Below are 139183 nucleotides of genomic sequence, written 5' to 3'. Positions count from 1 at the left end.
TTATCTCGTCTTAAGAATCTTAGTTGTCTCTTATCTTATTTTAAGAATCTTAAGCCTTTAGCCTTTTGCCTTTATTAAGTACCGAAGTGGTTTGCTATTCTACTTCTCTTATATCTTATAAAGCGATAGACATTGTATCTAGTGGGGTTTCAATCCCTACTAATGTTCCCTATTCTATAGTGGAATCATCCTCTACCTTTAGTATAATATTTCTAAGGTCTGCTCGCTCCTAGTAAGCGGCCCTTATTACCTTATCGTTACGGAATATTTTGCCTGGGTTAAATTTATTATCCTTAATATCCGATCTGCGAACTGGTTCGTTAGTTCCTCTATATCCTATAGGTGCTGGCTCTTATAGCCAATAGCTTGCGCCGTACTTAGCGTCCTTATAAATTTAGTATACGTTGTTGTAATAAAACGTAAAACTTTTAATTAAACATTTCTTTGTTCCTCGCAGCATATTATTGTCCTTTTGTACATATATATTGTCTGCTAGTCTTATGCCCTTTACCGCATAGTAACTCTACCCACTTTTATAGTCTTTAGCGTAATAACCCTATTTTTTGCAATTTATATAAGCTCCTTCTTTAAACTATTTCTCTTGTTGTGGAGTCCGCCTAAATATCTTCTGCTGTTAAGATCCCTAATTTAGCCTCTGCTCCTTAGACCTTTAATTACTTAATCTTTATTCTCTAGGTTTCTATAGTTTGCTCTATCTCTTATAGGCTTCTTTAGTACCACTTAGGTCTATTAGCTTTGCGCTATACCATATTTTCTAACTTAGCTTTTGTTATTGCGTATTCTGCGCCTTATATAACTATAGAACTCTATCCTAGCCTCTCTTAGCCTGTTCCCTTTAGTAGATCCAATTGTTAATTTTAATTGCCTAATCTATTAGTTCCTTTAGGGTATCCGCATCTTCTATTAGGATAATTACGTTCTAAACTTTAGCCTTAAGTCCCTGTTTATACTATGCTATAAGCGCCCTATTATTTTACTTTACTTATATTGCTAGTGTCTGGAACTATATTGTATACTTAATTACTAAAGTTCGTTGCACGAGGTTCTAAAGTTTTTTTTCCGCTATAGTGGTTTCTTCTGGGTCTCTAAATATCTGCGTAAGTTGTTCTATAAATCCTTTCTAACTTAAGAATATAAACCGCATGTCCTGGTTAGTAGTTATTATCCCATTTACCTATATCTCTATAAGGTAAGGTTTAAACTACTTAAGTGCTTTTCCTAATAAGAATAGTCCTGCGTAGGCTATCTGATCTATAGGTATAGGTAACTTTGCTCCCTCTTATAAGACCTTAAAGTGTATCTGTATAAGGAATCCTTTAAGCTTTAACCTTTCTCCTATAAATCTCTTAATTAATAGTAGCTTAATCTTTGCTGCCCCTATCCCGTTAAGTCTTTCTTCTAATACTATATTGTTAGCTATTAGCTAGTTAACTATTTCCTATAGCTGTCTAACCGTTATAGGTTGCTATAAGTTAGTATCTGCTATACTAGTGTCACCTCCTGTTCCTAAAGTAGTTGCTACCATTAATAGCATCGTGGTGGCTGCTTTTAGTGGCATGTTATTCAACTTCTTGTATTAATACTATAACTAGGTAGTAATTATATAATGGAACCTTGTAGCAGGAACTACGATGGGCTCGTTAATAGGCTAGGTATGTAGGAAATGCAAGTATAAAAGTTAATAACGTAATAATAACTAGTGGAGTAGTTGCCTAACAGATTAACTCTAATTGTATTCTGAGAATTACTATAAGGAAGGAACTATCTAGGTAGGGACTAAGGGTCCTTAAATACACAACCGTACTCCTATGAAATCCTTCTTGTACGTAATATACGTCTTATCTATATTAAACGTGACGTCCCTTATATTTAACGCAGCCAATACGTTTAACCATTATATAACTCGCTTACTATTCTTCATTATATAGTTCTACGGGTTTTATCCTGGTCCGTGCCTATATTAACTAACTAGCTTCTTCCAACTTCTCTCTAAGTAGTTGTAACATCGTACTTAAAGCGTCCGTAATAATCCGCCTAGCGTGCCTACCGGGCTATAAGGGCCTTAGTTGTTATAAAGTATTCTAGGGCCTTATAATTTAAAACTACCTTAATTGGCTTAGGGGTCCCCTCTAGCTGTGTACGCTAGTGCTAAAAGCTAGAGATAATAGCCAGCATTTCTTTATCATAGATATGGTAATTTAGCTCGGCATCTATTATAGTCTTTAAATAGTATATAATAGGGTGCCACTCTCCGTCCGGTTGCTTCTGGGAAAAAATACTAGCTATTACGCTATCTAAGGCATTAGTTTCTAGTATTAAGGGCCATTCCGGGTTAAAATAGGTAAGTAGGGGAGCTAATACCAGCCATTTCTTAAGCTTATTAAAGGCCTGCCTATATATGGCGTTAAAGTAAAAGGGCTGGTCTTTTCTAGTAAGACGGTTAAGAGGCCGGGTGATCCTGCTATAGTTCTTAATAAAGCGTCGGTAGAAGTTATAAAACCCTAAAAAGGATTATACCCCCTTTACGGTCCGTAGGGGTGCCCACTAGTTAATTACAGCCGTTTTCTCTGGGTCGGTTTTAATTCCGTTTATACTAATAATAAAACCTAAGTACTTTATACGCTTAATACTAAACTCTAACTTCTTAATATTAACCTAGAGGCCAGCCTCGCGGAGCTGTTGTAGGACTTTATAGACGTGCTTCTCATATTCTAGCTCGTTCTTAGAGTAGATTATAATATTATCTAAATAGGCCGTATAGAAATTGTTAAGGTAGTTAAAAAGTATATCGTTTATATACCGCTGGTACGTAGCTAGTCCGTTAGTTAGTTTAAAAGGGAGTACTTTATATTTATATGTTCCGTAACAGGTCTAAAATATAGTAAGATCTTTAGACCCGGGGTTTATCCTAATTTAGTAGAAGGCCTAGCGGATATTAAGCTTTATAAAGACCTTAGCTCTACTTATTTAGGCCAGAGTCTTATTAAGTAGGGGTAGCGGATAGCGATTCTTGCGGGTTATATTATTTAGCTTACGGTAGTTAATGCAGAAGCGGAGTCCTCTATTTAGCTTTTTAATAAAGAGAATAGGTAAGGTAAAAGGGGCTTAGCTAGGCTTAATAAAGCCCTTATTTAGGTTATTAATAAGATACTACTTTATAGCCTGCAATTTGGTAATAGACTGCTTATAGAGGGGGCTAAAGCTAAGGGTGTTTTCTTTGCCCTGCTCAATCTTAATCTTATGGTTATACGGTCGGTAAGGTAGAAGTATATTAGACGCTACTTTAGAGAATATGTTCTTAAATTTCTGGTATTAATAGGGCAGCTTTTGTTCTACTAGTTCCTTATCTATAAGCTTGCTTTCTTATCCGCTAAGCTTATTTCCCTTTTCCTTAATTATTTAATTAATTTTATATAAGCTCGTTATAAAGGTAACAGTATTAGGCTAAACTAAGTTCTAGTAGAATCCTATAGCACTAATACAGCAGACATTAACTGGTAGGAGGTCCGCTAGTTTCCTTACAGCCGTTTTCTAGACCATATTTTACGGTCTAGGGTTTATAATCTTTCTTAGCTCCTATTCTATCTTTCGCAGGTTATCCCTCTAATCTATTAGTTTAGTGTAACGTCTAATATCCCTTACTGTTCTTCGTGGCTGTATAGGGCCTAAGCTCTCTATAGGGGGCTTTTCTAGGTCACTACTAACTTCCTAGGTCTTTAATGCGGGTGGCGTAATATAGGTAGTCTAGGGGCGACGTAGTATACGGATCCGTTGCAAATTAAGCTGTATATCTTTCTTAAAGGCCTAGTCCCTACGTATAGCATTGGCCTAGTAAATAGTATTAATCTAGGGCCGTATAAGGTTTTCCATTATAATGCTAATTTCTTTTATAAAGGAAGGGGTCGGGGGTAGGGTTTTAGGCTAGGTAAGCCGTTTACTCCGTATATTAAGCTGTAAGCCTAAATAGGCTAGCTATTTTCGCCCTAAGATTATATTATAGCTACCTAGGTCCGTAATAAGGAAGGGGGCGTTATACTGCCTTCGTCCGTTAACACGGAGGTAAATCCGCAAGATAGTTATAATAGGTAGTCCTATCCGCCCATTATACCCACAGATAGGAATTGGTTTAGGCAGTTCTTTAATAGGTGCATTTAGAAAGTCAGCCAGCTTTACGGTATACTAGGTATCTATTAAGGCAAAGGCATTTACTCCAGAGTTAGCTAAAGCAAAGGTTAAAACTTGGTATTTATTGCGGAATAAAGTATAAGGGATAGTGCAGCTTCTTCTACTAACTAGCCAACCCAGATTAACATCTGATATATTAATCCCTTTTAACCCTAGAGAGGAGTCTTCCTTTAGGGTTCCTCTTTTTCCAACTCCGCGCTATCCTCCTAGATTAATAAAACCTTGTCCGCTTTCGCGTTTATCAGGCAATCCTTTGCATAGTAACCTTTCTATCCATAAGAGAAGCAAGCTCCTTAATTACTGAGGGCCTATATACGGGGGTTGCTATATATAGGCCGAGCATTCGCCGGACCTATAGCAGGGCTAGCCGCACGGCTAGCTGCTAAATTAGCGGTGGGCTATACGGGTGGTGCTACGGGGGTTGCCAATTGTGCTAGGGCATTGCGGGCCGTTCTTATATTACTTATAGTCTGATTTAAAGGGTTTCTAGCTTTATACCGTTCGGCACGTACCTTAATTCGGCGGAGGCCTTAGTTAATAGCTAAGCACTAGTCTATAAGTTCCTTTAGCGTCTATACAGTAGTAAAAACTAGCAGTATAGCTCGCTGCAGGTCTAGGGTAAGCTTATTAAATAGGTCTGGTATTAGATCTTTCTGGGGAATTTAAGCCTAGCCAGCTAGGTGCAGAAAGCGGGTCTAAAAGGCCGAGAAGGTCTCTATTGTTTTTATATTTAGGCTTTTATAATCAAGTCGGGCGTTCTGTACTTTAAAGGGGTCCTTATAAATAGAAGACAGGTAAACGATTATCTCTTCTTTAGAAAGGAAGGGCTTTACTAAATCCTATACGTACCGCGGACGTAGGTGCGTCTATACGTCCCCGCCGGTACGGCTAAAGACGTAGGCCATTTTAGCCTAAGTGGTAGGGAAGTGGTCCGCATTAACTTCGAGCTTATTTTATAATTAAAGCTTCCAATTATTAAATATAGAGTTAGTTCCGTCTGTAAACAATAGGGGGTCCGCGACCTTTACGGACCATAACAATGCTAATGCTATACGTTAGGCTAGAGCCTTAAGAACCGTAGTAAGTCTCTAGGTATCTAATAATTCCTTACTAGGTATAGGGGGTTCTCTGGCTTCAAGCAGCTCTCGAAGTCATTTAATTTCGGCATTAGCTGCTGTAAGCTCCATTTAGGAGTTTAAGTTAGTTACTGTTTCACCATCAGAGGTATTTGAGGGTCCTACGGCTGCTTTGCCGGCTACTATATTTCTTAGCATTATGGTACAGTTATTAGGGTAACCTTTAGTAGGATTCTGCAGGGGTTCTAGTCTGTGCATATTCTATAGGTCTTGTTATTCTTTTCTGTTCTTCTAGTTCTGGTAATATTCTTTAGGTCTAATTCTGTATTCTGTTCTGGTTCGTGGTCTGTAGATATATTTAAGTTCCTTCTTAGGAAGAAAGGGTAGTTAAGCTTTAGATAATATTAGCGAGTTAGTTAATTAAGGCATGAGCACGGTAAGAGGGACGCGCAAGCCTATATAATTGGTAGTCTATAAACGAAGATCTAAAGCTAGAGAAAGGAAAGGAGAAGAAGAGCAGCGCCGGTTGAAGTAGGGTTCTTTTATACAGTCCTCTAGTCACGTAACCGCGAAGTTCTGCCAAGTTCTGCCAGTGCCGTAACACAGTTAACATTTATACCCTTATAACTTCTTCCTCTTAGCGAGCTTAATTAACCTCCTCTATTAGAAGAGAAGAGTTATAACAGAACCTTATAGTAAGAACTACGATAGGCTCGTTAATGGGCTAGGTATATAGGTGATATAAATTAAAGTTAATAACGTAATAATAACTAGTAGAGTAGTTGCCTAATAAATTAACTCTAATTATATTCTAAGAATTACTATAAGGAAGGAACTATCTAGGTAGGGATTAAGGGTCCTTAAATATATAACCGTACTCCTATAAAATCCTTCTTATATATAATATACGTCTTATATATAAGGTATATAAGTTCCTCTTATTCCTCTTATTTAATACGTAGCATGTTATATAACCTTAGTTACTATTCCTCATTATATAGTTCTATCGGCTCTATTTTAGACCGTGCTTATATTAACTAACTAGCTTCTTCCGTCTCTTCTTTAAGTAGTTATAATATTATACTTAAAGCGTCCGTAACACTATCTCCTTCCTCTTTATCTTTATCCTTAAAGATTCCTAATATCTCTAAGTTATTTACTAGAGGTGTAATATCCGTCTAATTAATTTAGTTAATATTATTGCTTATTATGCCTAAAGTAATTTCTTCCTTATACGCCTAACGTCGTGCTCACACCGTGGCTGCAATATTGTCTTTTAGTAAGATTATACTATCTCCATATTCTTATTATTTAAAAAAGGGGTTAGTTTATATTATGTTGGCGAGTTTATCTTTACAACAACTATTTTCTTATTTAGAGTGCACTAAAGCAAATAATCATTCGTCCTGTAACGTTTACTCTACCTTTAATGCTAAATATACGTAACCTATTACTTTTAATAGTCGTCTAGTTCCCTAATTAATTTATCTTAGGGTCTTATATTTAATCTACTGCTGCGCGGCTAGATAGTAAACTGTCTTAAGCCCTTACTAAGTTAAAATGTTCTCGTGACGCGGAACAGAAAGCCCTAGACGCTTAGATTGCGGCGTCTACTCAGTTGCTCTGTCTTAAGAAGGTTCGTAAGAAGGTCCGTTTTAAAAAGTAGAAACTTATAAAATAAGGTCTATAAGAACTTAGCAATAAAAGAACGGATTCTTCTCTAATAGAGAAGGAAATAGATTTAAGTAGCTCGGCAACTGCTCTTCTTAGGTCCCCCTTAGGTGACTTATTCTTTAGCGATCTTTTTTTATTAATACTGCCTAACCTAATCTCTTCTAATACTCCTATACCTTTCCTATAGCGTTCTTTAGATTTTTTAGTAGTTCCTAGGTAGTCTTATTATAGCCTATCTACTTAACCTTATATTATATTTTATTGTTAATGTCCTTATAACTAATGATCTTTAAAACTTACTATTTGTCTTCCTCTTATCCTCTATATGTGTCTGCCTTATAGACTAGTAGCTTAATATTTCTGTATGCTGGCTTTAGCATTACGATATGCTGTATAGGGTAGATCTTTATTTTAGCTAGTAGGTTTAACTTAAATATAACCGGTGAAATTCTTTATGTAATTTTAAAAGGTCCTAGTCTAACATGGTCTAACTTTTTACTTAGTCGTTAACTCTTAAAATTTTTGTGTAGTAGCTATACTTTATCTCCCTCCTTAAGATCTGGTCCCTTAGATCTTTTAGCATTATAGTACTTTTTTATTCTTTTTTATACCTTCTTTACTAATTCCATAAGGTCTATATAAAGATTTATTAACGTCTTTATCCTTTCTTTGGCTATACTACTCGTCTTTTTCGCTTATTATAGTAATAATAATATTCTTAGCTTATATCCGTAATTTGCCTTAAATAGTAATATGCCTATCCCTTCTTAAGGTGTTACATTATATGTAAACTATATAACTAGTAATAGTAATACCTAATTATTCTATACGTAATTGATATAATGCCTTAGATACTACTCTAGTGTCTAATTTAATCTTTCTGTTTAACCGTCTGTTTGCGGATAATATGCAGTAGAAGTTGCTGCTTAAACTCCTTGCTCCGCTAAGAATACTTCCTAAAATGCTACTATAAATCTTAGATCCCTATCTAATATAATCTTACTTAGTACTCTATATCTTGCGAATACTTCTTTAATATAGATTCTAGTGACATCTTCCGCTAAGATTTCTTCTATATATGCTATAAAGTATCCCTACTTTATAAGCTTATCTACTATTACTAAGATTATATTATAATCTTATCCGGTAATAGGATCTCTTAACTTAGGTAACTTAATAATAAAGTCCTATAATATAACCTCCTATAGTTTCTCTAGTATTTTAATAGGTTGTAGCCCTCTATATAGCTTATGCCTTATTAGTTTATTTCTTTAGCAATCTAGATATTCCTTTATCACTTTTCTTATAATATTCTAGATTCTATTAATAATATACTCCTCCTAGAGTCTTAACACTAAGCCCGTAGCTCTATTATGTCCTTAAGTTAATTCCTTATAGAAGTCCTCTATAAACTACTCTGCTATACTTCTTAGGATATACTTCGCTTCTTAGTTTTTATATATATCTATCTATAGATCTTCTAGCTATACTTCTAGAATTCTTTATACCTAAAAGCTCTCTAGTATCTTGTAGATTTTTTCTAGTTTCTTATTTTCTTAAGTTACTGCGATCTTTAGATAATTGTACCTAATTAGTCCATTTATATCTTTTCGCAGTAAAGCCCCTAATAGCTTTTTGTTATTCTATAGTTTAGCTTTTTAACTTAGAGTATCCGCTTGCGTATTATCTATACCCTTAGTATACTAAATTTTAAAATAGTATTCTATAAGTATCTTTACCTATCTAACCTATCTCCGGTTAAGTTCCTTTATTATTAAAAATCCTATTAGGTTCTTATAATCCGTCTTAACTATAAATAGTTTCTTTATACCTTATAAGAATGCTCTTTATTTCTTTAGTGCTATAACTATACCTAATAACTCCTTATTATAGATGTTATAGTTTAACTCTAGTAGTATTATCTTTTAACTATAATATGCTACTAGGTGCCATCTATCCTAATATTTCTATATAAAGTATACTCCTAGTATATAGTCTAATACATCCGTTTCTATAACCGTTTCTAGTTTTAGTTAATAGATCTTAAGAACTAGCTCCTAGGTAAATAATTCTTTAACTTTCTTAAATAGTTCTTATTATTCCTTTCCCTATACCTATAGTTTTTCTTTCTTTATTAATTACGTAAATAGTTTAATATCCTTTAACTATTACGCTATAAACCTTCTGCAGTAATTGTAAAACCCTAAAAATAACCTTAACTGTGTTACATTCTCTAGTTCTTGCTAATTTACTATAGCCTCGATCTTCTTTAGATCTATACTAAGTTAGCCTAGTTTAATAATAAATTTAATAAAATCTGTCTTCCTTATAAAGAACTTGTATTTCTTAATTGCTACTAGCATCTATTCTTCTTATAGTCTTTATAAGACCTATTTAATGTGTTCTTTGTGCTCTTCCTTAGTTATAAAGTAGATAATAATATTATTAAGGTATACTATAACAAATTTATCTAAGTATTCTCTTAATATATTGTTAATACGCTTCTAGAACGTCGCTAGTACGTTTATAAGCCCGAATTATATAACTAATGGCTTATATAGTCCTTCCTTTGACCTAAAGACTGCCTTTTATTTGTTGCCTTTCTTAATTCTAATCTAATGGTACGCCTATCTCAGATTTATCTTTATAAAGATTTGCGCGTTACCTATCCTATCTTAAATTTCGCTAATTAAGGGTAAAGGATACCTATCCTTTCTAGTAATGCTGTTTAACTATCTGTAGTTAATATACAGCCTTAGTTTACCGTTCTTCTTTAGTATAAATAGTACTAGATAACCCGCTAATAACTACGATGGTCTAATATATCCCTTTTATAAGTTCTCCTAGATAAACTCTTTTAATGCTCTACCTTCTTCCTTAATAAGCTTATAGATTAAAAAAAACTTTAAACTTATTTCTGGTTTTAATTCTATCTTATAGTTTTATACTGCATATTTTAACAGCTTTTTACTTTTTAGTAATTATAGTTTCTTGCTATACTTATAGTATCTCTTTAGTATATAACTTAAGCCTTACTTAGTCTCTTTATATATCGCTCTAACTTAGTACTATACTATTTTAGCTTATTATTATATCTTACGGCGTTAAGTATCCCTAATATTGATCTAACCTGTAATTTAATCAATCCTTGGATTATATTCCTATAACTAAGGCATCCCTAATACTGCCTTATCTTGTCCTAACGGTAGGATATTAAAAGACATCTTAATTTGTCTTCCTTTAATAGTTATCTAAATAGGTCCTATTTTAAGGTTAATGATCCCTCCTCCGTAGGTTATTGGATCTCCTAAAATTGTAACTAATAGGTAAGATTGCTTCTTCTATTTGTAAGGTAGCCCCATTCTCTTAACTGCTATTAGTAAAATATAGTTTTGCGTTACTCTACTATCTATTAGCGCTTTAAACTGTTAATCTTGCTACTTAATATATAAATTTAGGTATTGTCCTTAAATTCCTTTAAGGGTCTAAGGCTCTACTACTAGCTCCCTTTAGTCCCGTAGGCCTTTACTTTTCCTAACTATTAGCTATTTAATCCTATTATACTTGGCTTACTCTTTAGCTAATGCCTAGTTCATTTTTTATCTTTAATATACTATAGATACGTGTTTTTTGGGCATTTCTACTACTGTCGTCTATCTAAGCATTCTTTTATAAGGAATCTTCCTGGCTAAAGTATTAAATCTCCTTCCTCTTAACCTTCTGCTGGATGCTATTTATGTATATATTTAGCATTCCTGTATTATTACTTGTCTATTATCTAGTATATCCTTATAGGGTATTTCTAATTCTTTTCTTTTAGATTCTTATATATCTCGTATATATTGTCCACATATACAATCCATAATAGCGTGTAATGTGCTAGGTGCTTTAGGTTAACTCTTAGCTTGTCTTTACTCTTAAGTTTAAACCTTTATTATGCTGATCTAAATATTACGACTTTATTTGTAGGTACTAAGATGCGTCTCTTGCTTCTTTAGTCCTCTAATTATTCCTCTAGATCCTTTAACGTTATAATTAAGGCTCCTTTAATATAATTTATAGCCTTCTCTATAATTGGGTAGTCTTAAATAACTTTTTTATCTAACTATATATAGAAATCTTCCTACTTATTATTGTGTCGCTGCCTATACCACTTTTAGTATAGCTGTTAGAGTATATACAGCTTATCTATAAGGAAGTATCTTTTTATTACTGCATTATAACAGCCCTTTATATGTCGTTCTTTAAACCTAGTAGGAATTTCTAAATCCTCTTCTTGTTCCAGTTCGGTAAGCCACTTAGCTCTTAGTGTGCCTATCCTAAGCCTATTAGTAATTCTTTATACTAGCGCTCTGTCCCTTATACGTCCTAATATACTAAATCTCTTATCTAGTTTCTGTTCTTGCCATATAATAATTCTTTACTTAAATTCTTTTATAGTTTCTTTTAGTTTGCGTCTTACTAATAAATCTTTAAAGTCTTCTTGCTTCTTAATCTTAGTATTAACTTTTTAATCTTTAGGCCGAATACTACGTTCTCCTAGTAGGTCCTCTAAGTCTATATACCTATCTCTTAATCTAACTGCTGTTTATATTACAGATTCTCTAATCTATAAAGAAGCCTCTTGCCTCTTATTTATGGGTGTCCTTATTTATACTCCAAATTCTTAACCCCTTAGATTCTTTAATCCTAAGCTTGCTTCTAACTTAAGTTTAGCTCCTACCTTAGTCTAACTAGGCATCCGTGGTATTCTTATCTCGTCTTAAGAGTCTTAAATCTCACTTATCTTGTTTTAAGAATCTTATACCTTTAGGAAACTTTATCCTAAGCTTATTTATATATTACTAAACTAAGCTATTACTCTGCTCTATTGGTTATCGTCCGTTATAGGTCCTTAAGCTTGCCTTATCTTGTCTTAAAAGTCTTAGTCGTCTTACATCTCGTCTTAAGAATCTTAAGCTTGTGGCCTTTTGCCTTTATTAAGTGCCGAAGTGGTTTGCTGTCCTATTTCTTTTACATCTTACAAAGCAATAGACATTGTGTCTAGTGGGTTTTTAATCCCTACTAATGTTTCCTATTTTATAGTAGAATTATTGTAACCGACTACCGGACCTTGCATATTACCCTGTTTTACCTGCGTCAGCACTACCCTCGTATGTCTTAGATACGTTTAATATGAGTCATGGGCTCCGGAGTTAGGGGTCTACTTTCATGTATTTATACCACTTGATTTCCATAGATTTACAATAAAGTTGTTTGTTTAATTCCCACACACTACAAAGCTTACAATTATCCTCTACCTTTAGTATAATATCTCTAATAGCTACGCGTTTCTAGTAAACCGCTTCTATTACCTTATCGTTACGGAATGTTTCGCCTACGTTAAATTTATTGTCCTTAATGTCCGATCTGTAAACTAGTTCATTAGTACCTCTATATTCTGTAGGTGCTAGCTCCTATAGCTAATAGCTTACGCCGTACTTAGCGTCCTTATGAATTTAGTATACGTTGTTATAATAAAATATAAAACTTCTAATTAAACACTCTTTTGTTCCTTGTAGTATATTATTATCCCTTTATACGTATATATTGTCTACTAGCCTCGTCCCTTTTACTATATAGTAACTCTACCTACTTCTATAGTCTCTAATATAATAACCCTATTTTCCGCAATTTATGTAAGCTCCTTCTGTAACGGAACCTTGTAGCAAGAACTATAATAGGTTTGTTAATGGGCTAGGTGTATAGGAAATGCAAGTACAAAAGTCGGTCAACGTAATAACAACTAGTGGAGTGGTTGCCTAATAGATTAACTCTAATTATATTCTAAGAATTACTACAAGGAAGGAACTATCTAGGTAGGGACTGAGGGTCCTTAAATACACAACCGTACTCCTAAGAAAGTTGTTACTCTGCCTACTCTGTCTACTCTATTCGCTCTATAACAGATCTTATAGATTATACAGATTATATAGATTATATCACGTGACTCTACTTACTATTCCTCGTCACATAGTTCCACGGGTTCTATCCTAGACCGTGCTTATATTAACTAACTAGCTTCTTCCAACTCTTCTCCAAGTAGTCGTAATATCGTACTTAAAGCGTCCGTAACACTATCTCCCTCCTCTCTATCTTCGTCCTTAAAGATTCCTAGTATCTCTAGGTCGTCTACTAGAGGTATAATGTCCGTCTAATCAATTTAGTTAATATCGTTACTTATAATACCTAAAGCACTTTCTTCTTCCTCTATAGCTTATCGGTCTTATACCGTTGCTATAATATTGTCTCTTAGTGAGATAATGCTATCTCCGTGTTCTCGTTGTGCGAAAGAGGGGCTAGTTTACGTTGCGTTAGCAAGTCCTTCATCTTAGTAACCTTCCTCTTATTCGGAGTGCACTAAAGCAAATATTCGGTTATCCTATAACGTTCGCTCTATCTTTAATATTAAATATACGCGACCTATTACTCTTAATAGTCGTCTAGTTCCCTAGTTAATTTATCTTAGGGTTTTATATTTAATTTAAGGCAGAAAAACTTAAGGGCGATCTTGCCGTAGCGCTAGCGGAAGCCCATTGTCGATCCGAAGAATCTGCTTGTGCCCTTAAGGCTTAATAGTCTGCCTTTGCGAAAGTTCAGCGTCTTTAACGCGTTTATAAGAAGGTTTATTCTAAGGAGTAAAAACTTATAAAATAAGGTCTTTAGGAACTAGGTAATAAAAGAACAGATTCTCCTCTAATAGAGAAGGAAATAGATTTAAGTAGTTCGGCAACTGTTCTTTTTAGGTCCCCCTTAGGTAACTTATTCTTTAGTAATCCTTCTTTATTAATACTACCTGACCTAATCTCTTCCAATACTTCCGTACCTTTCCTATAGCGTTCTTTAAATTCTCTAGTAGCTCCTAGGTAGTCTTAGTGTAGCCTATCTACTTAACTTCATACTATATTTTATTGTCGACGTTCTTATAACTAACAATCTTTAAAACTTACTATTTGTCTTCTTCTTATCCTTTATACGTGTCTACTTTATAAACCAGTGGCTTAACATTCCTATACGCTAGCTCTAGCATTACGATATACTATATAGGGTAGATCTTTATTTTGGCTAGTAGGTTTAACTTAAATGTGACTAGTGAAATTCTTTACGTAATTTTAAAAGGTCCTAGTCTAATATAGTCTAATTTCTTGCTTAGTCGTTAACTCTTAAAATTTTTATATAGTAGCTATACTTTATCTCCCTCCTTAAGATCTGGTCCCTTAGATCTCTTAGCATTATAGTACTTTTTTATTCTCTCTTATACTTTCTTTACTAATTTTATAAGGTCTGCATAAAGATTCATTAGTGTCTTTATTCTTTCTTTAGCTGTACTACTTATTTTCTTCGCTTATTATAGTAATAACGATATTCTCGGCTTATATCCATAATTTGCCTTAAATAGTAATGTGCCTATTCCTTCTTAAGGTGTTGCATTATATGTAAACTATATAACTAGTAATAGCGATACCCAATTATTTTATGTATAATTAACATAATGCCTTAGATACTATTCTAGCGTCTAATTTAATCTTTCTATTTAACCGTCTGTCTGTAGATAATATGCGGTAGAAGTTGCTACTTAAACTCCTTACTCTGCTAAGAATACTTCCTAGAATACTACTATAAATCTTAAATCTCTATCTAATATAATTTTGCTTAGTGCTCCATGTCTTATAAATACTTCTTTAACGTAGATTCTAGCGATATCTTCCGCTAAGATTTCTTCTGTGCATGCTATAAAGTATCCCCACTTTATAAGCTTGTCTACTATTACTAAGATCACGTTATAATCTTATCCGGTAATAGGATCTTTTAATTTTGGCAACTTAATAATAAAGTCCCATAATATAACCTCCTATAGTCTTTCTAGTGTTTTAATAGGTTATAGCCCTCTATATAGCTTATGCCTTATCAGTTTATTCCTTTAGCAATCTAGATATTCCTTTATAACCTTTCTAGCTATCCTCTAGATTCCGTTAATAATATACTCCTCCTAAAGTCTTAACACTAAGCCTATAGCTCTATTATGTCCCTAAGTTAGTCCCTTATAGAAGTCCTCTACAAACTGCTCTACTATACTTCTTAGGATATACCTTACTTCTCAATTTTCGTATATATCCGTCTATAGATCTTCTAGCTATACTTTTAGAATTCTTTACGCCTAAAAGCTTTCTAGTATCTTATAGACCTTCTCTGGTTTATTATCTTCTTAAGTTACTACAATTTTCGGATAATTATACCTAATTAATCCATCTATATCTTTTCGCAATAAAGCCCCTAATGGCTTTTCCTCATTTTGTAGTTTAGCTTTACGGCTTAGAGCATCTGCCCGTGTATTATCTGTACCTTTAGTATACTAAATCTCAAAATAGTATTCCGTAAGCATCTCTGCCCATCTAACCTATCTTCGGTTAAGTTCCTTTATTATTAAGAATCCTATTAGGTTCTTATAATCCGTTTTAACCATAAATAATTTCTCTATACCTTATAAGAATGCTCTCTATTCCTTTAATACTATAACTATACCTAACAACTCCTTATTATAGATATTATAGTTTAACTCTAGTGGTATCATCTTCTAACTATAGTATGCCACTAGGTACCATCTATCTTAATATCTTTATATAAAGCACGCCCCTAGTATATAGTCTAATATATCTATTTCTACAACCGTTTCTAGTCCTAGTTAATAGATCTTAAGAACTAGCTCTTAGGTAAACAACTCTTTAACTTTCTTAAAGAGTTCTTATTACTCTTCCCCCTATGCCTATAGTTCTTCTTTCTTTATTAATCGCGTAAATGGCTTAATATCCTTTAACTACTACGCTATAAACCTTCTGCAATAATTGTAAAATCCTAGAAACGATTTTAACTGTATAACGTTCTCTAGTTTCTACTAATTCACTATAGCCTTAATCTTTTTTAGATCTATACTAAGTTAGCCTAGTTTAATAATAAATCTAACAAAATCGGTCTTCCTTATAAAGAACTCGCATTTCTTAATTACTACTAGCATCTATTCCTCTTATAGTCTCTTTAAGACCCATTTAACATATTCCCCGTATTCTTCCTTAGTCATTAAGTAGATAATAATATCGTTAAGATATACCATAACAAATTCATCCAAGTATTCTCCTAATATATTATTAATACACTTCTAGAACGTTGCTGGCGCGTTTATAAGCCTAAATTGCATAACTAATAGTTTATATAGTCCTTCCTTTAACCTAAAGGCTGCCTTCTATTCGTCGCCTTCCTTAATCCTAATCTAATAGTACGCCTATCTTAGATCTATCTTTATAAAGATTTGCGCATTACCTATCCTATCTTAGATTTCGCTAATTAAGGGTAAAGGATACCTATCCTTCCTAGTAATGCTGTTTAACTGTCTATAGTTAATACACAGCCTTAGTTTACCATTTTTCTTTAGTATAAATAGTACTAGATAACCCGCTAATGACTGCGATAGTCTAATATATCCCTTTCATAGATTTTCCTAGACAAACTCTTTTAACGCTCTTCCTTTTTCTTCAGTAAGCTTATAGATTAGAAAGAACCTTAGACTTATTCCTGGTTCTAATTCTATTTTATAGTCCCATACTATATATTCTAACAGCTTTTTACTTTCTAATAACCATAGTTTTTTACCGTACTTATGGTATCTCTTCGGTATATAGCTTAGTCCTTTTTCTATTTCTTTATAGGTTGCTCCTACTTAGTACTATACCAACTTAGCTTATTATTGTATCTTACAGCGTTAAGTATCTCTAATATCAACCTAACCTGTAATCTAATCGATCCTTAGATTATATTCCTATAACTAAGGCATACTTAATATTGCCTCGTCCCGTCCTAATAGTAGGATATTAAAAGACATCTTAATTTGTCTTCCTTTAATAGTTATCTAAATAGGTCCTATTTTAAGATTAATAATCCCTCCTCTATAGGTTATTAGATCTCCTAAAATTATAACTAATAGGTAAGGTTACTCCTTTTACCTATAAGGTAGTCCCATTCTCTTAACTGCTACTAGTAAGATATAGTTTCGCGTTACTCTACTATCTATTAGCGCTTCGAACTACTAATCTTGCCAATTAATCTGTAAATTTAGGTGTTATCCTTAAATTCCTTTAAGGGTCTAAGGCTCTACCACTAGCTCCCTTTAGTCCTATAGGCCTCTACTTTTCCTAACTATTAGCTGCTTAATCCTAGTGCACTTGGCTCGCTTTTTAGCCAATGCCTTATTCGCTTTTTATCTTTAATATGCTATAAATACGTGTTTTCTAGGCATTCCTACCACTGTTGTCCGTCTAAGCATTCTTCCGTAAGAAATCTTCCTAGTTAAAGTACTAAACTTTCTTCCTCTTGGTCCTTTATTGGATGCCATCTATATATATATTTGGCATTCCTGTACTATTACTTGTCCGTCATCCAGTACATCCTTATAGGGTATTTCCGATTCTTTTCTTTTGGATTCTTATATATCTTATATATATCGTCTACGCATACAATCCATAATAATATATAGTATGCTAGGTGCTTTAGGTCAACTCTTGGCTTATCTTCATCCCTAAGTTTAAACCTTTATCATACTAATCTAAACGTTATAACTTTATTTACAGGTACTAAGATGCGTCTCTTACTTCTCCAGTCCTCTAAATATTCCTCTAGATCCTTTAATATTATAATTAAGGCTCCTTTAATATACGTTATAGCCTTTTTTATAATTAGGTGGTCCTAGATAACTTTTTTATCCAACCATATATAGAAATCTTCCCACTTATTATTGTGCCTTTACCTATACCACTTTTGGTATAGCTACTAGAGTATATACGGTCTATCCGTAAGGAAATATCTCTTTATTACTATATTATAACAGCCTTTAGTATATCATTCCTTAAACCTAGTAGGAATCCCTAGATCCTCTTCTTATTCCAGTTTAGTAAGCCACTTAGCCCTTAGTATACCTACTTTTAGCCTATTAGTAATTCTTTATACTAGTGCTCTATCCTTTATACATCCCAATATGCTAGATCTTCTATCTAGTTTCTATTCTTACTACGCGATAATTCTTTACCTAAATTCTTCCATGGTTTCTTTTAGTTTGCGCCTTACGCTCTAATCCTTAAAGTCGTCTTACTTCTTAATCCTAGTATTAATTTTTCGATCTTTAGTCTAAACGCTTCATTTAATTAGTAAATCCTCTAGGTCTATATATTCGTCTCCTAGTCTAATTACTATTTATACCGCAGATTCTCTAATCTATAAAGAAGCTCCTTACCTCTTACCTATAGGTGTCTTAATTCGTACTCCGAATCCTTAACCCTTTAGGTTCTTTAATCCCAAGCTTACTTCTAACTTAAGTTTAGCCCCTGCCTTAGTCCAATTAGGCTTAACTAGTATCCTTATCTCGTCTTAAGAGTTCTAGATCTCACTTATCTCGTCTTAAAAATCTTATGCCGTTAGGAATTCTTATCCCAAGCTTATTTATATATCTTTGAACTAAGCTACTGCTCTACTCCATCGGTTTCTATCCATTATAGGTCCTTAAGCTTGCCTCATCTTATCTTAAGAATCTTAGTCGTCTTTTATCTTATCTTAAGAATCTTAAGCCTTTAGCCTTTTGCCTTTATTAAGTGCCAAAGTAGTTCGCTATTCTACTCCTCTTACGTCTTATAAAGCGATAGACATCGTATCTAGTAGGGTTTCAATCCCTACTAATATTCCCTATTCTATAGTAGAATTATCCTCTACTTCTAGTATAACATCTTTAAGGTCTACTTACTCCTAGTAAGCGGCCCTTATTACCTCATTATCACGGAATATTTCGCCTAGGTCAAATTTATCGTCCTTAATATCCAATCTGCGAACTAGTTCGTTAGTTCCTTTATATCCTATAGGTGCTGGCTTCTGTAGCTAATAGCTTACGCTATACTTAGCGTCCTTATAAATTTAGCATGCGTTATTATAACAAAACGCAAAACTTTTAATTAAACATTCTTTTATTCCTTATAGTATATTATCGTCCCTCTATACGTATATATCGTCTACTAGTCTTATACCTTTTACTACGTAGTAACTCTACCTACTTTTACAGTCTCTAATATAATGACCCTGTTTTCCGCAATTTATACAAGCTCCCTCTTTAAACCATTTCTCTTATTATAGAGTCCGCCTAAATGTCTTCTACTATTAAGATCCCTGATTTGGCCTTTGCTCCTTAGACCTTTAATTACTTAATCCTTGTCCTCTAGGTTTCTATAGTTTGCTCCATCTCTTATAGGCTTCTTTAGTACTACTTAGGTCTATTAGCTTTGCGCTATACTATGGTTTCTAACTTAGCTTTTATCGTTGCGTACTCTACGCCTTATATAACTATAGAACTCTATCCTAGCCTTTCTTAGCCTATTCCCTTTAGTAGATCTAATTATTAATCTTAATCGCCTAATCTATTAGTTCCCTTAGGGTATCCGCGTCTTCTATTAGGATAATTACGTCCTAAACTTTAGCCTTAAGTCCCTATTTATACTATGCCATAAGCGCCCTATTATTCCACTCTACTTATATTGCTAGTGTCTGGAACTATATTATATACTTAATTGCTAAAGTTCGCTATACAAGGTTCTAGAGTCTTCTTTCCACTATAGTTGTTCCTTCTAGGTCTCTAAATATCTATATAAGTCGTTCTGCAAATCCTTCCCAGCTTAAGAATATAAATCGCATGTTTTAGTTAGTGGTCGTTATTCTATTTGCCTATATCTCTATAAGGTAGGGTTTAAACCACTTAAGTGCTTTTCCTAATAAGAATAGTCCTGTATAGGCTATCCGATCCACAGGTATAGGTAACTTTACTCCCTCTTATAAGACTTTAAAGTGCATCTGCGTAAGGAATCCTTTAAGCTTTAACCTCTCTCCTATAAATCTCTTAATTAATAGTAGCTTAATCTTTACTGCTCCTATCCCATTAAGTCTTTCTTCTAATACTATATTATTAGCTATTAACTAGTTAACTATTTCCTGTAGCTGTCTAACCGTTATAGGTTGCTATAAGTTAGTATCTACTATACTGGTGTTACCTCCTGTCCTTAAAGTAGTTACTACCGTCAATGGCGTCATAGTAGCTGCTTTTAGTGGCATGTTATTTAACTTCTTATATTAATACCGTAATTAGGTAGTAATTATATAACGGAACCTTATAGTAAGAACTATGATGGGTTTGTTAATGGGCTAGGTATATAGGAAATATAAGTATAAAAGTCGGTTAACGTAATAATAACTAGTGGAGTGGTTACCTAATAGATTAACTCTAATTATATTCTAAGAATTATTATAAGGAAGAAACTATCTAGGTAGGGACTAAGAGTCCTTAAATATACAACCATACTCCTAAGAAAGTTATTACTCTACCTACTCTATCTGCTTTATTCGCTCTGCGACAGATCTTATAGATTATACAGATTATACAGATCACATCACGTGACTTTGCTTACTATTCCTCGTCATATGGTTTTATGGGTTCCATCCTAGACCGTGCTTATATTAACCAACTAGCTTCTTCCGACTCTTCTCTAAGTAGTCGTAACATCGTACTTAAAGCGTCCGTAATACCTTCTTTAAACTATTTTTCTTATTATGGAGTTTACCTAAACGTCTTCTGCTACTAAGATCCCTAGTTTAGCCTTTGCTTCTTAAACCTTTAATTACTTAATCCTTATCCTCTAGGTTTCTATAATTATTTACTCTATCTCTTATAGGCTTCTTTAGTACTACTTAGGTCCATTAGCTCTGCGCCATACTATAGTTTCTAACTTAGCTTTAGTTATTACGTACTTTACGCCTTATACAACTATAGAACTCTATCTTAGCCTCTCTTAGCCTATTCCCTTTAGTAGATCTAATTATTAATCTTAATTGCTTAATCTATTAGTTCCCTTAGGGTATCCGCATCTTCTATTAGGATAATTACGTCCTAGACTTTAGCCTTAAGTCCTTACTTATACTGTGCCATAAGCGCCCTATTATTCCACTCTACTTACGTTACTAATATCTAAAACTATATTATATACTTAATTACTAAGGTTTATTGCGTAATATCTTAGAGTTTTCTTTTCGCCGTAGTTACTGCCTTTAGGTCTCTAAATATTTATATAAGTTACTCTATAAACCCTTTCTAGCTTAAAAATATAAATCGCACCTCCTAATTAATAGTCGTTATTTTATTTGCCTATATTTCTATAAGGTAAGGCTTAAACTACTTAAGTGCTCTTTCTAATAGGAATAGTCCTGCGTAGGCTATTCGATCTATAGGTATTGCTAGCTTTGCTCCCTCTTACGCAATCTTAAAGTGTATTTATATAAGGAATCCTTTAAGCTTTAATCTCTCTCCTAAGTATCTTTTAATCGATAGTAACTTAACCTTTGCTACGCCTATCCCATTAATCCTATTTTCCAACGTTACATTATTTTCTATTAATTGGTTAACTATCTCTTATAGTTGTCCGACCGTTATAGGTTGCTATAAGTTAGTGTCTGCTATACTAGTGTTGTTACCTAACCTTAAAGTAGTTGCCGCCGTCAATAGCGTTATAGTGGCTGCTTTTAGTGGTATATTATTTAACTTTCTATACTTAATACTATAACTAGGTAGTGATTATATAACGGAACCTTATAGTAAGAACTACGATAGGCTCGTTAATAGGCTAGGTGTATAGGTAATGTAAGTTAAAGTTAATAACGTAATAATAACTGGTGGAGTGGTTGCCTAATAGATTAACTCTAATTATATTCTAAGAATTACTATAAGGAAGGAACTATCTAAGTAGGAACTAAGGGTCCTTAAATACACAACCGTACTCCTATAAAATCCTTCTTATACGTAATATACGTCTTATATATAAGGTACGTAAGTTCCTCTTATTCCTCTTATTTAATACGTAGTACGTTATATAATCTTAGTTACTATTCCTCGTTATATAGTTCTATCGGCTCTATCCTAAACCGTGCTTGTATTAACCAACTAGCTTCTTTCGTCTCTTCTCCAAGTAGTCGTAATATTGTACTTAAAGCGTCCGTAACAAGAGTGGCAAATCTTAGGTAAATATATACGCTACAAATCCTCTAACTATTAGATTAACTACTATCCGCTAGCACCTATAAAGGATCATTTACTTTCCCCTAAGATCTATTAAAAGTTTACTCTATAGGAAGAGAGTAAGGTTATATTAGACGTGGAGTTAGAAGATAGCTTTAAAGACCGCTAGGAGAACAGGCCTCTCTCTCCTTAGTACAGCGCTATTAAGCAAAAGTAGTGCCTATAGCAATAACTATACCTAGGGATAACGCCTAAGGGCAGGCTTTTTTAAAGGGGGGGTAATATTACGGCGCTAATACGCATTACCTAGTTAGGGGTTCGCTTACGCCTTAGCGCGTATACATAGACGTATCCGTTCCACGACCTTCTTCTTTTCCTTAGTTTAATATTCTCGTATAGGACCAATACAATCATATAGGCCTACACGCCTTCGTTGCTGTTCAGTGCCTTAATGACTAAGTTCGTCACATTAAGCTATATAGACTTCCTAATTTAATAATATCTAACTATAGAAGCTAGTTTATTTTAGACTTCTAATAAGCCTTATATAAACGGCTAGATATATAAATATAACTTTTAACTACATTTTACCTAGAGATAAATAGCTAAACTAAAATCGCAAACGCGATTATAGAATAATACCTATAAATATACTGCTTTTACTATTACAGACGCTTTAAGTACGATGTTACAACTACTTAGAAAAGAGACGGAAGAAGCTAGTTAGTTAATATAAGTATAGTCTAGGATAGAGCCGATAGAACTATGTAATAAGGAATAGTAACTAAGGTTATATAACATGCTACGTATTAAATAAAAGAAATAAGAGGAACTTACGTACCTTATATATAAGACGTATATTATATATAAGAAGGATTTTATAGGAGTACGGTTATATATTTAAGGACCCTTAGTCCCTACCTAGATAGTTCCTTCTTTATAGTAATTCTTAGAATATAATTAGAGTTAATCTGTTAGGCAACTACTCCACCAGTTATTATTACGTTGTTAACTTTAACTTATATCACCTACATACCTAGCCCATTAACGAGCCTATTGTAGTTCTTGCTATAAGGTTTCGTTACATTTACCAATAAGATAACTAGAAAAAGTAGCTGCGTTTAGCTAAGTTTACTGCAAATAATTTAATTAATTAATAGGCGTAACGCCGTTTTACCCAACTTATAGATAAATCCCTTAACTTAGATTTAAATTATAAACTGAAATTAATATAACAGGACCTATAATTAAGCGGATTTAGTTAATTAACGTATATAACTTTATTATTAAATAAAGCAGTTAACGGAACTATTATAAAGCAAATTAATTTATGCTTAAATAGTATAGAAATGGTATATAAATAAAGTATAAGCTCCCGTATAGGACTTTAAGAAAGGGAATATAGTTTACTAATTAAGATAAAAATACACCTAGCGTTTTATATAAGCTTATTGCAATCCTTAAAAGATAAATATATAACTTTTAAAGTGCTGCCGCTACCTTCTATAATTGTTAATAATAGTAACAGTTCTTACTTTATTAACTTAATTAATAATATATAATAGAATATAAGATCTAAATAATTTAAACTTCTTATTAAATAGGAAGGATATATAATATAAATTTAGAAAATATATAAATAGATTAAGGCTAACGCGCCTTTACTAATAAAAGAATTCTAAAGGACTATCCTTTGCGGCCTACTCTAGCTAAATAGACGTAATATAAAGGCAAATAATTGCTACTTAATATTATTATTCATTGCTTAACGTCCGATTTAGATCCCTATTAGGCCCATATAGACTACTCCTTATATACATATAGGGAGAAAACTCTAATTGAGAAAACTATATAATCCATCTCCTCGCCTACTTAGCGCCTATAAGTTACCTATAGTGCTTTACTACCTTACTTTTTAACCTCCTTAGGAACTACTACTGCCGTAATAAGCCTATAGACGCGCTAGTATTATAAACTTTACTCTACTACTGTAGAGTTATTAGGGGGCGCCTATTACTCGCCCCTTTACCTTTTATTGCTATTTCCTTTATAACCCAAAACTGGTCTAGCATATTTTAGCTAATAAGCCATTAGGTAACCGCCTTAAACCCTTTTTATATTAAGAGCAGTGTGGTATAGTTCTCTATACTAGCTACTAAAAGCATTACTTCTTAGTTAGTACGTAAGGGGTATAGCAGTATTACGTGTTTTAGTGTCTACCTTAGCTAACTATATTCGCACCTTAGGCTACCTACTAGAATACCCACCTAGTAAAGCCAATCTTTTAGTCCTATTATTCCTGTCCTTAAAAGTATTACTATTATATTTTCTACCTTTATTAGGCCTTCTTAGAGCTCTTAAGTATTTACTCCCTATAGCGTTAACTATACTATAGCTTAGGTTCCTCTTACCTAAGTTAGCCTCTATTATGCCCCCTTCTAGCCCCTTCGGGACTAGACACCCCCACTAAGCTAAAGGTAGCTTATAAACGATTTACTAAACCCTCCTACTACCCCCTAAACCTTCTAAGATACCTTAGAAGTATAGTATAAAAGGTAAATATATTATAAAGGCAAATAGGCTAGGCGTAGGCGGAGCGCGTAAGACTAGCTAAAAGGACATATTTAGGTTTTTCCCTTTTAGGGATTTTTCCTATAAATAGAAGGTAGAAGCTTACATAGACCTAGTAAAGGGACTAAATCGGGCAATAAATAGAACAAATAATAATATAATAACGCCAGCTAAAGACAGCCGCTTAAGAAAGGGGGGGCAATTATTAGGCTATAGAGACATACTTGCCGTAACCGGCTTAGCGCAGGTAAGGCGCAGGCGAGGCGCCTATAAGACGTAGTCGCCCCGCACTAGAGAATAGCAGAATTTGGTTTTATAGTTCTACTTTATTAAGAACTAGATACTTATTACATTCCGCTACTATTATTACGTTGCTACAAACCCTAAGGACCTTAGCACCCTAATAGTATTAAAATAAATATATAGTTGTCCTATAATATTTAATTCTAAATATATATATCTTACTACTCTTTATAAACATTTAATACCTTATCTAATTTATTATAGAGTCTCGTATTTAGTCTAAAGCTAAGCGTCTTAAGGGTAAACTCGCCTTTACGCTAACTAAAGTATAGCGTCTTTATAATAAAGAAGCTCGTATACTTAATACTTAACTAGCCGCTTATACTTAGCTATACCGTCTTAAGTAGGTCTATAAGAAGGTCCGTTTTAAGGAGTAGAAACCAGTTAAATAGGGTTTATCTAAGCTTAAGGGTAAAGGTAGAACGGGTTCTACTAAAGTAGAGAAGGAAATAACTCTAAGTAGCTTAGTAGCTACTCCTCCTAAGTCCTCCCTCGGGCCCGGTCTATGAGATAATGTATAGTTGAGTTCTTCTATTGCTAAAAGATAACTTTCGTTCTATAAATTATGAAGCTTTAACTACTAGAACGATTAAGCATTTTAAATTGTGAGTTTCCTTGCTAAGCTTGCCTCTTGCTTGCTTTAAAACAAGAGAAATGAGTAATTAGTTAATTATTGTTGTCAGTTGTGCGTTTTCTTTCCCTTTTCCTTTTTTGGTTTTTTTGTATAATTGCTTCTCTGCTTCGCTCTATAAGAAATCAAGAAGTCCGACGTTAACTCAAATTTAAAATTAAAAAAACTGTGACACTGGCTCACCTGTCATGTAAAATGCAGATTTTCTAAAGCTTGCAGTAAACTCAAAGGGACAGGAATAAGCGGCGCATAATCTTTTGAAAACTCTCGGGTCTTCCAAGGTTACTTTAATTACCAGATATCTTTTCTAGAGCTTTATGTTCAATTTAAAGTTAATGATTAAGAGCTAGACAATTAACTCGCAAACGGAGACTGCGGAAAGGCAACCCCTTATCTTCAAATAAGTGATTCATAAGCCCTCGCCAGAACGTGCCTTATTACCCATTGTCAAAAGCTTTACGAGATAAGCTGCTGCCTATTTTGGCAGTCCGGTCATAGTAATATCCAGAACTACCGAACCGCTTTGCACGCCACGAAAAAATTTCGGTGGAATGTTCTTAGCGCTAGCGGCCTAATGTTACTAGGAATCGGCCTTGGCACTTGGTAACTGTGAAGTGATGCTTAGTAAGTCGCCAGCTTCGGCAATTGAAATGGAGGATGACTCCACTTCCAATTGGTAAGAATTCACTTTTAACTAGGTAGTGCTGCCCGTATAGACCGCCTCGACCTCAGATCATCAATAATTCCTATCAATCGGAACAGCCTCAGGCCGATGTTGCTGTCGGCACAATGTCAGAACAGTATTCTCTCATCCAAACCCCATCGTCGTTTCCTTGTTGGGTGACATAAGGCGACCCGGTTTTACTCTCGCTCCATCTTCCATACTACTGTTGCTTTGCTGTGAATATTTTTTCTGAATCTTCTATCGCTTAATCAAGTCTGTTACGCCGTGATTTCTTCAATCTTAGCTCGGGTTTTGCGGAAAAGAGAAATACCGTGGAAATGATGAGGTCAGCTATGTGATCCATTTGCACTTTGACCGAAAGATCCACCCTTTGAATTAAAATCGCCGCAGGGGCGAGAAGAGGAGATAGTGGAGGCCATACCTACTACAGAACATACCTACGTAGCCGTCTTACTACATCATGGCTAACACGTGGAACGAGGCAACGATCAAGTTTCCCCAAATGTTGTTAGCAAGCGATGGATCGAATATAAATATTACTGCATCCCTTCTTATGCTTTTATTCCGTAGCACACAACTTGGAAATATTCCTGCCAGCTTTAGTCTACCAAAGTCGGATGATGCGCACATTCAGCCTTTTTTCAAGCCTTTTGGCTATTTCTCAACTACTTCTTCTCCTTCCCTCTACTGCCCGTGGTTCGGACACTCTCTTCAGGGGAGGAACTGTCCTTTCATTTGACAATGCCACGGAAAGTGTGAAAGTTCTTTATAATACCTCCGTTCTAGTTTCCGGAAGCCAAATTGTTTCGATCTCTCCGCAATCGCAAAACGTCACTTTATCTCCGGGAACCGAGGTAATACCATCCGAAGGGAAAATAATATCTCCCGGATTTGTCGATACGCATCGCCACCTTTGGCAAAGTGCCTTCAGGACACTGGGATCGAACACAAGCTTAGCTGAATACTTCTTCCGTTATAGTGAATTTACACAAGCAGGGACTGTCTTCACGCCAGACGACGTTTACTACGGCCAAATCATTGGAATTTATGAGTCGCTAAACGCTGGAGTTACCTCAATACTTGACCATGCGCATCATACGTGGTCAAACGCGACAGCATTGGCTGGATTGAATGCGTCTATTGCTAGTGGTGCAAGGGTGTGGTGGTGCTATGCGTTCCATAACCTTACAAATGGCTATACCCGCGAGGATCAGCTGGCCGATTTCGAGTACCTCTCCCAGTATGGACCTTGGAGGAATAGTTCTACAACAACTTTGGGACTAGCCTACGACCCGATATCCCTTGATCCTCCTTCTCTCGTCCAGACGGTGGTGAATGTTGCCAAGTAAGTTCTCGGAAAAACCCTGAGATCTAGAAAGATTTCAAGCTAATGCATGTTCATGTAGACAACAAAACGTGTCAGTAATTACAGCACATTACCTTGGTGGCCCATGGGGATGTAAGTGTCATATTCTCCTTTCCCATGTTGCACATTGCCAGCAAGAAGATCAGTATACTTTGTCTCTGCGATTCTACCCCTAGCCTCAAGCACTCAAATTTTAGACGTCTATAGAATTAGATATAGCATCTGGACGTTGGTATCAGTACGGCCGGGAACCTAGGACTATTTACATCACTCTTGCTTTCCACGTACTCTGAATAACAATTGCTAATGTTAATTCAGTTGTAAATAGCCCTGTACTAGCCAATAGCTACGGTATCCTCAATACCTCCATTCCGGTTGTCTTCTCCCACGGCAGCTACCTCACAGTGCAGGATGCAGAACTCCTCCGCTCCACCAACCAATACCTCTCCATTACCCCGGAGTCGGAGATGCATTATGGCCACGGGGACGCCGACAGCCAGCTGATCCAAGATCAAGCCGCACTGGGCGTCGACACGCACTTTACGTACAGTACAGACATCGTCACGCAGGCCAGGATCTGGCTGCAGTCGGTCCGACTCCTCTTCTACAACCAGGTGCGCGCCAACTGGCAGATTCCACGCAACAACCCCATGTCGGCGAACCAGGCGTTCCTGCTCGCGACGCGCGCCGGCGGCCTCGCTCTGCGTCGGCCCGACGTCGGCGTGCTGGTCGAGGGCGCAAAAGCCGACATTGTCGTCTTCGACGGCACAGCGCCCAACATGCTCGGGTGGGTCGACCCTGTCGCCGCCGTCATGCTGCACTCGAACGTCGGGAACGTCCAGCACGTCATGGTTGATGGAGAGTTTAAGAAGCGCGACTTCAACCTCACCGTCGGTGACGATTATGCCGAAGTGCAGCAGCAATTCCTTAACTCGGCGCGCAGGATTCAAGCAATTTGGGAGGCTACGCCGCTGCCCGACCTGGAGGGTGATTATCCGTATAGCAGCGGGATTCTGTATGGGGAAGCTGTGACGGTGGATGTGGTCCGCGGTAATAGCACTGGATATTGATTCGTTCGTCTCATGTTTCCTTCGGGAGAGTCGTTTGGAGATGTAAAACATATTTATAATTCATTGTAAAACTCAGCAGGTTTTTCTTCAAACTTGATTCGAAGCTTGACCAAGAGGATCATTCCCAAACAAAGTTGATCGCTGGCAAAAATGAACAATTACATGTAACACGAATCATCACGCCGTAGAGGGCAATTTGATATCGGAAGCCGATAGTGTCAGTATCCGTAAGTACCATACTGAAAAAGCAAAACTAGGCAAACGGAACTAGAAGGCTGCATGAATCCTTATCGAATCCCAACAAGAAGCGTGCAGTATTCCTTGTTTCCATCATCCCACGCAAACTAGAGGTAAAACCCAAGATATCTCGCAATCCAGAGTACGTCCATCGCGACCCAAAGGTGGCTCTGCTCAACTTCGCATCTCATGACACACCAGCGATCAGCATGCAGAATCCCCCCACGCTCATGATCCCACCAAGTTCTAGCGAATCCTGGTTCATTTTACCAAATACTGCAGTATTGACACATGTAATGGCCATAGAGGCATTTAGTGTACACACTAATTATCATTGGTCCGTTGTTGCAGATATGGCACTGCTAGGAAGTCATGGTGGTTTAGAATTGGTGAAATTCCGGCCGTGAATATTTGATTTTAGTTTAAACTTCGAGTTTTGGTCAAACGATAATGATGTCTGGCAGCTGATCTGCGTGGGTATTTCGGAGGTGATGGGAGACATCCCGAAGGAGAGAAATCCGTGACATTTATATAGCGTTTGTTTTCTTGACATACGATACACGGAATTGTGTTTTGGAGTGCTACTATGAGTCAGGGGGTGCAGTTGGCCTTCGCTAACAGACATTACTTTTCTTTTTCGCTGGAGGCTTATCTAGTTACACTGACGTGGCGAGCGATATCAAAACATCTGGCCACGAAATCTGACGTTAAATTCCTCTTGCGCTGTATACGTCGTCTTCTGACTTACACCTTCGTCATCCCTGTTCTGTAAATACATGGCCTCTTGCGGGACGAAGAACTTTCCTTCTCTCTGTATCATATCCAATCCGTACGTATGCTCTACTCTCGCAAGCACATTGTCATCGTGAACCACATGATTCCGGTCTCGAGCGGAGCCCGCTCTACCAGCACAGCTGTCCAGAGAAGGCCCCGCAAACCAATTCTTCGCATGTGCTATACTGCCCCAATCCTCCGCACGACTCTAGCTATTTCCAAGGCACTTGCGTCAAAGGCCTCATAAATCCTTCTCTTATGCTTCCTCGCCATGCCTTAACTAGCTCCAAGTGCTCTTAGTGCAATCCGCAGCTCCTTAACCGCTGTATCCACGTCCTCAAAATTTAGCGCTGATACAGCCCACTTGGCGTGCTTCTGTGCTGCCAGCAGGGCTTCCTCATCAGCGCGGTAGTTCGTCGCGCCCATGCCGCCCATCTCATGGTCCGGCTGCTGTGCAGGCACTGGTTGCAGAGCGGGAGCTGATGGCTGAGGATGGTATATGCTTCGCAAGTGCATTTGCTGCTGCTGCTGCTGCTGCTGCGGCGGCGGCGGCGGCGGCTGTTGGTATTGACTTTGATACATGTTCTGCGGCGGCTGCGGTGGCTGCGGAGGGAGCTGTGGCTGAGGTGCTGGGAACACGAGTTTGTTCTGGTCAAGGTTCTGATCCTGACTTTGGTAGTAGTGTTGCGGATCTTGGATGGGAACCGTTGACTGGTATGGAGACGTCATGCTTTCGTCATCCAGGGGTGCTATGGGTAGGCCTGGTGCTGCGTTATCGGCTGTGAAAGTAGGGACATTGACACGTTGAAAGTAACCTCCGCCGGCAGAGGATACGGATCCTTGACGAGAAGTGGAGGGAGGAGAGATGGGAGACACGTCGCGGTGGGGAAGGAATCGCGGAGGCGATGTGGGACGATCTGAGTATCCTGTTGGTGCAGAGGGCAGGTTCGGTGGCGGTGGAGATATCCTCGCCGCTGATATCGCAGGGGAGGGCTGGGCGGAGAATGTGTCTTGAGCAGATTCAACGTACGATTGGTAGGGTGGTCCGTTTATGCGTTGGACCTCTAGGTCATTAGGATCCAGGGCGGAGGGAGAGGCAGCAGGAGGTGCTTCTTGCACAGGGTTGGAGAGGTTAGGATCTTCCCCGGCCTTGAGGGCTTTTGCGATGCGGAGGGCGTGGTATTTTGCGAATTTCGATTTCGCAGTAATTTCTTGTTCAAGAGCCCCCCAAATACTCAGCATGTCGAGGAACGTGGCAGCGGCACGAAATGTGTCTGCTGTTTGACTGTCGCAAGGATTAGGATCCAACATAGAAAGTTGCCATAAACGATGCTATCAATATATCATACGCTGAAGCCTTGTTTGCCCGAACAGCATTGTCCGCCTTCTGGAATATATCCAACGCAAACTGTTCGCAATACGCATGAGCGGCTACATCATCCAATATCGCATCCTCATTCGAATTTTCGGCCTTGATCTGCTCGAGTTTATCCATCAGGTTGGAAGTATACTCTTTGCACTCCTGGTCGGCGTTGTGTAGGCCCTTAGTCAAGACCTGTTGCACTATGAAGTATTCGCCTTTCGCCAATATTAGCTACGAACAATACAGCATTTGCAGGGGTTCTTACACCAATAGGCCATTACGGGCTTGACCTTCTCCAGCTGCGACGCCCGCAGAGCGAAGCGTGAGATATCCGCTGTTTTCAGCTTGGCTGGTATATTGGCCGCCATCTTAGAGGTTGAGAAAATTGGTCTGGAGAAAAGAGTGTAATGAGCGAAGCAGTTGCAGACTTCGTTGACAGCAGCTTAAATTGAAGGGTCGCGATGCAGCCTTGTGGTGTGGTGCCTTGGTAGAGGGTTCAGACTGCCGGCCTTCACCGCCTGCGAGGGCTTGGTCGGACTTAGCCCCGCGTTTGGGAAGCTCTCGCTCAAGCTTGAGGCCAGCTTTCATTTGCTCTCGAGAGCCGCATATAAACATCACCTCTCCTTCCGTGCCTCTTCTCCCACAACTCTCCCTAATCTCTCTCTACTTTCCTTTGTAACAATGATGCACACCGCAGCTCTGGTCGCTGCCGCGGCCTCATTGCTTCTCACTGCGCCCGTTAGTGCGGAGGGCATGTATTCAAAGAACTCCCCTGTCCTACAGATCAATGGGATGGAATATGACCGCCTGATTGCGAAGTCAAACTATACCTCTGTAAGTTCTATTCAATAATACAGAAAACCGACTGCTAAGACCGCATAACAGATTGTAGAGTAAGCTTTTCTTTCTTCCAACCGTAGTTACTAACAACGTTTGCTCCGAAAACAAAGCTTGAAGCTTCAATAAATCTGACGGCACTCCTTCCAGGTTCTACGCACCTTGGTGTGGCCACTGCAAAAACCTCAAACCCGCTTATGAATCTGCCGCCAAATCCTTGGCCGGCCTCGCTAAGGTCGCCGCTGTAAACTGTGATGAGGAGTTCAATAAGCCCTTTTGTGGAACTATGGGCGTCCAGGGCTTCCCAACACTCAAAATTGTACGGCCTGGCAAGAAGCCTGGCCGGCCGACAGTAGAAGACTATCAAGGCCAGCGAGTCGCAAAGGCTATCATTGACGCGGTGAAGGAGAAGATCCCTAACCATGTAAATCGGGTGACGGACAAGGGACTTGAGGAGTGGCTGAAGGAGGGCAATGACACGGCGAAGGCGGTTTTATTCAGTGACAAGGGAGCGACAAGCGCGACGTTGAGGGCGCTAGCAATCGACTTCGCTGGCAACATCAACATTGCACAAATCCGGAACAAGGAAAAGGCGGCTATGGAGCTGTTTAGTGTTGAGTCAGTCCCCAAGCTCATCCTCCTACCCGGTGGAGACAAGAAAGCTATCGTGTATGACGGCGAAATGAAGAAAGAATCCATGAGCGAATTTTTGTCTCAAATCGCACCACCCAACCCCGACTGCCCTCCTGAGAAGGAGAAACCGTTGAAGAAGTCTGAGAAGAAAGACGCAAAGAGGGATGCGAAGAAGTCCTCCAAGGATTCCTCGGCCTTCTCGAAAGCCTCCGCGTCCCACGAGTCCGCCAACTCCGCCTCCGCAAAAGCTTCCGCAACCTCCATCACGCTGGAAGACCCAGCTCAGCCCACCGAATCTCCCGACCCGAACGTCGTCACAGACAACACACCTCCTCCAGTCATCATCCCCGAAACGGAGGTGCCAGCAACCATTCCCATCGTCGAAGCCGCCGAGGCCATCCAAAAGGATTGCCTGTCGCCAAAGTCTAAGACCTGCATTCTGGCTCTCCTACCACTGACCACCGACGGCACACTCCCAGAAGCCGCAGTCTCGGCTTTGGCAAGCTTAGGCGCGATCCACAAGAAACACGACGAGCGGAAATCGCACCTCTTCCCCTTCTACGGTGTCCCGGCCTCCAACCCGCTCGCGGCAACCCTGCGCTCCACGCTCTCCCTCAAAGACGACGCAGAGCTCGAGCTCATCGCCACTAACGCGAAGAGAGCATGGTGGAAGCAGTACCAGGGTGCCGGATACGGCAACGTGGCCGTCGAAGACTGGGTCGACGCAATCCGGATGGGGGACGGCAAGAAAGAGAAACTACCCGACAGCCTGATCGTTGAGGTAGCAGAAGAAGTGAAGCCAAGGGTGGGGGAGCAAGAGCCGCTGCAAGTCGAGATCGAGGAGATTCCGGACGACTTCGAATTCCCAGCGACGTACCACGAGCACGGCGAGCTGTGAGGCGGCAGCACTCGCACGGGCGCAGCAGCGAGGCGAGAGAAGGGGTTATTCTTTTGCAGGAGGGGGGGGGCAGGGCGTTTGGTAACGGGCACTTGGTGTAGGTAGGAACAAAATCACAAAAAAATACTTTTGGCCATTTCACTCGCTGCACACTAATGACCAACAAACTTTTGTCCTGAAGTCTATCTCTCCCATTATTCATTCTTCGTCTTCATCTTGGCAACCCGGTAAATCCCGGCTCTGATTTCAAGGCCCCCCTTCACCCCTAGGAGATGGCCAAGAAAAGGAATCATAGATATACCCAACACTGCATATGACCTTACATCTCAGGGCCTGCAAGCCGAAGCCAAAACGGGCGGTACGTCGGGCCAGACATCCCGTCAGATTGCGGCCCGATGATCCCAATTTGCAGGGCCTCCAAGCCAGTACCAAGGACGGCGGAAAAAGAAAAGGGAAAGTATGAAAAAAAGCCGGCATGTCTGCAGGAGGCGGGAGTTGAATCACTTCAAAGCAGGTTTTGCCAGGGGCCACGTTGAGGCGCTGCAAGCCTACCGAAGCCACCAAAGCAACGCGCGAAAAAGCACATCCAGCCCCAAATCGGAACTTTTCTTCTTTGTCGGAACAACAGCTGTGAGCTGGACCGGCTCTCACCGCTACGAGCGGCCCCTCATGCATGCGGGATTGGTGAGTTCTTGGGTGGTTGTCAGCATTTAGAGGGGGGTGGGGAGGGGTGGATGAAGGAACGAAAGCGAATGGGCACGGCAGCATCCACGTTTGAGGCTGAATGCCATCCGCCAGCCACACGCGCGACGGGCAATAGCGTTGACAAATGGAAATCCGGTGTGCAGCTATCGCATTCTCGCCGCCATCTCGCCGCCATCTCGCCGCCATCTCGCCCAAATCGGCGCAATGTGCTTGTATCGCGGAGCGGGTCGGGAGGGAAGGGCGATCACAAACGGTGTATCACTGCTCGACCTGCCTAATGTGACATCTCGCCGTCGAGCGCTGGGTTGCCTGGCGCGCGGTGCGCAGGGCTGGCTGATATCGCCGAACCCGGCCAGATAAGTTCGCACCCCACGATGTTACTAAGGCTTTTGGCTTCTCTTGCTAAAGGATAGAGACCAGCCTTGGGGATGCGTTTGGTGACGACAGCTGAGACGGCTCCGCGGCGCCTTGGTCGTCTGCGGGCGCACGCCCTGCTCGGTGCATGCGGTTAGCCGCGACCCGGCGTTCGCTAGCGGGTGATCTCCCGAAACTATTTACAGATTCCAGGATGAAGTGGGCGAGGCTAGGGAGTGAGGATGCCAAGATAAGAGTGCTACATTCTACCAGCGCTATAACATAGTAAGGGAACTTCTTTGTAAGCTAAGAGTGAAAGAAAATTTAAGAGAAGCCGAGCAGCATGAGTGGTAGGAAAGAGTTGAGAATCAGCTCTGGGAAGGACGTTGATTCATTTCGCGGTCGCGAAAGATCATGAAAGGCCTCTAGAACAGTCAACCGGCTCGGTGTAGATCTCGCTGACCCGATTTAGGGAGGAGAGCAGTCATCCTCGACCGGCCGACCGACATACACAAATCTCATCGTAAAAACCATTGACATGACAGCCGGGGGAAACCCCGAGACAGTCGAAAGAAGTCGCGGAGTTTGCCAACACTAGTACAGGTACTAAGCCAGCAGTCGGCACAGACCAATGCGACCCGAGATGGCCGTCGACTCTCATAACAGTGAAAAATAAAAAGCTTGTCAATCTCAAATGCAAAATGGTGCATTATTGCATCACGTTAAGCCAGCCACCGAGCAGCTCTGCAGTGTCAGATCGACTAGTTCACGTACTACCCGATCCGAGATGGGCTGATCCGGACGCCTGGCTTGCGCTGCAGCCATGTTTCAGCGTACCCACGTTTCTTTCTTTTTTCGCATCCTTCCCTCGTGGCACAGGCCCGGCGGCGCGGTAACCGGATCCCAAAACCGTGTTACTCCGAACTCCTGTGCAGCAACGTTTTGGGACGACATATGTATGTCTGACTTGCAGAATATCGGAGCCCCGCGTTGTATTTTGATGTGCTTTTCTGCTGCAAGAGGTTGCAGGCTGCGCCAGCGCAGTCTTTTGCTATTTTCAAACGATAATTAGAGTCTTAGGCCCCCCGTTTGTATTCGAGTGTGGTATTGCAGGGTTGTAATAGAACGACATATCGATGCGCTATTGGCTCTTTTTCCGGGTATCGCAGAGATATCTTTTGAACTACACAATTCTCAGGTTAGGCCACCTGGCGCCAAACAAACGTGGTGTTTTACACCGCAAGAGCGATGACTTTTGGGATTTCCTAACGCGAATGGGTCAGCAATGTGGAGATAGCGGATGCCGTCAGTACGCCATTAATCCTAGCTGATCGCCGAGTAACAAGTAGACAAGCTCCCGCTGTATCCGCATTCGCTTGAATTAGTGTAGCAATGTCGGAAATTGTATCGGGCTTCTCTGCAAGTAGTATTATGAGCCATCTTTGTTGAATAATTGCTCTTGCCGTGCAAATGGTACTTGGACGGACATAGCTACCCTCCCGAGGGAAATAAAGAGCCAATCTCGGCGCGTTCCAGCGATCTTGCGTTCTGCCAACTAATGCATGTAGTTGGAGACGTTAGATGATCGGGAGCAATCCCAAAGGCTTGATAGATGATGTTGGGAATCGTGCCGGGACAGCCCGACGCGCAGCCAGATACTCCATCAACCGTGTCCTATGAGGCGCTGAGTATCTTGAAGCAGCCCAAACGCTTGAGCAAGAGCTCCTCGCGTGGTAAAGGCAGTTAACCGAAGCCATTGTTTCTCTATTCCCATAGAGTTGGGTCCCGCCGCCGTGGTAATAGGCAAACGGCACCTGCCGCACGGTATGTGGTGTTTTCGCTTCGCCAAATATTTTGGAAATACCTCTCAACATTTCCCCGAGTTCTTCAGCGAGCGTAGAAGAAGTACGGGAAGCCCGCGGAGATAGCTAAAAGGCTGACCTCGCCGTGATATGGCCAAAGCTTGGCTTTCTTGGTAAATGTTGCGGCGAAGGACGTCGGTGAGAAGTTCGTGAAAGCGCTACCGACCGATCTCGTTTGCGTGCTTGATTCCAAACCCTCGGAACCGACCCCAGGAAAACCGCCCACCGCGTGCGTCGCGGCCTGATGCTTTCTTTTTATGCTTCTCCGTCTCGTTTGGAACGTGGCCCGTTGCCGTGTCTGCTGACTTTCAATGGTGCGGAGACTACTATCTTTTCTACGTCTGCAGCTATCTCATCCACGATCCAATGTACGCATGCCAGATGGTGACAGCATCACGGCCCAACCTACATATGCAATATGCAAGAGTCCTGATAGATGGCACCTTGCTCCATAACTGTAAGCATTCTGCCAATCGCGTGCCTGCGGATGTACCCGCACCTCAGCCATGAAGGATTCACCGCCATGTTGCGCATTGGAGAGTACGGCAGGTTTGAGGGATTTCCTAACCAGTTGTAGGTGGAGCCTTGCACATGAACTGCTTTGGGCTTGCTGATTTGGGTCATATGCTCTGACTGAGGCAAACTATCATCGACTGTCTGAAAACAAGTTGTGATGTGGTACAGCGAGATGATTACGTCGTTCAGCGGGAAATGACGGCAGAATTCTTGCAAAAACATGGGAATAATCAGTGACATCTACAGCTTGTTGATGCGGTTTCATAGAAACGTTTCGGGAAAATTCGGACAAATGCTACGGCAAGAACTCCTAAGAACTATACATAGACATACCTAGTAATCGTCGATCGGGGGGTTGTGATTCCATCGTAGGCGTCCTCAACCGTCCGTAGTGCGTTAAAATCACCTCGGATAACAGCCGTGTTTCAAGCCTGTTTGTTGAACTCTACGAGAGCTGGCCTGAGCTTGATTGCTAATCATTGAGGCAAGATTGTCCTGAGAACTTAGAGTGGTTCCTCAACGTTCAAGTAAACAGGAAAGTGGCTGGAAACCCGTTCGTCCTCCACCTCACCCTTGGCGCCCCGCCGTCAGATGCCATCTGACCGTAATCGCTAACGAGGCGCCTTCGAGGGTGGAGTGGCAAAGACCTAGGATCTGCAGCCAGTCTCGGTCGAGCCTTTCGTGAAGGGCATTCTACAATTCTGCGTGCAGGATATCGATGGCTTTTCCTCGGGGGTTTCTGCGGGCCTGAAGGATCTGCAAGTCGAAGTCGTCGATCAGAAGATGTTGTTGGCTTGTGAACCCGATCAGCTCAAGGAACATGACATATCTCAACGCATGTTCAATCTCGGGTTGAGAAATGGCAAGTCGGAAAGGATAGTTTCGGTTACTCATCGATGAGGCTATTGAACTCCCGAGAAAAGATCAGAATACATGAGCATGGAGAAGCACGGGGATCTCGGCGGTTGAATATCTGAAACGGGACGACTGCTTGGCAATACTATTTACGGACCTTCACCCTGGGTCCCAGGGTGTTCGATTTGACGAGCTGAGCCGTTGGTGCGACGTAGAGAAAATCGAATTCGTGTTCAGGCGCAAGAGGTGGCTTTTTCTTCCAGCAATCATGTAGAAGAAGCAGCCCTTTTGCCGTTTTTTCTTTGTCGTTATTTCCTAATTATCCCGTTAGCTTCATTTGTAGAGAAAATTTTGCGCCTCCACAGATCCACTTGGCTTCTTTTCACCCGCGGAATGACAAGTCGCGATACCTTCTCTTCCCAGGCGTTCTAACTCCTCGTGAATGAGCAAAAGCCGAACTTGCACACTCCGAAAGGTAACCCGAAAGAAGACGAATGATAATCGGAATAGACTCCTTACCTGCACTTCATTTGGTCTCCATGTGCATAATAGGCCCCTGTATAGTGAGCCGCAAGGTAGTTGCTAGGTAGATGTCGATTTGTCNCATGGCAACGCGATTGTTCGAGGACACTGCGCCCAGAGCAGCCCCATTCCCTCGAATCCGTCCGGGTGCATTACTCATTGGGCAGCAATTGTGGCTGCTGTCTCTTCTGAATTGCACACAGCAATGCATAGCTCGATGCAGGAAGTCATGGCCTGCGGCCCCTGTCGAAAGCGCCATGCGAGTCAGACGGCATCTCCGTTCTCAGACGGCAAAGCTATCGACCCAGCAGTGCACGAAGCGGGGACGCCATGTTTCTTGGATCGACAAAGTGTGGGGTAATAAGGTATTGCCGGATGCATGCCAACCCGCCTTAGGGTTGTTACCGCAGAAGCGCCCTCATCGAACGAAGACGGCTGCACCGCACCGCGCCGGAACGGGCCCTATACTACAACGAGCGCTGGGGTCGCTGTTACGAGACGCACGCATTGCACGCATCGCACGCATGTGGGTGAGGGCGCTGCAGCAGGAAAATTTTTCACTGCCCGTGCGATTAATTATTGATTAATGTTGAGAGGCAGGCGGGCGCCAAGGGGCTTGGGGATGTTTTTTGGTGGACGCCAGGGAGACAGGTACGGGGCACGGGTACGGGTACGGAGTGCTGCAGTAACAGTACTCCGTGGCCTTCGGTAGCTTTGCCGGACGGGTACGGGAGACATTCGATACCTCTGTTATTATATTTGCTGGCCGCCGTCGTAGCTGGCGTGGGGGTGGGTGCTATGACCCCTCCGCCGCTCAGGAACCGGCAGCAAACGAGCAAACGAAGGCTCTCGCACGGCGGCGAGCCTGGCCTCTGGGTGCCAAAAAGCAATGAGAGGCTGGATCTGCCCATGTCGCTGGGTCGCACGTTGAGCGAGCAGCTTCGGGAGGCTCTCCGTAGTAGCTGTGAGACGGGCAGCCGTGCTTGATTCAACGTGCTTCCAGTACTGCGACTGATGCGATTATTGCAGCGACTGCTTGCCACCGCTGGCATGACGGTNCAAATGTGGAGAATGGCGCAATTGAGTTCGCGCCGGCGTGTAGGAGTCGTAGGAATCAGCGCTTCTCAATCTCAATAGCCGACGATGGAGCCTCTCAATGGGCCCTGGACGCTCTGGGCCATGGCCTAAAGCAGCATGCAAGTCCTCCCTTGAGGCTGCGGAGAGCGGCACTGGAGGGAGCCCGGCAGGTTCTGTAGCAAGCAAGGCCGCTGGGGTCGCTGAGAACGCGGCGGTCACGGCCCAAAAGCGCCACAGCAAGAAGCGGGCGTGGGGGTAAGGTTTATTTGGACATTCGGCGTCATCATGCAAGAGCGGACCACTATTCTTACGCCTGGTGGTCTGGTGGTCACAGTACAACGGCGCGGCCAAAACGGGTACTTCGCGCTGAGTATTGACGGTCTTGTGACAATGCGCCGGGGAAGCCAGGACTCAACTGGCGGACTGGACGGGCGGATTGGATGCAACAATTGGCCGCCGTCGAGCGCAAAGCATGGAAAGCATGGGCGAGTATGGCAGCACTCAGCATCATCTCGTTGTCGCCGTCGACACTCGACTGTCTGCCACGTCTCGTTCCGGGCCTCAGTTTCTGTTACCCTCTGCATTCGGACGCTGCGGGGAGGGTTATGGTGGCTCCACGAAGGGGCACTGCTCAGGGCACTACAAGGGCCACTACGACCAAAAGCGCATCGACCACGACCACGACCACGACGGCCACGACGGACGCGGCGGCGCGAACTCGGAGAGAACCCAGGGTCGCGGTCGTGACATCAGATGATGAACAGTGCCTGCTAGGCGCTGCCAACGGGGGCTTGGGAAGCCTGCGCTGCATCTGCTCCACCCCCACACTACACATCTGCCATCCAACTGCACCGTTTGCTGAGCCCGCCGTCTCTTCGCATGGGTGTGACGGAGGCGGTGATCTGCCTATCAGCGCCCGGCCTGCGCTTGCAGCGATCGTCACAAGGCGAGTGCCCCCTTACAAGTGCAAAGATCCGACGACGGTTTGAAAGTCACCTCCTTGCGCACTGCAACCGAAAAAGCAACTCGTCATCCTCAATCAGCCCCATGCTGCAACACCCATTGGCTCTGGCCATCGAGCAAACAGGCGTGCCTGGCATCAGCAGCGGTCAGGCCAGCGCCTCCAAGTCACCGCCTCCTTGCTCTTGCGACGCTGCGTCGGTTGCCTCATGAGGCATGCCTTTCAAAGGCCTTTTTCGCCGCCGATTGCATTCTTGCGCGCCTTGCCTCTCCCGCGAGTAGTCCCGTCACTGACCACCCGTCAGCTGGACCCCCACACTCCTCCAATGCATTGAGTGTGCTGAGCATCTCCGGCCGTGGAACTATTTAAGTCCCATCGGCCGTCCGCGGTAGGCACTTTGAGCTATTGTTGACGTATCCGTACCATTCCTCCATCCCCCTCCATCCCCTCTACTGCTCTGCCACTTCCCTCAAAGAAACAAAGCTGTCCCATTGCAGTATAAAGACCGCCTTACATCCAATCCCAATTTACCTTTCGCTACCATGTCGCCGCACAACGACGCACCTTCCACGGCAGACAGCTTCTCGTCAAGCACACACTTCAGCAACTTGTCCCTCCACTCCCAAGCTGTGCAGTCCATCTACAGCATGGCCCACTACAATGACGCCTTCGAGACCAGCTCCGTCGAATCAGCAGACGTGGGCATCCGCCGCTCGCTGGTCCCGGGCATCTACGTCCCCACCGTAGCCTTCTTCGACCCCGTCACCGAAGACGTCGATGTCGAGACCACCGCCAAGCACGCTGTTCGTCTAGCAGATGCCGGCGTGGCCGGCATTACCACCCAGGGGTCCAATGGCGAAGCTGTGCATCTCTCACACAGCGAACGAAACCTCATCACAAGCACGACCCGCAAAGCCCTAGATGACGCAAACTACGGCGACATGCCCCTGATCGTAGGGTGCGGAGCTCAATCAACCAAAGAAACCATTGAGCTATGCTATGAAGCAGCCTCCGCAGGCGGAGACTACGCATTGGTTTTGCCACCAGGCTACTATCAAGGTCTATTTTCCAAGGAGACAATCATGAATTTCTTCCGGGACGTGGCCAGCTCCTCGCCTATCCCAATCCTCATCTACAACTACCCCGGCGCTGTTTCCGGGCTTGACCTCAACTCTGATGCCATCATCGAGCTCTCACAGCACCCCAACATCACGGGTTGCAAGTTGACTTGCGGCAACACGGGCAAACTGAACCGCATTGCAGCTGCCACGCGTGCTGCGACTCCCTCGGAGCCGGGTTCCGGGTTCATGTGCATGGGCGGCTCTGTCGACTTCACGCTGCAAACCCTAGTAGGGGGCGGGTCGGGCGTCATTGGCGGAATGGCGAACATCGCCCCCAGGGCCTGCGTTAAGCTAATAGAGCTCTTCGAGGCAGGCAAGCTGAAAGAGGCACGCAAACTGCAAGCCATCGTGGCTCGTGGTGACTGGGCCGCGATTCAGGGCGGCATCATTGGCACCAAGAGCGCACTCATGTCGTACTTTGGGTACGGCGGATATGCGCGCAAGCCTCTCCCCAGACCCGGCAAGGAGGAGAACCGCAAGTGGCGCGATGCGTTCGAAGAGCTGGTCAAGGTCGAGAAGTCGCTTGAATGACATGGAGAGAGAGTCGTTTGATGCTTCCTCGTCCGTTTTAGCGTGCCTTTGCATCATGATACCCAACGTCTCTGCTTCGCCTTTCAAAAGGGCGAGAGGAGAAAGGGGAGGTGGTAGGAAAAAAAAAATGCTGCGAGTCGGCGACCACCCCTTCTTCTCCCACTCTTGTCCCACTTCTCGAAATGCTTGCCATGCGGCGTCGATCATTTGTTGCATCTTCTCACCACTGGCATCTTCCCCGGCGTAGAACGCTTGTGCATAATCCGGTGGCGTTTTCTGGGTCTGGTCTCTGGTCTGGGCGTTATCTTCTCTGGAATTGTGCACAACAAAAAGCAATGCGAGGCCCCAAAAAGCTACCTGTCGTTTCACATCCACAAGAAATAATTAATGTTCTTCTCTTCTAGCCCCACAGAAAAGCTTTGTAAATATTCTAATTATCATGACACCGCCTTTTTATTTATTTTTGTTTTTTTCTATAGCTTGGAAAAGTAAATCAATGAAACTTGACTCTCACACCTGAATCTTGACTGCGTGGGCGTGCGTGTGCGCAAAGGAGGGATTCATGAAAGGGACGTGATATTGAATTACAAGCCGGAGATAGCCGACGCAGGTTGCGGTCTTTTCTCCGATCCAATTGTCGAATAACAATTGCATGCGAACCCGTTTTATGCGATGCACATCCCGGGCTACATAAAAATAACGTGGTCGCACAAATCGGGGGTGGGCTGCGGCACTGCTTTGGTGGTGAACCAGGCTGGCCTTCCCACTTGCGATCGACAACCACGACGGCAAGCTAGCGCCGGTTTATTTTCGACCACTCCATGTCCTTCCGCCTGTGTGCGTCCTGCCGTCAGTCGGCACCGCAGCTTTTTGTGCACCGCACACGGCGCCTTGCCTTGGCGGCATGGGAAGCAAGGATGGCTGCACTCTGCCGAATGCGCTGCACGGTGACGTTCGGCGAGGCCTCGCAGCCCAGCAGCCTACCCCTCACCCTATCCTCTCTCTTCGTGTTTGGAATATTTTTTTTCTAGTTCAGCTTTTCTGCCTCTCTGCTTCTCGGCCAGCTCCCCACTCTTGCACTGCCTCCGGCCCCGCGGTTTTGCCATTGAGAGCGAAAAGGGCCACGACGCGCTGCAATTGGCCCGCAGCATCGGATTATGCGCAGTCTCGTGCTGAGAGCTCAGCTCTCGAAGCGTCCTGTCGCGAAGGGAGAACATCCAGTCCGGAGCTTCCGATGCGGTGGACAGACAGCACGGTAGGTGGTGTCGGTTTGCCAGAAGCGTCAGGTGGGATGAGGTGTACGGGGCGATTCCGGTCACGGGGCGTAAATGGAGGCGCCCCCAGCCCCAGCGCCGGGTTTTGTGGGCTGCACCTCGCGAAAATCACCCCCCTCCCCAAAAGCCGGGCTTCTAGTGGCTGTCCAAAGGGCAAAGTACCAGAAAGTCACACCCAGCTGTGCGACTCGATTGCTCGTTTTTCCCTCCCGGCCCAGCGAGGAGGGCCTAAGAGATGGCTTTCGTGGCGTGAACGCACTCCAGCTGGCGTTGCTAGTTCGGGTGCAGTTCTCCCTTCCATGTCCCTCCCGCTCTCTCCCTCTCTCTTTTCTCCTTGCAGCGAATCCCAGTCAGCCAGCGACCCGACCGCCGCGCCTCCCCCAATGGCTTGCCTGGCAGGTTATCTGGGACGGGATACTTGCAGGATCAGGACGGCCGCCTGGGAAGCGAGGGGGCCTGCTGCTGACTGGTCCTTCGTAAGGCTGACGGGTTTTCGGAGCAGCATCCGCGTAATGGAGCTGTGGGGCGTGCAATCGTGCATTGGGGCTTGCTTTGCTCGCTGTTTTCCTCGCTCGCTCGCGTGCGCGCGCGCGGGCACGGCACGCAACAGCAAACCGCAACCAGTAAACCAAAACCCAAAAAGCCCTGTAAAGCCCATCGCGAAGCGAACAACTACGGAGCCAGCTCGGGAAGGGAGGGGGGCAGAAGGAAAAAAAAATATCGCAAACTGCTCAGGCTGCTCAGCCCAACACTCACCACGCACGAAAACCAGTCAATGACATCAAGACGTCGTGCTTTAAGGCAATTCATCCCGCGCGAGAACCCTGCTGAGTCAATAGAGATAACTGCGAGGCAACAAGAGGGCCAGGCGCGCCCGCCTGCGCGCCCGCCTTGTTCCGTGGGCAGACGGCGGGAGTTTCAGGCGTAACGCCCTGCCTGTTTCTTGAGTCCTGGGAGTTGCAGGTACGAAAGCAGTACAATATTGACCGGTATCGGCCCACATCGGGATCTGAGACTGTGATAGCTCGTTCGAAAACGTGTGTGATGTCGGCTGGGTTCGCTCGGGCCGAAAGTTGAACGGTACCTCGCCAAAAAAAAAGTCAATTCCGATTCGCGAAAAGGATGTGATATATGTGACGAGGCTGCGTAGGACCTGTCACCGCCGCCCCTCTGGTTGAGGAAGGAGGGGTTGATCGATCGCTGCTCGGTGGCTGTTTAATGGCCGTTTGATCGCCTCTTTCCGTACCAATGACAGCGGGCATGCGCTCGAAATGTGGAATGGAGGTACGAGCTGTGCCCAGCGGACAGGTACTGGACCGAGCGTAGCGTGTTGATGAAAACCCGAACTCGCCGCAAGAATGGGCTGTCCGGTACTGATAAGGAAGTCCAGCTGAGTATGTCCATCACAATATCACAATCCTTTCACCGGCTTTGCCTTGTCACTGGTTGGTGGTCTTCATGGTCATCACCATTCCCCGACAAGGGTAGTTGGCACAGGTTCAGTGATACAAGATATGCTGTGCCCCCTGAGCTTAGGTCTGCCCCAGTATTGACTCCAGTGTCGATCATTCGATCATTTCAGCTCATTATGAACGCCACCCCCATCTCCTCTCACGATCGGTGGCGACTCCGAGTGACGGTGGCACAAGAAAGAGGCGTTCCGTGGCCAGGCTTTAATAAGTGTTTAGCCGCAGCGACTCGTCAGCTCACGCCACTGACCTCCAGCAGCACCTACCCTTGCCATGTGAATCCGATGGCAAAGGACCCCGAGATGTGACATGAGAGAGTCACAGCGGGAGATGATTATCTCACAAAGGCTTGCTTTGCATGGATGGGTCAGGCCATAGGGAGGAAAGATGTGATTCATCACCTCAACAGTGGAAGGAAAGAGCAAATAAGCATTTTGTTTATGATACCAATGTCACGCCAAGCCCGCGTATCATGGAGAATGGAAAGCGACGTAAATAAGAGAACATCATTCGTCATCTACTATGCCTCCAAAGTCAGCGCATACAATGACCATATATTATATCACTAGAATAATATCCGATAGCCACTTTTGTAATCTGCTAGTCTATGTTCCTGCACAATTCAGTTAGCCCCTAATCACTCACGCTAAACACCGCGAGTGAAAATGTCTGACCTCAAATGAGAACTGGCTGTACATAGGGTCAGATGTGATAGCCTGCTGGCATGCTATGATACCAGCGTCACTCCTGATATGGAAAGGAGGTGATTTACCTGCTTTATGAGTTCCTGGCGAGAGAGCTGAAGATCCAAGCCCGGTTCCCTTCGATACAGCCGCAAGAACATTTGGAATACTCGAACTCGCCGTTGACTGCGCTGGTGAAGGACTTGCTGCTCCAAACAAGTTACTTCCACTCGGCTTCGATGTACTCGCCAGCGATCCAGACGCATTGCTGCCTTTCGGATCTTTCACCTGAAGTGCGCTAAACAGCGGGGTGGATGGCTTTGGCGGAGGGGCACTGAAGTTAACTGGACTATCAGAGGGAGCGTTTTTTACCGGTGTGGGAAGTATTGGTGCTTGCCTAGTGTTCGTGTGGGCGTTTCCAAATAGAGTTCCGAGTTCCCATGCAAATGATTCCTTTGGTTTTCCTGGTTGTGGTGTTTGAGATAGAAAGTCAAAGATGGCGGGGTCTGCAGTGGTAAATTTCTTCGCCGCCGTGAAGGCATTTCTCAAATTAGGAGTTCCATTGATTAGGTCTGCATTTCTGAGTGTTTCTGTAGAAAGAAATGAGTTAGTTGACCGATACGTTTTATTTAGATGCGAAGGCACGAACATATCTTTGGCAATTAAGAAACCATAAATGAAAAGTTGATTATGCTACTCAAAAAAGAAAAACCTACCACGGGGACTTTCTTCAATGATAATTTTAAGCCCAGCCTCTAACTCCTCCAGTTTAGTAGTCAGACGAATCCTCTCAGCCTTGCTGTCCTGAGACTCGCCGGCGACCGCCTCCAGCTTTTCGGGGCTGATTGCTCTAATACTCGCAGGCGTGAAGATGTTTTCAAGCCCAGCGAGAAGGCATTGCTCGACCGCCAGTGACGCGACATTATTTATGAAGAGAGTTATCGCTGTCTGATTGAATAGTTAGTCCTGATTCTTGGTAGTCGAAGTGCATGGCTACTGGGAATATGACTTATAATGGGCGAGCCGCCATAATAGCCTTGAAATGGAGACCCATGTACATGCTAAGAGTAGAAATCGAGGGAAGTACTTGGTATAATCATAGTAAAAGAGTCCATGTACCTTATAGTAGGCTTTCATACGATCAAGACTCGTCGAGCAACCATATATATCACTAATATCAGGCTCTGCAGTAAAAGCCATGTCCATGAGCTCCGAGGTCGGCTTCTCAGCAAATGGATTTTGCTTGTCCTTCCCGAAGTGTTTTTGCAAGTTCTTGACGGCCTCATCATTTGCTCGCTTGTCAGTCAGAGTTTGCACAGTCCGTGAAAACTGAGGATCTATGTTCATGGGTTCGTAGACCTTGTAAGGAGTAAGCAGTTCTTGAAGCTTGCTCAAGACATGTTTCTTTCGAGTATCGATGATAGGATCGATAAGCTTTCCCAAAAGTTTGTCGCACATTCTCTCGTCAGGGGTTAAATGGCCAAATGTTAAATCGAGAAATTCCTTTACAGCTGCGGTGACATCCAGTAAATGGTGAGTTGCAATCTCTTCCCATGGTTCTGATTGTTGACGGAATAGACACCCAATCAGCAGTGGATTGGGGGTTCCGTCGAGTTCTTGACCTCTGTTATGGCGGGCGAGCTCCCTAACATTTTCCCGAATAAATTTGGACCGAATTATAGCTTGCGGGCCTTCGCTTTGATTAGGCGGGCTCATCTTAAATAGATCTTTGTCATCCAATATCTCCCACCTATGTCCTTTTCGGAGCATGAGATCAGCAAAGCCTTCGTTGAGGTTTCGGACTGTTGCCCTCAGTCTTTTCTTGCGTTCTTCTGGGACTGATAGATTGTTGAAGAATATATCGCTATGGTAATCTCCTCTAAGAGCCGCGCCGGTTAGTCGCCCGAATTGGCTGCTGATGCCAATAAGATAATCTTGTTGATCGGTCACCGTTGAACGGGCTTTACCGAGCTTCCCTAATTGCGACTCAGTTTCTCCGATATCACGATGGAGTGTTTTCAAGATAGACGGCAGTTGCGCACGTATGTGATCCAAAAGAATCGTGCTGAGCTTCTTCCGTAGAGCATCAATGCCAAGTATGACACGAGATTTTGGTAATTCAGCCCACACACTTCCTTCAAAAAACTGCTTTTCTTGCTCGTCTCGCTCCCCGTTGGTGATATCTCGTGTCTGGAAGCTTCGGTTTTTGACGATATGCCAGCCATACTGGAATGGAATTTCTTCGTTCTTGGGAAGCTCTAAATACTTTTGTTCCTTCTCTGAGCCAGGCTCCAATGTGTCAGGCTTGGTGATAATTCCCAATGTTCGCCTGCCGTCCTGGACGATTTCTTTTGCATACCGTAGCACAGCTTGGTTGGCTTTGTCGTTTTGCGCAGATACAATAGCGAGAATGATGCTGTTCTCCTGCCTCATGTAACCTCGGACAAGATCTTCTACAAGCTTGACATCTTTATTGGACGGTTGGTCGTTTTGGTATTGTATTATGCCGGGGAGGTCAACTATTGTTAAAGGATTCAGATCAGGACCGTTAATCTCGACTTGAAGAATATCATCGAATATGGCGTTTGCGCTTGAATTGGTATTTGCTCTCATGCATTCTCTTGCTGAATCGATCAGGGTGGGGAACTGATCGAAAGAAGAAAAGGAGTTTTGGAATTGTTCCAGACGTTTTCTGCCTTCACCTTGTCGAGACGGCCCAGGCTTAATCTTAGTGGCGATTCTTGTCCTAACGGTTCTCCGCAGTACGATCTCGGTTGCAAAAGTAGTGCAGATATCGCTCTTGGTGGGAAAGCGAACTCCGGTTAAAGCATCTAGAACGGAGCTCTTTCCAGAGGACTGATCGCCACAAACAATAAGTTGAGGAAGGCCATCCTTAAGAAGACCACCAACGCCTTGAGACCTGAGCCGATCAATAACATTAAGCAGTTTCGTTTGGTCCTCTGTCTGGAGTTTATCCAGAGCCGTACCAGCCAAGGCTTCCTGTAGAGCGGCCATATTGACAAGGAGCCTTAACTTGGTAGCTCTAGTAGATAAAAGAAGATAAAATGCGCTCAGTGAAAAAATAGCGCGAAAGGAGGAGTTGATGGTGTTCAGGTGAAGAGACAACTCTACGGGGAATACAGCTTGTGCTGCCTCCGGCGTCCCCTATTGTGCACACGTGGTGGACATTTAATTTCGGTTCTTTACAAACTAGAAAACTTGAAGTTTAACACTTGCAATTAAGATTAAAAGCTAAAGACTTTATAAGTTCACGGCTTTTCTTGGGATCTACGCTGGGTGACGCACTTGACTAGTTAGCGGAAGTTGATGCTCGCCGCGTGCACACAGGGGATGTGTCAGGCCGCACAAGCTGTGGCAAAATTAGAACGTTTATTGGTCGGGTAACGTAAGCCGTGCGTCTACTAAAATGTCTAGGCCGTCCGTCAGGCTTTGTCAGGAACAGAATCGGCCTATTACGGGCTACCGTGGTATATCCCCTAAATAATTGTTTACTATTATTTACATCTTCACAACTATAGCGGGACACTTTCAAGCTTGAATAGAAATCAGCTTATAATACTAGTGAAAGACTGTCTTTGGGGTGGATCTGACTTGGAAATGAAATCTGCCTGAACCGGGCAATAAACTTGAGACGCTGTGGAAAATAGGGGTCAATTGCTTTATACACTTAGACAATAGTATGTATCCTTGGAAACGGGGCTGAGCACAGTCCAAATGCACGTGGCAGTGCAAGTGCCGTGATCAGCGGAGGCGCGGGACGAAACATACGGCAGCCAGCTGCTGTGCCGCAAGGCTGCAGAAGTCGAATCAAAACGATGCTGTAACCGACGTCTCCACAGCTTTGATTGCTGATTGTGTTTCGTCAGCGAGTCATCGAGCCTCGGATGTCCACAATTGGAAGGTGGAATAGCGACTTCGGGCAGAAGGCTATTTCAAGGCAGAGATGAGGTTGAAGCTGAGGAGTTCGCAATGCACGAACACCTGCGCACGGATATCGTGCTTTGACATCCAGGGATCCTTCCGAGCCGGTTTCATTGGGCATTCCCATTAACGTAGGTATGTAACCATTGAGTATCAATATGCCAAAAAGGTAAGTTCTCAACAAAAAGCCATTTTTGAATTGTGCTTGTTCTTAACGACACATTTTCACACATGTAGGTTCTGGCGCCGGAAATAAAATGTCTGACTTTTCTCCAGAAGAAAAAGGGTTCTTAAGGCCTAACAACCGTTCGAAGTGATGGTTAGGAACATTTTTGGCAGGTATATGAGAGTATGTCATTTTACTTACATACAATCCGCTACGGCCTAGCTAAGCCGAAGGACACAAGGTTACTCTGCGCATGATACATGTAAGGAAAATAAAACCCAAAGAAACGTGAAGCAGAATCACTCCTAGCATCCGCTTTACCCTTATCAAAATTCAAACTCGCTGGAAATCTGGGAAGGCGCCCCTCATGTCTCCACTGGATCACCGTACCAGCGACCATTGTTGTAATCGTCTAACCTAAGCTCCTAAAAATCCCAGTCAGCCAAGAACGCTCAGAGCAACTAACGGTATCTAACCTCGAAAGATTTACCGAGGTGATCAACGTCAGCGGTGATGGAATAGAAATGATCCATACGACCACTACCGGTGGGTAACTTATGAAATGGAGGGGTTAATTCACCTAGTGGCCTTGTCCTCCCCGAAAATGATGCGAATGATTGCCGGGACGCTCTAGCATTGGGAGACTTCCCTCCTACAGATCGTGGTGGAGTAGGAACACCTAGGTTCTCTTCGTCACTCTCCTCAGGTGCGGAATAAGACCTACCGACTCTGGTGGAATTCGATGTTTTAAAGCCGGGCGCCAGCTCATCTCCGTTTTGTGACATGAATTCTCCGAATCCTCGAAACGGTGAAGCTGAACGCGACACAGATCGAGTATTCGAAGGGCTGGGATTGACACTCAAGTTGCCAAGCATAGAAGATAGCTGGTCGCTCGTTTCCGCATCGTTGGGAGATGGTCCTCTTGACTGCGAAAGTCGATTCGCTTGTCGTACTGGTGTTCTTGGGCCAGAGGCTGGACTGAGCTCATTGCCAGCGATGCTCGCCTGGTCAAAGGGCATTTGGGCATCTATTAGAGATGGCGTAGATGGAATGACTGTGGAGATTTGAATATTGGGTGTCTCCGCAGAGGAACCACGGTTCTTCCGTAAATCTAAGGTATTGTAAGTTAGTAACTGTTTAGATAAGATTCTGGATTACGTTTCCCTGACAACATCTTTCAATACCATTCTTGAGATAATAGTATACAACTGAAGCACATGACCTATATTCAATATTGAGACATACCACTGGGTAATAGACTAGCTTGGCGGCCGATGGTGTGCAAGCCTTTTTCTAGGTCCTTGATCTTTTCATCAAGCATCGCTCGTTCCAATCTTATGTCCTCGGACTCCGCAGCAATAGCCTCGAGCTGTTCATCCTCCATCCTCAGAATTGTTTCAGACGAAAATAAATCCGGCAGGCTAGCAATCAAGCAATTTTCGATACCAAGTACTGCGATATTACTGATGAAAACAGTGATGGCAGTCTGATTAGAAGAATTAGTAATCAATTCTAGTGCAAGAAGAAGCAAAGGAAATGAAGTGCTACAATACCTTGTAATAGGCCTCCATTCTATCAAGTATTTCTGCAACTGCGAAGTTATCCGGAGATTCTTCATCATCAGATAACAGCTCTTCGCCGACATTTTCTGGATTCTTTCGGTGACTATTGTATTTTGGATTGCTGTTAGAGTCGTTTCGACCATAACGGTTGCTTCGTAGTCGCTTAATTTCTTTCACAAAGTTTGGGTCGTAAGTGACTGGGTGACAGGAATTGTGAGGTGTCAATAACTCTTGAAGCTTTATCTCGAGATCGCGTTTTCTATTTTCCATGGTAGGCTCGACGAGCTCAAAAAGTAGCGCGTTGAAGGTATTCGGGTCGGTCAAATGGTGCAAGCAGGCCTCCAAGAAGTACTTAACAGCTTTGCAGACCCTTTCAATATGGAATCGAGCTAGTAGTTCCCAACGCTCCGCTTGCTCGCGGAAGAGATCTCCGATAAGTGATGGATTGGCAGTGGTAGGAAGCTCAGGGCCTCTACTTTGCTGCACAAGATTGCTAATTTGTTCAAGATATTTCGACCTTGTAATTTCTTCAGGGTCCTCAATTCCCATCTCCAGAAGACTAGGGAGCCTCAAGTTCTTCGATTCTCCCTTCCCGTTATCATGTATGATTTCCCACCTATGGCCTTTTTCATACATGAGAAGTGCAAATTCCTTGTTCATGTTCTGCACTACCGCACGGAGTCGTCTTGCATACCCATGTGGGTTTGAAAGCTTGAAGAAAGTGTTGCGGTATGTACCCTCAAGAGCAGACACGGTAAGAGTCTGATACTGCTGACTTATACCATTAAGGTAGAGCTGCAGATCTTTTTTGCTGACACGAGGGTTCCCAAGCTTTTTGCGCTGCGCTCGGCTCTCCGAAATTGCGGCTTTCAGGTCATCCTGCAGAAAAGGGAGCTCCGAACGGATTTGCCGCAAAAGAACTTGACCGAGCTTCGTACGTAGGGCATCGATGCCAACATTAGCGTCAGGTAGAGACGCCCATACTCTTTCAGAGAAGAATTTTCGTTCTGCTTCGTCTCTTTCCGCGTCTGAGCTGTCACGCATGTTAAAATCTCGGTTTTTCACAACATGCCAGCCGAGCCGAAGCTTGACTATTTTGTCTCTAGCTAAATCGACATAGCTCTGCTCTCCTTCTCCACCTGCATCCAGAGTGTCAGGCTTAGTAATGATTCCCAAAGTCCGAGAGCCCTCCGGATCAATTTCCCCAGCATATTTAAGGACAATCTGAGTGGCGCGTTCGCTCTTTGCAGATATGACTGCGAGTATAATACTTCGTGGATTTTTCATGTAGGAAGTCACAAGCTCCTTAACTGTTTCGACATCCCTAGCAGTTTGCTTTTCATTCTGATAGTGTATTAATCCAGGAAGGTCGACGATTGTTAGGGGGGAGCGATCAGGACCACTGATTTCGATCTGAAGAACGTCGTTGGAGAAGGAATTAGCATTAGAGAGACGGGATCCCGTCTGCATGCGCTTCCTCGCCTCTTCGATTATAGAGGGAAATTCATCTGCGGAGGTAAATGCCGCCCGAAATTCGCTGAGGTGCTCTTTCTCTGCTGGGCTTCGCGAACTTCCAGGCTTAATACTACAGGAGATGCGCTCGTAAGGAGCTCTGCGAAGCGCTAGCTCAGTCGCGAAAGTCGTGCAAAGAACATCCTTTGTTGGAAAACGTAGCCGGGTAAGCCCTTCCAGAACAGAACTCTTCCCGGATGATTGATCGCCGCACACAATGAGTTGTGGAAGACCTATGTGTCTGCTAATGCCTTGAGCTCGGAGCTCGTCAATGGCGTTCAGAAGCTGGGCTTGCTCCTTGGAGTGAAGCTGATCAAGCGAAGTGTCTTTCAGACTGTCTGAAGCCATTGGTGAGAGATTTGCGGTTTACGAGTGCTTCTTTGAGGTTTCAATGGTTGAAAACAGGAATGGGGTAAATAAAAATTCGATGGAAGAACAATAGAACGATTATGAAGGATTTGAGGGCAAGAATCGATTTTCCTTTGAGGCTGCACTGGGTTGTATATAAAGAGGCCGCACCACTGATGGCCTCATAAAACGGTTTGAACCCAGCCCCTTCCTGCCCAAAGCGAACGGCTCACACATGNCTCGGCGGGTGCGGGTCAGTCAGGATGTCCCGTCCATGACCGTGAACGAATCTCCGCCATTCTTGGCCAATAATATAAGCCACCTGTGTCTATCAGTTACTCAAAAATAGATTTTGAAAGTCAAGATACCAGGTCTGCTTTAGCAAACGAACCGCTAGTCGTTTTCGTCAGTCTTACGGAGAGCAGATGGATACATTTGGAGACCAACTGGGCCCAAGCGGCATCCATATTGGCTTCCTGTTTGGCTTGCCCCTGCAACGAATTTGGGACAAGCCTGTCCCGCCTCGGCGGCAAAAGTGATGAAACCATTAGGGTATGAATGCTAGTGGTCAATTGGCCTACCATTTCTTGCTCATAATCACGCTTAGGCGATGGGGTGTAGCAAGATCGCGCGTGACGCAATGGAAGCGCCGATTGAAGCGCGGAGACGAAACACTTTACAACTTGTACGAGCTCCGGCGCTCGTAACACACCAGTGCACATACATTGCTTGCCAGTGCATAGCCTTTTTTATAAGTGCACAGTGTCTATGCTGGATATTGCACTTGACTAATTGTTAGTGAAATTGGGTGTGTGTTGCGCGCGTACACTGGGGGGGGAGAAGCCGGAGCTCGTACAAGCTGTAATTTGCAGTCGCTGTGCCGCAAAGCTGCAGCTGTCGAATCAAAGAATTCCATGCTTGGCCCCACCTGGTTCTCTACAGCAGTCACTGTCGGGAATTAGTCGCAGGAGTCCGGGGACACACACGTATTGGGCGTTCAAGTAATTAGACGGCAAGACAGTTACTGTGAGAGATGTGAGGCAACGAGATCCGGGGACAGAATCCTTAGTCGTCTGTTGTCACGTGCATTGCCCCCAAACAAACCTTCCAAAGTTGGAACTACCAATAGGAACCTTAGAATGTAAGTTGGGTAATAATTCCTGGAGCTTACAAGCCGGTGGAGTCTATTTCCATCTTTGTTTAGAGAAGAGGGGCTTAGCGGGATGGGTGGGTGTAATGCTTCGTCTCTCAAGTTCGAAGGTTTTGTGGCTATAATACCGTGACGTTTCAGTATTTAAGATAATGCACAATGCACACACAAGAAGAGAAAGCCGAGTTCATACAGTTACACATATGCGTATACACTCCAATTTCGTTGCAACCTCAAACGCCCTTTCCATGAAGTATCACAATCATCCTTCCAAAATGCATGCAGTCGACACGTTTGCTTACCTAGTCCAAAGAAAAGACAAAAATACCGAAAGAGAGAAATTAGGCTGCTCAATTCGTCCAAGGCAATTTATTACCACATGAAGCTATTAACTTTTGACTTTCATTGTCCTCGTACCCTTCTTCACAACGGTCCAACTTCACCCACTCCCACTTCCATCCCGCTCCCCGTTCGTGGTGCCATAGTTCTTCGCACGGCCGGTGATGTCTTGCCATGTGGCATTGAAGCGACGACCGGTGCTAGCGAGGAGACCCTCCTCCTCCTCCTCCTCGAGATCCGCATCAAGTTGGTCCGTGTCGAGTTTGGGAGTGCGGAATAAGGTTGTAATGAAGACGATGAGGTAAACACCTGGCAACTTACTGTCAGCAAGGGATATCTAAGGCGTACTGGGGTTAAAGGGGACTTACCGAGAAACACGAACTGCGCCCAGAAGTCGACAACGCCGAAGAATGGGAAGTTTACCGTGACGCGATTTATAAAGGTGCTAACAACACTTGGTGTGCAAACGTCCTTCGCGACCGGATTCTCTGCTAGCTCGGTGCAGTGCCTGATGGCGTTGCGATGATGAGTGCAGTCTGGCTGCTCACCAGGGTGCCGCGCAAGACGGTCACAGTACGTTTGTGGACCGAATGTTGCGTATTGCGGTGCCACCATCATAGCAACCGAATAGTTAATTGCAAGTACGATAAGCGTAAGCATAACGGTAGCCATAAGGAGTGCTTGAGGAGAGGTGTGTCCCTTACGAATACGGAACAGGATTATCCATAAGAATCGTATTCCTACTGCGGCGAGGCCGACAACAGAGGCGGAGAATAGGAGCAGTACGAGGAGAAGAAATATTATGTAATCGATCGGGAAGACTTTTGATGACTTTACGAAGATCCAATTTAGCGGTTGGAAGATGTTGATATGGCCGAGGACATAGCCGCAATTGGCCTTACAGATAGAGTTTTTGGCCTTATCAATGCCCGTGATGAGCATGCTAGCAAAGATAATGAGAGCTACTATCATAAGCAGGAATCCTCCCAAGAGTTTGAGCGGGCGGAAGATGGCTTCGATCTTAATCCAAGCTTTGACAAGCCAGTTTCGACCCTCGCCGCTAGACTCGGCTGCAAGACGCTCACGGCGGATGAGAGTGCGCTCTTCACGAACAAGAGCTTCGAGCTCTCGTCTATCCCTAGTGTCCAGTCCACCCTCGCGGCCCTCATTGCGCCCTTCGAGCTGACGCTGACGCTCACGGTTTGCTTCAAGCTGTGATGCAGTGTTCGCGGCAAGGGAGGGCGCAGAGATTGATGGTGCAGATTTTATGAGAGCGACAGGTAATAGTGCGAGGCCTGCTGCGGTGTAGATCAAGTAGATAAGAGTTCCGATTGTAATGAGAAGGCCCAGCGCAAAAGTTAAGGCCCTTTCTCCATCTATAAATGTGTTAGCCTTGCTTAGAATATATTCAAGCTCACAAATAACGGGAGAGACCCACGGTTTTCCGCAAGCAAATGCTTAAAGTAGTCCAGGTCCAAGTGTTTATCCTGCTTCGCTTTCCTGGCGACAGGAACAAAGAATCCTACAAGAAAGAGTATGACAACCAACGCAATGAATGCAAGGGTATACTTGAAGGCGCCCCAGAGCCTGCTTCCAACTGTTTGAGATCCATCCTCAGCGGCGTCTTCGTCATATTCTTCGTACCAAAAGTAGGTGAAAGGCACAACCAATAAGCAAAGGATTGCATCAAGCGAGTAGAGCGTGTAGTACACGATTTTCAAAGTGTACACAATATTCTCAACACAGTCTGGGGTAGCCCAGTCCTTCTTACGGCCATCCTTTGAAGATGAAGTGGATGATACAAGAGCGATGTCAACGGGCATCAGGAGCACCGTTGCCAGCAGAGCACTCATTGTAAAGATGCATACTGTCGTGACTGAAGCCGCTCGATCTCTCGGTGTCTGGTACAGGTAGACAAAAACGGAAGCTATTGCGAGGAGGATAACTATGGCGATGGCGTAGGTCACCCAGATTAAGCTCGTCTGGATGAGGGCCATTGTTGATGGAAGTGTTATTGCGTCTGTGCCGCGCACTGGAAGCTGATTAGCAGCTATCAGAACACCCGGAGTTCTATGCCAAGCTTACCAAGACAGACCTGATGGTGATGTCCTTCACCCTGATGAGTGCGAATGGATGAATTTTATAGCGAAGAAAAAGTCGATTCGCAGCAGAAGTTGGCTTAAGCTAATTGCCACTCGCAGTGGGGGATCGGAGAACAGATGACGGAAGTGGCCCTTGCGTCGCGTGAGCTAAAGCTCTTGGCTGCAGCTTCGTATGGTGGGCCATACGCACCAAACCGCCAACGTCAAAATTCGCCTCATCAAAATATCGCCCCATTTGAACCATGATTTGAACCACGATTTGAAGCTTTGATTTGAAGCCTTAATTTGGAGTTTCTCTTGATTTAATGCTTTGATTTGAGGCCTTTTGACTCTATACCTACGTAGAGCTTCGTGCAGAGCTTTATACGGAGGCTCTATATACAAAGGCTCTGCGTATGGGTGCTCTACACGAGGCTCTGCGCGGGGCTCTGCATTAGGGACTTCACGTACAGAGGCTCTATATACGGACGCTCTGCGTATAGAGGCTTGACGTATAGAGCTCTACGTACGGAGGTTCTATACGACGCTCTGCACAACGCTCTACATTAAAGACTGCGTACGGAGGCTCTGCGTACGAAGGCTCTACACGACACTCTACACAACGCTCTGCATACGGAGGCTCTGCGTATGAAGGCTCTACATACGGAGGCTCTATACAACGCTCTATACGACGCTCTGCATCAAAGACTGCGTACGGAGGCTCTGTATATAGAGGCTCTGTATACAAAGGCTTTATATACAAAGGCTTTGCGTATAAAGGCTCTGCTTATAGAGGCTCTACACGAAGCTACGTACATAGAGCCTCCGTATATAGAGTCTTCGATATAGAGCGTCGTATAAAGCCCCCCTACGTAGAGCCTCTATACACAAAGCCTTTATACACAGAACCTCTATATATAGAACCTTTATATATAGAGCGTTATGCAGGGCGGCGTATAGAGCCTCTATATATAGAGCATCTATACGTAAAATCTTTATACGCAAAGCCTTTATATAAAGAGCCTTTAATATAAAGCGTTATATAGTGTTATATAGAGTATTATATAAAGCCTCTATATAGAAAGTTGTTATGCCTTGCGCTACCTATACGTCACGTATAGGCTGGAGAGCTTATAAGACATTCCAACCGGCAGCCCGTCCAGTCGCGAGACACTGCTGCTGTGAAGGCTCAGTCAAAAGAACAGAATCTATTGGTAGCCAGTGAACGAGAATTCCAAGACGAGGTCTGGAAGAAGGTCGAGGAAAGGACACGTCTATATACATGGCGCCAAGGCTCTCGGCCGAGCCCCTGACTAGGGTCTGTAACAGTGCCGTAACAGCTGCTACCTTTTTAGTGGTTTGTATAGTCAAGTAGGTTAGGCTTAGGCATAACAAAAGTCTTTAGTAAAGAGCGTTATATAGACATCTATTTATTAAAATATTTATAAAGATAATTATAGAGGCGTTTATTAAGACAATTATAGAGGTATTTATAGAGGTATTTATAAAGGCGTTTATAAAGATGTTTATAGAAATATTTATATAAACGTTCTTAGAGACTCCTTAATACACTAATATAATATATTAAAAAGGCTTTAAAGCACTATTTAAAGCTTTAAAGCTTTTTAATTTTAGGTAGTTAGTAATTTAGTATATATAGCCTACTATATAAACTACTAAATGCTTAAATTTTAAAAACTATAATTAATAATAGAAATTTACTAAATCCTTACCTATTTAAACTACTTTTTTTATACTTATATATAATACTACTTATTATTTCATTATTATCTTATATTTAAAGCTATAGGTAAACTTACTTAATTACTTAAATAGAAGCTAACGTAGGTAATAGGGTTATAACGGTCGGCATAGTTATAACGGTGGGCCCTACCGCCTTCCTAATTAGGCTTACTGCCTACTTAGTTTAGAACTTTAAAATTCTGCCAGATGCCCATTTAAATAGTTTAAAACATTAAAACTGCGTATAGATAAATTTGTTAACTATACCAACTATTATAACCCTATTACCTACATTATGCGATATATCTATTTTATACGCCTCTATAAGCCGTTATAAAGGCCCTAATAGAGTTATAATCTCTGCGTCTGCCTAGAGCCGTAGAACTTTACAACCTCTACTAAGTAAGGCTTAGGGGGAGACGTATACGGAGCTCTGTATAGAGCTCTTACGGAGCTCTATAAAATCTCTACATAAACCTCCGTATAAAGCTTTACAAATGCTCTGCTTAAAGCTCTACTTAAGGCTCCGCTTAAAGTCCTAACGTAGGTAATAGGGTTATAACTATCGGTATAGTTATAACAGTTCCTAATAAATTTCATTTATGCGTAGTTTTAATGGGCATTTAGTAGAATTTTGAAGTTCCAAACCATATATTAATTAGGTAGGCAGTAAGCCTAATTAAAAAGGCGGTGGGGCCCCACTATTATAACTATACCGACCGTTATAACCCTATTACCTACGTTAATTATATAAGTTTTAATTAATTTTAGTAAAATAATTTTAATATAGAAGTTAAGACTAGTATTCTTTAGCCTATTTTATAATATTAAAGGGCAAATTTAAAGAAATATATCTAGGATAATATACTAATTCAGGTAAATAGTAAGCCGCTTATAAATAAGCTCTAAATATCTAATATTAGGTAGTACTATTAATATTATTAATATTAATATATATCTTATTTAAAGCCTTCTTAAATACTTTTTATATAACCTAAACACCTATTATAAAGAGATACTCTAGTTTTTATATAATAATTATAATGTAGTAGTAGTATAAAGTATATTATTCGCTAGATTAAAGTAAAGGATATAAAATAGAAAGGTTATAAGGATAATAATATAATAATATAACCTAGGCCTAAGAGATAACTAAAATATTTAAACCTACAGCTATAAGCGCAATTAGTTTATTTTTATTAATAAATTGGCTTATAATAAGAAGATAATAAGTAGGAAGTATAGGTAGGTACCTATTAAGAAGCCTATTAAAAAAATATTAAATTTAAAAGGATTTAAAAGATAGAGCTTACTACTAACATATACCTAATAAGGTAATATACTTAGTTAGTTAATATACTAGGGCGCTATTAATAGATAAAGAATAAGGGTTTTACTTATATATAGCCTTATTTGGTTTTAGTAATAGATAATCTATTAATCTATTATAATAAGGTATATATTTAAGGATAGGCGTACTAATAATACTATTTACTTAAACCTAAGAAGTCTAATACCTCTATAATACTACTAGTAGTAAGCTTAAATATCTTTTTCTTTATTTATCTAATTTTAATCTAATTAAAGTTTTTTTAAACTTAAAGTAGCAGCTATATACTTATTAACTTAAAGCTAAATTATAAAATAACTTTAGTAATTTTTTAAACCATATAGTAGAGTAACAAAGATTTAATAAAATAGTAAAAATGGCCTCTACTATAGTACTATAACATTATTAATTTATTCTAAAGTCCTTTAAGTTATCTACTATATACTTAATAAGCCTATATATATACTTAAATATTTTAAAGGTATAATACTTATTTACTAAAATCAACCCTACTTTAGTAGAGATATAGGTAAAAGCTAAATAATAGCTTTCTAGCTATTTAATGGAGACGCTAAGCTTACTATTTAATTATTTAATATTACTATTAGTAGGGCTACTAAGTAGTAGGCTAGTAGAAGATATATTTATCCTCTTTATTTTATAGGTATTTACTATACTTAATCTTTAATAGTAAAGGTAGACCTAATATATTAAGTATAGCTTTTTTCTATTCTATTATATCTAATTAACGCGCTAAATAATAGAGTTATATTAGGTAGTACTTTAATTTAAATTTAAAACAGTATATAATATTATACTTTTTATTCTTATAGTATTAAATAATAGATTTAATTTACCGTCCAACCTAGTCCCCCTAATAGATCCACGCAGACTAATTCCTATAGGAAAAGCTCATATTATACTAAGAAAACCCATTTTTAGGTAAATAAAAACCTCTAAGGGAAATATAAGAGGTAATACTTTTAGATAGCATCCGTACTACATTAACGGGAGAAGAAAAACACCATCAGGTTACTACTTTAAGACTCCCCTTACGCGGGAGTGTCTAAAATACCTATCTTGCCCTTATCTGCCATTTAAACTATTTTTACCACATCTATATGTTGCCTATATAAAGTCATATACCTATCCCTAGCTCCTTTTCTAAGTCTCCTATAAATATCTCCTAATAACGCTTGTGTTCCGCCCGGGCCTGCATACTAAGGTCTCTTATCTATTCCTCTATTAAAGGGTTTCTATAACGGGGTGTATATAACTTGGTATTGCTTTTGCCCTAGGGCCTAAACCTAGGCCCTTACTCCTATTTATAAGGTATAAAAGGACGCTCTAGTATTTAATAGGGGGGACCAGTCCCTATAACTAGATACCTAGGTTACCGGATAATATTAAAATAGGGGGCCTCTGCTACGCTTAGGGCGCGGTTATATACGTATATATATATGCTATGCAGTATATATAGTATTTATAGGAGAAAGGGAGAACGCCGGAGGGATAATTGCTTATTAATTCGAATGACCGAACGTATACAATAGACGTGGTAGCTATATTTAAACTTTTTGCTAAGGCTTACCCCCCAGTAAAAAAATTTCACACCACCACTACTACGTCGCTGCGTAGGCGCTGCGCAGCCGTATATACGTTTCTGCGTTTACTCTAGTAGTCTATTAATATAATCCAAATAGAATATTAATAGTAGCTACTAGGTTCCCGAGCTCCACTGTGTGGAGGTATAGAGGCTGATTTTATCGAGCCCTTCTTATAGTATTATTAAAGGTAATAATAGCGTTTAAATAGTGTATATAGTTACGCTATTTAGTAGTAGTTAACACCCTCTTTTTACTAAAGAACTCTATCTCTTTATTAACTACTACTTTAGTTAAATACCTATAGTAATTTTAATAATTTTAGTATTAGTAGACGTATTAATAAGCATAGTAGTAGCTTTATATTTAATTATAAGATTAACCCTTTAAGTCTTTTTATATATATATTTTTTTAACCATACCTCTATTATTCCCTCTACTTTATACTATTTATCTATATTATTTACTTCTTTAAGTATTATAAGATTCTTTAAACTTTATAATATAATAACGGTGGTTAATTAATTAAGCCAAACCGAATAAAGGCTGTAATATTTATTAGCTTAATATATATTTTAGATAATAAACTTTTAGTATTTAAAGGCTTTAAATAAGATGGCTAGAATATTAATAAATATCTTTATAGTATTAATATATGTAGTTATATTTAAAATAAATATTTAAACCCCTTTAGGTTATTCTATAATAGTAAAAGGTATTTATATAAGTAGTATAGGTTTAATATTAAGGTCTACTTTTTTAGACACTTTAGAAGTGTTTTTATAGTATTTTTAAGTACTTTAGCTCCTCTTTTATATATTATAGCGCTAACTAAAATAAGAAAAAGTATAGACTTTAAATAACTTTTTAAATAAAAGATAATAGTAATATAGTATAGAAGATAAGTAGTATTATACATAAGTATAGAAAAATAGTTTAAATAGGTAAGGATTTAATAAATTGCGATTATTAATTATAATTTTTAATATTTAATTATCTTTTTCTAAAGCGACTATACTACAGCCAACTTTTATATTTAATAACCTTTTAACTACATATTCTATCTATATACTTTTAAGATATAAAATATAGAGCTTAATAAGCTAAATTTAATAGTACTATTATTAAAATTTAATTATAGATAAAAAAGTTATTATATATTAAACTATATAACTTTATATCTATATAGAGTTTCGCGTAGAGCTTTATACAGAGGCTCTATATATAGAGGCTCTACGTACGGAAGCTCTGTACAACACTCTGCACAACACTCTACACAACGCTCTGCATCGAAGACTCTGCGTACGGAGGCTCTGCGTTTGGAGGCTCTGCGTATAAGACTCTGCGTATAGAGGCTCTGCGTATGGAGGCTCTGCGTATAGAGACTCTGCGTACGGAGGCTCGGCATACGGAGGCTCTGCATATGGAGGCTCTGCACGAAGCTACGTACGCGGAGCCTCCGTATGCAGAGTCTTTATATGTAGAGTGTCGTGCAGAGCGTCGTGCAGAGTCTCCGTAGGTAGAGCCTCCATACGCAGAGCCTTCGCACGCAGAGTCTTCGATGCAGAGTCTTCGATGCAGAGCATCGTGCAGAGCATTGTGCAGAGCGTCGTACGGAGCTTCCGTAGGTAGAGCCTCCATACGCAGAGCCTTCGTACGCAGAGTCTTCGATGCAGAGCATCGTGCAGAGCGTCGTGCAGAGCGTCGTGCAGAGCCTCCGTACGTAGAGCCTCCATACGCAAAGCCTTCGTACGCAGAGTCTTTAATACAGAGCGTTATGCAGAGCCTCTATATACAGAGCCTTTGTACGCAGAGCCTTCGTACGCAGAGCCTCCATATGCAGAGCCCCCATACGCAGAGTTTTCGATGCAGAGCGTCGTGTAGAGCCTCCGTAGGCAGAGCCTCCCTTAACCCCCCCTTTTATAGAGCTTTATGCAGGCGTCTGTTATTAGGGTGTTCGTAGAGACAACCGCAAAGGCGTTCGTAGAGGCGTTTCGTAGAGGCGTTCGTAGAGACGTTTCGTAGAGACGTTCGTACAGGTGTTCGTACGGGCGTTCGTGCAGGCGTTCGTGCGAGCGTTCTCAGACTTCCTAGTATATATTAAAAGAGCTTTAGAGCTCCGTATAAAGCTTTAAGTAGAGCTTTATATAGAGCTTTAGGTAGAGCTTTAGCAAGATCAAGACTAAGAATTTAATGTTCTGAAATTTTCGGATTTCGGGCGTTAGCGGTTTGGTGCGCATGGCCCACCATACTTCGGTGTCGGTTACGTTACTTGTGGAACTAAATCTTAGCGTGCATTTGTAATATGCCCGCCCCATAGTAATTTGGTACGTGCGCAGCATCGCCCCCATGACGCGTCGGATGTTAAAACAACACCAAAACAACACCTTATCCTCGCCATTGAATTTAAAGCTTTTAATCCTTATACAAATCCTCTATCGCGATTAAATCTTAGAGGAGTTTACAATGCCTCATAGACATATACCCGCTCCTACCCCCCCTACTACTGCCGCCAGCAGCAGCGCTCACCTAATCCTTTATACACCTAACAATATTGCTAGTTAGAGACGCGCTTTCTTCACCCTTAAGTAGGACCTTTATTTAAGCGTTAAACAGTTTAACCAGCTCTAGCCTTATATAACAAATTAGTGGTTTAATTAGGGTAAAACGCGTAACAAGTATTCTATTAACCATATCTTTAAATATCGCTTCTGGCGTAAGCAGCAGATAAAAAGTAAAGGAGAAGGTGTTTATTCGCGCTTAATTTAAGTCACCAATCCGTGTGGCATAGTATATAAGGTGGTATATAATTATCCAGCTGGGTAAGCGGAAGGCAGGGCGCCGTTTTTAATTACTATTACTAAAACAAAGAAGTTATACTCTGAATATAATTATTCCTTAAAGGATATTAATACGTTTAAACAGCTAAAGGCTCTTATACAAGCTACTACTACTAAGGTATTAAAAAACTATTAGTACTATAAGGTTGCTACTGTAATTAAAGCACCTAATATACCTAAAGCTAAGCAGCAACTCTATAACGCTGGAGGCCTATATTTCAACTAGCAAGACATTAAAAACGCTAGAAGACACTAGAAGAAGGCAAATCTAGATATACATTAGGTTAGTAAGTCGTTTCCTATTAATATATAAGAGCTAGAGGCTCTTAGCTGGCTTAATAATTAGCCTAGTAAGTAGCTCTAAAGTTAAATTAGTTATATACGGGACTTGCCAAACTTCTTTATTTAAGCATTTTATACTAAAATCTAACTATTAATAGAACAGTATATATCCGCCAGAATTACTATAAACTGTTCCTGCAATGGTACAGAGTCTTAGGGTATTATATTCGCCCATCCTAATTAAATTAAGACCCTCCGGCTATGTGGCTACCTTACACTTATAGATGCCACACATAAGACGAACTGGCTTAGATGGCTGCTCTATACTATTATAGTCCGTAATAAACACGGCTGCTAGGTACCAGGTGGACATTTCCTTACTAAAAAGGAAAACGGCGATATTATAGCTAAAGCATTAAAGGTGTTTAAGCAATAGTGTAGTAGGCGTAGAGGCTAGTAACTTCGCTATATGCTTACCAACGACTCTACTACTAAGATATCAGCAGTTCAATAAGCCTTTAAGCCTTTTATAGATGCAGATATTATTATAGATTATCTACTTTATATAGTATACTTAGAACGGACGCTTAAACGTAACTTTACCGGCAAGAAGTACGCTAAAGTTCTACACTATATAATTACCGCCCTAAAGTTTTAATCGAGTATATACAAATATCGCAATAGCATAGGGGAGGTAATTAAGATTCTGGAGCGTATAAAGGACTATAAAAAGCTTAACTATCTTATAAAGGAGTAGTGGGACACAAGCGATACCTAGGCAAGCTATACGCGTTAACATTTAACAATCCTTATACAGATTAAGGATATAAATCCGGTAGAGGGCTAGCACTTAATAATTAAATATAAAGCCACCAAATTAAGTATGCAGCAATTTAGCCTTAAAGGCGTCGTTTAATACGTCCTTACTATTACTAAGGAGTACGATCTACGCGCCCGTAAAGCCGCTATAGATTTTTAAATAAGACGCGATCCTATAGTCACCAAGGAGCTATAGCTAGCCGACTTTCCCTATCCTATGCAGCAGCTTATTACCTAGCAGATAAAGCTTACTAATAATATAGTAGAGAACAATAAGGAGCTAATGTTACTAAAAGACGAGAATATCTACACCTGTTCCTTCTATTATTACTATTAACTACTTTACCGCCATATTTGGGCAAACTACCTTTTATATAGCTGTTTAAATAAGGAGGACTATAAGCGCTAGGCGTATATATAGAAGGAGTCCGGCTTTAAAATATATAAGACTATAGAGTCTATATATATAGAGCAAGGCGTTAATAATAAAATTGGTGCTCTAGAGCGTCACTAGCTGGAAGTTCGGGAGACCTTAGAGTTAATTAAGGCACGGTACTATAGGATTAAGGGTTAGGCGCAAGAGCTATATCCAGACGTAGGCAACCAGCTTATCCGCTAGTGGTTAAACAAGCTTACTACTATTAGCGGCGAAGTTTAAAAGGCTAGTATAGAAGAATTTAAGCGCGAATCTGGCGTTAAAGTAGAGAGAACTTATATTAAGCGACTGGCGAAGCCTCAGATGGATATTAATGGGGGCTTTATTAATCCAAATGTAGTAGTAAGCTCTACCTGCCAGCCTAGCAGCGACGAGGATAAATAAACACTCTAAGATTTAATCGCAATAGAGGATTTATATGAGGATCAAAAGCTTTAAATTTAATGGCGAGGATAAGGTGTTGTTTTGGTGTTGTTTTGACATCCGACGCGTCATGGGGGCGATGCTGCGCACGTACCAAATTACTATGGGGCGGGCATATTACAAATGCACGCTAAGATTTAGTTCCACAAGCAACGTAACCGACATCCATACTTCGCGCATACACCACAAAGATATATCCAAACCTTTTCTTGCCTCTACCTGCAATTGACTACAACACAAAGCATGCCCACTTGCGCTGCTGCGCCCAGAACTGATCCAGATGCAGTGTTACACCGAGCTCACCCCGCCAACGGCCGTGACCCACGCAGTCAACCTCCCTTTTCTCAGCGCTAAATCCAACAACCTTGTTGTAGCAAAGATTTCCCTCCTCCAAATATTCGAGCTTAAGTCAACCATCACCGAGGTCGCCTCTGGGTCCAACGATGATCCTAGTATAGTCTCTCAGACTCTCGATACTGAAGCTGCGGATTTACCATTGCAACGAACAGAACATACCTCAAAGCTAGTGCTTGTCGGCGAATATCCACTCTCTGGAACAATCATCTCCCTTGCGCGCATAAAGGCTCTTGACACGAAATCGGGCGCTGAAGCGCTGCTGATAGCGTTTCGGGACGCAAAATTGAGTTTAGTGGAATGGGATCCAGAAAGTTACAGCTTGAATACAATATCCATACATTACTATGAGGGGCAGGATTTGCCAGGAGCTCCATGGGCCCTGAGTTTGGACAATTGTCATAACTTTTTGACTGCTGATCCTAGCAGCAGATGTGCTGCGCTCAAGTTTGGCGCACGGAACTTGGCAATTCTACCTTTCCGTCAGATTGGCGACGACCTTGTGGAAGATGATTACGACCCGGATGATGACATGCTAGACCAGCCTCCCGCGAAGGCGAAGACAACCAATGGTGAAACCGATGCAGTAAAAGGCCAAACGCCGTACTCCTCCTCGTTCGTACTCCCGCTAACAGCACTCGATCCGACTTTAACAAACCCTGTCCATCTTGCATTTTTGCATGAGTACCGTGAGCCAACGTTTGGTATCATATCATCATCTAGAGCGCCGGCGGCATCATTGTTGAATGAGCGAAAGGATGTTCTTACATACACCGTCTTTACTTTGGATCTCGAACAAAAGGCGTCTACTACTCTGCTATCAGTATCCGGAATTCCGTATGACGTTTCTCGGGTTGTTCCATTACCCTTGCCTGTCGGTGGTGCGCTACTCATGGGTGGAAATGAAATAATTCATGTTGATCAAGCCGGCAAGACCAACGCCGTGAGTGTGAACGAGTTTGCGAGGAGCTGCACGTCCTTTGCAATGGCAGACCAGTCAGACTTAGCCCTAAGACTTGAGGGCTGTACCGTGGAACAACTTTCTGCCGAGACAGGAGATATCCTGATTGTTCTGAACAACGGAGAACTCGTCGCTCTTACATTTTCCCTTGATGGGCGTTCGGTATCTGGCATGACGGTGGAAAGAGTAGCTGAGGAGCGTGGGGGTCGGGTTATTCAGTGCGGCGCATCATGTGCTACTAGCCTTGGGCGTGGTAGGATATTTGTAGGGAGCGAAGATGGAGACTCTGTTCTTTTGGGATGGACGAGCAAAACTGCACAGCTCTCAAGGAAACGCTCGCAAGCTGAGATCCTTGCTGATGACGGGGATATATCATTTGATGAGGAAGACCTAGAAGATCTGGATGATGATTTATACGACAACAGCAATAGTCCTGTCAAGCAGTCTGCAACATCGCTAACAGGGTCGAGTGCGCCTGGAAGTTATAACTTTAGGATCCATGATGTACTGACAAGTCTTGCACCTATCAAAGACGTGACTTTCGGCAACCCAGCTGCTTCATTCCAGAGTCAAAAGAGCGAGTCCAAGGAAGCATCAACACAGACCTCTCCGCTAGAGCTAGTCGCTTCTACTGGTAGAGGAAGGGCAGGTACGATAACTGTTCTTAAGCGTGAGGTCGAACCAACAGTCTTTAAGCAGTTCAATGTGGCCTCTGCACGCGGAATTTGGACTGTCCATGCGAAGAAACCGGTGCCGAAAGGCCTAGTATCTCAAGGTACTCAGGATTCAGAAGCTAACATCGCTGCTGACGTCGAATACGATCAATATCTAGTAGTGTGTAAAGCCGGCCAGAGCGGAAATGAAGACACAGTAGTCTACAAGATCAACGGCACCAATATTGAAGAAACCTCTACTGGAGATTTCGAACGAGAAGATGGGTCAACTATGGATGTCAGTATACTAGCCGGTGGCATCAGGATTGTCCAAGTGCTTCGCAGTGAGATCAGGACGTACGACTCAGGTATGTGGTTATCCACCATTCCCACCAGGATATATCCCCACTTGCACTGTCTTTTATCCTTATCTAAAGTCGCCCCCCTTTGTTTTGAGCCTACCCTGCGCTGGAAGACAAGGGAAGTTATGGTCAACCCTACTACGCTTCCAAATGCGGCCCTAATGCAGTGCCCCCTGCCCTCGAGCCTACTTTGCTCTCAGCACTGCATACAGGGCTTCTTCAAGGTGCTAGAACAATATACTCTCTTATCCCAAACTTCGTTTCCTTTGCCTGTGCCCTATGCAGCGTATCCATTCCGTGCCTTGGTAAATTTTCTAATTAGTAGTTTAGCTTAACTAACTTTAAGTTGTGCGCAGAGCTTAACATGTATCAGATCATACCAATGGAGGATGAAGAATCTGGAGCAGAGCTTAGGATAATCAATACCAGTTTTGCTGACCCTTATATCCTGGTTCTACGAGATGATTGCAGCGTTGCTATACTTCAGGCAGACGAAGTTGGTGACATTGAAGATCTTGAAAGCGGAAGTCTATCTAAAACCCAATGGCTTTCAGGGTGTCTCTTCAAATCTCCAACCTTTGGCGAGAGAACGTTGGCCTTTCTTCTAACAGTAGAAGGGGGTTTGCGTGTATGTCCACGTCCCCCCTTTAGTTTCCCGAGTGCTAATATACAACTTCCATAGATCTTTGATGTCTCAAATCTGGAAATGCCCATTTATATCGCAGAGGGTTTAAGCTTCCTTCCTCCAACTCTCACAGCAGATTACGCTCCTCGAAGATCTTCTGCAAAAGCAACTCTTACCGAGATTCTGGTGGCAGACCTTGGAGACATGACCTCGAAGACACCGCATTTGATTGTAGGTTCTCATTATAGTAGCGTTGGACCTAAATTAATGGGAATTAGGTGCGGACTTCTAGTGATGACCTGAATATCTACCAACCATACCACTACCCCGCAAAGGATGCTTCAGCACCTTTTTCGACAAACCTTCGATGGCTCAAACTCTCACAGGCTCACCTTCCTAAGTATTCTGAAGAATTAGCAATGGATTCTGAGGAGGCCGGCAGAGAGAGTACCCTAAAAGCACTAGAAAACATTAGCGGATATAGCACCGTATTCCAACGCGGCAGCTCACCATGTTTTGTCTTCAAAGAAGCGTCAAGCATGCCTAAGGTTTTGAGTCTCAGGGGTGAGGCAGTGAAGGGCCTCAGCAGATTCCACACTGCGGATTGTGATAGAGGATTCGCCTACATCGATGTTGACGTAACTAAATTCCTCCTATTTACTGATCCTGCTGTTCTGACCGCTTGATATAGAACACTCTTCGAGTTTGCCAACTAGCTCCCAAGTTCCGTTACGGGGACCTAGGCTGGGCCGCCCGAAAGATTCCTATTGGTCAAGAAGTCCCAGCTCTTGACTTCCACCCTAAAGGCGTCTATGTGCTAGGAACTAGCCAGATGGTTGATTTCACCCTTCCTGAGGATTCATATCATTATGAATGGGCTAGAGAAGGTATTTATGCCTGACAATAGGTTGCACAACCATGCTGATTGCACTTTTGCTGCAGACACGAACTTTAAGCCACGAGTCGAGCAAGGCATTATCAAACTTCTACATGCAGGGACATGGTCAGTTATAGATACGTATGTTTTAGTTCCTATGAATTTAATCTGCATTGAATTAACTTTTTTTTCTCAATACTAGCCACCAACTTGACGTCGGTGAGGTTGTCCTTTGCATCAAGACTCTCAATCTTGAGGTTTCTGAGACAACGCACGAACGGAAACCCCTCGTTGCTGTCGGCACTGCGATCGTGCGTGGCGAGGATTTAGCCACGAAAGGCTGCATCTACATCTTCGAGGTCATCACCGTTGTCCCCGAACCTGGACGACCTGAAACCAATCGCAAGCTCCGCTTGATCGTGAAAGAAGAAGTCAAAGGAGCTGTCACCACTGTTTCCGAAATTGGAAGCCAAGGTTTTATGATTATGGCCCAAGGCCAAAAATGCATGGTGCGAGGTTTGAAAGAAGATGGTACTCTATTGCCAGTCGCTTTCATGGATATGCAATGTTATGTCACTGTACTCAAAGAACTTAAGGGAACTGGCATGGTGCTCATGGGAGACGCATTCAAGGGCGTTTGGTTTACTGGATACACGGTATGGCTCATCCTTCAGGAGTGCCACACTTGGTTGGATACATTCTTTATTAACTCACAATTCTAGGAGGAGCCTTACAAAATGGTTCTCTTTGGCAAAGGTCGTTCACAAATGGAAGTCATCGCCGCAGACTTCCTACCCTACGAAAAACAACTCCATATCATAGTCGCAGACGCAGACTGTAACCTACACGTTTTACAATTCGACCCTGAACGTGAGTCCTCTCCCATCACCGCCATCTCTTATTTTCCCATAAATATATCACTGCCAACTCCTTCAAATCCATAAAGCACACATCAGGCTAACAATAGAGCACAGACCCCAAATCCCTCTCAGGCCAACGCCTCCTCCATAAATCCACCTTCCACACCGGCCACTTCCCCACACGCCTCATCCTCCTCCGCTCCACCCTCTCCCCCACCATAACCTCCATCAACAACTCCGGCGACCCCAACGCCAGCCCCTTCGAAATGGACCTCGACGGCCCGCCGCCCACCCCGCTCCACCACATCTTGCACACCTCGCAATCCGGCACCATCGCGCTGATCACGCCACTCGACGAGCCCACGTACCGCCGGCTGTCGGCGCTCGCGACGTTCCTGACCAACGCACTGGACCACGCATGCGGGCTGAATCCGCGCGCATACAGAGCGGTCGAGAGCGAGGGTTTTGGGAGCCGCGGCATCGTGGATGGTGGTGTTTTGAGGCGGTGGGGCGAGCTGGGGAGCCAGCGCCGCGCGGAGGCGTGCGGGAAGGTGGGGGTTGAGGAGTGGGCTTTGAGGAGCGATTTGGAGGTTTTGGGCGGGGCAGGGTTGGGGGTTTGATGGGAAGGGAATGGAAGCAAGAGCCGGAAAGAGGAAAGAGATGTTTTGGCTTGGAGGTTCGTGAGGGGATCCGGATTAGGGTTCTTGGAGGTGGGGTGATGAGCGGCGGTGATGTTGGTGTTTTTGCGTGAGGACAGAGATTTTAGTTAGAAAAGCCATTAGCGTGTTTTGACATGTCACGTAATTGAGATGGTTTTAGTAGTGGCCACAAAAACTAACCTGGGTGAAATACAACTCGCTCACAGTCACGTAGTTGCCCGCCTTCGTACCTGCCTCCGGGGTATTCAGCTGCTGTGTAACACCGAAGGCCATGTTTAGTTCCTCAAAAGAGTTCCTAGATACATCCCTCTACATTCATTTCAACGCTCAATACTCCAAGGCCTGGGTACGCTTTGCAACAAGATGAATTTGTGCAGGGCATGTGACCGGACAGGATCCGGGCAGTAACTCTTGGCAGTAACTTTACTGCCCAAATCTTTTAATCAGCGGCGGCCTAGCAGGCGGTAAGGGTAGCCAAGGCACTACTCGGGCACCTATTTTACTAGTAAAAGCTATATAAATGCAATGTTCACCAAATACCCCCCTACCCCTGCATGCCCCGTAAGCTGCTGCACGATTAAACGAAGGTGTATGTACCTTTGTTACCGCCAAAATTAACACCAGCGCGTCGATTAGTCGCCACCCAAGCTCTATATAGCAATGGCTCCCTACACTCTATACCGAGATTCTTATCTAAATGGACGCTTCTACCTTAGTTACTCCTGCCGCTATACCTTAAGCAAACTAACCAGTTAAATGAAAGGCCTACAAGAAGCTAAGAAACAAAGATGCGATCGCGGCAATATAAGTAGCCATTTAATTAATCCCTCCTAAACACTTGCTTAAGCCGGAAGCTAGTAAGCACTATAATACTCGCGACTTAGTAATACAGCGCTTTAATAACTACGCGTTCTCTTAAAGCCGCGAGCTCTATATAAGTAGTGGCCGGGTTATATAGCAAGTCTATATAAAATATAGAGCTTATGGCGGAGAGACTCGCAACTACTAAAAGCTTATAGAGGAGAACCGCCAGTAAAAGGATAAGGGAGGTAAATATCTTAGGCGGCTAAACAGGAAGATTTTAAAGAAAAGCTGTCCCTATTAGGTTTCCGCTTATAAGAATATAGTTAATAGAGCTATTACCTAGGTTATAAAGATTAATAGCGGTATATATACCTGCGCGGCTATACTAAATCCTCTCACCCTCCTAAAGTATAAGAACCGTTGGCCGGATTATATAGCAAGTATAGCAGAGGCTTTTAAATACTAAGCTACTAACGTATCTGTAGGAGAGGTACGGCGACTTCTATCCTCCAATAGGTTGCTACCAATTAGTAGTCATAACTACTAGAATATAGGAGGGTAGGTTCGTTAAGGTGTATAAAAGGTAGATATAATAAAGCAAGAGTAATTTAAGGAGCTGCGTTCGGCTCTCTAATAAGCCGGCTTCTATATACGCTCGCGTATCTATATTAAAGTTAATTCCGAATTAGGTAAGCTTATTACCTAAAGAGCTTCTATCGGCTCCTCTCCCAATAGCATAGATAGTGCGGCATATTCTAATATAGCTAAGCTACTAATTAGTACTATAGGCCTACTAAATACGATATATAGCTGTGTAGCTCGGAGTGCCTAAATATTAAAGCGTTTGGGATATTAATTTGCTTTCTTACCACTAACTAAATACTAACTTGCTATTCCCCCTAGGTAACTATACCTCTTAAGTCCTTATCTAAATTACCTTCTTAACTCTATAGTAGATTACTTTTACATATTAATTTACTTTTGGCTTCTATATCTATACTAATATAACATTCTTAATAAACTAGCTCCGCATACCGCTATTAACTATAATAACTATAATAAACACTGGCAAGATAGTTCTAATTATACACTCACTCGTTTTATTTAAGGCTAAGTAGGTATTTAAAGAGATATATAACTTTATAAATAAGTTTATATTTTATAATATACCCAGCCTAAAAGTCTATATTAGTAATTAGGGAGCTAGCTTTGTATTAGCTATAGAGAAGCTTATAGAGGAGGACATCTAAATGCAACTTTATAAATGGCATGTTACTAAAAATATTAAGACCATATTAGTTAATAGTGGCGGTTATACTAAGGAGAAGCGGAAGCCTTTAGAAGAGCTAATGTAGAAGTATATTAAGTTAAAGAATCCTATTAAACTTAAAGCTAATTGTGCCGCATTTATATATTAACTTAACTAGCTAGAGGCTCTTAAAGTTAAAGAATACTGGCGCCTAAAGAAAGCCTACTTTAATAGGGTATATACGCGCCGCTACTATAATCTTGGTGCCAATACCTTATAATAAGGGGAGTTAATTTACCTAAGGATAAAAGTAAGGCTGTATAAAGAGCTTAGATTATTAGAAGTTACTACCCGGATTAAGTTAGTAATTAATAAGAAGTTTAAAGAGTACGAGATACTAGAGTATAAGGATTATAGAGAGTCTTTCCGGCTTTAAGATACCTACGCATTCTGGTTGCTATAGGGTTAGGTAACTAATAAGGCTATTAGGCTTATATAAGACAAATAGGAAGTCGTTAAATCTAACTATAGGCGATTTAGCTAACTTAATAAGAACTACTAAAGGTATAGGCCACTTAAGGAAAGCTAAGTTACTGCTTATATAAGTTAGCGACTCCTAAAGTTCTATACTTATAGATTTAATATTAAGGACAGCTACAGTAAATACGGTTGCTATTTAGCATAAGGTAACTACAACCTTCCTGTTTAATATGGCCTCCCATGTTGTTATTAGATAGAGAAGGCTATATAAGACTTAGCGTTATTACTACTAAGTCTTCTCTATCTATAATAGCTACTTAATAGGCCGTCTGCTATTACGTTTAACTAGCAGCTAAGCTACGCCACTTAACTTAGCGCTAATAATAAAGCTACTACTAACAGCAATTATTTTAGTAATGGTGGAGTAGATATAGCGTTAGGTGCGGTAAGTATAGTCTATAATATAATTACAAAGACATATCCACCTGAGCAAGCAGAAGTTCTTATAGACTTATTCCGGCGGCAGACTTAATAGCTCCTTTTTAAATTTAGAGAGCTACGTAATAAGGATAATCTTATACCAGTAGAGCTACCTAATACTATTTAAACTTTAAAGGTGGAGTTTAAAAAGAAGGGGAAGGCTAAAAAGCGTGGCCTTATTAGCCTTAAGTAAGCTAAGAGAGTAGTAAAGAATAAAGAGTAGGTAAAGTAATATAAGAAGCGATAGAAGAAGAGACAGTAGCTAGCAGTAGGTGTACGTAAGGAGCTTAAAATATTTAAGAGTATAGAGTTATTAAATATACCGCCTGTATTAACTATACCTAGGAGGTTATAGTGCTTACTATAAGACTTACCGCGAGCAGCTGCTAAGAAGCGGAAACGTTAGTTACTAACCTTACCTATAGCCTCTAAAAAGCCTATTAAGAAGCCTCTAAATAACTTAGTTATATTATGGGGTAGCTTACCTATAGTACCTATATTGAGGGTGGAGCTAGAGTAGGAGTTAATGTTATTAAATATATTCGTTCGTCCACTAGGATCGCCTTTTAGTGTAATATCTTCTAGCTAAGACTTTAATAACTCTAATAATTCCAACAACTCCCTTACACAGCTTAATACTTAGGATATTAACTTTACGTCGTCACAGTTTGAACTAGGTAAGGAAGTTAATGCGTTATAAATTAAGACGTAGGTAATAGTTATCCTGCCTATATAAACCTAAGCTAAATTAGGAAAATATATACTGGCTTAAAGTTAACCGGAAACGTGGCCATTTAACGCCGTTTTAAAGCTTTAATAAATACGACCGTTCTTAACTGACAGTGGTAATTTATGGCTTACTATCTTACCCTATTAAAGTTACTACCTTACGCTATATTTAATATGCATATAAAGAAGTCCTCTATAACTTAGCTAGACCCTACTACTAATATTAACGATATTAGTAGGGGGTCGTTAATAACGTCCGTATGGCAAGCTTTCTAGTAACACGATTTTTAACGATCGCGATCTTAATTATTTAGGGTGTCTCTATTACTATAGTGGCTACTGCAGTAATAGAGACACCCCAAATAATTAACTTTTCTAAAGTTTAATACTACCCCAAGCACTACGGCTCCCCTATAGTGACCGAGCAGCTTTAATACCTAGCTAGCGCTAAGCCTTATTATATTGCTGTAGAGCCTTATAAGCCTTATTATATTATCGCCGAGGCCCTTAGCCTAATTAGGTAGTAGGAGGTCGCGGGTTTAGTTCCTATTAGTAGCGCGTTAAAAAATATTAAAAAAAAAGGTTATTTCCTATTAAATTACGTCTTAGCAAAGCTTTAAATTAATTATATTATTCTCGTCTTATTTTTAACGCCCTAAGTTATATTAAACCTATATATTTGCATTATAGCCTAAAGGCCACTTAAGAACTTCGGGAAAGTGGTGTAATTATGTTAGGCTAGCTCCAAATTAAATTAAAGCAATTATAGAACTTACCATACTACTACGCCGCAAGGACTTTATATTATAATATCTATAATTTAATTAAATTATAACCCCTTCCTAAGCCTTATAATTGTATATTTTTGCGTATAACACTACGCCAAGGCTTATAATGCGGGTGTAGATTACGACTTAAGCATAGCTAAATTATAACGCCGTGGCTCTATGCCAATTAATTAATATACGGCTCTAAAATTAAGATCTATAACCCTAAAAATAAGCTCTAAGCCACTGATTTTACACCGGCAGAATCGAACTTGGCAAAAGATTCGGGCAGTAAAGTTACTGCCAAGAGTTACTGCCCGGATCCTGTCCGGCATGTGACAGCTTCGCACGAGCTTTGTATATTGGTGAACGACCTTACATGAATTACAAGCTNCATGACCAAGTTTCGGACCTGCTGTCTTCAGCGGCAACTTGCCGGCTTTGCCAACTGATTGTTTCCCCGCCACTCAGTAACTTCGTAGGTGGTAGGCCGGATGATAGGAATTCGACTTCAAAAATATACCTTGAACCTGTTACCATTTAGGCCGCCGCAGTGAAGAACCAAAGTTGTTTCTGTTAGCTTACGTTAGATTTTCCTTCCTCCATCGGATTCGCCCAAGCGGCTATTTGGTCAGAACAAGGTATTTGTCCTCATACGTCGTCCTAGCAGTTGCAAGGTTTGATAACAGTACACAAGGAGCCTTCCGGTATTGGCGGGTCATGCTTGCAGCACGAAACCACTAAGCTCCGATCATTCGCCAGAGGCATTTGAGCTTATTAGATCTTGGGTTGACGATTGCCTCCTACATCACGATGCCTGCAAGACGACAGTACCCGGCGATGTCATTGATGAAAACGTTATGCCCAGGCTCCAAAAAGAGTTCTTGATATTGGAGACGCTCCCTGTTCTCATTTTGTTAAACTGATAGAGACACGGCCAAAGTGGACGTTATGTTAGCCTCAGTCACTGTTGGGGCTCCATTACGAAGCAGCCGTTGAAAACAACAAAGGATTCAATTAAAGACCATCTCAACGGCATAGCGTTCAAGATGCTTCCAAAGGCTTTTCAGGATGCAGTAACTGTCGGACGGTGTTGACCTGAGTCGAATTTCCATTACCTATCGACCTATTTCTATTACCTATTCATTACCTACCGACTGAGTGGCAATATCGACCTGGTGGCAATTGAGTAACAGTTACATATCGTCGTCGGCGTCTCCGTCAGTCTTTTGCCACCTACCTCAAGTATATAGATAGCTTCTAGGGCCAGCTTCAATCGATGGAGTTCTCATTCCTGATCGTCCAGTTCAACAGACGGACAAGTCATCATAAGAACTCTGTCGATTGAAGCTGGCTCTAGAAGCTCTCTATATACATATGGAAGGGGTAGTAGACTAAGCCGGTGACCGAGTCGGTGACTGAGTCGATGACCGAGTCGATGACCGAGTCAAGGGGTAGGTAAGATAGCAAGAAACAGGGTGGTGAGTCATAAGGTGGTACCTGACAGTGACCTCGACGGTCGATAGTAGTTTCCCGACATTTGCAAAATTACACCAAAACTCACCCTTTTTACCTTAAATTTCCTCCACCACCACTTTATAATACATTATATAATTTTAATTTATATATAAATAAATACTGCCTGTAAATTATTTTAAAATTATTTTTAAAAAAACTTAAGAAATTAAAAAGTTATATAAGCTACAGAACTCGCCACCTCACAAGGGTGCGGCCGGTGCGGGTCGGCCGGCCCCCCCTGCTAGCGTAGACAAGATACCAAGCCCCTCTATCTAATGATAGTGCAAACCACAAAGTCTCTAGCGCGGCCTTCTTAACTCAAGTAAGAGAGACCCTAGAACAAATGTGCGTAACGTTACAGATTGCGGTACGTATAAAAAAGAGTTTCTACAGGGCAAATTTGTTTTTAAACACGCAAAGGGCTCCTAAAGACATACACTTGAGCAAGTCGTCGGATGCAGAAGTGAGGCCGCACAGCTTGGCGCCTACAGTGTCCAACAGACTAGCCCGACCGGGCCGCGGTGGACGCTAGCGAGGCTGCCTCTAATACGAAGCAATTCTTGGGAAATAAGCGATTCCTTAGCTCATGCCGCATCATCGCAACGCATCAACACGACACAAGAATATACAACCATTTTTCGCCCAAACTTGATGCAATACTGCTACTTTATAATGTTTTATTATGCCTGCTAAACGAAAAAGAAAGTACCCGCGCTTTAACACGCCTCCACCTATTGTCGCACCCGAAGGCTCGCATCAGCAGAAGCAGCTCAAAACACCCTAACGCTCTACTGTACTCGCGATCCTGTATTTCTGCGAGAAAGAGGGCATCCACTGCCCATTGCAGAAGCTCGATGAGCACCTTAATATACCAGTAGCAACCTCCCACCAAGTCGTCGCATCCAACCGCCCTCGTTCAATTGCAGAACTCTAATAACCCAGACACTCGCGGAGCTCCTCAAAAGCTTACAAACTCAAACGCCAACGCGATTGCAACCTACATTAATCAGAGCCTATTTAAGGAGAAAGGAGATCCATAGAAGGATCTGGCGTACCGCGCTAGTGTTAGAAGGCCTAAGGATGATAATAATAAAGAGAATCGGATCTCTAAGCAAATAATACAGAAGCGCGTCACAGAGGTCTCAGGGATTAAAGCTTGCGTGGCTGCTATCAAGAAGGAGCTTCCACTTCGTATAATGGACGAGCGCGTAGAGTGGAGTAAGGTTCAATTGGAGATCCGGCCTCATGGGAAGGATTAGAGGAAGGTGATCTAGTGCGACGAGATACACTGTTCTACTGGCCCGAGGCACGTCAAGAGAGTCAAAAGGAGGCCTAGCGAGAGGCTCAAGCCCGAGAACGTACAGTACAACAAGGACGCTCGGCCTGACCCAGATAAGCAGGAAAAGTTTCACATCTTCTATATATTAGGCTACTATTTTACCTAGGCAATAGAGTACAACGCAGGCAACTCTAATAGCAAGATAAACGCTAAAACATACATTAAACAAATACTCCCTAAGCTGCAGGAGCAGATCCTAGGGAAAGAGCTCATCCTGTAGCAGGACCGACTCTACTCGCATCTCTCAAGGGATGCTTAATTGGATGGATAAACACGACATGGAGTACCTGGAGAGCCCACCCAAGTCTCCTAATTTATCTATTATAGAGACCTGGGTATACTCACTAAGAAGAAAGTTCTCTAAACGTCGTGTGGCCTCTGGAGAAGCGGGTGTGCGTCGATTCTATCGGGTATGGAAAGAGCTTGATCCTAAAAGGATTAATAAAACGATTAACGCTTATCCAAAAAGGCTGCACGACTGTATAAAAGTTTACAAAGGAGCCATAACGAAGTATTGAGCAATTACAGTACCATAAAATATACTATTTGGGTGCAAAATGGGTGGTATTGAGATATCGCATAATCAGGCTTATTTTCCAAGTTCACTTTCGTACTAAGTTAGAGTTCCTCTGCGATGTGTGTAAGCGTCCGCAAGGCTGGGGACCGGAAGGCTGAGCGCCACAAGGCTGAGCGCTGCACGGCTGCGCGTGGCGGCAACAGAGATTCCTCCTCGACCGAACGTGCTCATCTGCGACTCCCACACGCGAGACTCGCCATTACCCGCGTCCTAAATAGCTCCCTTCCGCGACCAGATCGTTTATCCGCCCAAGACTTCGGGGACACCTTCCCTCGAAGACATCCTCACGTCGTTTCGCCTTCAGTGGCGCCCGCGCGGCGGGCCCGATGGCCCACGAGGCTAGGAAAAGGCTGGACCACGATGCCTACACCGTCGCCTGGCTATGTCCTCTGGAGGTGGAGATGAGCGCGGCACGCTATCTGTTAGACGAGGAACACCAGCGGTTGCACGCAGCGGCAGGCGACCGGAATCAATATGTCCTGGGCCAGGTCAATGGTCACAATGTGGTGATTGCATCTCTGTCGGCCGGATATCAGGGCACCGTCTCTGCAGCAACGGTGGCAATTCACCTGAGCCGTACGTTTCCGTCCATACGCCTTCGCCTGCTGGTCGGGATCGGAGGAGGGGTGCCGAGCAAGAAGAACGACGTCCGGCTTGGAGACGTCGTGGTTGGCATCCCCACAGACATCTATGGGGGGGTGGTGCAGTACGATCTTGGGAAGCAGACTTCGACCGCGTTCGAGCGGAAAGGGTTTCTATCCCCGCCGCCCACAGAATGGCTGCAGGCAGCCACCCTGATGAAGTCTGATCATCGGATAGCCGCGAGTAAAGTTTCAGCCTTCCTTAATGAGATGCTCGAAAGGTACCCGAGACTCACCGAGTACAAGCGGCCTCCTCCCGACCGAGATGTCCTCTTCGAACCCGACTACGAACATGCCAAGGAACAGGACACCTGTGGCCGCTGTGACAAAACGAGAGCCGAGAAGCGATCCAAGCGCGAGCCTTTCGACGAGCCGTCCATACACTACGGCCTCATTGCATCCGGCGACCGCGTGATGAAGGATGCTGCAGAGAGAGACAGGATCAGTACGGAGTGCGGGGGCGCGGTCTGCTTCGAGATGGAGGCGGCTGGACTCATGAACGACTTCTGCTGCATTGTCATACGCGGGATATCGGACTATGCCGACTCTCACAAGAACGATGACTGGCATGCATACGCTGCGGCGGCGGCGGCGGCACTTGCTAAGGAGCTGCTTGCGTACATGGAGAATGGCGTCGCTAGCCAGGGCAATGGCAAGCAAGGTTCAATATGTATGTAGGGAATCAACCTCACGCATTGTATCAGAAGATACGATGGAGATGATAGGCTTTAAATGCGAGGCTAATGCTCTATTAGATCGACATGGATCATTACTGCCCATTCCTCCCTTCTCCCAAGAGCAAGACGGCATCATCACTGGCCACAACCATGTAGTCGATAACCCAAAGCCATGGCATACGTATCAGACTCTTCTGAAATCGCTGTCTTTCAACCGTCAGGATGCACGTCTCCTTAACATTCGTGCAGCCTATAGGAAGACATGCCTATGGTTATTAGAGCAAGCCCAGTTCAAGGAATGGCGCGATAGCAACAAGGTCAGAGAGCATCATGGATTTCTCTGGATCAAAGGGAAACCTGGCTCTGGCAAATCAACGCTCATAAAAACAGTTTATGATAAGGCCAAAAAAGAGCGAACGCACGGGACAACAATTGCATATTTCTTCAACGCGCGAGCACCCGGTCTTCTGGAGAAGTCGAGCTTGGGAATGTACCGTTCGCTCGTGCATCAACTTCTTCAAGCGCTTCCGCATCTACAGGAACATTTCATCGAGCGTTTCGCCACAAAGGAAACGGACGGCGATGTCGATGAGTGGACAATCCTTGAGCTTCAAGGTTTTCTTGTGCATGTTGTGGAAAACCTTCGGAGCCAACCTCTTACTATTTTCATCGACGCACTGGATGAGGGTGAAGAGGATGATGTGCGCCGCATGGTCATGTTCCTTGAAGAATTAGCACAGACTTCAGTCATCAACGGAACACGGTTCAAGATATGCCTCTCAAGCCGCCATTATCCACACATCAGCATCCAGAAAGGAGTTTCCTTGACTATGGAGGGTCAGACAGGACACCATGATGACATCGTCACGTACGTTAAAAATCACCTTAACGAAGATGAAAGTCCACAAATGGAAGAACTGAGGGACAAACTATGTCGCAAGGCTTTAGGTGTGTTCCTTTGGGTTGTCTTGGTAGTTCCAATATTAAAAAAGCTCTACGATCACGGCCGACTGGCGACAATGGCAGAGCGCCTGAACGAAATTCCAGCCGAACTGGACGACCTGTTCGCGGAGATTCTGGCAAGGGATACTGAGAACAAAGACGAGTCCATCCTTCTCTTGCAGTGGACTTTGTTTGCGGAACGTCCTCTAAGCCCGATTGAGCTCTTCTTCGCGGTAACGGCTGGATCCTCAGAGGACTGGAGCCTCGATGCCCCGAGCGAGGGCACTATCAAACGGTATATTCTGAATTGCTCAAAAGGGCTCGCCGAGGTCTCAAAGTCCGAACCGGTCACAATTCACTTCATTCATGAGACTGTGAGGGGCTTCCTACTCCAAAAGAATGGGCTGGCCAAAATTCGACCTGACCTTGGAGACAGCATGCTTGGATTGAGTCACGATCAACTTAGGGAAAGTTGCCTTCGATATTTCTTAAGAATTGATAACCCCGTACAGTCAGGCTGCAGCGACCTGCGTAAGAGGAAGCGGGCGAACAGATGGGAGGATGACAGGATGAGAAAGCTTACGTCTACGCAGTTCCCATTTCTAGATTACGCAGTCACCTTCATGTTCAATCACGCTAACACCGCAGAAGGCAACGGATTATCCCAGAAGCATTTTTTGCGAGGGTTCCGCGCAGGGGAGAATACAGATTTGGAGAAATGGATCAACTGCCGCAATTTTTTTCAACGTTATCATGTCCGTCGATATACCCCGAGAGCGAGCCTGCTATACATTGTATCGGAACACAACCTGTACAACCTCGTCGGACTCTTGGTGGGAGACTGTGACGTCAACACCCCAGGTGAGCGGTATGGAAGCGCTCTCCAGGCAGCATGCGCGAACGGCCATGAACAAACAGCTCGTCTACTTGTTGACGTTGCCCATGCTGAAATAAATGCACGAAATGGAGAGCACTGCAATGCACTGCTTGCGGCAATATTTAGCAGAAACGATACTGTTGTACGACTGATTCAAAAGGGTGGGGGAGTTGTGCCACAAGAGATGCTGCACCAAAAGCTCCTCTCCACCATCAACCGCGGTTATGCTTTAGGAGTCGAAGTGTTACTTGAGCTAGGCGCCACCGTCAACGCGCAGGGTGGACGATACGGCAATGCTCTCCAGGCTGCTTCTGAAGGAGGGCACAACAAGATCGTTCAGATGCTGCTGGACAAGGGCGCCAATGTCAAGGCGCAAGGCGGATACTACGGCAATGCTCTCCAGGCTGCTTCTTACAGAGGGCACGACAAGATCATTCAGATGCTGCTGGACAATAGCGCCGATGTCAATGCGCAGGGCGGGACCTACGGCAATGCTCTCCAGGCTGCTTCTGAAGGAGGGCACGACGAGATCGTTCAGATGCTGCTGGACAAGGGCGCCGATGTCAATGCGCAGGGCGGGACCTACGGCAATGCTCTCCAGGCTGCTTCTGAAGGAGGGCACGACAAGATCGTTCAGATGCTGCTGGATAAGGGCGCCGATGTCAATGCCTACGGCAAAGCTCTCCGGGCTGCTTCTGAAGGAGGGCACAACAAGATCGTTCAGATGCTGCTGGACAAGGGCGCCGATGTCAGTGCGCAGGGCGGGACCTACGGCAATGCTCTCCAGGCTGCTTCTAAAGGAGGACACGACAAGATCGTTCAGATGCTGCTGGACAAGGGCGCCGATGTCAATGCGCAGGGCGGGGCCTACGGCAATGCTCTCCAGGTTGCTTCTCACAGAGGGCACGATAAGATCGTTCAGATACTGCTGGACAAGAGCGCCGATGTCAATGCACAGGGCGGGACCTACGGCAATGCTCTCCAGGCTGCTTCTTACAGAGGGCACGACAAGATCATTCAGATGCTGCTGGACAATAGCGCCGATGTCAATGCACAGGGCGGGACCTACGGCAATGCTCTCCAGGCTGCTTCTGAAGGAGAGCACGACAAGATCGTTCAGATGCTGCTAGACAAGGGCGCCGATGTCAATGCGCGGGGCGGGACCTACGGCAGCGCTCTCCGGGCTGCTTCTAAAGGAAGGCACAACAAGATCGTTCAGATGCTGCGAGCCGGAAATGTCTCAAGTGCTCCACAGACTACTTCGAAACGCCTCCACAATGATGAGGAAAACGCCGCTTCCGCTAGTGTCACAAAACGCTATAAAGCCTAGCCTCTAGCTTGCGAACGTGGGTAATGAAGACGACAAAGCGGGTGCTAAAGGCGGAGTATACAAACAAACCGAACAGCGTGACCAATGTGGCGTCGTGCTGTAATCAAGAGCGGTGGATGAGGGTGGGGGAGCCACTTGTGCATGTGATGTTGGGTTAGGGGGGGAGGAGCTCCAGCATGGTCGATCTCGCACAGACCTGTAAGGTTCACGGCCGGTATAATAATGCCGAGCGATTAATGAGGGATGTTGTGGAGATGCGCCGTCGCGTAATTTGCATGATCCTAAGGCGCAGCAGGATGTTTAGACCTTAGGCGACTAATTAGTAGGGAAATAAATGAGTTCGACATACTAATTTGCGGGCAGAGCTTCTTGTAATATAGACCTAATTATTTTAAGGCGATAATACTGTTGCCCGTCCAAGATAATGGGAAGGCCTTCGCTAAACCAACAGGACCGCGCTAGACATTTACTATTAGACGGGGGGGTCTCGATACCTTATCCGCGCTAGCAGGGAGGGCCGGCCGACCCGCTCCGGCCACACCCTTGTGAGGTGGCGAATCTATAGGAGTGAGTTAGTTAATGGGAGGCTTACAGCAGCCAAGGTTGAGTTAGATCGCAAGGCTGCGGGTCTTTGCACAGCCATATGCCCGACAGCCACAAGCCCGGCTCACCAGATGACATAAGTAAATTACATAGGCGATGATTGTGTTAGGCGTGCGGGGTCGTTTCGCACTAGCCAGGATTGGAAAACGCTTTGATCAGAAGTACCAACCGGGGTAGCGATCGTGCATGAATTTGCGCGCCACAGCAGACATCAGGCTGATGATGACTTTCTAGCATTGTAGTAAGTCTCTAAGACTCGGATAAGACCGTTTATAAGTATTGTGGAGTACTAAGAGCTTAACAGCAGTGCTCTAGAGAAGGAATATTGTTATGCCCTAAATTAAGGCTCTCTGCGCATCAGGCGCGAAGGCGACAATGCAAACGTAATTTTTTAGTAGGAGAGGTCCTAAATGTGTAAAAGTAGCTGCAGTACACGACTTATATAGAATTATAGTGAATATTAGCGTGTGCGCAGGATTATAGTGGCTTAAAGTGAAGTACCCCTTATATTTTGCGGCACAGTGGGTTTTGCGTGACCCAGGGACGGACGTTACCCTTGTTATTTGAGTTCCATCTCCCGACTCTCTGTAAATCAGATGTTTACAAAATGCCCGCTACACTTAATTAGATCTGCGCATACAAACTTGCCTAATCCCGGGCATATTGAGTGAAGTTTCCGAAGGTTTCAAGTTCTCCGGGCAGCATTTTTAGTTTGGTCAAAGGTAACCTATAGTCATTCGCTGACCGATAGCCGAGCTTTCAAATAAAAGAAATGCCTAAGGATTACTACAGTGATGTGCACGACCAGCTTCACCCCCCCTCCTTAGCGAGTTGCAGATTCGGTACGCGCATCCAATTTCGTCTGGTTGTCACCAGCTGTACATAGTAATTGTAGCGAAGCCGTATGCTTGGCTACAAGAACATTACTTCTGGCGGCCTTCCTCCGCAGTGTCGTGATCTTTGTCAAATATCGTGAGGCTTCCACCCGTACGATATTGCCAAATTTCGTCAACCTCTCTGCAGAGACAGCGTTGTATTCGCGTTTTGGCGGGCATAATGGAGGCATAGTTAAAGGGGAGAAAAGGAAGCGTCGTCTTCGGTTTAATTCTCCTGGCCAACCAAGGCGATTCTCCAGGGCAACCAAAAAGGACCTTGCGTGCAGCCACAGCCGTTCGCTACAATTACTATGTCCAGCTGGTCCAGCTGGTGGCAACCAGGCGAAATTGGATGCGCGTACCGAATCTGCAACTCGCTAAGGAGGGGGGGTGAAGCTGGTCGTGCACATCACTGTACAGTGATGTGCATGACCAGCTTCACCCCCCCCCATTGAAAAAAAAAAATTTCGCTACAGTACGCGGGCCCGCTAAATCGCCACCAACTGTACATAGTAATTGTAGCGAAGCTGTATGCTCGGCTGCAAGAACATGCCGACAGCGATCGGCCTTTCTCCGCAGTGTCGCGATCTTTGTCAAATATCGTGAGGTTTCCACCCGTACGATATTGCCAAATTCCATCGACCTCTCTGCAGAGACAGCGTTGTACTCGCGTTTTGGCGGCCACAACGGGAGGGGTGGTTAAGGGGGAGAGGAAGAAGCGTACGTCTTCAATTTGGTTCTCCTGGCCAACTAAGGCGATTCTCCATGGCAACCAAAAAGGTCCTTGCGTGTAGCCACAGCCGTTCGCTACAATTTCTCGCGAGATTGGATCACTGTACTAGGCCTTCGAAATTGTTAATCATTTAAGCGACGGTCGGAAATAAGACACCAAGCTCCATCACAAATTCCGGGTACTGTATTAAAGGAGCCGCGTGGTACCTGGAAAAGAAAGCCACAATCGAGTTTCACAAATCTCGTCGAGGGGTATTTAAATACCGATTGCTATAATCCTATAAAACCAAGACTAACACGCATATCAGGTAACGAATCTAAAAAACCGATCGCACCAACCTTCGTCTATTCCTTCATAATTAAGATGCCGGCCGTGGTTTCCATCCTTTATCCAAGGGAAACAGACGCTATATTTGACTTCGACTACTACATGGGCACGCATATGCCGCTAGTTTCAAAAATATGGACAAAGCACGGCATGACGGGTTGGCATGTGTGCAAACTCGATTCCGATTCGCCGTACATAGTGCATGCATTGATGCACTGGGAGAGCATGGACAATTTCAAGGCTGCCATCGCAAATGATTCGGAAGAGGTTATGGCGGATGTGAAGAATTATACCAGCAAGTTGCCGATAACGCTTATGGGCGATGTAATTGGGAGCTCTTGAAGGAAAGGACAATCGCCGAATGCCAAGACAATACCTTGCAAATTTGGTCTAATCAGATTCTGCTACTCGAATTGATGTGTTAACCAACCATCAGCGTCACCTTCTAATCCTTACCGGCCCCAGTTATTGCCCCGCACTGCAAAGAACCTCATGATGAAGTCTATTGGTGACCTCAACATCGATTTAAGCGGTTTCTCCTGCTTGTATCTCCTATATTAGCCTCCAAACTAATACTTTGGTGGAAAAGTGACCTTGCAATTTGTTGGATATGCCTTTCCTCGCCCAAGAACACTTACTTATACCTAACAAAGATATACTCTCATGGATATTCGACGAGCAGGCTTTGGATCAAGACCAACCCGTTAGGCCAGCCAATTACTCCGAAGCCATAAATTTCTGACTGGATAGGTTATATATACATCGATGCTGCCAACCCATCGCTGACAATATGCTCTCGTCAAGCCCGCTCTATTGTATGAAAGCTGGCCGGGGGGTTTAAAGCAATTGGCCTGGAGCAGGTCTGCCTCCTTTCTTTCAACGACGTGAGTATTTTTAATATTTTTGCGTCAAAAACGTCTCCTTTCAAGCCTCAATTGCGCGGCTGCTTAAAATCGTATATTCTAGGAAGATTTTTAGTTTCTAAATTACAGATGACTAAAGCTTGATTGTTTAGATATACTATCCTATGACGTTTCTTGGCATCGTAGCAGCCGGAGGCGTCTTCGCAGGCGTTAATCCTTCTCACACATCTTTCGAGTTCCGACACGCATTCAAGATAGCCAAAGTCAAGTGCCTTATCGTCGAACCGGAGTTATTAAGGAATGCGCTCATTGCCGCGGAAGCGTGCAATACTCCCCGCTCTCGTATTTTCGTCTTCGATGTGCGCGGCTAGAGCATTCCTGAGATCTTGGAGTCATGGAGTGCTCTCCAAGAATATGGAGAGTGTGATTGGGTACGCTTTGATGATAAAGATACGCCCGATAATACGACCGCAGCGCGCCTATTCTCTTGCGGGACAACGGGGTTCCCAAAAGCGCTGGATATGTCGCACTATAACTTTGTAGCGCAACATATTCTGCTAATGGGGTATAAGGAGAGAGATTATACTGTAAGCGAGGACTTTCCTCAGAAGCGTTTTGCATCCAGCTGACAAAAATTCAGGTAATACGCCTTCTTTGTAATCCGATATTCCACGTCTCAATACTGCCACGGGCTCATACGTCTCCGCTTCGCGGGGTATTGTTACGTACGTAATGCGCCGCTTCGAATTAGAACCGTATCTCTGTAACATAGAACGGTATGAAACCATTGAAGCTAACATGGTACGTGCTTTGCTGTTTTCTCCGCACTGGTCAAATGATTGAAGGTTCGATTAATGTTAACCTAGGTCCCTCCCATGGTCGTCTCGATAATCAACTCGCCTCTGCCCATGAAGTACTCATTGAAGAGCCTCTGCAACGCGTGGTCTGGCTCCGCACCACTCGGCTGTGGTCTGCGAGTGCGGTTAAAAGTCTTGGAGCGAGAGGATGCCGCGTTTAATCAAGTCTGGGGCATGAGCGAAACGAGCTGCATAGCCACCATGTTGTACTACACAGAGCAAGACTCCACTGGCAGCCTCGGTCGCTGCTTACCGAACCTGGATGCTAAAATAGTTGATGAAGATGGGCGGGACATCATTGGCTTTGGTGAGCTGTGCGTGAGGGGGCCAATGATTGTGAAGGGGTATTATGAAAACGAGGAAGCTAATAAAAGAGACCGGGATGAGGACGGATATTTTCCATACGGGAGATGTCGCGTATTGTGGTATATCGTGGATCGGGAAAAGGTATGCTGTTTACTCCGATAATTCTCGAAACGAAAATATAGGGGATCTAACGGTGGCCTAGGAGGTAACCACAGTCCGGGCCTTTCAAGTTGTTCCTGCGGAGCTCGAAGGCGTACTGCTAAGCCACCCGGACATCATCGGCGCGGCTGGCATCGGCATAAAACTTGCTTCGGCTCGGAGTTTCCTCGTGCATATATCATCCCAAGGGCTGGCGCGAGGCTGACAGAGGGGCAGGTAATGGCGCACGTAGAAGAGCGATTGGCTAAATACAAGAGGTTAGAGGGTGGTATCAAGTTCATTGATTCAATACCGAAGAATGCCAGTGGCGAGATTTTAAAGAATGCGTTGAGGGAGCAGGCTGCACGGGAATTGAGCGCGAAGTTGTAGACACCAAACATTTCCTGATCCCGTGGGAGCGTTTTGTGAAAATTGGACGGATGAGACCGAATTTGTTATACGGGAGAGCAATCGACCAAATCGATCAACCGATCAACCGAAACGAAGCCGACGTCGCCTCCTTGGACAGGGAATGACCTAAGCCCCCATCTGAAGTACGACTGAAAGATATATCAGTTGGGCGTAAATTATGGAGATTGGGTTACAATTCTCTGCACCCAATTGATTCCCAAGTCTTTCGGGTTATCTGAAGCGTTCCCGGACGCTCGCGTTGTATGTAACCAACATCCTCAGAGCATTAAACCGAGCATGGATATGCAGAGACGGTTGTGCGAATACTCGACAAAGATCATTATGTGATGTATCCTTGTAAGATTCCGCAAGGAAGGTGAGTGGTGAGTGTGGTGAGTCAAGAACGTGTATCTTCATTGGATCAGCTGGGCGTCAGGCATCACCCTCTAAAGCTCCTGTGCTATGAGCGGTCATGTTAAGCGAGGTGTATCAGTGGAGGGGAGATGGAAGGGTAGTAAGCGTAAACAGTTGCCTGCTGAAGGGATGGGGGTGTCGTTTGGTTGAACACCTGTGTGGTATGAGGCGCAGCTGTTGCGGGTAAGCGGACTCGACGGCCCGATGGGACTGCGGTTTGCCTGGGATACTTGGGAACCATTAGTCCCGCTCCAAAAACTCTCCTACGTATTGAGTTCCAGAAACCCCAATGGGCGTGCTGTCTTGGAGGCGGAGCCCCGGGGTTGAAAACGAACAGCTACCGGCTATCAGGTATGCTCAAATAGGCTTAGAGAGACGCCTAGAATTCGGCAAAGTGGAGCCTTACCGTGATTAGGATAGAGGAGGGCGGAATGAACGTTTAACAGGTTGACCATCGCGCCAGGTCCACGTTGCGATCACTACAATGGCTCTCAACACCACTCACAGTTCGTGGCCATGCAGCTACTACGTGTCAATCCGAGGAGAAGGTATTTATCTTCACAACGCACTCTGCTATGGACGAACTGCTTCACGAGCTTCGAGTTGCTCTTTGTTGCAATCGTAAGCCTACCTCAACCTCCGGGTGCCCAGAAGCTCATGAACTATAGGGCGAAGATTCAAACCTGAAACCGGCACTCGGAGAAGAGCAAACTCGGATACCGCTACGGACCCAGCACCCCTTGTCGATATCCACCCGCGCTGGTTTCTAATCTCCTGAAAGCACAATGGACCAAGAGGGTATAGATAGTCTAGATGGCGAAGCCAAAAAGCGGTTAAGGCAGATGTCCAGAGAGCTCGCTCTATCACCAATATGGCATGACTGGTCTGGTCGTGGTACCGGCCCCAATGTTGACTATCCATCTGAAGATCCACTACCACTCGAATTTGAGGAGACACTCGGCACCGGAGCCTCTGGGGATGTAGAAAAGATAGTATGCCACAATATTTCACTGGCAGTGAAAACAAAGGCCGTACGACCAGGGCAGCTGAGGGAATGGAAAGAGATTGATGTTTTGAAGAAACTAAGCCACCGTCACATCATTAAATTCGTGGGAACGTTTAACCACAGACAAGTGATGGGTTTAGTATTGTGGCCCGTAGCCGTCTGTGACCTTGCAACCTTTTTTAGGGACCTGGACATCTTTAAGAGCAACGAGACTCTTCGCAGCTTTTCAAAAATATTTCCAGAACCGATTCACCATTTCAGAGAATTGGGTATCAAGGTTGAAAGTTGTGCTCTGGCTAAGCTTCTTGCGAAAGAGTGGCTCTATCAGAAATTTGGGTGTCTTGCTTCGGCCATATACTACATCCATCGAAACGGGATTCGACACAAGGATCTAAAGCCGTCGAACATTTTGCTTACACCGTCTGGCATCCGTCTCACTGACTTCGGCACTTCAACAGACTTTTCAGACCGGCCCTCAAGCGAGAGCAACAACGGAGAGCGCGGGACTCAAATTTATTTTGCCCCCGAAGTTGCAGCTCATGAGATCAGTGGTCGTCCCGCCGACATATTTATGCTTGGCTGTGTGTTTTTGGAAATGTGCTGGTCTATATGCATGTCCAAAAAGACTATAAAAGATTTGGCCATAGTTCGCAGTGGCCCGTTTCAAGCAAACCTCTCCGCCGTTCGTCGACAGTGCCTTGATTGTATTGAAGATGCCTCTGCCGATCCGCATGTGACGACTCTTCAGCATCTACTACTTCTAATTAGGGAAATGCTTGATCCTGACCCGGGAAAACGGCCGAATGCACTCAAAATCAGGTCTCAGCTGGTTTATTTTGATGGTTGCAGGAAGAAAGATAATGAAAAGGGTGACAGTGAATGGAGCTTTCATGGACGGTGTTGTCAGCCTGTCCAAATTGGAACAAAACCGATTACTAAGGCTGGAATTAATGATCTCAAAAAGTTCATGGATGAAAGAGGTCAACCTGTTGCCCTCCTCTCAATACCAAATGATCACCCGGCCAATGTTGTTGCTGCCCAGCCTTCGAGCGCTTTGCCTCCTCAGGTACACATAGACCCGCCTTCTGAGAGACAACCTGAGGATACGTCGTACGAGGCTCGAGGGCAGAACCCTTTCGTTCGTGAGGATGCCGCAGCTCAAGCTGTGAACCAATCCAGCCCTTATAGCCCTAGAACAAATGATCAGGCTCAAGTCAGTGTGCAGGAAATGGCTGCTGAGAGCAGCGCCGACGACACGCCACGTACGAATACCAAACCAAAGGACATGCTCCCTCGCATCGGCGACACGACAGAGGAGGAAGACTGGGAAGCTATGGGAGCTGATTTCTTCGAACGCGGGCTCGCCATCGGTAAGATGGACCGCGAACTTCGCGATCAAGCATGGCAGGCCGAGCGCCGTCGCGGGCTAGACCGCTTCCATACTTACGGCCCTGTTGTCAAAGCAACCGCTGAGCAACCCCGAGAGATGGGCCAAGCGGAGGCTGCGCTTCATCCTCGAGCAGCTGCTGAGCTCGGGGTGCACAAAACTCGAGAGGCGCAAGAGGGCTGGCGGGATGGCGGACATGGCGGGGTCCGCTTAGATAGTGAGGGCTCTGCGGGCTCCGAATTGCAACTGGGACAAGCCGTACCTAGTATTGAGCAGGAGGGGGGTAGCAGCCGCCCGCTAGAGTGTGGACTTAAGAGGAAGCAAGTGGATGCAGCTAAGACAGATGAAGAGCTTGGCTCTGGATGCAGGTTCGCAGACGTCGACCTCCGAAGATACATCCATCATCAGCTAAGCTAAGCTAGAACCGGATTCCGATGACGGTGGATCTCATGCTGAAGCAGAGAAGACCGTACTCCCACCAAAGAGACAACCCAGTGAGGCTCCTTCTCTAATGGACAGCGGAATTCCACACAGGAACCCACTCTTATTTCGACCCAAGAACGTCAACATGCCCTCCGAATGAGTCCTCTGCGGTACTATCACGAGTGTCAAGTCTAATTTTTGGGTTGGGAGTCCTTCCCGGCGCCGCCGTCCCAGGTATCCGAACGGAAGTAGTTAGGGGATCAGCGTTTGTTGGTGTTGATTATGACCTGGATTTTCGACTTAAGAAAGCCGCTTCGCCAAACCAATTATCAGCACCGCCACTTATTGTCGAATCATATATGCGGGGCGATCTGATCCAATTGGATGACTCTGTGTCTTCATCGCGACAGGACAACCTACAAGGAGTGGCCTCCCAAGAAGCAACAGTTTCTCCACAAACAGTGATTTCTCAACAGGGAGCACTTCCTCCACAAGAGCAAGGCGCAGCTCCGCCTCTGCATGACACATCCGAGCTTATGTCCCTAAGACAAACCACTAATTCAAAAAACCCTTTCTTCACCGCCTCAACCGGAACTTCTTCCCTCGAAATAAGGTTCACAAAGCTTTGGGCGGCAGCACAACTAACGCAACGCGCAGAACTGCTCTCCGCAGCTTGCATTGCTGAACTCAACTAGGCTGTCATCAGTACGCTTGGCAGGACCCGCTGCTTGAGGATATTGCGTCGGAGCCAAACGCAGTTTCCTGGATTTGCTGCACTTGTTGGTGATTGTGCTCATCTGACATAATCTTCTCGAAATTTATTCCCTGAGATCCAGTCTCGGCGCTGCAATGATGGGAAGGCTAGTGTCACCATTATGGCCATATCTTCATAAACTGGCAAGTTCCAAACCTCGGTAGTCAACCCGTGGTGAATAAGCTAACAATTCCACAAGCCATTCTTACTACATTTACGACTAAGTATATGGAACAGGAGTTAATGATTTATGAATAGTGTAATTCGAATGCATCAAGTCTCTTACCAATTCAAGGAGTCTCTGAAGTTCTTATTACAGTAGCTGGTAGACTGCTGCAAGGTCTAATGAAAATTACGGAACTACTGTATTATTAGATAACTTTGACCTGTTGGATAAAACCACAGGAAATGCAGGCCTCGGCAACATGATACTTTGATAAAAAGCTATATCCATAGCCGATAGCAATAATTTGAGATTGATATGCCCTCTCAATACGGGCTTTCAGTTGGCTGTGAGGATGATGTTGTGGCAACCCCAATGATTTTGCTCGTTTCACGCACGGGGGTTTGGACGCCTACCCTGACGACACGTAAGATGCTTGCAGGCGTAACCATGTAGTCTATTTGAGAAATACGCGGTCCTATTATATCTTCCAAAATTAGCGGAGACATCGGTCCAGGCTGCAACACCCCCTGTAAGTCGGGACGGTACCACCAAGTATCGTTGGGAGCATCTCGTGAGTTGGTTATAACATGCTAAAAGTCGGCGAGCTCCAAGGTAGGCACGGAAACGGGGCGGGGAAACAAAGCCGAGTGTGGAGATGGCAAAGTCTATGACGCTGTGCTGTAGTCGTTCAAGTGAGAATCTCCTTCATCAGAGGCACGCGGAGGAACCTGGCAATTAAAGCAATTGTGTAAATAGTCCTCAAATATCAGACCATGGACGTCTTCAGACGTAGACACCAGAGCGCGCGCGAGCACACAGGTCACACATCGGGAGCAAAAACACAAACGCCTCAGCTCATCGGAAACGTGACAAAGGGAAAATGCCGTCGTGTCGGTTTGCGGATACCAGAGTGTAGCACTCAAAGGTAGCAGCAGCGCACTTTCACGTACAAGAGAACAAGTAGAAGAATTAAGGGATGAAAAGAAAAAAAGATAATTTCCTCGCCGCCTGTCTACTGCAAGTTAAAAGAGAAAAATGAAAAGAGCATAACAAATGCAGATACCGCAACGGAAAGGGCGGCCCAGGAAAAAGGGCTAGCCCCCATTCAAACCCTGTAGTACCCCGAATGGACAAAACCCCGTTTGTTGGAAAAGTAACTGTGCGGTATATGATAACACGTCTGCTAAAACCAGCATTGAGTTGGTATGCAGGGGGCTGCTGGACGGAGAGGAAAATGCAACCCGGAAAATATTCGCTCCGCAATTAGCTTCCACGCCTTATAGCCTTGCTAAGAACCTCTTATGTCATGCATGTGTTTCTCGTGTTCTCCTATACCTCGTAGTCTCGTCACTCCTGTTATTCATTTATTGCGAAGCGCACTGGACGCGCTCCGCGCCTGGGTGCATGTCGTCATCGTCCTCATCCATAGCCATGCCTCGGGCCCGGGCGTTTTCTCGCGTCGGGTCGACGGTGTCGAGAGTGAAGTCCTCCATCATGGCATCTGGGGGTGGCGTCTGGTCGATCTTTCGTGGGGGTAGTATCTGTTCCAGGGCCTTTCGGGCTTCCTCAGTCATGGGACCATCATCTGGACCGGTAATCCGCTCGGGGAACTTGACGTTGAATTGGATGTAGAGGTTGCCGAAGTCGTGGTGGCGATATGATGGCATGCCTTGGCCGCGGATGACTTTGACTTCGCCTGCTCAAAATTAGATATTACTTGTTTAAATTGAATTATTCGAGGGTTACTCACCAGGGCTGATAACTTCGCCGGGAATAATCTCTACTGTCAACCACCTGTCGTCAAGGTGCTCGATGTAAATGGTTCCGCCAGCAAGAGCTGTCAGAAGATCGATATCGGCGTGGTAGAAGAGATCGTCGTCTTTTCGCTGGAATCGAGAATGTGGCTTTTGCTCAATTTCAAAAACCACGTCGCCGGGTTCGACTCCAGGTAGTTGGTCACCCTCACCCCTGAATTCGATTTTGGTGCCGCTCTTGACACCCCTGTCTACGTGTACGTGGAGGACCTTTCGCTCTATGATGGTCTTCTTTCCGTTGCACTGCTTACACCTATCGCGGTCTCGGATTATTTCGCCCTCACCCTGGCAATCGGGGCAGACTGTTTGGAAGCGCTGGATCATAGGTCCCATCTGCCTCATCATTGCCTTCATGCCACGGCCGTCACAACCTGTGCACTTCTTGACTGCACCCTCTTTACCTCCGCGACCATCGCACTTAGGGCAGATGACGGATTTCTGTAGAGCAAGCTTTGAAATCTTTCCGCGATAGATATCCTCGAGCGAAACTTTGTGAACGTGGGAGATGGTCCTGGCTTTCTTTGGGCCAGTATCCCGCATGCCACCGCCGAACATGCTTCCGAATGCACTCCCACCGCCGAAGAACTGTGCGAACAGGTCTTCAGCGGCCATGCCACCGCCGGCACCACCTTGTTCAAGACCTTCCTCACCATAGGTGTCGTATAATTGGCGCTTTTGAGGATCCGAGAGGACTTCGTAAGCATGTGATAGATCCTTGAACTTCTCTGCGGCTTCTGGGTTATGTGCGTTCTTGTCTGGAGAGTTCGGGTTAGCGAGCCGAATTTTCGAAATTCTCAACGTTTGGAGGTCATACCTGGGTGGTGCTTCAGTGCGCCCTTCTTATAGGCTGACTTCAGCTGTGCCTCCGTACAGTCCGAAGTCACCTATAAAAGTCAGTAAATAAATACTACCAACTTACAGCAATCAGAGTTTCAAACTTACCCCCAGAATGTCGTAGAACTTAGTCTCCTTCACCATGATTACGGCTTCGGTTGTGTTCAGTGGCTAGGTGGTTTTCGTTGAGAGTAAGCCGGCTGGTCGAAGAGGGAGATAATGGGTGCCCGTAAGATCTGCCGCGTGATTTCGCTGCTCCGTGTGAATGTCAGCTTGACTTTCCTGAATCACGAAGACCAGCCTGGCTGAGCTTTTGAAATCTTAGAGTAACGGAGTCAGCGGCTCGACCAGGCTGACGGAGTTTGTACTGACCTAGCTGGAGTGTACAAGATCTGCTGTGGGTGGTGGAGTGGTTCTTCCGGGTTGAGGAAGACAAGGAAGAAGCGGGAGATGCAGGCGATCGAGTTAAATGACGAGAGAAATTGTGTGGAGGCAGAAGCAGCGTCGTGAAGAGAAGTTGTTGGATCTTCAAAGTTCGGGGCTTGCAAATCGGCGCAGCCGACGAAGATTCCGCTCGCTTCTTTTGATTTCCACAGGCAGACGCAGCCTCGCGCAATGGATCAATGCGGCCAAATTCACCTCACGACAAGCGGCAGGGTCACTGACATATAGAAGAGCAAAAACAATTCACGTCAGAGCGATAGTGGGGTTAGAGAGAGGGAAAGAATGCTTTTATGAGGCGTGGATGCATCCCGTTATTGGGGAGGGCGGTAGACGCGACAGCCATGCATCCGCGCTTGATGGCAAATCAGAGCATCGGCCTATTTCAAAGCACAGCGGCTCCTAGCACCACCGATTGGCCCGCCACCCCATGCGATTTTTTTTTAAAAAAAATGTGATAATTCCACCGGGCATTGGCCTCGCAGTGCGCCCGTTCTTCCACCTTCCATCCGGCTCCAGCATGCAAAGCGATATCGGTTTCAAAGCTGCCTTGGCGGAAGCTAAGAAGGGCGATGAAGAGGGCGGAGTACCAATCGGGGCAGCCCTGGTCTCAGCCGATGGGAAAGTGCTAGGGCGAGGCCATAACATGCGCCTCCAGAAAGGCAGTGCGACTCTTCATGTGAGTTGTTATGGCTTCACCGCAGCATTTGTTATTTTTCCGTTCAGCCTTGACCTGACCTTTGTCGCATTAGGCAGAGATTTCAGCGCTAGAGAATGCTGGGAGATTGCCTGCTTCTGCATATAAAGGTGCCACGATGTACACCACTCTGTCTCCATGTGACATGTGCACGGGAGCATGCATTATGTATAAAGTCAAGCGCGTAGTCATCGGTGCGTAGATACTAATCATTTTATTTCCGTCATCGCGTAGAACTAAATCTACTGGAAGGCGAGAATAACACATTCGTTGGGGGCGAAGACTATCTCAAGCAAAGGGGGATTGAAGTAGTCGTGTTGAAGAATGCCGAATGCGAAGAGTTAATGAAGAAGTTCATCAAGGAAAAACCTGGTGATTGGTGCGTGCCGCGTGCTTCCTTCGATGATGATACGATCACAATTCTAACTGCGAGTTCAGGAATGAAGATATCGGCGAAGAGACGCTTTAGTCAGACATCTAAGATTTTGTACAAAATATGTCAAGGCAGTCAAATTTTTTGAGCCTCTTTTAGAGGTGACGAATTTCTTTCGTATATGTACAAGTCACGAGCTCGCTGCATATTTGTGTATTTCTTCGAAGAAAAATCTCAGATCATCAGGATTAACGAAAGGTGTAATACCTGGGCATAAGTTAGCAAAGCTGGCTAGTAAATTATAATCGTCTACGCACCATGTCCGAGATTCGCAATCCATCCTTGCTTGCCGCCACCGAAGCCTGCTACCATCTCTTTCACCACTGCTGTTATAGCTTCTCTGCCTCCGTATAGTACACCGGGGTCTGCATTTCCTTGAAGAACCTTACCCTTTGCTTGCGCAACCTTATACGCCTCAGCAGGGTCATGTAGCCAATCTAAACCGATTACATCGTAATTTGATTCGCATAGATAATCCAGTGCATACCATGCACCCTTCGCAAAGACAGTCATAGGCACTGGCTGCTGACCCAGCTCCTTTAGTCTGTTTGGAAGATTGTCCGCAATATAATTTAGGTATGGAAGTGAAAAGCTTCTAAATGATGAAGGGGAGAGCTCTCCGGCCCATGAATCGAATACCTGAATCATCTGAAGCACATGTCAGTATGAAGAAGCCTAGAAGAGCGAGATACTGGACCTGTGCTCCGGCAACAACTTGCAAAGCTAAATACTCGACACACAGCTCAGCTATTTTCTGAAGAAGAGCCTGGCTTTCCTTCGGGTACTTGAAAACCCATGTCTTTGCTTGGATGAACATCTTGCTACTCCCACCTTCGACCATGTAGCTCAGCAATGTCCAAGGTGCGCCGCAGAACCCTATTAGCGGTACCCTTCCTCTCAATTTCTGGCGTGTGAGTGTTATAGCCTTGTATACATAGTCCAGCGACTCTTTGACATCCACCTTTCGGTCCATAATTTCCTGGTACTGCTTGTCTTCAGGCGATACTAAAGGCTCCGGAAAGTGCGGACCCTTCTGATCCACCATTATGACTTCCATACCCATTGCTTGTGGAATGACGAGGATATCGGAAAATATGATAGCGGCATCAATGAGGTCTGCATACCGCTCGATGGGTTGCAGTGTGAGGGTCGAGGCAATCTCGGGCGTGCGGCAGCATTCGAAGAAATCGTGCCTGCCTTTAGCTTCGTGATACTCTGGGAGGTATCGTCCAGCTAATTAACTGCTAGTTATTCAATTTGCATTGCTGGTAGAATTGGATACTTCTCACCTTGGCGCATCACCCACATCGGCGGCCGCTCAACCTTCTCCCCTGCTCCAATAGTTAGACCATGGCGCTTAAAGAAACACCGAGAGCTTTGGACTACCTCGTGCAGTCCGCAGAATCAAATCATTCTTCATTTCTTCAAATCTTATCTGGTGCAAGAAGCTCTCACGGACTCCAAGGTGGCATGAAGTAATAAACCGTGCCAAGCTTTCTGCTGACCCCACATAGGTGTTTCCTCGCTTGCCTTTTCCAAGGCCTGCAAGGCTAGACCAGAGTTTGTATGTAGCCGACAGAAGCAGGCATATAGACAATGTTAACTGCTCAGGTGATGTTCATCGAGCACATCGCACGAAGAGGACGTACCCGCTTAATTTATACGACTATTCATCGGCACTTTCATAGAGGACGTCCACTTTCGAGCCCCAAGCTTGGCTATCCCTTTATCGCGTCGCGCTCCGGGGAGCTGTGGCGCGCGGATTATCCTACAAAGGCAGTATGCCTTTTGAGAGTACAGCACCGAGGTGCGAAAGTCCGGACTGCACTGAAACTTGATGAATTGCCTCAAGGAAGTATTACAGTTGGGCTAGAAAAGAGAACTAAAGCGGACGATGAACCTGAATATCCAACCGTTGTTCAACAGGCCAAGAACAATATGCTCAAATTCAGTCATTGCGTCGTTCTTACTCGTGTTGGCGGCTTCTATGAGGTATGCTAGACTATTTACTACCTTTTTAGATTGCGTCGTCTGTTAATTATCAGCCAGCTCTATTTCGAGCATGCCGAAACGTATGGCCCGCTTTTGAACCTAAAAGTCGCGAAGAAGAAGACTAGTAAAGGCCTAGTTCCAATGGTAAAGGTACTTTACTGCCCTTCAAGAAAATAACCTCACAAGTTGCTAGGCTGGTTTTCCCTTCTATCAGCTCGACCGGTTTCTCAAGATTTTAGTTCAAGATATGAATAAGTACGTCGCAATCAGTGATGAAGTGCCCAATGACGCATTCAAAAAGATTAAGTCTGGAGGCTTGCTTTTTGACCGTAAGGTCACCCGCATTATCACTCCAGGAACGTTAATTGATGAGCATTTCATGGATCCTTTGGTAAATAATTATCTTCTAAGCATTCACGTAGACTCCGAGTCGCTGAGGCCAAGAATATCGCCAGAAAATGGCTCAGTTGTTGGAAAACCTGCATCTGTTCTGAATCTACCAAGGACGGAAGTTGGGCTGGCGTGGCTTGATTTGTCCAGCGGGGACTTCCTTACGCAAAGCACAGACATCGCCTCTTTGCCATCAGCTATCGCGCGAATTGGACCTCGGGAAATTATCCTCGATCGTGTGTTTAAGGATCAAGAAGACTCCCGCCTGGTTTCTATGCTTCGAGAGGATGGCCATGTTATAGCATTTCAGGAACCATTAGGAGAGCAGCTTACCGTTGCTGACTGGGTCCCAATGCTTGAAGATGTAATTGAAGACTTCAATACCACTAACTTTACAGCAGGTGAGGTGGCTGCCGGAGGCTCACTCTTGCACTATGTCAAGACTCAGTTGCAAGGTTCAAGAGCCCGACTACAAGCTCCAATTAGGCATCAAGCCGAAGACTTCATGAGTATTGACAAGAATAGCTTGAGAGCTCTGGAGATCAGGACAACGATAAGAGACAGTAAATTTGAAGGAAGCTTGCTACACGCTCTAAAAAAAACAGTCACAAACAGCGGGACAAGACTCTTGACCCAAAGGCTTTGTAAGTTACAATAGTAAAATAACGCTGCAAGCGAACCACTGCAAGCATAGAGATACTGATGAGCAATCAGCGGAACCTTCAATGTCTCTCTCCGTGATCAACGAGCGCTTAGACCTCGTTGAAGAAATGCTCGAGTATCCACAGTTACGACAGGATCTTATTACTCTGCTTCGTCGAACTTTTGATACATTACGTCTTGTGCAAAAATTCTCATTTGGTCGGGGCGATGCGGATGATCTCGTCGAATTGTCGAAAACAGTGCTTACCACCTCTGATATTGCAAATTTGGTCAATGCGCATTCGTCATCACGCAACGCCATTCCTATTGACCCTGATCGAGCTGAAACGGAAACACGACGTCGCAAATGTCTTCCTACATTGATAAAGCGGTTCGACCTTGAGCAACCGACGAAACTTGCAACTAGGATAATCGAAGCTATTGACGAGGATGGACTATCCGAGCACCACCGGCTCGAGGACAACGAAGCTGCGGAAATGGTAGGCTTGGCTCAAGATGTCCTAGGCCAGGAAGCAGGAGAAGAGGATTTGAAACAAATGCCAAAGCGCATTCAGCCGAAGCCTCATGCGATCTTACCAAGTACCAAAACTGCTACCGATGGACGGGATGACATTTGGATTATGAGCCGAAGGTACGAAAAATGTATCTTAACTTCTTCACAACATCTCACAAAATGCAGTGCGAGTCGGACTCTGGAGACTCTTCATGATACGTTAGATTCCCTCACCCAGAACAGGACAAAGCTTGAAAAGGAACTCCAAGAGAGGCTGGGTAGGTATGTCTTAATTCTTCCTGGCCTCATTCTCTAACACCACCCAGGTGCTAAAAGCTTGGCATTAAAATGGACGCCAAATCTCGGTCACATCTGTTATGTCAAGGGAAAAGATGTCTCACGAGTTACTGCTCATGGCGTCAAGAGTCTCAGCATTAGCAAATCGACGCGTTCTTTCCATGTGCCCGAGTGGACCCATTTAGGTACTCAACTTGACGAAACAAGGCACCGGATCCGGGCTGAAGAGCAGAGCGTCCTCGGCGAGCTCCGTGCCCAAGTGATCCGGAATCTGGTCAAGTTAAGACGGAATGCGGCCGTGCTCGATGAGCTAGACGTTGCTTGCTCTTTCGCTATACTCGCAAGCGAAAAGGCCTTTGTGCGGCCAATCCTGAACTCCGGGTAATGGCGATGTTCCATAGTATAAAGCTTAGCTAACCTCCTCAAGAAATTCTCACAACATAGTAGGGGGAAGGCATCCAGTAGTCGAAGCTGGGCTCGGAGAACAAGGCCGAAATTTCACCTCGAATGATTGTTCTGTGGGTGAGAAAGAGCGAATATGGCTCATCACAGGGTAGCTGGCAACTCCCGCTCTTATAAATTTCATCTTTCAGCTCACGAATATTCGCAGCCCAAATATGGCCGGCAAGAGTACTTTTTTGCGTCAAAATGCCTTGATATCTATTTTAGCCCAAACAGGGTCTTTCGTCCCAGCTGAATATGCAGAAATCGGAATAGTCGATAAAGTCTTCAGCCGAGTATGTAGCCCGAGACATACAATTTTAGAGCTTGCACATTAACCAATACCAATAGGTTGGCTCGGCTGATAACCTCTACCAAGACCAGTCTACGTTTATGGTGGAAATGCTAGAAACAGCGCAGATCCTGAAGCAAGCTACCTCGCGCTCATTTGTAAGCCTTTTTACCCTAAAAATACTGCTAGCCTCGGACACTTCTTACTTACGGATATCAGGTCATAATGGACGAGGTTGGCCGCGGGACCACCCCCGAAGATGGTGTTGCTGTTGGATATGCCTGTCTATACCACATGTATCATATCAACCAATGTCGTGCATTATTTGCCACTCACTTTCATACTTTAGCCGACATGACAAAGGATTTTGAACAGCTAGGGTGTTATTGCACTGATGTAGCCGAGGAAACTGATGGCACTTTCTCTTACGTTCATCGATTACGGAAAGGCATCAATAGAAATTCGCATGCGCTGAAAGTTGCTTGGGTTGCTGGTAAGATGCCTAACTTAACAAGGAGTTTCTCAAGCTAAACGAAGACAGGTCTGCCTGAGGAAGCCATTGATGTGGCCGCTAAGGTTTTGGCAAACTTGAAGTCTGGCTTGCTACGTATGCATACCTAATCCGATCTAGAAGACGTAGCTCAGCTGCAGTGGTACCCACGACGCCATCTAACGAGCTTCACCTGCATACGCGCAACTAGAGTCCTCTGAAAAAGAGGCGATGGACAATTCTTCAGCGCGGGACTGGCCTGAGTCACCAAGATTTCCTTCGGAGCTTATAATTGCCAAGGATTAAGTGCGCAACGATACGCAAGACCATTGAATCATTGATTTTTAATGTCGAACGGAACTTCGGCAGAAGCATAACCCCCCGCACAGACACAAATCCTTGGGTTTACCTCAGCAAGCTCAGACGTAATTCCATTGGTGCGGATTTTTAATCGGTCCGTAAGCTGACTAACTATGTTTGTGCGAAACCACTGGAATCACGTCTGAGCTATATTTCCGAGGGTTCTTACGCGTTCTAATAATATCCGCGTTATGGAGATTGCGGAGATTAAAATAACCTAACACCAATATTTTATATTACTTCCTAAAGTTTATTAATTATACAATAGAACCTAAGCTTTTAGAATATATAATTTTTATTACTTAGGTTGTAACGGAACCTTATAGCAAGAACTACGGTAGGCTCGTTAATAGGCTAGGTGTGTAGGTGAAGCAAGTTAAAGTTAATAAAGTAATAACAACTGGTGGAGTGGTTGCCTAACAGATTAACTCCAATTATATTCTAAGAATCACTATAAGGAAGGAACTATTTAGGTAGGGACTAAGGGTCCTTAAATACATAACCGTACTCCTATAAAATCCTTCTTATATATAATATACGTGTGCTCTATCTACTCTGTCGCGGATTATATAGATCCTATAGATTATATAGATTACCCCACGTGACCTTAGTTACCATTCCTCGTCACATAGTTCTATTGGCTCTATCTTAAACCGTGCCTAAATTAACTAACTAGCTTCTTCCGACTCCTCTCCTAGTAGTTATAATATTGTACTTAAAGCGTCTATAATACCATCTCCCTCCTCTCTATCTTCGTCCTTAAAGATTCTAAATATCTCCAAGTTGTTTACTAGAGGTGTAATATCTATCTAATTAATTTAGTTAATATTATTGCTTATTATACCTAAAGCAATTTCTTCTTCTTTAACTGCCCGTCGTGCTCGCACTGTTATTACGATACTATCTCTTAGTAAAATTATACCGTCTCCGTATTCTTACTGTTTAAAAAAGGGGTTAGTTTATATTACGTTAGTAAACCTATCTTTATAATAACCGTCCTCTTACTTAAAGTACACTAAAGCGAATATTTATTTGTCCTATAACGTTCGCTCTATCTCTAATGCTAAATATACGCAACCTATTACTCTTAATAGTCGTCTAGTCCCTTAATTAATTTGTCTTAGGGTCTTATATTTAATTTACTACTACGCGGCTAGATAATAAACTGTCTATTACTCTAGCGGAACTACGCCACTTTTATAACGCGGAATATAAGGCTACTAAAGCTTAGCAAAGAGCCCTTAATTCCCGTCTTACTACGTCTACTTAATTAATCCGTCTTAAGAAGGTTCGTAAGAAGGTTTATTTTAAGGAGTAGAAACTTATAAAATAAGGTTTATAGAAACTTAGTAATAAAAGAACGGATTCTCTTTTAATAGAGAAGGAAACAGATCTAAGTAGTTCAGCAACTACTCTTCTTAGGTCCCCCTTAGGTGACTTATTCTTTAACAATTCTTTTTTTTTAATACTACCTAACCTAATCTCTTCCAATACTCCTATACCTTTTCTATAGCATTCTTTAAATTTTCTAGTGGCTCTTAGGTAGTTTTAGTATAGCCTATCCACTTAACCTTGTACTATATTTTATTATTAATATCCTTATAACTAATAATCTTTAAAACTTACCACTTATCTTCTTCTTATCCTCTATATATATCTACTTCGTAAACTAGTGGCTTAATATCTCTATATACTGGCTCTAGTATTGCGATATACTATATAGGGTAGATCTTTATTTTAGCTAATAGGTTTAACTTAAACGTAACTAGTAAAATTTTTTATATAATTTTAAAAGGTCCTAGTCTAACGTAGTCTAACTTCTTACTTAGTTGTTAACTCTTAAAATTTTTATATAGTAGCTATACTTTATCTCCCTCCTTAAGATCTAGTCCCTTAGATCTCTTAGCATTATAGTACCTTTTTATTCTCTCTTATACTTTCTTTACTAATTCTATAAAGTCTATATAAAGATTTATTAACGTCTTTATCCTTTCTTTAGCTATACTACTTATTTTCTTTACTTACCGTAGTAATAATAATGTTCTTAGCTTATATCCGTAATTTGCCTTAAATGGTAATATGCCTATTCCTTCTTAAGGTGTTGCATTATATGTAAATTATATAACTAGTAATAGCGATACCCAATTATTCTGTATATAATTAATATAATGCCTTAGATACTGCTCTAGTGTCTAATTTATTCTTTTCGTTTAACCATTTATCTGCGGATAATATACGGTAGAAGTTGCTACTCTAACTCCTTACTCCGCTAAAAATACCTTCTAGAATACTATTATAAATCTTAGATCTCTATCCAATATAATCTTATTTAGTACTTTATATCTTACAAACACTTCTTTAATATAGATTCTAGCGATATCTTCCGCTAAGATTTCTTCTGTATATACTATAAAGTATCCCCACTTTATAAGCTTATCCACTATTACTAAAATCGCGTTATAATCTTGTCCAGTAATAGGATCTTTTAACCTTGGCAACTTAATAATAAAGTCCCACGATATAACCTCCTATAGTCTCTCTAGTATTTTAATAGGTTGTAGCCCTCTATATAGCTTATACCTTATTAGTTTATTCCTTTAGCAATTTAAATATTCTTTTATAACCTTCCTAGCTATCCTCTAGATTCCGTTAATAATATACTCCTTTTAGAGTCTTAACACTAAGCCTATAGCTCCATTATATCCTTAAGTTAATCCCTTATAGAATTCTTCTATAAATTGCTCCGCTATGCTTCTTAGGATATACTTTACTTCTTAATTCTCGTATATATCCGTCTATAAATCTTTTAGCTATGCTTTTAAAATTCTTTATACCTAAAAGCTTTCTAGTGACTTATAAACTTTTTCTAACTTATTATCCTCCTAAGTTACTGCGATTTTCAGATAATTATATCTAATTAATCCGTCTATATCTTTTCGCAGTAAAGCCCCTAATGGCTTTTCATCGTTCTATAGTTTAGCTTTGCGACTTAGAGCATCTACTTATATATTGTCTATACCCTTAGTATACTAAATCTCAAAATAGTATTCTATAAGCATCTCCGCCCATCTAACCTATCTTTAGTTAAGTTCCTTTATTATTAGAAATCCTATTAGGTTCTTATAATTTGTCTTAACTATAAATAGTTTCTTTATACCTTATAAGAATACTCTCTATTTCTTTAGTACTATAACTATACCTAATAACTCCTTATTATAGATATTATAGTTTAACTCTAGTAGTATTATCTTTCAACTATAGTATGCCACTAGATGCTATCCATCTTAATATTTTTATATAAAGTATATCCCTAGTATATAGTCTAATGTATCTATTTTTACAACCGTCTCTAAACCTAGTTAATAGATCTTAAGAACTAGCTCCTAGGTAAACAACTCTTTAACTTTCTTAAAAAGTTCTCTCTATTCCTCTCTCTATACCTATAGTTCTTCTTTCTTTATTAACCGCGTAAATAGCTTAATATCCTTTAACTACTACGCTATAAATCTTCTATAGTAATTGCAAAACCCTAAAAATAATTTTAACTATATAACGGTTTCTAGTTTTTACTAATTTACTATAGCCTTAATCTTCTTTAGATCTATATTAAGTTAGCCTAGTTTAATAATAAATCTAACGAAATTGGTCTTCCTAGTAAAGAACTTGCATTTCTTAATTGCTACTAGCATCTATTCTTCTTATAGTCTCCTTAAGACCCATTTAACGTATTCCCCGTATTCTTCCTTAGTTATTAAGTAGATAATAATATCGTTAAAGTATGCTATAATAAATTTATCTAAGTATTCTCCTAATATATTATTAATACGCTTTTAGAACGTTACTAATACGTTAATAAGCCCGAATTATATAACTAATAGTTTATATAGTCCTTCCTTTAACCTAAAGGCTGCCTTTTATTTATCGCCTTCCTTAATTCTAATTTAATAGTGTGGTGGTGTAGATTGGACGTCGCCTACTGTCTTGGCATTTTCCTATATTTATAGAGCCTTCGGCTTCCTTCCTTCTTCCCTCTATCATATACATAACACGACTCTACCAGTTACCGGAAATACACTCTTTTCTTTCTTTCTTTCTAACTGATTATGACTGACTGACTGACTGACTGACTGACTGACTGACTAACCGACCGACCGACCGACCGACAGACTGACAGACTGACGGCACTGTGACTTTCCTATCTTAGAGAGGTCGTACCCTCCCACAATAGTACGCCTATCTCAGATCTATCTTCGTAAAGATTTGCGCATTACCTATCCTGTCTTAGATTTTACTAATTAAGGGTAAAGGATACCTATCCTTCCTAGTAATACTATTTAACTGTCTATAGTTAATACATAGCCTTAGTTTACCATTTTTCTTTAGTATAAACAGTACTGAATAACCTACTAATAACTATAATGGTCTAATATATCCCTTTTATAGGTTTTTCTAGACAAACTCTTTTAATACTCTACCTTCTTCTTTAGTGAGCTTATAGATTGGAAAGAACTTTAGACTTATTCCCAGTTCTAACTCTATCTTATAGTCCCATACTATATACTCTAATAGCTTTTTACTTTCCGGCGACCATAGTTTTTTACTATACTTATAGTATCTCTTTAGTACGTAACTTAAGCCTCGCTTAGTCTCTTTATATATTACTCTAACTTAGTACTATACTAACTTAGCTTATTATCGCATTTTATGGCATTAAGTATCTCTAATATTAACTTAACCTATAATCCAATTAATCCTTAGATTATATTCCTATAACTAAGGCATACCTAATACTGCCTCGTCCCGTCCTAATAGTAGGATATTAAAAGACATTTCAATTTGTCTCCCTTTAATAGTTATCTAAATAGGTCCTATTTTAAGATTAATAATCCCTCCTCCGTAGGTTATTAGATCTCCTAAAATTGTAACTAATAGGTAAGGTTACTCCTTCTATTTATACGGTAATCCTATTCTTTTAACTGCTGCTAGTAAGATATGGTTCCTTATTGCTCTATTATCTATTAGCGCTTTAAACTGCTAATCTTACTATTTAACTTATAAATTTAGGTGTTGTTCTTAAATTCCTTTAAGGGTTTAAGGCTCTACTACTAGCTCCCTCTGGTCCTATAGGCCTCTACTTTTCCTAACTATTAGCTACTTAATCCTATTATGCTTAGCTTACTCTTTAGCCAATATCTAGTTTGCTTTTTATCTTTAATATACTATAGACATATGTTTTCTAGGCATTTCTACTACTATTATCCGTCTAAGCATTCTTCCGTAAGGAATCTTCCTAGTTAAAGTATTAAATCCCCTTCCTCTTAGACTTCTACTGGATGCCATCTATATATATATTTAGCATTTCTATATTATTACTTATCTATTATCCAATATATCCTTATAGGGTATTTCTAATTCTTTCCCTTTAGATTCTTATATATCTTACATATATCGTCTACGCATGCGATCTATAATAACGTATAGTGTACTAGATGCTTTAGGTTAACTCTTAGCTCGTCTTTATCCTTAAGTTTAAACCTCTATTATACTAATCTAAACGTTACAACTTTATTCTTAGGTATTAAGATACGTCTCTTACTTCTCTAGTCCTCTAAACGCTCCTTTAGATCCTTTAACGTTATAATTAAGGCTCCCTTAATATAAGTTATAGCCTTTTCTATAATCGGGTGGTTTTAGATAACTTTCTTATCTAACCACATATAGAAATCTTCCTACTTATCGTTATGCCTCTGCCTACACCACTTTTAGTATAGCTGCTAGAGTGTATACGGCTTATCCGTAAGGAAGTATCTTCTTATTACTACGTTATAACAGCCCTTTATATATCATTCTTTAAACCTAGTTAGGATCCCTAAATCCTCTTTATTTTCTAGTTTAGTAAGCTACTTAGCTCTTAGTATACCTGCCCTAGGCCTATTAGTAATTCTTTATACTAGTGCTCTGTCCTTTATACGTCCTAATATACTAAATCTCTTATCTAGTTTCTATTCTTATTATGCGATAATTCTTTACCTAAACTCTTCTATAGTTTCTTTTGGTTTACGTCTTATACTTAAATCCTTAAAGTCTTCGTACTTCTTAATCTTAGTATTAACTTTTTAATCTTTAATCTAAACACTATATTCTACTAATAAGTCCTCTAGGTCTATATATCTGTCTCCTAGTCTAGTTGCTATTTATATTACAGATTCTCTAATCTATAAAGAAGCTCCTTACCTCTTACCTATAGGTATCCTAATTTATACTCCAAATTCTTGGTCCTTTAGATTCTTTAATCCTAAGCTTGCTTTTAACTTAAGCTTAGCTCTAGCCTTAGTCTATTTAGGCTTACTTAGTGTTCTTATCTCGTCTTAAGAGTCTTAAATCTTACTTATCTCGTCTTAAAAATCTTATACCTATAGGAATCTCCGTCCCGAGCTTATTCGTATATCTTTAAACTAAGCTACTGCTCTACTCTATTGGTTATCATCCGTTATAGGTCCTTAAGCTTACCTTATCTCATCTTAAGAATCTTAGTCGTCTCTTATCTCATCTTAAGAATCTTAAGCCTATAGCCTTTTACCTTTATTAAGTGCCGAAGTAGTTTACTGTCCTACTTCTCTTACGTCTCGCAAAGCAATAAATATCGTATCTAGTAGGGTCTTAATCCCTACTAATATTCCCTATTCTATAGTAGAATCATCCTCTACTTTTAGTATAATATCTTTAATAGCTGTATATTTCTAGTAAACCGCCCTTATTACCTTATTATTATAAAATATTTCGCCTACGTTAAATTTATCGTCCTTAATATCCGATCTATAAACTAGTTTATTAGTTCCTCTATATTCTGTAGGTGCTAGCTCCTATAGCTAATAGCTTACGCCGTACTTAGCGTTCTTATAAATTTGGTATGCGTTATTATAACAAAACGCAAAACTCTTAATTAAACACTCTTTTGTTCCTTATAGTATATTATCATCCCTCTATACGTATATATTATCTACTATTAGTCTTATTCCCTTTATTATATAGTACTTTTAACCATCTTTATAATCCCTTACAAAGTAACCTTATTTTCCGCAATTTATATAAGCTCCTTCTCTAAACTATTGCCTTTATTATAAAGTCTACCTAAACGTCTTCTGCTGCTAAGATCCCTAGTTTAGCCTCTACTTCTTAGACCTTTAATTACTTAATCCTTGTCCCCTAGGTTTCTACAGTTTCTTACTCTATCTCTTATAGGCTTCTTTAGTACCACTTAGGTCTATTAGCTCTGCGCTATACTATAGTTTTTAACTTAGCTTCTGTCGTTACGTACTCTGCGTCTTATATAACTATAAAACTCTATCCTAGCCTCTCTTAGCCTATTCCCTTTAGTAGATCCAATTGTTAATCTTAATCGCTTAATCTATTAACTCCCTTAGGGTGTCCGCATCTTCTATTAGGATAATTACGTCCTAGACTTTAGCCTTAAGTCCCTATTTATACTATGCTATAAGTGCCCTATTATTCCACTTAACTTATATTGCTAATATCTAAAACTACATTATATACTTAATTACTAAGGTTTATTGCATAATATCTTAGAGTTTTCTTTCTACCGTGGTTACTGCCTCTAGGTCTCTAAATATTTACGTAAGTTATTCTATAAATCTATTCTAGCTTAAGAATATAAACCGTACCTCTTAGTTAGTAGTTATTATGCCATTCGCTTATATCTCTATAAGGTAAGACTTAAACTATTTAAGTGCCCTTTCTGTTAAGAATAGTCCTGCATAGGCTATTTAATCTATAGGTGTTGCTAGCTTTGCTCCCTCCTATGCTACCTTAAAGTACATTTACGTAAGGAATCCTTTAAGCTTTAATCTCTCTCCTAAGTACCTTTTAATCGATAGTAACTTAACCTTTACTACGCCTATCCCGTTAATCCTATTTTCCAACGTCGCATTATTTTCTATTAACTAGTTAACTATCTCTTATAGTTATCCGACCGTTACAGGTTGCTATAAGTTAGTATCTACTATACTAGTGTCGTTACCTAACCTTAAAGTAGTTGCCGCCGTTAATAGCGTTATAGTGGCTACTTTTGGTGGCATATTATTCGACTTTCTATACTTGTTACTGTAACTAGGTAGTGATTATATAATAGAACCTTATAGCAAGAACTACGGTAGGCTTATTAATAGGCTAGGTATATAGGTAAAGTAAGTTAAAGTTAACAAAGTAATAATAACTGGTGGAGTGGTTGCCTAATAGATTAACTCTAATTGTATTCTAAGAATCACTATAAGGAAGGAACTATTTAGGTAGGGACTAAGGGTCCTTAAATACATAACCGTACTCCTATAAAATCCTTCTTATACGTAATATACGTATACTCTATCTACTTTATCGCGGATTATATAGATCCCATAGATTATATAGATCACCCTACGTGACCTTAGTTACTATTCCTCGTCATATAGTTCTATCGGCTCCATCTTGGACCGTGCCTAAATTAACCAACTAGCTTCTTCCAACTCCTCTCCTAGTAGTCGTAACATCGTACTTAAAGCGTCCGTAACATAGGTATTTTTAGGTCTTGTGATTATTTTCGTTAAAAAAAAACGCGTTATTAGGAATCCCGTAACTATATATAACTATATTAAACGCTAGCTAATATATATTAAACCCATATAGATCCATAATAGCTACCCTAAAGAACCTATTATAGCCTGGCGGACATATATAGTGTCCGCGTTATAGTGTATAACACCTATTAAAACCTTATTGTACGCTAACCACCAAGCCACGGATATCTAGTAAATCTACTATATGCCGCCACCAAAACCCGCTAGGCGGAGAGGGAAGAAGTTAAATAAGGTGTTAGAACAGCCGCGGTTATATTGGGTGCCGGATAATTAGACTTAAAGGAGTTATAAAATAAACTAGGAGCGACGGCTATAGAACCTTTTGTCACGGCACCGTTACAGACCCTAGTTAGGGGCTCGCTTAGAGACTTGGCGCCTGTATATAGACGTGTCCTTTCCTCGACCTTCTCTGCTCCTTAGCTTAGTATCTTCGTAATACAGCATTCTACAAGCTTCGGTTCAGAGGCATTTATACGAGCCGTAATACCTTTAAAATTAGCTTCTTGCGCTTTACGGAGAGAGCGAGGCCCGGCAGCTAAGTAAGGTTAATAAGGCTATTGCATTTTTATATCTGTATCGCGGACGTGCGGAGCAACTTAAAGCCCTTAGGTGGCTACTATTTAAGAAAAAAGATATAATACTTATTGCAAAAACCTTATTTGGCAAGAGTATAATAATATAAGTAATGCCATATCTTCTTTGGGCCTTAGTAGTAATTATTATCTTACTACTTAATGTAATTGGCGCGGAGTAGAAGGTAAAGATTAAGGAGCTTCCTAGAATAAGGCCGGTTTATATATACGCTAAAATAATATCCGCACGTCTTTTACGGGAAATCCGCATTAGAGTATACACCTATATTTTAATATCGCTAGAGCTGTTAGTTAGTAAAAGGTTCCATAAAACTCTTACTAACCCTACCTTTCGTGCGTATATTAGCTTAGCAGTAATTAATAAGGTATACCTTATAGCTAATTAGGGGGGTTTATTCTAGAATTTGTATATATAGCTATAGAAAGTACGGTCGTTATTAGGGCGGAAGCCTTGGTTAACTTATACTATAACGCTTAATAATATAATATTTAAGATTATTTAAGAGTTGGTGGGCTTTTAAAATAATATTAATATAGTACGGATATTAATTAACCGGCTAGATCTATTAATTATTAGAGAATATATTAAGTAAGGAAATAAGAAGTCCTTTAAGAGCTTATACTTTGTTATAGACCGCGCGTATACCGCTATATCCGCTAAGCAGAGAATCTAATATACGCTAACTCCCTACTAGATCTGTAAGCTTTGCAGTGTATGGGAATTAAACGAGCGACTTAATTGTAAATCTATGGAAATCAAGTGGTATAAATACATNAAAGTAGACCCCNAACTCCGNAGCCNATNACTCATNTNNAACGTATCNGAGANATANNAGGGTAGTGNTNACGNAGGTGAAACAGGGTAATATGCAAGGTCCGGTAGTCGGTTACAAGATCCCAAAGATAATTATCTTTCTTAATTTAAAGGAACTAATATTACTAGGTAGGGACTTAATTTGTTTATAGTTAGTATATTACGGGTACTAGGAAGCGCAGGCTAGAAGAGCTGTTTAGCTTTATTATGCATTATTAGCTATTATGGATAAAGACAGACTATATAAGGAGTTTAGAAAGCCTAACTTAGAAATCCGTATTCTGCTCTCCTCTAACGCGCTTGCCTATAGCGCTAATATTCCTAATATTAACTATATCGCGCAGTATTGCATATATAAAGACAAGTCCGTTAATATAATGTGGCAACGACTTAGACGCGGTGCTTGTGGTAGTGGTTAAATAGGTAAGGCGATATTTCTAATTAAGGATTGGTATAAAGGTCCACGTAAGGATATTACTGGGCTAGCCAAAAATCGCGGTTATACTAGAGCCTTCCGATCTTAGCTAAGTTAACTTAGCCGCGAATATTATATCGAGTAATAGGTACTATAAGAGGACGGGGCTGCTGATTTTGCTAGCGATATATCTTTAAGAGTATCTATATATAGTAATGCTAATTCTAATCCGTCCGTATTTAATATAGGGTAAGAGCTTAGTCTAGGTGGAACATCCGTAGTTCTACCTATAGATATTCTGCTAGGGAAGCTAGCGTGGCGCCTAAAGACTAAAGCTAAGAAAAGAGTAGCTCTCTCCTATTATATATATACTCTTATAAATAAGGAAAAGGGCTGCTTATAAAAGATTATATTAGAGAACTATAAGGAACAGTCTCCGTCTACTAGTAGTTAGGGTTATTACTCTAACTATAATCCTACTTTACGGGCTTTTAAAGAGTTTAATATCCGTAAGCCGTATATAAAGGGGATTCTAAGGAAGATATAATAAAAGGCCTTTACCGTAAGCATAAAAAACTAGTTCTATAACTAGATAGAGAAGAAATATTAGCACGCTATTTAGAATCCGACCTTAAGCTACGTTATATTTAATAAGCAAATTACCGCCCTTTATAGCTATACCTGGTATATAACTAGCCATAAGGCGCTTAAGAAAAACCTACCTAATTGGAATTATAATTAGCTTAGTAATAATTTAGATAAGTTTATTACCTTTATTTAAGCGGAGGTAGAAAAGGCAAATTAGGCAGAGAGTTAGCTATTAGCGTTAGTAAGTAAATTAAAAGATAGTATAGAGTGGATATTACTACGGTCTAGGGTAGCGGAGAGGCGTATAGTATTAGTAGCTTAACGTCTATAAACATAAGTAGCTTAGCTACCTTAATTAATATCCGCTGAAAATCCACATGCAGGGCAGCCGACACTATTACCTTCTTAGCCTATATCTAGTAGGAACGCGTAGCTGGCTAGCTTAAACTTTAGCTAATAGAATACCTCTAGGCTAAGTATACTAACACCCTATAACGGATATTAGTCCTAATAACGCAACGGTTAGGTCTAGTTTTTAACGTAGGGCGGATATCTAGGATCCTAAAGTTAGGCCGGGTATTAATAGCCCTAGGGCAACAATCAGCGTTAGTTGTTATTAGGTATTAAGTATCGGCCTCTTAGATATTAGGGTTATTACAGACGCTTTAAGTACGATGTTATAACTACTTAGAGAAGAGACGGAAGAAGCTAGTTAGTTAATTTAAGCATGGTCTAGAATGGAGCTAGTAGAGCTATATAACGAGGAATAATAGCTAAGGTTATATAACGTAATCTATATAATTTATATAATCTACATAATCTATAATAGAGTAGATAGAGTACACGTATATTATATATAAGAAGGATTTTATAGGAGTACGGTTGTGTATTTAAGGACCCTTAGTCCCTACCTAGATAGTTCCTTCCTTATAGTAATTCTTAGAATATAATTAGAGTTAATCTATTAGGCAATGTCATGGGACGGGGTAGTAGCTATAAGACGTATGTATTTAAGGAGTCTACAAGACGTTATATAATCGATCGTAAGGGTTAAGGGCGTAAGGAGGTGATATACCTACGCGTAGCTGACATAAGCTGTACGCGAGATATATGCGAGAGCACGGGGCTCTCCTATAGAGGCCCCTGCGGTGGGGTTCTATAACACTACCCCCCCTCCTATAGAGGCGGAGCTCCGGCGATACTGTGGTTACTATATATATATAGAAGGGACACTTAGGGTATAGAAAAGAAGAAAGGGGGGTATTGCTAAAGGCTTAAAACAATGTTATATAATAAGGCTTAGCATCTAAAAATCCGACTAATTAGATAACTTTAACCGCCAGTTAAAGTTCCTGGACATCTCAACGATATTCTGGTTACGTAATTATACTTTACTGCAATCTAACGGTAATCTAACGGCAATTTGCCCCTACGTGGTAATGTATAACGGTTTAACTCTATAAGGGCTCCCATAGAGGATTAGGTATAAAATCTCTACTTAGGCCCGGTTTCTATAGGTTCGCGTAGTAAAAGTCGCTAATTAGATCCTTTACATTTTTAAAGTCTTCCTATAGTTGCCATTCTGGCTAATCTATGTTAAATCCTGTGTATATAGCTCTATAGTAGAGCCGTCGTCCTCTGCCTTTGCTAAAGTATTTAGAGTTAATAATTTGTTTAATGGTCCACTCCTTATAGTTCTTATCTTTATTCTTATCTTGGATTAGTACTAGTAGGGGTTCGGGCTATATCTGCCCCGGTAAGGGGTTAGGCTAGTAAAGGTGTAGTAGCTATAGGTAAAATATAGGCTATATCCCGCGGGTAGCTAGGGTAGGCGGGAGCTCTAGCTTGTATACGGCTCCCCTATTAATAACTTATTTAATTAGGTAGGGGCTAAGGTTCTTATAATTAAGTGACTTTATAGGCCTTTGCGTAGAGATATTACGTATATCTAGCCATACCTAGTCGCCAACACGCATCTCTAGTGGTGGCGTTCTATAACGGTCGGTGAAGTAGGCCTACTTTGCTTAAGCCCAGGCCATTTCTCCCTTATAGTAGTCGAGTAGATTTTTTATATAGTCTACATACTAGTTAGTAAGTAGTATCTTAAGGCGTTTTCTATATGGCAGTTTCTTATTAATAGGTTCTGGTAGTTCTATGCCGGATTAGGGATAATATCCCTTGTTCGCGAAGAATAGGGTAAGTCCTGTAGTAGTTAAGACGTAATTATTCGCTGCAAATTTACCTAGTAGGAGGTAATCTACCCAGTTATCTTAACTATAGGCGACTACCTATCGTAGGTACGCTTTTATGCTAGCATTAGCGTTTTCTAGTTACCTAGTAGTTTTATATTAGAAGGATATAAATATCTTAATGGAGATACTAAGGCGTTGGCAGATTTGTCTCTATACATTAAAGCCGAACTATATACCTTAGTCGGACGTAATTAAGTTAGGTAACCTATATAATCGGTAGATTTCGCGAAGGAAGGCGTTAGTAATATCGCTAACGGCTACGCCTTTAGTTAGGACGTAGTGGCGCTCTTTTATAAGTCGGTATATTATTATAAGGATGTTCTTATAGGTACGGCNNTNTNNNTTATAGGGTNGTAGGTTAACAANNAAATCTATAGCNATATCTNCCNATCGTTNTATNGGTACTNGTAGAGGGTGCAGTAGTCCTTAGTACTTTATATTAAAGGCCTTAGCGCGCTTATAACTGTAGTAGGCGCCTATAAAGCGTTTAACTAAGTCTATTATTTTAGGCCAGAAGTAGTATTAGCTAAGAAGCTTATAGGTTNCTTCTCTACCTAGGTNGCCGCTTAATCGGAGGTTGTNGGCTATTTAGATTAGTTNCNGTTATAGATTTTCTAAGNTAGGGANAAATAGACGGCCTCTATAATAGAGCCTATTCTCTTTTACTTCTAAGGCTGCCATATTAATCTAGCCTAAGCTTTAGAGTTTAGTTAGTAGCGTATAGGCGCCGGCGGTCTTTGCGGTAATAAGTTAATACAGTAATAGGTTAACAGAGGTGTTATATACCGTAGTAATAAGCTCGTTAATTTTAAGAGGTAATTTTAGTTCTATAGTATAGAGCTAAGGTACAGTTGGCTCTATTGTAGGTAGTATACCTAGGGCTAAATTCCGTGCTTTTAGGATCGTCTATTATTGGAACTAGTTGCGGGGGTTATCTTTAGACTAAGGAAGGTCTTATAAGCGGCGTGTTAGGCTATTAGGCTTAGTACTTTATACTCCTAGCCTATATATAATTTTAAAGTTAAAACTAGAGAGGAACTCGTTCTAGCGTACTTAGCGTTAGTTTAGCTGTTTTATAATTATAAAGTACTTAAGGTTATAATAATCTGTAAGGACTTTAGTTGGCTAGTTAGGTTCTGCTAAGGAGAGTTCCGGTTAAAATTCCTTAAACGCTTATATAATCGCGAGAAGTTTCTTATTATAGATCTTATAGTTATATTCTTATAGTATAAGCTTAGATAAATAGAATGTGACTAGGTAGAGGAGACTGTCATCACCTATTTAGGAGAGAACGCCTGCGTTAACGTGGTCTAAGGAGTTAGTCTTAAGATAGAGTTGTTATCCTAGTATAAAGTAAGCTAGAATAGGTGCTTTAGTAAAAGCATCTTTAAGGTCTTAGAACGCCTTCTTATATTTAGGCGTTTAGATAAAATATAAATATATTTTTCTTCCTTTTACAGAAAGGCCCTTCGTTCGCATTATTGCTGTAAATAGTGCTATAACACCCGAGAAGTTATATATAAATTTTTAATAGAAGTTAGTAAAACTAAGGAAAGCTTATACGTCTTTAATACAGTTAGGGGTTTACTATTTAGTAATTGTGCGTACCTTCTTGGGGTCTATATAGATACCCTTAGTAGTAATAATTAGTCCAAGGTATTTTACTTTTATAACTAAGAATTCGCACTTCTTTAAATCAATATAAAGTCCTGCGTCCCTAAGGCGCTATAGGACCTTTTAAACGTGCTCGGTATGCTTAGAAGGGTCATTACTATAAATAAGTATATCGTCCAGGTACGCAGAGTAGAAGTCGTTAAAGTAGTCCCGTAAGGCGTTATTAATATAGCTTTAGAAGCTGCTTAGGCCATTATATACGCTAAAGGGCATAACGGTATATTTAAATTAGCTAAAGCGCGATATAAATACGGTTTTCCATTCATCACCTTCTCGTATTTAGAGGCGGTTAAAGGCGGCAATAATATCGAGCTTAGTATAGATTTTGGCTTAGCTAAGCCGCTTAAGAGTCTCACATATAAGTGGTATGGGGTATTAGTTCTTAATCGTAATAGCGTTAAGTCCTCTATAGTTAACGTAGAATTAAATACCTCCTCCTGGCTTCTTAGTAAGGAGGATAGGGGCGGCTACTAGGGATATACTGGGGTAAATAAACCCTTTATTAAGGTATTTATCGATATACTTTTTAACAACTAGAAGTTTATCTTTTAATATTAGGTAGGGTCTCTTATAGGGTAGCGTTTTTCCTTATTTAATATTAATGGCATGGTTATTAGGTTAATATAGGGGGAGTATATCTACGCTCTTTTATAAGCACATATTAATAAAGTTATAGTACCTCTTAGGGAGGAGCTTGCGGAGTTCCTTGTTAGTAAGTCCTTTTTTAAGCTTTATAAACTTCTTAAAGTCTAAAGGTAAAAGTCCGTAGAGTTCTGCGGGGGTATTGTTTTCTAAAAGGTCGACTATATCTATTCTATTACTATAGAGGATGTGGTCCTATTCTTTATTAAGCTTATATAGTTATAATCGGGAGGCTGTGGTAACGGTCTAGCCTTTCCTATATGCTATGCGGTAGAAGGCCGCGGCACTTATATAGTGGCAGTTAGTCGTAGGTAGGGTAATAAGGGGTTCCTTAGGTTGGTATCTTAGGGAGTAAATAGAGATGGCTAGGCTATGTCCTAGGTAGGTCTCTCTACAGTATTTAAAGTTAAAGGTTACTTCTCTCTTTTTCTAGTTAATGGCAGGGTTGTATTATTTAAGCTAGTTTATTTTAAGGATAATAGGGTAGTTAGTAAGTAGTGTAATATAGGCCTAGAGTTCTTCCTGGTGCCCATTTATGTCTAGGTAAAGTTATACTATATAGGTAATCTTCTATATAGTATAACTACCGTTAGCGAGTTATAGGGCACGGGCTTTAGTAAGGGGTAAGGTAGGTAGGTTATAAGTACGCACAAATTAGGTATCTATAAATTTATTAGTAGCTCCGTAATTAATTATGGAACGGCTTTTATATTATTTTTTAGCAGTAGTTCCTATTATAGGTAAAACTATCTATTTCCATCTATTTATCTTTACTAAGTTATCTATTAAGCAGGCCAATATATAGATCCCCTTATTATTAGGGCGTCCCAACCTACGACTTAGGGCTAGGACTTGGCGTTTTCCGTTTCCGTATCTAACTCTACCGCTATTACTACGTCTTCGTCTTATATAATAGTGGCACGTAGTAACGTATTTAGTGTTTAAGGTACTAGGTTAGGTATTAAGCGGCGGCTGCTAAACCTAGCTATTAGGTAGTTTAGGCTATAGCTATAACAGCCTTCTTAATAACATCTATAGCAATATTTTAGCTTCCAGAGTAGCTTACGTTCTCCGTCTAGTAGCTTCTGCGGGAAGGTTAGTATAGAAAGGTTAATATTAGGACTAGTAGTGTTACTTAGGGTAGTAGGCGTTAGTAGTTTAGTAGGTCCAAAGGGCTTCTATAGAGAGGTCTTTAGGTAAAGGTTTACAGTAGTAATCTAATTTAGTTGTCGTTTAATTTTCCGTATAGCTGCTACCATATTATAAACATTATTGTAGTTATAGCTAGCGGCTGCGTAACTAAGGCGATAAGTGACTTTTTTAAGGAAATCTTCCTAGTTTTTAGTATTATCTCAGGCGAGGGCTCCAGTATATTCCTGGAATTTAATATAAAACTCATTAAATAATTTAGTAGGGCTCATCTTTAGGGTATATAGTTTAGCTTAGTTGGTAGCTAGTAGGTTATAGTCGCGGTATATTAGGTTAAGATTATTAAGGACTTTTTAGTAGGACTGCTACTTTTAAGGGCTATTGGTCTCCTATTAGGCGAAGAGTCTGTTAAATAGTGTACCCTTTATTCGCCCAATAATGTAGCCAATCTTAGTATCTTCCGTAGAAAAAAGGCAGGCGCTCTAAGTTAGTTTCTTGCGGATTTACATCTTCTAGTAGCTATATTCTTTGCGGTCTTTCTAAAAAACTAGGGGATTAGGGTAACGTATATTAGACCCTACGGTAGCAGCTTAGGTTTAGTTATTATAGCTTTTGTTATTACTTTAGTAGGGGTTCCCGTTAAGTAAGGCTGCTTAGCGCTAACCCTCCATTAAGTATTAAGTAGGTAAAGTTGCTAGGGGCGTAGAGACTTAAGTGGCGTTATATATAGTAGAGAGGTGTCTAGCGTTATTACAAATATGCTTATTAAGCTGAGATTATAGGTATTTAATTATACCTTCTCTTTTAGTAACCGTAGCAATAAGTGCAATCTCAGCCTTCTTTAACTATTAGACGTCGCATTTAGATACATAGAGGTCGTCTTCGGTTTCTTAACGCGTGTTATTAGCGAGCGCCTCACAAGCTTGTAGGTCTTAGATAATATCGCAATCTTAGGCAGTACGCATCTCGGCTTATATAAGCTTTAGATAGTAGTTCTGTAGAAGGCGGTAGTATTTATTAGGTTCTTATGCTACTATTTTTACAAACGTCTTAGCGTCTTATATTTTGATTTTAATAGATAGTAGCCCTTCCGCTTACTTGTCTGTAGTTATATAGTTAATAAAAGATAAGATATTATTAGTATTTATCTCCTTAAGGGTTAAGGCTAGGGCTAATAAATCGAATTCTCCTAGGATTAATTGGCGTCGTAGGTTAAGTATAGGTATTAGATTGTTCTTTGGGTTTAATATAGTAGCTAGTAAGGAATATTGTCTTACTATTATAGGTTCCTTAGAAGTATAAAGTGAGGTAACTCGTAGGCACGTTGCTTCTAGCAGCGCCTATAGTATTATAGAGACGTAGAATTGGTTGTAGGCTAGGTGTCGGTGGTAAAAAGGCGTAACGTAATGTCATGGGACGGGGTAGTGGCTACAAGACGTATGTATTCGAGGAGTCTACAAGACGTTACGCGATCGATCGTAAGGGTCGAGGGCGTAAGGAGGTAATATACCTACGCGTAGCTAACATAAGCTATACGCGAGGTGTACGCGAGAGCACGGGGCTCTCCTATGGAGGCCCCTACGGTGGGGTTCCGTAATAGGCAACTACTCCACTAGTTATTATTACGTTATTAACTTTAATTTATATTACCTACACCTAGCCTAATAATAAGCCTATTATAGTACTTGCTACAAGATTCCGTTATATAATTACTACCTAGTTATAGTATTAAATATAAAAAGTTAAATAATATGCTACTAAAAGTAGCCACTATAACGCTATTAACGGCGGCAACTACTTTAAGGTTAGGTGATACTAGTATGGCAGATACTAACTTATAGCAACCTATAACGGTCGGACAGCTATAAGAGATAGTTAACTAGCTAATAGCTAATAATATAGTAATAGAAGAAAGGGTTAATAGGATAGGTGCGGTAAGGATTAAGTTACTATTAATTAAAAGGTACTTAAGAGAAAGATTAAAGCTTAAAGGATTTCTTATATAAATGCACTTTAAGGTTATATAGGAAGGGGCAAAACTACTAATACCTATGGATTGAATAGCCTATGTAGGACTATTCTTATTAGGAAGAGCACTTAAGTAGTTTAAGCCTTACCTTACGGAAATATAGGCAAACGGAATAACGACTACTAATTAAGAGGTGCGATTTATATTCTTAAGTTAGGAAGGGTTTACGGAGCAACTTATATAAATATTTGGAGACCTAAAGGCGGTAACTATAGTAAAAAGAAAACTCTAAGACATTACGCAACGAACCTTAGTAATTAAGTATATAATATAGTTCTAAACGCTAGCAATATAAGTAAAGTAGAATAATAAGGCGCTTATAGTATAGTATAAGTAAGGACTTAAGGCTAAAGTCTAGGATATAATTATCCTAATAGTGTTACGGAAGTAGGCACGAGCTAAAATACAATGTACTAAATAGGGTAGTAATTAAGGAAGGCTACATACGCGTAACTATACGTGGTTAATACAAAGACATTTAGATAAAGAAGAAGATTCTTTATATGCCAGGTCGGGTATAAATAGGGGTTGTAGGGGAACGTACGTAGGTGTCTTGGGATGAACGTAAGCACGGGTTAAGAACGTCAAAACGCGCAAAAATATAAGAGCGTGTAAGTCCCGTAATAGTACCCCCCCCTTACTTCCGAGCTCCTACAAGGCGTGTTGTGTTATATATACTAGAAAAAAAACCTAATACGGGAAAAAAAAAATTCGTTAGCCTTTTCCGCCCTTTTACGTCCTCCGTTATATAGGCTCCTCCAGTTTAGTCCTTCCATGTTTAATTATTAGGCCACTAACTTATTAGGCCTAAAGCATAGCCTAGCTTCCGTCGCCAGCTATACTCCTATTCTTGCCGCTTAGAGACGCATTACTAAAGCTTATATAGTCCCTTTCTTGCTTCTAGCAGCTCTACGGCCTTCCCTTCCTATACTCCAGGTCCCCCTAAAAAATTACCCCAATTTTTAGTCCAAAATGGGCGTTTTAGGCAGTATTTATCGGCCTAAACGGCAGTATAGTACGGTTAGTACGGTGTTTATGGTCGTGGTAAGGTATATTCTTAGTAGGTTCTTATCAGTGCGGTACAGTATTCGTATCATAGGCAGGTTCTTGTCGGTGGTAGTACGGTGCCAGCGCAGGTTCCGTAGGCATATCGGCACGGGATCTTATTAGATTCGGGTAGCAGTACGGTGCTAGCGACGTATTCGGGTTCCGTAGGCGAATCGGCACGGAGCTTATCAGTTCATGTGGTAGCAGTACGGTGCCAGCGACGGGGCATCTCGTAGGCGTATCGGCACGAGGCTTGTNNGTTCAGGCAGCAGTACGATNCAAGNGACGGGTTCGGGGGTCTAGGGAGCGAGGCTCTACCTAGTCGTGTTNGGCTCGTAGGCGTATNGGCACGAGGCTTGTCGGTTCGGGTAGCAGTANGATGCAAGCGACGGGCGGCTTAAGACAGTCTGGGTATCGGATGCGAATAGCTTCGGCGGCGGCAGTACGATGCTAGCGACAGGTTCGGGCGGCTTAGGACAATTCGGGTATCAGATGCAGAGAGCTTCGGCGGCAGGTTCGGACGGTAGCAGTACGGTGCCAGCGACGTGTTCGGGTTCCGTAGGCGAATCGGCACGGAGCTTATCAGTTCATGTGGTAGCAGTACGGTGCCAGCGACGGGGCATCTCGTAGGCGTGTCGGCACGAGGCTTGTCGGTTCAGGCAGCAGTACGATGCAAGCGACGGGTTCGGGGGTCTAGGGAGCGAGGCTCTACCTAGTCGTGTTCGGGTCAGGTCGTAGGCTTATCGGCACGACGGGTTATCGGGTTCGTTTCGCAGGCGTAGCGGCGCAAGGTCTTGTCGGTACGTAGGGCAGTGCGTGCAGGTCGGTAGGACAGTAGTAAGGTACCAGCTTCCGTGTTCGTGTTCGTGTTCGTGTAGCAGTAGGATGCAAGCCATCAGGTCAAACCGAGGGGCAGTAACGTGCCTGTTCGTAATAGCAGTAGGATGTAAGCCATCAAGGTCGCAGGCGTATCGGCGCGATGTCTTGTCGGCAGGTCGTGATTCCACAGGCGTATCGGCGTGGTGTCTTGTCGTACCAGTTCAGAACCCCAGCGTCCTAGTCTACCCGCAGCCAGCAGCTCCTGTATCTACCCCGTAGGCGTAGAAAGGCATACTCCGCGACCAGTAGCCCACAGGCCCGCCAGGTACGTTAAAAAGGGATCCAAATATAGTGTTACGGAAGTAGGCACGAGCTGGAATACAATATACTAAACAGGGTAGTAATTAAGGAAGGCTACGTACGCGTAACTATGCGTGGTTAATACAAAGACATTTGGATAAAGAAGAAGATTCTTTATATGCCAGGTCGGGTATAAATAGGGGTTGTAGGGGAACGTGCGTAGGTGTTTTGGGACGAACGTGAGCACGGGTCAAGAACGTTAAAACGCGCAGGGACGTGAGAGCGTGTAAGTCCCGTAACAAATAGAAGATACGGACACCCTATAGGATTTAATAAATTAGGCAATTAAGATTAATAATTAAATCTACTAAAGGGAGCAGGCTAAGAGAGGTTAAGATAGAGTTTTATAGTTATATAAGGCGTAAAGTACGTAACGACTAAAGCTAAGTTAGAAACTATAGTATAGCGTAGAGCTAATAGACCTAAGTAGTACTAAAGAAGCCTATAAGAAATAGAGTAAGAAACTATAAAAACCTAGAGGTTAAGAATCTAGTAATTATAGGACTAAAGAGTAAAGGCTAAACTAGGAATCTTAGTAGCAGAAGACGTTTAGGCGGACTCTATAGCAAAGTTAATGGTTTAAAAACGGAGCTTATATAAATTACAGGAAATAAGGTCATTTCGCGAGGGATTATAAAGATAGTTAGAGTTACTATGTAATAAAGGGAACTAAACTAGTAGTAAAAGATATATATATATAGAGGGACGATAGTATACTACGAGGAATAAAAGAGTGTTTAATTAGAAGTTTTGCGTTTTATTATAACAACGTATACCAAATTTATAAAGACGCTAAGTATGGCGCAAGCTATTGGCTATAAGAGCTATATTTAGCGGAATATAAAGAAACTAACGAACTAGTTTACAGATCGGATATTAAGGATAATAAATTTAATAAAGGCGAAACATTTAGTAACGATAAGGTAATAAAGGCGGCTTATTAGGAGTATATAGACCTTAGAGATGTTATAAAAGAAGTAAAGGATAATTCCACTACAGAATAAGGAATATTAGTAGGGATTAAGACCCTACTAGATATAATATCTATTGCTTTATAAGACGTAAGAAAAGTAGAACAGTAAGCTACTTTAGTACTTAATAAAGGCAAGAAGCTAAAGGCTTAAGATTCTTAAGACGAGATAAGGTATACCTAAGGACCTATAACGGACGAAAACCAATAGAGTAGGGTAGTAGCTTAGTTTAAAGATATACGAATAAGCTTAGGATAGAGTTTCCTATAGGTATAAGACTCTTAAGATAAGATAAGTAAGATTTAAGACTCTTAAGACGAGATAAGAACACCTAAGCCTAGTTAGACTAAGGTAGGAGTAAAGCTTAAGTTAGAAGCAAGCTTAGGATTAAAAATCCTAAGGAACTAAGAATTTAAGACACAAATAAGGACCATTAGCAAGATTAGAGAATTTATAGCATAAATAGTAACTAGATTAAGAGATAGGTATATAGACCTAGAAGACTTATTAGGGGAATATAGTGTTTAGCCTAAGGATTAAAAAGTCAATACTAAGATTAGGAAGTAAGAAGACTTTAAGGATCTACTTATAAAACGCGAAAAGAAAGAAACTATAGAGGAGTTTAGAGCAAGAATTACCTTATAGTGTGGTGGGGTAAAATAGGCCACTACTTAGTGCCTTAGCATTTTCCTATATATATCGAGCCTTCGGCTTCTCTCCTTCTCTCAATTACGAGCTACCGAGAATACATTCTTTCCTTTCTTCTTACTGACTGCTTTCCTACTAATTGATTACGACTGACGACCGACCAACTAACCAACCGACCGACAGACAGACAGCACTGTGACTTTCCTATCTAAGAGTGGTCGTACCCTCCCATAATAGTAAGAGTAGAAACTAGATAAGAGATCTAGCATACTAGGACGTATAAGGGATTAAGCACCTATATAAAGAATTACTAATAGGCCTAGAATGGGCACACTAAGGGCTAAGTAGCTTACTAAACTAGAATAAAAAGAGGATCTAGGGATTCTAATTAGGTTTAAGGAACGATATACTAAAGGCTGTTACAACGTAGTAATAAGAAGATACTTCCTTATAAACAAGCCGTATATACTCCAGTAGCTATATTAAAAGTGGTATAGGCAAAGGCACAATAATAAGTAGGAAGATTTCTATATGTAGTTAGATAAAAAAGTTATCTAAGACCACCTAATTATAGAAAAGGCTATAAGTTATATTAAAGGATCTAAAGGAGTGCTTAGAGGACTGGAGAAGCAAGAGGTGTATCTTAGTACCTATAAACAAAGTCGCAATGCTTAGATCAGCACGATAAAGGTTTAAACTTAAGGATAAAGACGAGCTAAGAGTTAACCTAAGATACTAAGCATATTATACGCTATTATAGATCGTATATATAGATAATACGTATAATATACACAAAGCACTAAAGAATAAATACTGAAAATACCCTATAAGAATATATTAGTTAGTAGAAGAATAGAGGTATTAAAACGCTAAATATATATATGGCTGGTATCTAGTAGAAGTTTAGGAGTTAGGAGACTTAATACTTTAGTTAGGAAGATTCCTTACGGAAGAATGCCTAGATAAATAATAGTGGTAGGAATATCTAGAGGACACGTGTCTATAGTATATTAAAGATAAAAAGTAAACTAATTAGCTAAAAGTAGACTAAGTATAAATAGGATTAAGCAGCTAATAGTTAGGAAAAGTAGAGGCCTATAGAACTAGAGGGAACTAATAGTAAAGTCTTAGACCCTTAAAGGAATTTAAGGACAATACCTAAATTTATAAGTTAAGTAGCGGGATTAATAGTTTAAGGCACTAATAGATAGTGGAGTAATAAGGAACTATATCTTACTAGTAGAGGTTAAAAGGATGGGTTTACCATATAGGAAAAAGGAGCACCCTTACCTATTAGTAACAATTTTAGGAGATCTAATAGCCTATAAAGGAGGTATTATTAATCTTAAAACAGGACCTATTTAGTTAACTATTAAAGGGAGATAAATTAAGATATCTTTTAATATATTACTATTAGGGAATAATAAGGCAGTACTAGGAATGCCTTAGTTATAGGAATATAATTTAAAAATCGATTGGGTTATAGGTTAGGTCAATATTAGGGACATCGGGAAAATATTCGCAGGATGAGATTTAAGTAGACTTTGTTTTTCGCGTTTCGCGTAATTAACATGCAATTTGACCAACTCGACACGCAATTGACTAACTTGACACACAATTGACCAACTTAATATGCAACTTAACTAACTTAATACGCAATTGATTAACTTAATATGCAACTTAACTAACTTAATACGCAATTAACTAACTTAATATATTTAAAAGTTAAATAACACGCAGTTAACCTACTTAATAACTTTAAAAGCTAACTGTATATTCCTTAACATGCAATTAATCAACTTAAAATTTAAATAATATGCAGTTAACTAACTTAATAACTTTAAAAGCTAACTGCACATTCCTTAATATACAATTGAGGTAATGTAATATATTATTTTAAAGTTGTATACTAATTACATAAATAAATTTTTACTATTTTCTTAGCCTATAGTATGCTAGCTTATAATATATATTAGGATTAAAATAATTTTATATAATCTTATACAATCTTATATAATCTTATATAATCTTATACAATCTTATACAATTTTATATAATCTTATATAGTCCTATATAGTCTTATATAGGTTCTATACTAGCTTAACTACTTTTGCTATTTGTCCTAGCTTTTATATAATAACGTAATACGGGTTCCTTCTTTAAGAAAGTTGTCTGAGTATAGAGTATTATATTGGTCCCAATTAATATAATTATTAATATAGTATAAATCTAGATAAGAAGTAGCGGCTGGAATAACATGCGCGCTTTATAGAATAGATAGCATTAAATAAAAGCGACCACCTCTAAGTACTTGCCTAGTATTTACGCTTAAGCGCGGCTACCTTTTTACCTTAATTATGCTATATATTGAATGCGGTAGTCTATGATTTAATGGCTAAAGCAGCTCTACTATAGCTCTAGTATACTATACGTATACACCGTACTTATCTAACCTTTTAATATCTAGAATAGTAATAATTAGCTAAAGCTGGCCTATAAGTCTTCCACCTAATAGTATACGGCCCTTTTTAATATAGTTGTCATTATCTATATACTCTTGGACCCATACGTAATTACGCCTTTACTGGTTAGAACATTGCTAATCTAATATATAACGTACTACCTCACTAATTTAGGCCTTAAGGTTAGTTGCATTTTTTCCATCTTGTTTCCAATAGCGGATAAATAGATGTATTTTAATAAGTAGGCGCTTAACCTATAAAGGATCCTTCTCTTTCTGGTCCATATCGGAGTTCTAGGCACGTTCGCCTTGTAGTTTTCGCCTACACTCTTAGATAAATACCGCAATGCCGTCTAAAAACCCTAGAATTTTGTAGTAGTTTACTATATAAAATATATAAAGCCACGTCTTTAACCTAAGACGCCTCTGGACAAGATCTATTACCCTATTTATATCTTTTAAAGGCTACCAAAGCTTTACAACTACTAAATACTATATTAGTTAAGTAACCTGTACCTCTAGACGCTAGGAAGACTGTAGTACAGAATTACTATTTATAAAAGCTATTTCGTCTTCTATTGCTAGTACTACTACCTATCTTAAATTATAAGAGTAGATTTAAGATAACAAATCCCGTTTATTTATTAAGTTATAAAACGCCTTAATAATATAACGGTGTCTAGCTTTACTATTTACGCCAATGTAGTACCCATCTGCGCATCTGTATAGGCGGATATTTTCCTTAAAATGTATAAGGGTATGGAATTTTAGTATATTAAAATAGCCTATATTAGAATCCTTTACCTTTGGACGGAAACTTTAAAATACGCCTTTAAGTATATTAATTTAATATAGGGCGTGGTGTATATATCGTAATGTCTCCTCATTATAGGTATAATACTAAGCTATAATAACGAAGTCGTATATAGCTCTTGTAAAATGCATAGTATATAGTTCCCTAGACGACAGTAGTGGGGCTAGTATAGCAATAAGTTGACGAACTATAGCTTTTTATTTATTACCTATTTATTGAGTAACTTTACTAAATAATAGATTATTAAACCGTTTTAGCCCCGTAAAAGCCAAAACTTATCTAAAACGCTAATTAAGCTGAGCCTCCGCAGATATATTTATTGTAGTTATCTTTATCCCTCTTCTCTTTCTTTTTGGCTAGACGATATCGCCTACTAGTTTCCGTACCTATTTGATAAGTTATATAACAATACCCTTTAAAAGCTAATGTAGAATATCTACCATTATACCCTTATAGATGTTAAATAGGCGATGGTGCTACGCGAAATATTCTACTAGGTATACCCAGTTGTTTAAAAATAGAAGAATGTTCTCTAGTTACTGGCGTTTAATCTGTCTTCTCATCTCCTTATGGGTGCGTAGCGGGTATTGTTTCTTAGTTAAGTTCTTATACTTTAAAGGGGGGACCTAGTATATAGTGCAGTGCTATTAGCTTTTAACACCTATAAGCAGCACTTATTCTTTATAGTCTACTATTATTCTATATATAATTAGATAATATCATTATATAAAATTATCCGCATATTAAAGGTCTATGCCGCTTTTTACAAAATACTTAATTGCTATTATATTTTAGTTTATAAAATATAGCATTAGAATACTAAAGTAGGACTTATATTTAAGTATAGTTCTTATCGCCTTATAATATGCTTTACTTTTTATATTATTATCCTTTTCTTTAATAACTGGTATAAAACCAACAAGAATATTTGCGGGGGATGTCTGTTAGTATTAAACTTGTTGGTTAAGATTACCAATAGTAAGATATACCGGCCAGGCCAATTTGTCGCTATGGTATATTATTAGCTGGGTCTTATTAACTGCTATAAGTATAGGAACTACTGTAGTACCGCTAGGAACCTTACCTTATGTCTTCTACTACCAGTTACTGCTGTATAGTTTGTTGTAAACTTGGTGGTTGTTAGTATTATAGAGTCTCTTTAGTACATATACCAGTGCATCTTTAAAGGGTTAATGGCCAATTAGAAAGGTAATTATATTTATAATATCCTAGTAAAGAATATAGTATTTCCTCTGCTTAAAGCCTTTAATGTTTGATTCTACCTTACACTCTAATCGGAGCCATTATTTGTCTTATATGCTAAATAGAATAGCAGTGATTAGTTCCTCCTATTGATTTATAAATTAGAAGCTGAGTAGGCTATAAAGTGGGCTAAGACAGGTATCTTTAAGTAGTGTGTCGACGTCTCCCTTTATGTAGCGAATGCGGTGCAGCCATATTAAAAAGGCGTAATTAAACTCTAAATGAAAAGGATTATATAGTATACTTTGGCTATTATTATATTATTATATAGTAATATCTAAAATTATTTAGTTAACTTACTATATATTATTATCGGTTTTACACAAAATTAGTTTACCTACCTTTATATTCTTAGTTGCTTTAAATATCTCTACTTTAAGTGATAATAATAATGATAGGACGCTTTTTTAATATAGTATACCGTATAGAGGCACCGAGTGGGCATTTTGCTTGTATTCTACCGCCACTAGAGCGTACTTATTAGTATCCGTATTTATACCGTCTAGTTACAATTACGCGTTATCTAACTAGTTAGAGTGGTAGAATTAATCGCGAATTGTAAGTAGTCGGGCTATAATAAACGTGCGAGTGTTATATCTCTCTTTACGTGTTTTTTTGTAGACGTATTAGTGGCTAAGTAGCCGCCTTTTATAGCACTGTAGGTGTTAGTAAAAGCCGCCGTAACTCTTAGGGGTATAAGAACACTATAGATAGCTCTGCTGTATTGTCGCTAATTATATATTAAATAATGTAGTATTATTTCTAGGCGTAAAGAGTGCGTGTTGTAGTACTAACGGTTAATTGCTGGTATTTAATCTAAGTGGCTTAGCTTTATAGCTGCTAAGAGTATACCTTTTATTTTCTCGCTAGAACTAGTTATGCTAAAGCGCAAGTATGACTAGCTTAACACCAAGTTTAAGGACTTAAGAGTCTAAGGTAACTGAACTAGACGCTAAAGTGTAAGTGTGACCAGCTTAATACTAAGCTTAATACTAAGTTTAAGAACTTAAAAGAGTTTAAAGTAGCTAAACTATAAACTAAAGACTTAATAGTACCCAAAAAACCTTTATCCGTTTAAATAACAATATATAGTATTTTTAGGCAATAGCTATAGGACTACAGCTATAGCGAAGATATTATTTACTACTGATATTATAGAGCCTGATGATGTTAGCTATTCAAACCTGCGATTCCGTTATTTCTATATGAGCCGTAGTAAGAAAAAAGGGAGGATTGAGGGTAGTGCTAGTTAAGTTAAGATAACTGAATGAGTTAGCACTTAGAACTATAATATCTAATCTTAGGTATATAGAGTTCTAACTAATATCTAACTTGAGCTGCCGCCCGGAAGTCTCATATTTGTCATTAAGATAACGCTAGAGGGTTAGGCTGGATAACGGGTATTGGCAATAATATAGATAATTTAAAGCCCGCGAAGTAACTAAATAGAAAGCCCATATCTTGTAGGCTAACTACTTATCTTTAATGGCTTTTAAAAGTTTATTTCTAGAATTCCTTTTAACACCTTTAGTTTCCTATTAAACAGACATATTAGTATAAGCCTATACACTACTAGGGTGCAGAGAGCTAAAATATAGTTAAAGCTCTTCAAATGATTTAACAGAAAAGAACGGGTTATTTAGGTTAGTTTGTAGATTGGCCAGCTTAACCTTAATATCCCACCCTAGCTCGCGAAGATTAGGGCCATCTTTACCTGGTATACCACCGTCGATCTATATATTAGCATCTCCCTTATTCACAATAGCTAAAGAAGTTTTAGGTATCTAGTCTCTGGAAGGCATTGTAATGCGGCTTTCAAAAGAGCCCGCTCTGCGCTAAGGCACCAGACGCTATATTATAGGTAGAGCTTATAGTAGTTATATAAGGCAAAATATATTTCTAAACAGTATGCGTTTAAAGAAATTGAGGCCGAGGTAAGCTTGACGTAGCCGTGTTTTTAAAGAGAAATTAAGGCTGAGCCAAGCTTGATATAGTTATATTTTTAAAGATAAAGAGGCTGTAGTATTAGTTTAGGCGGCTATAGAAGTTTAAAAGATTAAGTGGACAATAGCAGAAAATAGAAGAAAAAGGCGTATAAATAAGAGTACGGTATTATAGGGCTAGAGTAATAATAGCTGTGTTATGGATAGCTTAATATACAATTTGGACTACAGGACCTATATATAAATGAGTTCAGCGAATATCTTTAATATAAAGTGTAGTAGCTATGAGTGGGATTTAGGATACTAGTTTTGGGTTGCTTGTGTAGTAGATGTAACAGCTTACCTAAAAAAAAGTTACTTTGTTAGTGACATAGCTTAAAAATAGGTTATACTTTAGGTGAAAGGGTATCCTAAAGCCTTATCTTACGCTTATAGGATAAAATACTATATTATATTTTACTTTATTTCATATAATCTTAGACTTTTTATAATGTCTTAGATTATCCCCCTACCTCTCTCTACCATATACTTTACCTTATCTTACGCTTATGGGATAAAATACTATATTGTATTTCACTTTTTTTCGTACAATCTTGGACCTTTTATAATGTCTTAGATTATCCCCCTACCTCTCTTTACTATGTATTTTGCCTTACCTTGCACTTGTGGAATAAAATGCCATATTGTATTTTACTTTTTTGTATAATCTTAGACATTTTTTAATGTCTTAGATTGTCCTAAACTTATTTCCCTACCTCTCTAGAGCTGCTTTACTGATTAGTTATAACACAAAGAATAGAATCATCAGCTCTCTTATTGTTATTTACTTAGTTAGCAACGCAAATCTTATATCTCGTCTCGCCATATACCTTTCGTTCTATTTCTTACTCCAAGTCTTGCATTTTGTTCTACTACCTATATTAAAGCTTACATCTCATCCTACTTCTCACATTAAGACTCACATTCCGTTCTATTTCTTGTATTGCTTTTAGATTACTCTTATTAGCATCCGCTATTATCTTAAGTTGATACTATTAATACACCTTCTTATTATAACTATCAGGATTGTCTTGTTGTATTGTTACTAATTATCTAATACATTATCCGCTCCACTGTCTTCATAAGTCACTTTATACTATTCTATATTAAGCTTTCACCCGCTTATAAATATATAGGGTCCCTAACTATAATGGCGGCGCCACATCTAGAATCTAGTTAGTACTTAACCACTACGACTAATAAGAACTTATTGTAAATAAGTGGTCTAAAGCTACAGCAAGGACTTATAATTAACGAAAAAATATATAGTAAAATCCTCTAATACTGTGCTAGCGAAATTAATAAAGCGTCTAGTAGTAGGTTGCTAATATCTAGACCTGTGCGAAATGGAGTTAAGCGCACAGTCTTTAACCTTCTCGACACTAAGTATGGGCATATATTTAAGAGATCCAATCTACTATTAGAGTTTAAAGCTTTTACTATTACCGCCAAAAAATCTATATAGCGACACGTAACGACCAATAAACATAGAGGTATAGAGGTTATAATAACTAATGCTATTTAAAAGCGTAGCGCCTTGTCTTTTAGAAAGCAGTTTATTAACTTATTTAGATTAAGGGCAACCTCTGAGGCTGCCTAGGTGCTTAGTAATCTATTTATTAAAGCCCTATAATAGCTAAATACCATACCTACACTATTCTATAAAATGAGCTTTGCTGTATATAGTTACCTAGACAAAACGCTATTTACTAAGGCCCCTATTCTATATAGATTTGCATTAAAAACTAAGCATAAGCATCTATTATCTGATTCTCTAGAGAAAATTAATGTATATTACTGTGGATATAACAAGCTATAGGCCGCGATAAGTAAAAACTTCTTGGCGGATAAATATAGGGATAGCTAAACTATAGTAGATTTAACCACTAGTATACTAATTCTCAACTATATAAACCTGGCATTTATGGTGCTTTCTATAAAGAAGGCCGGACTTAATATAATTATAATTGGAGTTAAAGATCCTAATCAGATTATAAAGCGTAAGAGACTTTATAATTTATAAGATTATATAATATTGTATAGAGTTGTCTAACGTATATTTATAGGTATAAGATTTAATAAGGGTAATTCTAAGTCTGACTCTGACCCTAATATTACATAACTAATACCGACTAGGAGAAGAATAAACACACCTGCCTTAGGTTGAAGTAGTTACAAGTAGTTAACCCTAAAGTCTATACTATCTATACCTAAGTAGTTAAATCTAAAGCCTATATTAACCCTAAAGTCTATACCACCTATACCTACTAATGCATTATTAGCCGTACGGCTGGCTATAATTAAAACTGCTTATAGCTGGACCTATAGTAGTAAAGACTAGCCCCTACTAGATAAATTGGAGCTCTTAAAAGGCGTAAATCTAGACAAAGTGTAAATATTTAAGATAATGCCATGGGATGAAATGAAAGGATGGTGTAATAAATGGCCAAAGTTTAATCGCGAAATGTTTATTAATATATTATTTAAGGATATAAATAATGACTTTAACCTAATTTGTATTGGGGAAATTAATCTTAACCGTATATAGGAGCGCCGCCACTTTAATACTTTGATCAACCCTATTTCAACTAATAAGGAACCGGAAGACGAGCATAAAAATGAAATTAAGGAGGTTGATTAGGAAGTTAATTACCTAAAGGACGTGTGAGAAGCATATATTAACCCAATATTATAAGTAAAGGCGCTATAGTTCCTCTCGTTTCCGTTAACTGTTTGTAACACTCTTTAAGACGCAACCTTCTACTTATATAGTATAAAAAAGGGTAAAGCTATATAGACATATTAGCTGCTTAGTATTACCTATACTCTTTTTAATTGTGTAACCCTAGGTAGGACCTTTCTCGCGGATATGATAGGTTTAGGTAAGATACTTTAAATGCTTTTAATCTGGTACACCAGTGTGTTAATAACCAAGATTAACCTTAACTAGCTTAATTGGAAAAATTAAAAAGGTAGAGATAAAAGTCTCTACCTTGCCCCTAGTATGGATAAATACCCACAGCCGCCTAACGCCTAATACCCGAGTTAAATAGATGGCATACTATAGTGCTGTTGTGTTAAGGGAAGTATCGCTAGAAAATTTCTTAACCAGCTAGTAGGACCAACTATATATATTACTAGATAGAATCTACTGCCCTAAGCGGTTAAAGACGTTAAATTATGGTTTAAGACCTTAAAACTAAATAATTTTATTCCTAAAGGCAAACTATAAGTCCGCATACGCTATACGGCTTTTATTAGGTCTAGTATGAAGAAGTATAATTTTATAAATAAAGATAGGGATATTCTTAAACCTATAAAATATAAAGGAAAAAGTAAAGTAGTCTGGTGGAAAATAGACCTAAGATTGGCTTTATATCTTATAATTACGACTTTATAAACTTAGGCAATAACTTAAACCGCTTAAAAATAGTATAAAACTATTTTCAATCTCTATAAAGACGGTAGTCCTTATTATATCGTTAGTGGGATTTTTGCTGATAAGTTTTATACAGACAGGTTAGAGATAGATTATCTAATAAAAATCGCCAAATAAGTATACAATAATTAAGTAGTATTTCCTTACTTCTGACGCCTAGGCCGGTCTTATAAGGACGGTAATAGTAAAATAACCTACTATACCTCTTAACCTTTAGTAGTATTTACTTCCAGTATGCTAACTAGTGAAGGTTTTACAAGTCTAATTCCTGCCTTAAAAATTTTTAGGGCCCCTAATTAAACGGATTTCCTAAATGCAAAATTAATTAATGATTATAATGTTGAAGCGTTAATTAAATATAAAAAGCTAGGAGTAGCTAATCGCTTTTCTTTTCTGAATAAGGTTATTATAGGCTTTAAAGAATGCTCCTCTTTAATTGTAAAGGTCTTAATTATGCGCAGGATAAGGGAAGACCGATGGTTTAATAGAAGGGTAATTAATGAGCTACTACTAGTTGTCTACTAAGACTGCTATATAACAAACAATTTAATATTTAAACCGTACATTGAGAAGCTCTAGCGTAGAGCATCCCTAGAAGCTTTTAAACAGCTAAATAAAGCTTTTAGATACTAGAAAGCTAAAGAAAGAAAAAGAGAAAAACCCATCTTTAATATAGATTAATTTCTAGAGGGAGCCGGTCGCTTATTAAAAATTTTTACTATCTTTCTAGGCCTGGCTAAGGTAGGAGATAAGTAGTAGGATATATAGTAGAAGAATGAGACAAAAGTTGGAATAAAGCTAAGGTAGATAGTTAATGAGTTCCGTAGCGAAAAATGGGATAAACCTTTAGATGAGAATCCACTTTAGAAGAATTAGAGCACAATTACTAACTCTAGGAAACTAAATAGAATTATAAAATATGTTAATAAAGTACTTAAAAGGAATCCTAATAAGAGACTACTGTTTAGCAGTTATGAACCAGCGGCATATACGCTATTACACCTCATAAGTTAGCTATTAGACTGGTGGTAAACTGTTACTAATAATATAATATAGTATTTCTATAAAAGGCTCGGCCAGTTTAAATATTTAACTATTTGCTAAATAGAGTCTAAGACATCCCTAAAAGACTAAAAGAATATCTGTGAAGCGTTTTGTATTCTAATAGGCGGTCCTCACTAAAATAACGTGGTCTAGTTTCTTATTATTAACCAAAAAGTTAGAGAAGAGGGTCTAAATTTAGTCTCTACGCATAAAGTCTATCTGCTTAAACTAGTGATAATGGTAGATATAGAGGTGCAAGTGTTTGGCTGAGCTGCTAGATCTAAATAGCCAGCGCTAGTAGTTACTACATTAATAACATATAGTACGGATAAGTGGAACCTAATTGATATGGTTATGTTAGTAAGGCATACAATAACTAAAAGGATAACAATTAATAAGTTCTATAAAGTGTTTAAAGCCTAACCTACTTAGTAGGCTAATGATAATGTAATGGAAATAGCGTAGCTGGTGCAGTTGGAGCAGCGATCCCCTATAATAAGAGTATGTCTTAGTATAATGTATATATATATAGATAATATGCAACTGTTTAATATTTTGTGATATATTATCTTAGTATTAACTACCTTATAACTAACTAAACCTTAAAAAGTTTAAATTTTGTTTAGATTAATATTACTCCGGCTATTAACTACCTTAACACCTATTAAGTAATCTAGCCTATAACCCTACTAACTCTTGTTCCTAATATACATTAACAATTCCTATTAAGGTGTATCCTCTCTATTGATAGACTATATATATATACTATCTTTATTATTCTAAAAGCCTAATTGGTATATAAGAGGATTATCCCGTAACTAAAGCTCCCTCTATATTTTGAATTGTTATAAGAAGTAAGACGGCATTAGAATAAACAAACTGATGTTTATAACTACCGCTTTTGTTTGCTAATTGTACAGTTATAGCGTATATACATAGTTATCTGCTATAAGGGGGAACCGTCAGTAGTGGTTTTTGAGATCTTACTATCCTATATAAAACTTTCACTACTACCTACAACGTCTTAACGACCACTAGCTCCTACCCGTACGCTGTACAACGTCTATATGAAATCTTTAATAGCGAAGAAAAGCGTACCCTAATTATTCTATTTAATCTGCCTTCTGCCTTTTTCTATTAGTGTAAGATATCAAATTAACCTATAATATAATGCTAACTGGAATAATTGGCAAACTTGGCTTTACCAGATAAATGTGCTTAATTATGAGGATCGAAACCCCATTGCTATTAAGCTTATCATACTACAAAATAAAAGGGCTATTATTGATATTAGTATATTTTAAAGGCACTTTATTAGCCGGCACTAACAAACATAAGTTAATAGACTACCTACTACTTTGTGTTTAACGGTTTTAAGAATAATAGGGCAAAATATACTATTATTCGTCGTGCTCTTACTAACTACAATATTTAATTTATTATAGGCCAGAAATTTAACCTCAAAGATAAGCAAAAGGTAGACTTTTAGGATATATTAGACATGTTATAGATAAAACCTTTATATGACTTACCCGTATTAGAACACCTTAATAGCAGTACTATACTATTAGATTTCGCTATTAGGCATTAGTAACTAAGTAATCTTAAATCTTCCCCTTATTACCCGGCCCTAAGCTTTATTATGTTACTAAGACTTATTACATTATTAAGTTTTATTATATTGCCGCCAAGCCTTATTATATTGCCAAGCCTTATTATATTATCAAGTCTTATTACGTCACTAAGCCTTATCACATCGCCGAGCCTCATTACATCGTTAAGTCTTATTATATTACCGTTAAGCCTTATTACGTTATTAAGCCCTATTACATTGCCACCAAGCCTCCTAGCCAGATTAAGCAATTAAACGTCGCGTATTTAACTCCTAGGCGTAGCGGGTTCGATTCCCACTTGTCGCGTATCAAAAATATTAAAAATATTAAAAAAGAAGGTCGTTTTCTATTAAATTAGGCGTTAGTAAGGCTCCAAATTAAGCTTATATTTTTATACGTGTCCCGTAACGCCCAAAGTCATATATTTAATAAAATCTTAGTACTATATACTAAGCATATCGGCTCTTCTACATTAAGTTTTAATCATGTTAGGCTAGCTTTAAATTATAGCAAGAGGCAGAACATACTATACCACTACGCCACAAAGACTTTGGAATGTAATCTTATAAATTTAACTAAATTATAACCCCTTCTTAAACCTCATAATTAAACCAGATCCTTAGGGAGAGATCCCTATATTAAATCTTAGGGAACATTTGGTTACGACTTTAGATTAAATCTAAAGGCCGTAGAATATATCTAAGCTAAAGCTTAAATCTAATTCTAACGCGATTGTTCGGTTAATCTAACGACTTTTTGATTTGAAAGCTCCTCTAGATTAGCAAGTGCGTTAAATTCGCAAGCTATACCGTATATAGAATCTAAATTTATAAATATAGGGTATCTCTATTACTATAGTGGCTACTACAGCAACGGGGGCGCTATATTTTAGTGAGTAGTTAATCTACTGTGTCTCTACTACTATAGTGGCGAGGCACCTTAAGTTTAACACCACACCAAGTATTACAACTTTCCTATAGTGACTGAGTAACCCCAAACTAAAGCGATTATAGAACTTACTATGCCACTGCGCCGCAAAGGCCCTTAGTTATAGTTTTATAAATTTAATTAAAATATGAATACCTTCCTAAATCTAATAATTAAATATTTTTACATATAATACTATGCTAAGGATCACAATATAGATTGCTCAGATATAGCTTTACTATGATATAACGGCTCTACACCAATTAATTAATCTATAAGAGATTTAGGTAGTAAAATTACTGCTAAGAGTTACTACCCAGATCCTAGCTAATAAATACCCACAACTATAATCTTAGTAAATGGTAAAAAGTATATAGTAGTATTGAGATA

The 139183-nt window shown here is 41.4% G+C and overlaps 25 protein-coding genes across 25 annotated transcripts; 14 read left to right on the top strand and 11 right to left on the bottom strand.

The window, feature by feature from the left end:
- Window positions 1–26893: 26893 nt before the first annotated feature.
- On the top strand, window positions 26894–28709 carry K441DRAFT_687788 (putative chlorohydrolase family protein; the record flags this gene model as incomplete). Its single annotated transcript, XM_067652127.1, has 3 exons — window positions 26894–27618; window positions 27680–27732; window positions 27958–28709. 3 exons carry the CDS (start codon window positions 26894–26896, stop codon window positions 28707–28709), a joined length of 1530 nt encoding a protein of 509 aa, XP_067503120.1.
- Window positions 28710–29996: 1287 nt separating this feature from the next.
- On the bottom strand, window positions 29997–31537 carry K441DRAFT_612948 (DUF605-domain-containing protein; the record flags this gene model as incomplete). The annotated part of the gene is made up of 3 exons (XM_067645632.1): window positions 31349–31537; window positions 31070–31298; window positions 29997–31005 (listed from the first exon to the last, which is right to left on the bottom strand). The coding sequence occupies exons 1-3, from the start codon at window positions 31449–31451 to the stop codon at window positions 29997–29999; spliced, it is 1341 nt and encodes a 446-aa protein (XP_067503119.1). The 5' UTR covers window positions 31452–31537.
- A 124-nt stretch (window positions 31538–31661) lies between these two features.
- On the top strand, window positions 31662–33451 carry K441DRAFT_697160 (thioredoxin-domain-containing protein; the record flags this gene model as incomplete). The annotated part of the gene is made up of 3 exons (XM_067652954.1): window positions 31662–31917; window positions 31969–31976; window positions 32041–33451. The coding sequence occupies exons 1-3, from the start codon at window positions 31765–31767 to the stop codon at window positions 33449–33451; spliced, it is 1572 nt and encodes a 523-aa protein (XP_067503118.1). The 5' UTR covers window positions 31662–31764.
- A 123-nt stretch (window positions 33452–33574) lies between these two features.
- Window positions 33575–34838, bottom strand: K441DRAFT_142013 (uncharacterized protein). Its single transcript, XM_067640132.1, has one exon. The coding sequence runs from the start codon at window positions 34340–34342 to the stop codon at window positions 33698–33700; it is 645 nt and encodes a 214-aa protein (XP_067503117.1). The 5' UTR covers window positions 34343–34838; the 3' UTR covers window positions 33575–33697.
- A 3632-nt stretch (window positions 34839–38470) lies between these two features.
- Window positions 38471–40099, top strand: K441DRAFT_678211 (uncharacterized protein; the record flags this gene model as incomplete). Its single annotated transcript, XM_067651139.1, has 6 exons — window positions 38471–38622; window positions 38662–38791; window positions 38866–39229; window positions 39295–39349; window positions 39403–39597; window positions 39751–40099. The coding sequence occupies 6 exons, from the start codon at window positions 38471–38473 to the stop codon at window positions 40097–40099; spliced, it is 1245 nt and encodes a 414-aa protein (XP_067503116.1).
- Window positions 40100–40845: 746 nt separating this feature from the next.
- On the top strand, window positions 40846–41955 carry K441DRAFT_687784 (aldolase; the record flags this gene model as incomplete). Its single annotated transcript, XM_067652126.1, has 1 exon — window positions 40846–41955. The coding sequence occupies one exon, from the start codon at window positions 40846–40848 to the stop codon at window positions 41953–41955; it is 1110 nt and encodes a 369-aa protein (XP_067503115.1).
- A 476-nt stretch (window positions 41956–42431) lies between these two features.
- K441DRAFT_141883 (uncharacterized protein) lies at window positions 42432–44285 on the top strand. Its single transcript, XM_067640130.1, has one exon. It carries the CDS (start codon window positions 42860–42862, stop codon window positions 44006–44008), a length of 1149 nt encoding a protein of 382 aa, XP_067503114.1. The 5' UTR covers window positions 42432–42859; the 3' UTR covers window positions 44009–44285.
- A 796-nt stretch (window positions 44286–45081) lies between these two features.
- Window positions 45082–46076, bottom strand: K441DRAFT_638244 (uncharacterized protein). The gene is made up of 2 exons (XM_067646533.1): window positions 45373–46076; window positions 45082–45311 (listed from the first exon to the last, which is right to left on the bottom strand). The coding sequence occupies exons 1-2, from the start codon at window positions 46030–46032 to the stop codon at window positions 45264–45266; spliced, it is 708 nt and encodes a 235-aa protein (XP_067503113.1). The 5' UTR covers window positions 46033–46076; the 3' UTR covers window positions 45082–45263.
- Window positions 45850–48700, bottom strand: K441DRAFT_141914 (uncharacterized protein). Its single transcript, XM_067640131.1, has 4 exons — window positions 48688–48700; window positions 46501–48633; window positions 46031–46329; window positions 45850–45971 (listed from the first exon to the last, which is right to left on the bottom strand). The coding sequence occupies exons 2-3, from the start codon at window positions 48394–48396 to the stop codon at window positions 46075–46077; spliced, it is 2151 nt and encodes a 716-aa protein (XP_067503112.1). The 5' UTR covers window positions 48397–48633; window positions 48688–48700; the 3' UTR covers window positions 45850–45971; window positions 46031–46074.
- Window positions 48701–49713: 1013 nt separating this feature from the next.
- On the bottom strand, window positions 49714–50664 carry K441DRAFT_141816 (uncharacterized protein). The gene is made up of 3 exons (XM_067640129.1): window positions 50659–50664; window positions 49980–50600; window positions 49714–49914 (listed from the first exon to the last, which is right to left on the bottom strand). The coding sequence occupies exons 2-3, from the start codon at window positions 50506–50508 to the stop codon at window positions 49907–49909; spliced, it is 537 nt and encodes a 178-aa protein (XP_067503111.1). The 5' UTR covers window positions 50509–50600; window positions 50659–50664; the 3' UTR covers window positions 49714–49906.
- On the bottom strand, window positions 50565–53376 carry K441DRAFT_638241 (uncharacterized protein). The gene is made up of 2 exons (XM_067646532.1): window positions 51043–53376; window positions 50565–50975 (listed from the first exon to the last, which is right to left on the bottom strand). The coding sequence occupies exons 1-2, from the start codon at window positions 52909–52911 to the stop codon at window positions 50718–50720; spliced, it is 2127 nt and encodes a 708-aa protein (XP_067503110.1). The 5' UTR covers window positions 52912–53376; the 3' UTR covers window positions 50565–50717.
- Window positions 53377–54240: 864 nt separating this feature from the next.
- K441DRAFT_661564 (uncharacterized protein) lies at window positions 54241–56601 on the bottom strand. Its single transcript, XM_067648891.1, has 4 exons — window positions 56486–56601; window positions 55839–56432; window positions 54769–55776; window positions 54241–54709 (listed from the first exon to the last, which is right to left on the bottom strand). Exons 2-4 carry the CDS (start codon window positions 56395–56397, stop codon window positions 54501–54503), a joined length of 1776 nt encoding a protein of 591 aa, XP_067503109.1. The 5' UTR covers window positions 56398–56432; window positions 56486–56601; the 3' UTR covers window positions 54241–54500.
- Window positions 56602–66144: 9543 nt separating this feature from the next.
- On the top strand, window positions 66145–71403 carry K441DRAFT_697155 (protein CFT1). The gene is made up of 9 exons (XM_067652953.1): window positions 66145–68294; window positions 68645–68916; window positions 68971–69144; window positions 69192–69551; window positions 69605–69800; window positions 69856–69931; window positions 69993–70446; window positions 70513–70660; window positions 70765–71403. The coding sequence occupies exons 1-9, from the start codon at window positions 66239–66241 to the stop codon at window positions 71268–71270; spliced, it is 4242 nt and encodes a 1413-aa protein (XP_067503108.1). The 5' UTR covers window positions 66145–66238; the 3' UTR covers window positions 71271–71403.
- Window positions 71404–79412: 8009 nt separating this feature from the next.
- Window positions 79413–82122, top strand: K441DRAFT_141648 (purine and uridine phosphorylase). Its single transcript, XM_067640128.1, has 3 exons — window positions 79413–80563; window positions 80649–81886; window positions 81949–82122. The coding sequence occupies exons 1-3, from the start codon at window positions 79579–79581 to the stop codon at window positions 81976–81978; spliced, it is 2253 nt and encodes a 750-aa protein (XP_067503107.1). The 5' UTR covers window positions 79413–79578; the 3' UTR covers window positions 81979–82122.
- Window positions 82123–82573: 451 nt separating this feature from the next.
- K441DRAFT_565428 (ankyrin) lies at window positions 82574–82999 on the top strand (the record flags this gene model as incomplete). Its single annotated transcript, XM_067643701.1, has 1 exon — window positions 82574–82999. A coding segment is annotated over one exon (426 nt), but the record flags the coding sequence as incomplete, so codon positions are not given.
- Window positions 83000–83113: 114 nt separating this feature from the next.
- On the top strand, window positions 83114–83719 carry K441DRAFT_565662 (ankyrin repeat domain-containing protein; the record flags this gene model as incomplete). Its single annotated transcript, XM_067643714.1, has 1 exon — window positions 83114–83719. One exon carries the CDS (start codon window positions 83114–83116, stop codon window positions 83717–83719), a length of 606 nt encoding a protein of 201 aa, XP_067503105.1.
- A 2254-nt stretch (window positions 83720–85973) lies between these two features.
- Window positions 85974–86944, top strand: K441DRAFT_141162 (uncharacterized protein). Its single transcript, XM_067640126.1, has 2 exons — window positions 85974–86181; window positions 86238–86944. Exon 2 carries the CDS (start codon window positions 86294–86296, stop codon window positions 86597–86599), a length of 306 nt encoding a protein of 101 aa, XP_067503104.1. The 5' UTR covers window positions 85974–86181; window positions 86238–86293; the 3' UTR covers window positions 86600–86944.
- Window positions 86868–88811, top strand: K441DRAFT_687778 (acetyl-CoA synthetase-like protein; the record flags this gene model as incomplete). The annotated part of the gene is made up of 8 exons (XM_067652125.1): window positions 86868–86960; window positions 87082–87141; window positions 87273–87470; window positions 87504–87707; window positions 87761–87835; window positions 87987–88424; window positions 88486–88611; window positions 88659–88811. The coding sequence occupies 8 exons, from the start codon at window positions 86868–86870 to the stop codon at window positions 88809–88811; spliced, it is 1347 nt and encodes a 448-aa protein (XP_067503103.1).
- An 806-nt stretch (window positions 88812–89617) lies between these two features.
- On the top strand, window positions 89618–92249 carry K441DRAFT_141166 (kinase-like protein). The gene is made up of 3 exons (XM_067640127.1): window positions 89618–89867; window positions 89915–92007; window positions 92062–92249. The coding sequence occupies exons 2-3, from the start codon at window positions 90032–90034 to the stop codon at window positions 92075–92077; spliced, it is 1992 nt and encodes a 663-aa protein (XP_067503102.1). The 5' UTR covers window positions 89618–89867; window positions 89915–90031; the 3' UTR covers window positions 92078–92249.
- Window positions 92250–94346: 2097 nt separating this feature from the next.
- Window positions 94347–95774, bottom strand: K441DRAFT_687777 (chaperone protein dnaJ; the record flags this gene model as incomplete). Its single annotated transcript, XM_067652124.1, has 4 exons — window positions 94347–94678; window positions 94733–95551; window positions 95611–95680; window positions 95739–95774. 4 exons carry the CDS (start codon window positions 95772–95774, stop codon window positions 94347–94349), a joined length of 1257 nt encoding a protein of 418 aa, XP_067503101.1.
- Window positions 95775–96538: 764 nt separating this feature from the next.
- On the top strand, window positions 96539–97417 carry K441DRAFT_661552 (putative cytosine deaminase). Its single transcript, XM_067648890.1, has 4 exons — window positions 96539–96750; window positions 96824–96962; window positions 97021–97147; window positions 97207–97417. Exons 1-4 carry the CDS (start codon window positions 96592–96594, stop codon window positions 97235–97237), a joined length of 456 nt encoding a protein of 151 aa, XP_067503100.1. The 5' UTR covers window positions 96539–96591; the 3' UTR covers window positions 97238–97417.
- Window positions 97216–98668, bottom strand: K441DRAFT_661550 (uroporphyrinogen decarboxylase). Its single transcript, XM_067648889.1, has 5 exons — window positions 98588–98668; window positions 98491–98532; window positions 97899–98434; window positions 97459–97849; window positions 97216–97408 (listed from the first exon to the last, which is right to left on the bottom strand). The coding sequence occupies exons 1-5, from the start codon at window positions 98619–98621 to the stop codon at window positions 97332–97334; spliced, it is 1080 nt and encodes a 359-aa protein (XP_067503099.1). The 5' UTR covers window positions 98622–98668; the 3' UTR covers window positions 97216–97331.
- Window positions 98669–98815: 147 nt separating this feature from the next.
- K441DRAFT_564858 (uncharacterized protein) lies at window positions 98816–102390 on the top strand (the record flags this gene model as incomplete). The annotated part of the gene is made up of 11 exons (XM_067643673.1): window positions 98816–99193; window positions 99251–99337; window positions 99387–100227; window positions 100298–100877; window positions 100926–101017; window positions 101066–101417; window positions 101464–101589; window positions 101647–101773; window positions 101829–101927; window positions 101989–102262; window positions 102311–102390. The coding sequence occupies 11 exons, from the start codon at window positions 98816–98818 to the stop codon at window positions 102388–102390; spliced, it is 3036 nt and encodes a 1011-aa protein (XP_067503098.1).
- Window positions 102391–122389: 19999 nt separating this feature from the next.
- Window positions 122390–123143, bottom strand: K441DRAFT_661548 (uncharacterized protein; the record flags this gene model as incomplete). Its single annotated transcript, XM_067648888.1, has 3 exons — window positions 122390–122550; window positions 122792–123029; window positions 123075–123143. A coding segment is annotated over one exon (180 nt), but the record flags the coding sequence as incomplete, so codon positions are not given.
- Window positions 123000–123706, bottom strand: K441DRAFT_661541 (uncharacterized protein). The gene is made up of 3 exons (XM_067648887.1): window positions 123518–123706; window positions 123172–123376; window positions 123000–123069 (listed from the first exon to the last, which is right to left on the bottom strand). The coding sequence occupies exons 1-2, from the start codon at window positions 123562–123564 to the stop codon at window positions 123193–123195; spliced, it is 231 nt and encodes a 76-aa protein (XP_067503096.1). The 5' UTR covers window positions 123565–123706; the 3' UTR covers window positions 123000–123069; window positions 123172–123192.
- Window positions 123707–139183: the final 15477 nt, after the last annotated feature.

This window comes from Cenococcum geophilum (genome assembly GCF_001692895.1).
Source record: "Cenococcum geophilum 1.58 unplaced genomic scaffold K441scaffold_26, whole genome shotgun sequence".
NCBI lineage: Eukaryota > Fungi > Ascomycota > Dothideomycetes > Gloniales > Gloniaceae > Cenococcum > Cenococcum geophilum.
This window is presented reverse-complemented; position numbering and strand designations above follow the sequence as displayed.

Coding starts and splice junctions, on each gene's coding strand:
- K441DRAFT_661564 (XM_067648891.1), bottom strand. CDS start 56,397: ATGGCCCTCATCCAGACGAGCTTAATCTGGGTGACCTACGCCATCGCC. Junction 55,777..55,838: donor GCATTTGCTTGCGGAAAACC/GTGGGTCTCTCC, acceptor ACACATTTATAG/ATGGAGAAAGGGCCTTAACT. Junction 54,710..54,768: donor GGCGCAGTTCGTGTTTCTCG/GTAAGTCCCCTT, acceptor GTAAGTTGCCAG/GTGTTTACCTCATCGTCTTC.
- K441DRAFT_141162 (XM_067640126.1), top strand. CDS start 86,294: ATGCCGGCCGTGGTTTCCATCCTTTATCCAAGGGAAACAGACGCTATA.
- K441DRAFT_661550 (XM_067648889.1), bottom strand. CDS start 98,621: ATGAAGAATGATTTGATTCTGCGGACTGCACGAG. Junction 97,850..97,898: donor AAGTTGTTGCCGGAGCACAG/GTCCAGTATCTC, acceptor CATGTGCTTCAG/ATGATTCAGGTATTCGATTC. Junction 97,409..97,458: donor GATTGCGAATCTCGGACATG/GTGCGTAGACGA, acceptor ACTTATGCCCAG/GTATTACACCTTTCGTTAAT.
- K441DRAFT_638244 (XM_067646533.1), bottom strand. CDS start 46,032: ATGTTCGTGCCTTCGCATCTAAATAAAACGTATCGGTCAACTAACTCA. Junction 45,312..45,372: donor ACAGCCAGTTCTCATTTGAG/GTCAGACATTTT, acceptor TGAATTGTGCAG/GAACATAGACTAGCAGATTA.
- K441DRAFT_141648 (XM_067640128.1), top strand. CDS start 79,579: ATGGCCCACGAGGCTAGGAAAAGGCTGGACCACGATGCCTACACCGTC. Junction 80,564..80,648: donor TGGCAAGCAAGGTTCAATAT/GTATGTAGGGAA, acceptor ATGCTCTATTAG/ATCGACATGGATCATTACTG. Junction 81,887..81,948: donor TTCACTTCATTCATGAGACT/GTGAGGGGCTTC, acceptor CCTTGGAGACAG/CATGCTTGGATTGAGTCACG.
- K441DRAFT_141914 (XM_067640131.1), bottom strand. CDS start 48,396: ATGGCCGCTCTACAGGAAGCCTTGGCTGGTACGGCTCTGGATAAACTC. Junction 46,330..46,500: donor GTATGAAAGCCTACTATAAG/GTACATGGACTC, acceptor CTATTCAATCAG/ACAGCGATAACTCTCTTCAT.
- K441DRAFT_697155 (XM_067652953.1), top strand. CDS start 66,239: ATGCAGTGTTACACCGAGCTCACCCCGCCAACGGCCGTGACCCACGCA. Junction 69,932..69,992: donor ACATGGTCAGTTATAGATAC/GTATGTTTTAGT, acceptor TCTCAATACTAG/CCACCAACTTGACGTCGGTG. Junction 70,447..70,512: donor TTTGGTTTACTGGATACACG/GTATGGCTCATC, acceptor TCACAATTCTAG/GAGGAGCCTTACAAAATGGT.
- K441DRAFT_141816 (XM_067640129.1), bottom strand. CDS start 50,508: ATGCCCTTTGACCAGGCGAGCATCGCTGGCAATGAGCTCAGTCCAGCC.
- K441DRAFT_661552 (XM_067648890.1), top strand. CDS start 96,592: ATGCAAAGCGATATCGGTTTCAAAGCTGCCTTGGCGGAAGCTAAGAAG. Junction 96,963..97,020: donor AGTCAAGCGCGTAGTCATCG/GTGCGTAGATAC, acceptor ATCTACTGGAAG/GCGAGAATAACACATTCGTT. Junction 97,148..97,206: donor AAGGAAAAACCTGGTGATTG/GTGCGTGCCGCG, acceptor CTGCGAGTTCAG/GAATGAAGATATCGGCGAAG.
- K441DRAFT_141883 (XM_067640130.1), top strand. CDS start 42,860: ATGGGAAGCAAGGATGGCTGCACTCTGCCGAATGCGCTGCACGGTGAC.
- K441DRAFT_141166 (XM_067640127.1), top strand. CDS start 90,032: ATGGACCAAGAGGGTATAGATAGTCTAGATGGCGAAGCCAAAAAGCGG.
- K441DRAFT_638241 (XM_067646532.1), bottom strand. CDS start 52,911: ATGGCTTCAGACAGTCTGAAAGACACTTCGCTTGATCAGCTTCACTCC. Junction 50,976..51,042: donor GAATGGAGGCCTATTACAAG/GTATTGTAGCAC, acceptor TCTTCTAATCAG/ACTGCCATCACTGTTTTCAT.
- K441DRAFT_142013 (XM_067640132.1), bottom strand. CDS start 34,342: ATGGCGGCGAGATGGCGGCGAGATGGCGGCGAGAATGCGATAGCTGCA.
- K441DRAFT_661541 (XM_067648887.1), bottom strand. CDS start 123,564: ATGCCTTTCTACGCCTACGGGGTAGATACAGGAGCTGCTGGCTGCGG. Junction 123,377..123,517: donor ACAGGAGCTGCTGGCTGCGG/GTAGACTAGGAC, acceptor TATTACGAACAG/GCACGTTACTGCCCCTCGGT.